The sequence below is a fragment of the Mastigoproctus giganteus genome, chromosome 10 (genome assembly GCF_048544385.1).
Source record: "Mastigoproctus giganteus isolate SK-2022 chromosome 10, ASM4854438v1, whole genome shotgun sequence".
Taxonomy (NCBI): Eukaryota; Metazoa; Arthropoda; class Arachnida; order Uropygi; family Thelyphonidae; genus Mastigoproctus; species Mastigoproctus giganteus.
In genome coordinates, this window is record NC_143584.1 from 12,459,560 (window position 1) to 12,570,029 (window position 110,470).

Here is a 110,470-nt window from a genome sequence, read left to right on the forward strand (position 1 = left end):
GCTCTTCGGTATGTGACTATATTTCCTGAATGCTATCCATCCAAAATTTATTCTTCTCTTGACTTCCAGCCATTTATCATTATTACAGCTAATAACTTGTCCCAGATAAGTATATGACTCCACCTTTTCAATTACTGCTCCTTCAATCATTATTTCCCTTTCCGTGGCATACTTGTTCATCATTACTTTTGTTTTAGCCATATTCATCTTTAGTCCAAAATCCTTACTAACTGTGCATAACTGATTAAGATTTTCCTCTAATTCTTTGGGATCGTGGCTTATGACCACAATGTCATCTGCAAATCGTAAATGGTTTAGGTACTCTCCGTTCACATTGACTCCTTTCTGCGACCAGTCTAATCTTCTGAAAGCTTCCTCAAGGGCAGCAGTAAACAGCTTCGGAGATATTGTGTCTCCTTGTCGAACTCCTTTCTCGATTTTAAATTTGCTACTGTCTTTGTCTAGTCTAATAAAGGATGTAGCATTCTCATATATTTTCTTCAAAATCATAATATATGGAGTATCTATGCCTTGTCTTTCCAGTGCCCGAAACATTGCCTTATGCTGTATGGAGTCAAATGCCTTTTCATAATCCACAAATGCCAGGCATAATGGTGTTTTGTATTCATTTGCTTTCTCCATTAGCTGTGATATTACGTGAAGGTGATCCATAGTTGAGAATCCTGTCCTAAAGCCAGCTTGCTCTTTCAGTTGATTCTCATCCAGTATTCTTTCTAATCTGTTAGTAATGACCCTTGTGAACAACTTGTAGATGTGGGATAACAAGCTAATTGGTCTATAATTTCCAATTTCTGATTTTTCTCCTTTCTTATGCAGCAAAACTATGATTGCATTATTCCACTGCTTAGGCAGCACACCTTTTCTAATGCACTTTGTGAAGAGCCTTGCCAGTTTTTGTGTTATGTCTCTTCCTCCCAATTTTAACAACTCTACAGTAACTTCATCTTCCCCCGGGGCTTTCCGATTCTTCATTTTCTTCAATGCATGTTCTACCTCATCAGGAAGAATATTGGGTATGTCGTATGTGTTGCTACTTTGCAATCCATCTTCCCCACTGCTGGTATTATTCCCTCGCTCCTTGTATAATTCTCTATAGTAGTCTTCTGCTATTTGAATTATGCCTTCTCTGCTGTTTATAAGTACACCATCGCTATTCTTCAATTTCAGTATCATTTGTCTTTCTGTATTACTGCTCATGGCTGCTGATTTAAATCCTTTGTTTTCCCTTAATGCTTGTTCTACTTTTCTTGTGTTAAATCTTCTTATGTCCTCTCTGAGTCTCTTTCTAATGGCTTTGCATAACTCGGTATACTCAATTTTCTCCCTGTCAGTGTTTTTCTTGCTCTTCATTTGTCGTCTTTGGTTCATCATGACAAGTGTTTCTTGACTATAATTTTTTCTTCTTTGGATTTCTGTTTCCCTATAGGTTTCTTGGGCTTTATCACTTTCAGAAAGTTGTAATATTCCTCGTTGATATCTTGGTCCTGAGCAGTCTGCAGAAGCTCAAACTTGTTCTTAAGTTCCAGTACATACTGCTTTTTCTCCTCCTCTGTTATTTCAAAGACCTTTGTATTATTTACTCGAGTCAGTTTTTTCCTTTCCTTTCCTACATCTATATCAAGTGTACATCTTACCATTCTGTTATCACTTCCAACATTTACCTTATTCAGGACGGTAACATCATTCACAATATATCTTCTGTTAGTGAGGATGAAGTCGATTTCATTAGTTGTTAATCCATTTGGACTCTTCCATGTCCACTTTCTGTTCACCCTTTTCTTGAAAAAAGTGTTCATTACTGACAGTCCTTGAGATTCTGCAAATTACACACGTCTTTCACCTCTTTTATTTCTTTCACCAATTCCAAAATTTCCTATAGTTCCTCTTTCTGCGCTGTTTTGCCTTTTTCCAACCTTAGCATTGAAGTACCCCATAATACTAGTGTAGTGGGTTTTCTGCTCATCTAGAAGACTCTGAATTTCAGTGTACATTTCTTCAACCTCTTCATCATCATGGCTCGATGTTGGTGCATAAATCATTATAATCTTTAGCTTGTACCTCTTAGAAATCTTGAATATTAGTCTTGACACCCTTGGTGATGTACTTTTGAATTCCAAAATGTTGTTTTTAAAATCTTTATGGACCAGAAACCCAACTCCACCTTCACTCCTTTCACTGTTTCCATTGGTGTACAGCAGATTCCACTTGATAAACTTATAAGTGATTCATTTCTTCTTCTTGTTTCAGCCAAACCGATGATATTCCAATTCACATTTTCTAATTCCTTTTCCAGCTCTAATATCCTGTCTTCACCGATGAGTGATCGTATGTTATAACAGGCCAAGTTCAATTTCCGTGCATGGCAGCCTGGTCGTACCCAGAGATTCTTAGCACCCTCTGCTTCCACTCTGATCCTCTCGCTGCCGTAAGAGGGAGAGTGAAAGCTGCTGGGGACTGAGGGCCATTTGTATTGTTGTGCTCTCATTGCTGGAGGGTTTGGTCTTTTCCTCTTCATGCTGACCAGGTGTCTTGAAGAGAACCACTCTACACGTTCGTTGCCACCTAAGTGACGTAACAGGGCTTACCATCGAGAAGGTGTGCATGAGTGGATTTTAGGGAGGCAGGCCAACCGGACTTCTCCTAAATCTTCTGTAATAGAGAGATATTGGATCCATCAGTGTTTTAGGCTGAGTGTCTGATAACACACAGGATACCTGTTCCCCTCTAAGCCCCCCAGATCAGCTAGTGTATAATCTTGTTACCTCTACTCTGCCAGATAGTGACTGGAGGGAGTCCGAGTAGTGTGTATGGGGGGGGGGCATTGTCGAGGCCACGTTATGTCAAGGATCTGGGTATATTCTTACCGTGTGTATGCCATATCCAAAAATTTCATTACTTCATACAGCATGTCCCACCCACTTTTTCTTACCATTGAATATACTATGAATTGTCACGCTAATATAGTAAGCTTATATGCAAAAAGATCTAAACCTCCCAAACACTTCCTAGTTCATTTCAAAAATATACGTGGTGTCAATTCTAATCTTAGCAATGTCCATTTCCACTTGCAGTCTGCCAAACCCATGTACGTTTTCTGACAGAATCTCAGTTATCAGTTGATTCAACTACTGCTCATCTCAGTTGCCCAAATTATTCGTTGTATGATTCCTTTCGCCTCAAAGCTGGTACTTGTGCATATGTCCGTTCCGATATTCCCTGTCAGAGACTTGGTAATATGGAATCTCCTCTCTTCGATCTTCTCTAGCTTAAAATCTCTCTACCTCATTGTGTCAAATTCGTCTGTTGTCTCTAGTGTTCTCACAACTCCACCACTAATCACTTGGAGCTCTTTGACTTCCTCTCTTTGCAACTTGACTTTCTCCAGTCGAACAGCCGACCGGGCTAGCCGGGTGGGTAAAGTACCTGCCTAGCAACCTAAAGGTCGCGGGTGCGAATCCCGCCTCGGGCTTGGATCAGAGTACTGCAAAAACCTTGGGAGGTGCATTTTGGCCACAGAAGCCGATGCGCCAACAACTACCAGTCGAACTTTCACAACAGTGAGGTAATTTTCCTTGGTGATTTTAATGTTCACATCTCCAGCTGGCTTCCATTTTCTAGTCACGTAAAAAAAAAGAAAGAAATTGTTTTAAATTTTGGTATCCTAGCCAGATGTGTGTTAAGCATTTAAAAAAACTGTCTGTTTGAGGAAATAGGACCCAGTCGGAAGCGTGTGAAATTATGCCTGTATGTAGATGAAGTAGTTTATAAGTGGATAAAGTTGATCCGAGACCAAAATGTGCCAATATTAGGGTCATTATTAATAAAAGAAGAGGCTGTGGAGTACGCACCTTTTCTGGGGCATAAAACATTCCAAGCCAGTTCTGGTTGACTGGAAAAACTGTTCTTTCTAATACCCATTGGAAAGAAACAATTTTGAAAAAAAAAAATTTGAACAGGAGATTTTAAATTTCGATAGAAAGATGATGAAAGAAAACAGAAAAATGACAACTGCCCTGCCCACCTTCACTCGGTATCGAAACCTACAAGCGTGAAGCTTGTTTTCTTTCCTCCAAATATCTCGTCTAAACTGCAGCCAATGGGCCAAGAATTTGAAAATGCACTACCGAAGGTGCATCTGAACAAAATTATACTGAGAATAGAAACCAACCAACGTATAGATTCTGTTATAGATTAGCGGATGTGCATATTAGAGGTGACAAAAGTGTGGAGTCAAGATGTGATGGAAACAACGATTAAGAATTGCTTTGAAAAAGCAGGGTTTGCTAAAATGCCAATTAACACCATTGAGAGGGGATGATGAACTACTACAAGGCATTGAGCAATCTTGGGAAGAGTTCCAAGCGAGGTTTTATCATTGTTCTTGAATTTTTAGGAGTTGATAATGATGTCATAGTAGCTGAATATCCAAGTGACTCCAATATTGAGCATATTTAAAGAACTAGTGACAATATCGACAATGAGTTGGATGAAAATTATGGCAATATTAAACCTTCCAAACAAGAAATGTTGGCAGCATTTGAAACTTTGCATCAAGGCCTTCACTGGGAAGAAATTTAACATAAAATATATTTGATTGTTCAAACAAATGCGAACATTTTTATGAACAGTGTACAGTAGAATCCAGTGTGCAACAAAAAATAACCAAATATTTTACGACATAATTCTTAAAAGTGTACTAAGACATTGTATGCGTCATGTAGTAATTTCTTAATATTGTATGTATTAAAAAATTAATTATTTTAAAATGTTAGAAAATTTATTCATTCCCACTTGATTCTGATTTATTTCCCATCTTTTATTATATTTCTGAATTTACAGTATTTTTCACTGTTGAAAAGTTCATATTTCTTTATAACGAAATTTCTATTTAACGAATTTTTTCAAGGGAATGATCGATTTCGTTATATAGAGGTCCGACTGTATATATATTTTTACTTTGGCTGTTCTATGCATATTATGTAAACAACAGCCAAAATGAAGCATATCAATGGATCATTCATTTACAGCGATGAATTAAAAACAGCAGGTTAATTGCACGACAGTTACAAATATATTGTTAGTGGAGAAATCAAAAATAAGCGTTTTTTACTTGTTTGCCTTGATTTTTAACTTTTTTGTAGGCAATTTGATTTGTTGAGGTCTGCTTACCAACAGATGATTATTGGATAATGCAAGGATTAGATGGGTTTAAACTATTGAAATGTTTGCCAACTCTTGATCTTTCCATGAGTAGTAATTCATTTCAGGAATTTTTAAAGGACAAGATATAACAAGAAAATACCGTAACAATGAGTTTAAGGATGCCATAAGGATTAAATAATAAATTTCAACTTGTAACTTCCTTGAATATTCAAAAACATCACAGATTCTGCTATATTATATTTTCTTCGCAGCAAATCATTTTTTGGAAAGAGAATGATGTTAGAGTAATGTTGATGTATGTTAGTGTATATTCAGTATAAATTCTAATAAAGATATTTATTCGAGTTTATATAGTACATTGCTCTATCATTTCTCTTTTTTCAACAGAATTTGATAGCCTATATTATTCAAACAGACTATTTTGAGGTGTATTCTACAACTGGAGCCTATACTCAATGATCACTGAATTGTGACCACCCCATCTGTAATGGACTATGCCGCATAGCACACAGTACAAAAAAGCAAAACAGATTCTTATGCTAGAGCCAGGGTCGGCTCAAAGGTATATGGCACTCTTAGGCCACGTCGACTGATGACCCTCCCTTCCCACCGATGCGAAGATTTAAATTTTTAGAATGATTAATTTTACCAATTTGCGGCAAGGTTTAGAGGGTGTTTGTGGCCCTTAAAACTTGGCGACCCTAGGCCAGTGCCTACTTGGTCTTACCTTAAATCCGGCTGTGGCTAGATATAGAATAAGACGTGTCGTTTCCATGGCCTCCACATCAGAAACATCACATCTTATTGGTTGCTCATGGCCCACTGTGGTTAAGGTATACAGAGAATGTGTTTTTCATAAATAGTTCAGTCTCCTGCAAATAACTTTTTATTTATTTATTTATTTTTATATGAGAACCCCAAGCACAAGAGGTATTAAAACCTATAGTACTTAGTACTGTGCATGGGTTGAAAGTTGAGAAGATGAAAGAAGATACTTGTTGACATTAGGCTTGAATTTCTGTAGATTCTAATTTTCAGGAAATACATACGAAGGGAGGGTGTTCCAGAAAATGGAAGTTAATGAATAAATGGGGAAGGAAAAAAATTGGCTCTGTGAGTTTGAAGTTGGACAATAAAAGGATGTTGACTGGTTGTGGCATGTGTTCAGATTGGTTTGGAAGAGTGGCATGCACTAGAAACAGAATGTCTATGAGACAGAGGACCATGCAAGGTAAATGTTCGTGGTGAGTGAAGGGTGCAGTGACTTGTACAGGCTCAACAGCAGGGCACTGTGTATCAGTTTACATTGCAGTACAATATGGGGAATGCAAGAACAATATTCCAAATAATGATGTGCCACACACTCAGACATATGGGGTTCCACATCAGATGACCCAAGAGACACCCTTTTCTGATCATTGGCAATGGAAAATGCTGCAGTGTCAACAACATGCCGGTTGGACATTGAAGAACTGGAAATGAGTGTGCTGGTCGGATGAGTCCAAATACCTGGGGCAACATGCTGACAGATGTCTTCATATGTGTCACAAGGAACCACGAGTGCAGGGACCATTATGTGTGGTGCCACTATCCATGCAGGGAGGGTTGCTTAATATGGGGCATGTTTTGCTGGCGAGAACTAGAACCCCTGGTGCATTTGGACCAATGTTTCACTGGCGAGGTGTACTGGCAGCTCTTAGGAGACAATGTGCACCCTGCCATGTTGCATTTTTTCGTGGACAGAAACAGGATTTTTGAAGACCTCTAAATTCACCTGACTTCAGTACAATTGAATGCCTGTGGGATATTTTGGAATGGGAAGTGAGGTGTATTGACAAGCAACTGTCATCAATTACAGCACTAAAGATTTGCAGGCAGCACACCTGCAGTTCCCTATTGACACCTTCAGTCATCTAGTGGAGTCAGTGCCTAGGCAAATGGTGGGTTATCCATGCAAACAGTGGCCCAATGTGGTACCCATTATCCATAATTCAGTGATTACTCACTGTATATCTGCACCTATATGGCTGTTATTTTTATTATATTGTCATGCAACTGTGAATATGTCAACCTTAAACCAGGCCTGAAGCAGAACAACTACTTCAGGCCTGGATTTCGTGTAGGGGGTAGCTGTATCTGATAGGGCAAAATGCATGGAATGTGACTACAGGGATGAGATGAAGGAAATGCTGTTGGGAGCTTCAAGTAAGGAAATCTTTGCTCTTTTTTTGGCTTAATATCCACAAATACCAGCTTTCCTACTTCTAGGAGATCTCATCAAGTTCAGTTTCATAAATAGCCCAAAGACACTGTGGAATCAGTAGTGTTTTCATAAGGTATAATAGGAGTTGTCATTAACTGGGAAACTATTAATTGCCATGCAGTCTAGAGAATGATGTGAAAGAAGTTCTAGAAGCAAAATGAATTATGTGATTAACAAGTAGAGAGAGCAGATTACATCTTGGATGTTGGACATTATAGATGTAACACATTTCTACATCTGAAAATTAGCAGTAGTTAAGTAATGATCTGTATTACAAACTTAGCATCTGCAGCAAGAATTTAGCTTAGTAATAGCAATAAGAGTGCAAGAGCAGTGGTAGCATATACAAGTACCCACTTTATTAGGTTCATCTGCCTAATAGTAAGTGGGTCTTCATTGTGATATGGACTCAAGAAGATGTTGAAAGCTTGCCACAGGGATACTAGTCTATGTTGACTCAGTTGCTTACCTGTTGTCGCAAATTGGATGGTTGATGGTTTCTGAAGAGCTCATTCTACCTCATCCCACAGATACTCAATTGAATCAAGACCTCGTGTTTGGCGAAGTCACTGCCATTAGGCTACATACATCCACTCATGTTTGTGGAGTCAGTTCTGTATAATTATGGCCTTGTGACATGGTACATTATCCTGTTGGAAGTTCCCATTCACAGATAGATACACTACAGCTATGAATGGATGTGCTTGGTCGGAAACAATTTCTGTGTAGCCTGTGCCATCCAAGTGTTGCTCCGGTGGATCAAGGGGCCCCAATTTGCACCATGAAAATATTCCCCACACCATTATGCTGCCAGCAGCCTGCATTGTTGACACTTGGCAAGATAGGTCTACAGACTCATGCCGTTTTTGCTATATTCTGCTTGTCCCATCAGCATGAAACCATGATTTTGTCAGCCCAGTTAGCGTTATTTGAATCTTCCAGTGTTGGTGTGCCCCTGTAACTTTTTATTTTTGCTGATAGGAGTGGAACCTGGTTCAGTCATTGGCTCTGATACCCCAACATGACAAGGTATGAGTCGTGCATTCTGAAATGTCTCTGATTAACACTGTGTTGGGTTGTTTTGTTTACTCTAACCTTTCTGTTACCTTGCAGAAGTCTTACCAGCCTCTTGAATCAAAAAACATTGACTGGATGTTATTGGTCCAATCTTGATACATCTAAGACACATTCCAATGTGAAAATCCCAGTTGGGTTGTAGTTTCTGAGATATTCATACCATGCATCTGGCAACAATTACCATGTTACATTTAAAGTCATTTAAATCTTTTGTCTTACCTTTTCTTGCACAGAACTTCATATATATAGTATCCATACATATTTTCCTACCTGCTTTCTACTGCCTGGTCTAAGCATGTGATTTTATTAGTGCACAATAAATTGTAAAGAATGTGGTAAACATAAGTGGTACTACCTATGTAGATTATGAAACCAAAATTTATGGTCAAAGGTGATGCAACATTATTCTTACTGATGCTATATTGGGTATGTATGTGTGTGGGGGGGGGGACTTTGAATATGTGACTGAGTCATTGCTTGTTGTCTGTTCACAACTGGCATTGCAAATTTCTTTCATTGTAAACAGTGCCTCAATTCAGAAACACTTGTTATAAGAAATTGACAATCTCAAAAGTTTAATTTTTGAGAATTCAAAATGTGAACTTGAAAATATAGCTCTCTGTGTATTCCGTGAATTATTTTGGTCTGAAGAAGGTGAATAAATTCTTGAGTTTTAAAAGGTGAATAAAAATGTATATGGTTCAGTCAGTAATGATTTTTTTGCCATAAGAGCATAAAGACAACAGATACCGAGTTGAAATTTATATAATTTATTAAACGAATGCTGGGAAGCACATATATATTATTGTATGAATTCACCTTATTTATTAGTGTATTTTTTGCCAGCTTTCTTTCCAGCTCACATATGCACTGTGGTAAAAGGATGGACCCTGCTATTGAAGACAGTCTGTTATCAAAGGTGATGCAACATTATTCTTACTGATGCTATATTGGGTATGTATGTGTGTGGGGGGGGGGACTTTGAATATGTGACTGAGTCATTGCTTGTTGTCTGTTCACAACTGGCATTGCAAATTTCTTTCATTGTAAACAGTGCCTCAATTCAGAAACACTTGTTATAAGAAATTGACAATCTCAAAAGTTTAATTTTTGAGAATTCAAAATGTGAACTTGAAAATATAGCTCTCTGTGTATTCCGTGAATTATTTTGGTCTGAAGAAGGTGAATAAATTCTTGAGTTTTAAAAGGTGAATAAAAATGTATATGGTTCAGTCAGTAATGATTTTTTTGCCATAAGAGCATAAAGACAACAGATACCGAGTTGAAATTTATATAATTTATTAAACGAATGCTGGGAAGCACATATATATTATTGTATGAATTCACCTTATTTATTAGTGTATTTTTTGCCAGCTTTCTTTCCAGCTCACATATGCACTGTGGTAAAAGGATGGACCCTGCTATTGAAGACAGTCTGTTACTGTTTTTTTTTTTTTTCCAACTTCTCATTACTCAAAAAGTGTTTTTCACAAAGATGTACCTATATATCTTTGTGGAACCAAGTCCAGGCTATATGCAGGATGAGGCAAAACTCCATCCTACATCTGCAATTTCCATCTGAAGCATATGGGTAGTGGCCTGGCATTGTCATGATATATGATTTAGTGTCCTGTAGAGCCTCCTTTTTTTTTTTTGTTTTGTTTTATTGCCCTATTCAGCTTTTCAGGTGTTTGGCGATATTTCCTTATTTATAGTGTGACCTTTCTGTAAAAAGTCGAGCAAAATTGGGCCTTCTCTGTCCCAAAACACTTGCCATAATTTTTTGTGGTGATTTGGCAGTTCAAGGTTTTTTAATTCACTAGAGAAGATGGATGTGTTCATTCTGTAGAATAAGGTTCATAATGGAAGATCCAAGTGTCATTGCCTGCTATCTTGAACTCCTTGCAACAGGTCTTGGCAGATCTACCTAGAGAATTTCATTTCTCTTGTTAAATACAGTAGAATTTCGATTGTGGTAAATAGTGCCCGTCACTATTTACCATCAGTCTTTGTTAACCGTCACTTAACCCCACTACGTCGTAATGCATTGTGATATTGGCACCACATGTCACTCAGTCTTTGTATACAACTCACTGTATACGGTTGTACTTTAATCTCTTTTTTCATATTTTAATAATTTTTATTTAGTAAACCCATTGAAATGACAGAAACATAAATGAGTAGTGTTGGGATTATCATGAAAAATTGAAATAATCGTCTAAGAAAAGGTGAAAGTGCTACAAGTATAGCATCGGTTTATGGAATAGGAAGAACAACAGTAAATGATATAAAGCGTGATGCAGAAAACACTGAAAACCACGTGTCAAAAATGCAAACCACTGATGGTAATGTTAAAAGTCATAAAACAATGAAGCTTGCTAAAAATGAACAACTGGTTACTGCAATGTTTCAGTGGTTTGTTCAGAAATGTAGCCAAGGAATTCCATTGTTGGGACTTATAATAATCGAAAAAGCCATTGAAATCAATAAAAAACTAGGCGGAGATCTTTCATTCAATGTTAGCATTGGATGGTTGGACAAATTTAAGTTTTGCCATGGTATTCACCAGTTGTCGATCCAGGGTGAGAAGCTAAGTGCACATAATGCAGCAATTTCCGTTTACCGTGAAAAACTACAGAAGGAAATAGCTGATCAAAGTTTGGTTAAAGACCAAATATACAACTGTGATGAGACAGGCCTTAATTGGAAGGCACTACCTCAAAAGACACTGGCCTCAATGACTGAACATATGTCACCTGAATAAAAGATTGCATCACTATAATAGTATGTTCTAATGCCAGCAGTAGTCATAAATTGCCTTTGGTTGTTATAGGAAAACCAAAAAGGCGTAGATAATTTTAAAATATTAATTTTAATGCTTTGCCAGTTAAATATTTCTCACAAAACAACACATGGATGAGCCAAGGTATATTTCATGATTGGTTTCATAAAATATTTGTACCATGTGTAAGATCACATTTGGCATCAAAAGGTTTACCACAATATGCAATGCTACTGATGGACAATGCACCTACTCATCCCATACACGTATGTGATTTAAAAAGCAGTGATGGAAAAATATGCCACTTTCTGCCAGCAAACATGACATCTGTCATTCAACCGACGGACCAGGGCACGATTGAGAGTAGAAACATTGATCGTAAAATGTTCATTCAAAAACTTGTTTTGGCAGAAAATAAATTAGATGCGATAGAGTTTTGGAAAAGCTACACTATAAAAGACACAATTTTCAATGTCACCGATGCCTGGAATGACGTTCCAGTTTAAACAATATAAAGAAGCAGGAATAAGTTGTGGCCAGAAATATATTCAACTGACACAGAAACCATTCCAAAAGAAACTGAAATTTTGCAGTTATGTTTGAATGTTCCTGGTTTTAAAAATATTTCGATGGAGGAAGTAAATGATTGGCTGGATATGGACGTCTGAAGTGAAATTTTAGACAATGAAATTGTACAAAGAGTGATGACAATTTTGGGTGATTCTGAAACTGAAGAAGAAAAAGCTGCTGCAGATGGAACAACAAACATAATTAGCTACTGTGAAGCTGAAACTATGTTGTAAAAGTGCATTGAATGGTTTGAGATACAAGAAGAAGCAAATGCTACACAAGTGTTACTTTTGTGTAAAATTTGTAACATTGCCTCCCAAAAGGCCTGAGGGGTAATGAAACAAAAGAAATTGACTGACTTTTAGAAAAGAAATTTATTATGTAATATTATTTTCTTTTAAATTTCTTTAATGGCATTAGAACAACGTTGTATGTATGTAATGTTTTCTTTTATTGATGACCCAGTAAAAAATAAACAAGTTAGATGACCCAGTCTATTGTATGTATAATGTTTTTAACGTACATATTCTATTATCTGTCTATTCGATTATCCGTCATGGTCTCGGTCCCATACCCTGGCGGATAATCAAAGTTCTATTGTAATGTAATGAGTCTAAAATGGTTCATACATTACCCTAATGCTTGCATAATTGCATATGTGGTTATTGAATCAATTCATCCAAAATTTTAGTATTTTCTTCAAATGCACACAGACTTTGGTTTTCCTCCCCATGGCTGGTCACAAATGTCAGTGACTCCTTTAAAATGTGCATATCATCTACAAACATTGCTTATATCAATGGTGTCTTGTTTTTACACCTTCCTCAATTTTTCATGAATTGTACAGCTGAAATTTCTTCTGACTTGAACTATCACTGACCATTGGAAGAAACCAGTTTCACTGTTCATAACATCAAGATCTGTTATAGACAGAAACTTTTATTTTAGCATGCTTTTGTATTAATATCTATACTATAAACTATTAATAAACTAAACTCTACAAAGCATAATGTTTCAGATTGGTAATACATTTTAAAAATAGCAGTGAAATCACCATAATTTTATTTATCCAAAATAAACTACAAAAGTAGTATGAATGGCATCAATTTAATTGTATCTCATTTCCTTCACAAGTTACCATGTATTGCACTACTTTGAATAAGTAATGCTTCACCAATGGAAAAGACTATTGTTACCTATTCTCAGGGGATACCACCACCCAGACGGCACCATTTCAAGGCTAGTTGGCCTATCATCGGTGGGCGGGTAAGTACCCCAGTGTTGCAATCATGCCAACCCAGTTGTGAAGTATAATTTCACAATATGAGAGATGCCAGTTGGTGTATATAGTAATAGTATTAATAAACTAAATGCTACAAGGCATATGTTTCGGATTGGTAACAAACAATAAAAATAGCAGTGAAATCACCATAATTTATCCGAAATAAACTACAAAAGTAGCATGAATGGCATCAATTTAATTGTATCTCATATCGTACTATACTATAAACATATGAAACTTTTATGGTGTTAATCAAATTAAAAAGATTTTGTCAAAGGGGTAGTATTTCATGGCCTGACCCTTGCATATGTGTGTAAAACTATATGTAACAAATTGTATATACATTCAGTTTGTTTGTTATTTGATTTTTAGGAGCATTAGCAACTAAGGCCATATTGCTCCGGGATATGCGGTGGTCATTTCGTGACCTTTCCGCATCCTTCGTATTTGGTGGTGACGGGCTCGAACCTCGGTCTAATCAAGAAGCGTGTGCTACGCACTGCTGCTCCTTCCCACCTGGCTACAGAGGCGCCTGATACATTCAGTAATTACTGAATTATGATCACCTGTCCAATAGTGTGTTGAGCCACCATTCACATGGATAACAGCTGCTATTCACCTAGGCATTGACTCTGCCAGATGTCTGAAGACACTGGTAGCAACCTGCAGCTATGCTATCTGTTCCAAAACTGTGGAAAGCCTGCAAGGCTTTCCATAGTGTTGGAATAGATGATGGTTGCATGTCCATATGCCTCACTTCCTGTTTCAAAGCATCCCACTGGTATTCAATTGGATTGAGGTCAGGCAAGTTTGGAGGCTGATCAAGATGGGTGATATCTTCACTGGGTTCCTCAAACCACTTGTATACAGTGTGGGCCTAATGACATGGCCCATTGTCTTGGAAAAAATGCAACAGGCAAGTTGCACATGGTCTCCTATAACAGCTATTGGTAGATTTCACCAGTGAAACATTGGTCTTCATATCTACTAGGGTCCTAGTTCTTTCCAGCAAAACATGCCACATTAAGCAACCACCACCACCTGCCTAGGTAGTGGGCACTATGCATGGTGGGTTGAGGAGAGGGTGTCTCTTGTGGGTCATCTGCTATTGAACCTCATGTGTGAGTATGCAGATGTCATTTGGGATACTGTATTGCAATATCAAGTGTCATAGTGACTGCTGTTCAGCTTGTACAGTAATGCACTGCATCCTTCACTCACCACCAACAACCACCTTGTGTAATCCTTTACAGTTCTGTCAGCAGTTGGATCAAAACCATTCTTTGTACACCTTAACCACGGTGGCTGTGAGCAACCGACAAGACATGCTGTTTCCAAACCAGAAGCACCTGATGCATGAGCTCCCACAAAACTCCGTGATATCTTACTACTTCCTATAACTGCTACTTTATCACTTTGACTTGCATGACCAGATGCAAGTTACCATTGCTGTAACGTTTGAAGCTTTTTTATGCTGCGAGCTATGCAGCATAGTCCATTATGGATGGAGTGGTCGCAATTCAGTGATCACAGAGCGAATATCACATTGGTTATTTGACACAACAAAAGAGAAAAAATAATAAAACATGAATTTTAGTATTCCTCCATTATGATATTTATTTTTAATCTAATTTTTTTAATTGGAAAAGTTTAGCAGTAAAAAAAAAAATTCTTTACAGCAACATATGTAAAAAAAGGGGCTTAGAGGGGAACAGGTATCCTGTGTGTTATCAGACACTCAGCCTAAAACACTGATGGATCCAATATCTCTCTATTACAGAAGATTTAGGAGAAGTCCGGTTGGCCTGCCTCCCTAAAATCCACTCATGCACACCTTCTCGATGGTAAGCCCTGTTACGTCACTTAGGTGGCAACGAACGTGTAGAGTGGTTCTCTTCAAGACGCCTGGTCAGCGTGAAGAGGAAAAGACCAAACCCTCCAGCAATGAGAGCACAACAATACAAATGGCCCTCAGTCCCCAGCAGCTTTCACTCTCCCTCTTACGGCAGCGAGAGGATCAGAGTGGAAGCAGAGGGTGCTAAGAATCTCTGGGTACGACCAGGCTGCCATGCACGGAAATTGAACCTGGCATGTTATAACGTACGATCACTCATCGGTGAAGACAGGATATTAGAGCTGGAAAAGGAATTAGAAAATGTGAATTGGAATATCATTGGTTTGGCTGAAACAAGAAGAAGAAATGAATCACTTATAAGTTTATCAAGTGGAAATCTCCTGTACACTAATGGAAACAGTGAAAGGAGTGAAGGTGGAGTTGGGTTTCTGGTCCATAAAGATTTTAAAAACAACATTTTGGAATTCAAAAGTACATCACCAAGGGTGTCAAGACTAATACTCAAGATTTCTAAGAGGTACAAGCTAAAGATTATAATGATTTATGCACCAACATCGAGCCATGATGATGAAGAGGTTGAAGAAATGTACACTGAAATTGAGAGTCTTCTAGATGAGCAGAAAACCCACTACACTATTATTATGGGGGACTTCAATGCTAAGGTTGGAAAAAGGCAAAACAGCGCAGAAAGAGGAACTATAGGAAATTTTGGAATTGGTGAAAGAAATAAAAGAGGTGAAAGACTTGTGGAATTTGCAGAATCTCAAGGAATGTCAGTAATGAACACTTTTTTTCAAGAAAAGGGTGAACAGAAAGTGGACATGGAAGAGTCCAAATGGATTAACAACTAATGAAATCGACTTCATCCTCACTAACAGAAGATATATTGTGAATGATGTTACCGTCCTGAATAAGGTAAATGTTGGAAGTGATCACAGAATGGTAAGATGTACACTTGACATAGATGTAGGAAAGGAAAGGAAAAAACTGACTCGAGTAAATAATACAAAGGTCTTTGAAATAACAGAGGAGGAGAAAAAGCAGTATGTACTGGAACTTAAGAACAAGTTTGAGCTTCTGCAGACTGCTCAGGACCAAGATATCGACGAGGAATATTACAACTTTCTGAAAGTGATAAAGCCCAAGAAACCTATAGGGAAACAGAAATCCAAAGAAGAAAAAATTAGTCAAGAAACACTTGTCATGATGAACCAAAGACGACAAATGAAGAGCAAGAAAAACACTGACAGGGAGAAAATTGAGTATGCTGAGTTATGCAAAGCCATTAGAAAGAGACTCAGAGAGGACATAAGAAGATTTAACACAAGAAAAGTAGAACAAGCATTAAGGGAAAACAAAGGATTTAAATCAGCAGCCATGAGCAGTAATACAGAAAGACAAATGATACTGAAACTGAAGAATAGCGATGGTGTACTTATAAATAGCAGAGAAGGCATAATTCAAATAGCAGAAGACTACTATAGAGAATTATACAAGGAGCGAGGGAATGATACAAGCAGTGGGGAAGATGGATTGCAAAGTACAAACACATGCGACATACCCGATATTCTTCCTGATGAGGTAGAACATGCATTGAAGAAAATGAAGAATCGGAAAGCCCCGGGGGAAGATGAAGTTACTGTAGAGTTGTTAAAATTGGGAGGAAGAGACATAACACAAAAACTGGCAAGGCTCTTCACAAAGTGCATTAGAAAAGGTGTGCTGCCTAAGCAGTGGAATAATGCAATCATAGTTTTGCTGCATAAGAAAGGAGATAAATCAGAAATTGGAAATTATAGACCAATTAGCTTGTTATCCCATATCTACAAGTTGTTCACAAGGGTCATTACTAACAGATTAGAAAGAATACTTGATGAGAATCAACCGAAAGAGCAAGCTGGCTTTAGGACAGGATTCTCAACTATGGATCACCTTCACGTAATATCACAGCTAATGGAGAAAGCAAATGAATATAAAACACCATTATGCCTGGCATTTGTGGATTATGAAAAGGCATTTGACTCTATACAGCATAAGGCAATGTTTCGGGCACTGGAAAGACAAGGCATAGATACTCCATATATTATGATTTTGAAGAAAATATATGAGAGTGCTACATCCTTTATTAGACTAGACAAAGACAGTAGCAAATTTAAAATCGAGAAAGGAGTTCGACAAGGAGACACAATATCTCCGAAGCTGTTTACTGCTGCCCTTGAGGAAGCTTTCAGAAGATTAGACTGGTCGCAGAAAGGAGTCAATGTGAACGGAGAGTACCTAAACCATTTACGATTTGCAGATGACATTGTGGTCATAAGCCACGATCCCAAAGAATTAGAGGAAAATCTTAATCAGTTATGCACAGTTAGTAAGGATTTTGGACTAAAGATGAATATGGCTAAAACAAAAGTAATGATGAACAAGTATGCCACGGAAAGGGAAATAATGATTGAAGGAGCAGTAACTGAAAAGGTGGAGTCATATACTTATCTGGGACAAGTTATTAGCTGGAATAATGATAAATGGCTGGACGTCAAGAGAAGAATAAATTTTGGATGGATAGCATTCAGGAAATATAGTCACATACTGAAGAGCAATATCCCAGTTTGTCTGAAACGTAAAATAATGAATCAATGTATACTCCCCACCATGACTTATGGAAGTGAAACTTGGGCACTCACCAAAAGAATGGAAGAGAAGCTAAGAACTACACAGCGAAGAATGGAACGAATTATATTGGGAATCAGACTGTTAGATAAGAAGAGAAACACATGGATTAGGCAGCAAACTCAAGTAAAGGACATTCTTATCAAAACTAAAGAACTAAAATGGTCTTGGGCAGGACACATAGCTCGAAGACATGATGACAGATGGACTAAGAAAATAACAGAATGGTACCCAAGAGGAGCTAGAAGAAAACCTGGAAGACAAAGGCGGAGATGGATAGATGAAATTCATTAGTTTTTGAGTAGTAAATGGATGACCAGTGCTCAAAACAGAAAGAACTGGAAAGTTGCTGGAGAGGCCTTCATCCTGCAGTGGATTGAAAATGGCTGATGATGATGATGTAAAAAAAAAATGGCATTGCAATGAAACTTTTAAGGTAGAGTGTTGGTTGCCTTTTTTGAGGTCCTGATTTTTGGCCATGGTTGAGGAATATTTTGTTATATAACAAGACTGCTATTTCAAATTTTCTTTTGATCTTATCTTATAAAATTAAGATAAGATCAAAAGAAAATTGGTGTCAGAATTAAGAATCAAAAGAAAAAAAAGTGTCAGAATTAAGAATCAAAAGAAAAAAAAGTGTCAGAATTAAGAATAAATTTAAGTTTCTCATTTTAAACTAATTCTCACTTTTTTCTCTTAAAAAAAAAAAAAAAGATGGTTGGTGAAATAAAGACACCACAAGCCTGTTATTGTTGCATGCCTTCTAGAGGATTAAGCATGGGCTATTAATTAAATTTAGGATTTTATAGGCAGAGCAAAGTTGATCTTAAAATTTTAGAAAATGTGTCTCAATGGTCAACTTATGCACCAGAATATACAGTATATAATATTCGGAAGTATTTTATTATTGTGTTTAAGCCTTTGTTTCCTTCCATCATTTTGCCACATTGATACTAATATGTGGTGCTGAATAGTGTGTTAAATGTGTTTATTTTTTAAATCCCACATGACAACATACAAGTTTGTGCAAAAGCAGCATATTAGTATGCAGCAATTCTAAAAAAGCTAATATTTCTGATATTGTGAATTATTCATGATATGAGATATAACTAAAACGATGCCGTTTTTAGCTTTTTTAGAATCGCTGCTTTTGCACAAACTTGTACATTGTCTAATTCTTTTGCAGCCTGAGGCTTAAGCTATTAAAAAGCTTTAGTCTAATCCCACATGATTAAGAAGATATTGTCTTTGCATATACAGTATATACAAGGTGTCTCAAAAATACACGGCATAACTTCAGGAATGAGTTCCTCACATGTAAACAATAAAAATATTTTATATCAACATAGTTCCAGAAATGCTTAGTTTCCGAGTTTTGAAGGTCTGTTTATGACCCTTAACTGTTCACATCACCTTATAGTAATTGTTCAAAATTACTAAGGTGATTTTCTGCCTGAATGCAGGCCTCACATTGACGTCTCATGGGCTCGCGAAGACGATGCCAAATTCCTGGCATGTTTCGTATTGTCTCACAACCTGCCACAATTCAATTGCAGAGAGTTTCCACATCAGCTACCGGAGTCAAATATACCAAAGACTTTAAATGGACCCACAAGAAGAAATCTAGTGGGCTTAAATCAGTGAGCATGGAGGCCAGGCAGTTGGTCCACCCCTCTACTTCAGGAGTTGTAGATCTTGGTCATCCTCTGTCAGCAGCATGAGGTGTAAAGGTCCCATGTTCACAAAGGCGGCGATGGATACCTTCAAACGTTTTCCTGTCTGGACATCTTCATTCTGGGAACCTTTCATGGTACAAATGACGAGCCTCCAGAGCATTGCCGTCCGCCAAATCGTACATAAAGTGCATCTCTGCTTGCTCTTGATTTGAGTACGTGGTTGGAATGGAAAACCACCAGATTCTGTCAGTACCTTGTGATGAAGGAAATCACCTGTGGGAGATAAGTCATTCTGGTTAATAACTTGGGAACCAAGCATTTCCCGAACTATGTTGATATAAAATATTTTGATTGTTTACATATGAGGAACTCATGCCGTGTATTTTTGAGACACCCTGTATATTTTTCTTACTATGGTCTTGTGAAGTAAGCATGTAATAGTCTTTCTCGAATCTTAACTAATCCTGTCTTAATCAGTCTCCTTTCTCCCACTAGACTGTTTCCTTCTTGGAAGTGGCATACACAAAGAAGTTTATCTCATCTTGATAGGAGTGTTCAGTGAATATGAGTTTCAAAGGCTGTTCCTTATGTGGATAGTTTGCTGTAGCCACTGTAAAAAAAAGGTCTGGTTTTGATTCCTATCACAGACTGAAGGAACAGCTCATGATGTTTTCACTACAGGACTCAGCTAGCCATGCTGTAAAAGGTGATATATGAAACTCATACCAAAACAATATTTTGGTATGGTTGGTTTGTATTTTTTAGAAATTTATCGTGAATTTAGAAAATGTGCAGACATTAGTGATGAATAGAACCTCTTGTGAAAAGTTTCTAACAAAAAATAACTGTGTAATAATTGCTTAATTTTAACCAAATTTCTGATATTGGAATTTGAGGAAAATGAAGTTCTGGCATTATATTTTAATGTGTAGGGAACAAAATCCCCCCCAAACTCCTTCAGCTTTTTCATGCCTAAAAACACTGTATCCACCCCACTTTAACTTGCAGTATTTTGTTTCTCAGTTAAAAATTTATTAAATAATAAAAAATAATTGTATATCTATGAGTTTTCATGCAAGTTATAAGTAGCATTAATGCCTCATTATGAGCACAATTACTATATTTAAGTTAAACATGAGCAGTCATCTAACATTAGATTTTAAGTGCATATTGTTAAATTCAGTAGGCCTATAATTTTGTTGGGGGAGAGCAATTATGTATTTGAAAAATAATGTGGACTTAACCGAAAACCAGAAGAAAACTACACTTAGCAGAAAACACCTGATTATTGGAAAATTTCTTGACTAAACTGGAAGAGTTGGCAGGTGATGTTTAAAAAGGACTCCAGCTACTTAGAATAAATTATACAGGGTGCCCATAAATTAATGACAACACTATAGATTATTAGATAACAGGAACTACAAGAGATATCAGCAAACAGTTTTTTCCAATGGAAAAGACAACTCAAAAAGTCAGCAAGTTTCTAAATGGGCACTATTTTTAGCAAGTAGGATGTCAAAATGGTTTACAATTCCATGCCACATGTTTTCTAGCATTTATGACATCACAGAAGTAATTGCATCATTTCATTTCATTCATTTATTAATTACACACAATATAGTCTCAACATTATGTACATAAAAGTATATACATGATTTATATACAAGATATATTTACATATAATTATATGCTCTGACAAACATTAAACTCTCGTGTGTGTGTGCAAGTGTGTTCTTATTCAGGGTAGCTCCCAGGCATAAGCCCAAATCTACCTTGAGAACTTGGGAATATATAGTCTTTACAAAGCAGTCCTTAAAAAGTATGTTAAATTACCTGAGTCTGATTTTACTGTAGCGCTATTCGCACTTGAAATCCCACACTCACTGGAGGTAGTGCAATACCAATGAGTGCCAGCAATCCCGCGCCCCGGGTTGCCCATACCAGGGAGCCAGCAGGAAAAAAAAAAAAATAATAATAATAAAAAATATATATAATAAAACAACAATAATATTCAATAGTCTGGATGGCACAACTATAAACTTCAAAAATTACAGTTCAACTGAATATTTCCTCAGCTGCTGTTTCACATGCACTGGAACCTCCAAAACCAATAACATATCCAGCAATCTCTAACTGTACGCCATGGATAATAGAACCTTTAGACCACCAGACCCGACGCAATGAATCTGATCCAGCAAGGCAGAATCCAGAATGGAGTATTCATGATCGCAGCACAAAAGACAACCAACCAGAGCACCAGACCCAACACCATGAATCAGGTCCAGCACCCCAGCCGCCAGCCAGATGTAGAAAAAAATAGTGAAACTCCATGAAGACAATTAAGACACTAGGTTTGCCTCTGAAGAAAGGCTCTGAGAACAGTTCTTCTTGCAAAAACAGCAGCTGAAAACTCCTGAAATAAATTAAAACAGTCACGATTTGCAATAAGCAAATGCACTGTATCAAACGATAAGTCAGGAATATGCGCCATCAAAATCTGCCTTTGGTCTTCATACTCCCGACATAAAAAAATTACATGCATCCAAGTCTCCTGCTCGCCACATGTACAGAAAGGATCTATCTCCAACCCTCTCTCATATAATTTGGCCCTAAGTGAGCCGTGTCCTGTTAACAAATAAGAAGTGTACATAGAAGGCGTAAACCAGGATGCCACGGTTTTTGCCAATGCATAGTTCACCTGGGGAATATATTTCCTCGTCACAGCTCCAACATCACCACTTTCCCATCTGGTCTGCCATAAATCCATTAATTTGTTCCATATTCGTTGTTTTTCTTCTTTAATATTATTCTCCAAATCGATTGTAATATCCAAAAACGTTACTGATGTATCCTTTTTCAATTTGTACAAAAACCCTCTGTAGACAATAAATAAATCCAATGGCATGGTACCAGCAATTACCTGTAGGGCATTTGTAGATGCTGTTCTAGGTACTTTCAATAAAGTTAATAACATAGAGCGCTGAAGCGATAAAAGTTTCGATCGAATCCTAGTTTTAGTTACCACAGAAAACCAAACAACAGCCGCATATGCCACTATCTGGAGAAAAATAGTCTTATAATACAATGACAACACCCTCTTATTCAATCCCCACTCCTTACGAGAAATCCTAGCAATGGAGCCTGTAAAGTGTCTTACTTTTACATTTAGGTGTGAAACATGTGGGAAAAAGGAAAGTTTGTCATCTATGATTAATCCCAAATACTTAGTTTTAGCAACATAAGGAATTTGAACTCCACCTAAAAGAACTCTTGGAGGTCTGCCGTAATCAAATTGTTTCTTAAAAACCATAAAACAGGTCTTACTTGCAGAGATCTTCAATTTGTTCAAATTGGCCCACTGCATTAAATCATCTAAAACTGACTGTATTTTTCTTTCCAATATAAGTCTGGAGTGCCCAGAAACTCTAATCACAAGGTCATCAGCATAAGCTATCTTAGCAAACTCTGTACTCTCCTTAACAAGCCACTGATCTAAAACTGCATTCCAAAAGAGAGTTGTTGTTGTTAATTGGTTTTTAGGAGCATTAGCAACTAAGGCCATATTGCTCCGGGATATGCGGTGGTCATTCCCTGACCTTTCCGCATCTGCCGTATTTGGTGGTGACGGGCTCGAACCCCGGTCTAATCAAGAAGCATATGATATGCACTGCTGCTCCTTCCCACCTGGCTACGGAGGCGCTTCCAAAAGAGAGGTCCCAAAACTGAACCTTGAGGACAGCCTCTCGAGACACTGGCACTATATGACAGATGACGTGCACAGTAATAAATCTGTCCTGAAAGTATGACCTTATAGTGTTAAATATGTAACTATTACACTCTGCAAGCACTAGAGATCGAAGGGCACTTTCCCACCATACCGAATCAGCTCCTTCGAAGTCTATAAAGACCATAAGAACATATTTCTCAGAAGAATCCTTAATGTACTTTAAAAGAGATGTTATGGCGTCCTCTGTAGAGTGCCCCTTCTTAAATCCATGCTGATCAGCAGAACACAGATGCTTATCCTCTAACATCGCAGAAATTCTGGGAGCAAGTAACCTTTCATAAACCTTACCCATGTTCGCCAAGAGAGAAATTGGTCTGTATGCTCTCGGATCAGTCCTGGGCTTACCAGGCTTATGCAATATCTTTAGCAGTGCCATCTTCCACCGTCTTGGAAAAGTACCTTCAGTGAAACATTTATTAAACAAATTTAACATAATTTGAGGAAAGTAATCATAAAACTTAAATCAGTTTGTTAGTGAATCAGTGATTCACTAACCAAGTTCATCCAAATTTGCAACAAGCATTAGATACACCTGATTCCCCACAGAAAAAAGTCCGTACAGTTATAGGCAGTGAGTGAGGGGGGGGATTGGTCCTCCCCATCCAATTCATTAGCCTGGAAAATGCTCTGTTGTACTATCACTATTTTAATGGTTATTGTGAAGTGCAACAACTCTTATCAACACTAGTGACATCTGCACAATGCTATATAAAACTGAGCAGCTCTTTCAAATTATGTAAATATTATTCATATATCAGCTCTAGTTTATCTTTAATAGTCATTTGTAATGTGGTTAATAATTTATGGACATCTTGTAGTTAAGTTTTATGCAAATGTAACCGAAATACCTAATTCGTTTTAAATATATTTGTAATGCAGTGTCCCCTCCCCCACATGCCTGGCCACTGAGATGCCAAAGATGTAAATGGTAAATTTATATCCTTTGGTGGTGTATAACGAGCTAACAAAAGCTCTCTGCTTGCCTATTAAGAATTCTATAGAACTTTCATCTCTCCTCCCTTTATTGAGAAGGTAACAAATAGAAATCTACTTATATAAAAAAGGCAAAGTCTTTTCAGGCAGCACAAATTGAATTCAAATTACAATGCTACCATGAGTTGTCTCACTGCTGTGTTACTAGAAAGCCGCATTTCACTATATAAAGATAATTGCACAATCTCCTAAATTACGGTATCAGTAGGAGGACAGGTACCACCATCAGTGCAGTACATGACAATTCAGTGATGACTGAATTTACCACAAGACGAAAGATGCCCAAAGGCATATTATGATGCCTTTGGGCATCTTCCAAAGAGATTCCAAAAGCATATATAATCTCATGAGTGAAATTATCACTGAGTTGTAAGATGCTATACTGATATGGCTCCTGAGCCCCTATTGAAGGAGTTCCACTAAGCACCAAAATGGAGATTATCTGGGGGGAATGATACTGCATTACAAATAAATAGCACTGCATTTATGAGAAGTGTTTGTGGTTATAACACTGAGCCAATTCACAGTGCTAGTCTCACAACACAAGAGCTCCGTACTATTTTTTGACTCGTTTTTAGTATGCAAATTTTTGTTTACTATCTGTGGCAGTAAGACATGAATATAGTTATCCTGTCAATTTGTTATTGTCCTTCCATAAAGTGACTGATATCATTTTTAACTGAATAACATCACCAAGAAGGCAAATCAGACAGAAAAACATAGGATGGTTTTATGTCCAATACAACTCTGCTTTTTTATTAAATTGCTACATTTTGGCAGGCAATGCAGTGCATGTGACTTATATTATGTACATGACAAAAGATATATTTTCAGTTGGAAGTTTTCTTATGCACACAGCTTGGCTGCTCATTTAGATTTGATATGTTTATTCACCACTGAAACAAGGTCACTAATTGAAGCTATACGAGTTCCAAAAGTGGTCATAACATTGCCTTTGAGTTTTAATGAATAATGGAGTTGCCTTCTTGGTAAAAAAAAAAAAAAAGTAAAAGTCAAGTGCAGCCATTATCAACCCACTGCAGGATGGAAGCCTCCTCAACAATTCATGCTAAGAGAAATGGACCATAATCTGCCACGCTGGTCCAGTGCTGGTTGGCAGATCGACCGTATTCAGCAGTCAGGGGCTTGAACCCCGGTCTACTCAAAGAGCATGTGTTACTGCACTCCCGCTCCTGCCCACTCGGTTACGGAGGCCGTTCTTCTTGGTAGTATTATTCAATTACAAACAAGAGTTACTTTAGGCTGACTAATGGATAAACAGTTGTTTCTAAAGAGCATAAGCCCAAGCTATATCACTCTCACTAGAGCGACAGTGTCCCCTGGCAATAAAAGAACAGACAAATATAATGCGGAGTAGTGTTATTTTCTCAAAATAACACAGGGAGGATTCACATGTGATATCCTCACCCATGCTCTAATCTGCTGACATCCACTGTGCTGTAAAAATGTCTATGAAACAAGCATGTAGTGTGATCCATCAAGACAAATCATCTAAATTTTGTACAATATCAATGGTTCAACAATCAATATTTTTAATGCCAAGTGAATTAGGAAGGAAAGTAGCAATTTCAGAAATTAAGAAATGAAAATAGATCAGCACTTTTCGTCTAACCAACTTGATTATTCAGAGTAATCAATCACTGATTATCTTGGATAATCTATGTTCCATCATTACTAAGTCCCGATGAAGATGCGAAGCTGTGTTTGATTGTAATATTTGTATTATTCACAGGCTAAATTCCTCACCTTGCGCAGAAACTATAATTGTTAATACTTTCACTGCTGGTTTGTGCATATGTGCATGAAGGGGCTTTTAATCCATGTGATTTTAAGAACCAATTTCTTCTAATTTGCTGGAAGAAAAATGAGATATTTCTGTAACGCAACCTTTACCAGCATCTGAATAATTCAGCCATAGTGGGAAGAAAGGCCAAAAATGTCTCTGCACTTCCACTCCTTAATCCACATTGATTCAAATCTGTAATTTTTGAAGTTCATTGAGGTTGTAGGTCAAGCTGGTAGTGAACGTGTTAATTCATATGAAATAATGTATAGAGTAGCATTGTTAGCATCCTTTTAATTTTAAAAATATTTACACAATGAACACAATATTAATGAATAAAAGGATTTTTATTCTAATTTGTCAACAAACATTTATTTTATATATATTTTGATTAAGCAAAAAACATTTCTTTTGAGTGGAGAGCTGTTATTACAAATAATCATATGCAATACAAAATGCAAATCCAGATACATTATAGATTTTTGTAATAACAAATTTGTCTTTTTTCCTTTGTTGTATGCAGAAAACCTAATTATCTATAGTAAACATAAAAAAATTGGAAAATTTTCATAAAATGTTCAATCTAAAAAAATACTGTAAACTCTTTTACAAAAGGTAATAAAATCTTAATAAAAACAGATTACTAAAATTTCATATACATTACTTTCATAAGAAGTTTCCAATAATGAAGTCACCAGAGAATTGAAAAATTTTAAGAGAATGTTTATGATTTTTTTTGTTTGATTCAAATATGTAAAAAATAAATTCTTTAATTGCAAAACATAATATGCCTTACTTCCAATTTAAAAAGGGAATCGGCTTCGTCTCCCTGAAGTCACAAGTGGTTGTTAGGCAGGTATTCAAATGTGGACATTCACATCAGATAATCTGATGATATATAATATATATATGTTATCTATTTTTACTTTCTTTATTTTTTTTTTAACAGTAAAATAACGTGCTGCAGCTTATATCAGATGGTCAGCAAAAGATGAGGTGAAAGTGTGCATATACACATAGCGCTACGGTGCAGCACCAGTACACGTAACCGTTCATTCTACAGCAATACAGGCTGTTGTTGTAGTTGTCACGGCTAAAATCTAATGCAATTCTGTTTATTAGATGACCCTGACCACTTCTGCATTGTCAAACTTCATATAAGGACCTTTCTACCTTACTGATGAAGGTATTAGGACCAGTGAATGGAGAAAACCAGTGGAGGGAAAAACGGCCAAATACAGCCCTGATGCTCCGCCAAGGAGACCTTTTCTGCCACTTGATGGTTTCTTTCTTTAATTGCTCAATTCCCTGAAAATATATGATTACAATTATATTGAATAAACTTTTTGCACAGCTTATTAAGAAAAAAAAAATAATAATAAAATAAATAAATATATACAAGGTCACCCAAAAAGTGATATCTCAGTAATAAAGAAGCAACAGCTTATTTTTAAAATTTTTTTCTCACTATGTACCCATTGAGTTCAATACACCTTGATTTTTGAGTGCAGAGAGGTAATACTTGAGTGGAGAGGAGTCTGTTCTCTGAAAAAGCCATCTATAGCTTCCCTGAGATTGTCATCATTTGAAAATTGATGCCCACGCAAGTGTTTCTTCAGATTTCTGAAAAGGAAATAATCAATTGGGGGGGGGGGGGGGAGGTCTGGACTGCAGGATGAGTGACTTAACTCCAGGGCAGCAATTGCTTTATGGGGATTGCATACAGGAACACAAAGAAGCAGGACACCTAATGTCAATTTCCCTCTTAGCTGTTCCTTTAAGGCTACTGTTAAACTTTTGAGAACAGCAGCATAGGTGGCAATTAAACGAATTCTTTCCATATCCTCATCCCAAAAAGGTGGCCATGATTTAGCTTGTAGAAGGTAGAGTCCTGAATTTTTTGTGTGGTGGTGACCCACAGTGTTTTCATTGCACAGACTTTTGTTTTGTTTCTTTATCCCAGTGAAGAATCTGTGTTTCACTGAGGCATTAGTATTAACTATCCTCCATGTCTAGTATTCATGGAGAATAGTTAGTACTAATGCCTCAGAAATATTATATTTTCTGGCATTCAGCCACTTTTGGTTGGCTACTTTTTATCTCTTCTATACTTCATTGTACTGAGCTGGACCTGCACAAATATGAGACACTTATAGAGTATAGTAAGACTACAGTTTTTATATATCAAGCATATTTATGGTAGATAACTTACTGAATGACCTTGTGTGTGTGGGTATATATATATATATATATATATGTTTAATAAAATAAGAAAATGGAAACAAGGTGGCAAAAAAAATGGAAAAAAGAGGAAGTAGTCTAGTGAAATTAAAGGTAGCAAATGCTAAACCTATGCAAAGCATGGACAATAAAGTGAAAAAAAAAAAAAAAAAAGAGAAGGAGATAGAAGGTAATGAAAAAGATGTATAATAAGAGATAAATAATTACAAAATTGACAAAATAAGGATGTTGCCACATAACTTGATAACACAACTGACTGAGGTGTATAAAGCCTTGAATGGTTTGAGCATGCTCAATGCTAATGGGATTCTTCCTCTTGCTCAGAATAATCATCTGAGAGAGCATAAATTCAAATTGAGGAAGGACAGTTGTAGGATATGTGTGCGGAAGTTTGCCTTCAGCCAGCGGGCAGTTGATTGGCGGAACAGACTTCCATCTTTTGTTGTGGAAGTTGATAGCCTAAATAAATTTAAGGCTGAGCTGGACAGGTATTTGGAACGAACAGAGAGGTGAAATGGGAGCGAGTTTTTTTTTTGTTAGGCTGATGCTGATTTCTTGCATCGTATGCCTCTACTAATGCTAACTTACAAAACTGGCCTCTTATCAGGTGCCAACAGCCAGGATTGCAAGCAAAATAGCAACACGTGTCTTCATTTCTGGTGTAAACCACAAGCCAAAGGGTAAAAACCATAAACATAAATAAAAATGAGAATAAAATTTTGTTACCAAAATAAATGAAAATGAAAATATTTACAAGGATTAAGAGGGGTTTTATGAAAATGGTTTTTAAACTTTATAGTTGAAATGATGAAGGTTAGAAATTAAAAGCTGGATTCAACAACAAAAATTTCTAGAAACATAACTTATTATTCTAATCCAAGTAAAGGTAGAGAGATTTGAAAACATAGTGAGAAGCAAGTAGCCTTCGAAAAAAACTTATATTGTAGAAACGTGAGGAAAAGATGGCAACACAACTGTATGCAGGACGAAACAAAACTGAATATATATATACAACAGTGGCACCTAGTGATAAAAATTGTCAAAACTAGAAATTAGAAACTAAAAAAGAAAAAAAAAAGCAGCATACATATTGCATAAAGATGAGAAATGGATACACATGTTGCTATTTTGTTATGTGACAAGGTCCTTATTTTGTCAATTTTTTTTTGTTACCTTGTATCACTATTGTTCTCATTTTTTCCCCCCTCACTTCATATATATGAAGTGAGGGAAAAAAAAATTTCCTCCTCACTTCATATATATGAAGTGAGGAGGAAAAAAAAAACAGGAAGGTAGAGTGATACAAGGTAACAACAAGAAAAAAAAAAAAAAAGTATTTTAACCCTAAAATTAAATAGCTCTATAAATATAAAATTTTACTTCTGTAGCTTAGACCTGAGAAGGGAAACACCAGCATATTGGAAAAAGTAAGGACAATATTTTTGAAATTGCAGAAATTAAGACTTTTCTAAAAATGTATATTTTTAGAAGTCTTAGAAATAATTAAAAAAGGAATTAGCAAAGGTTCTGTAATGTGATGCTTAAAACAGTTACCAGTTTTATTATCATTGTGTTATTGTGTGGCTAATTCACTTTTTCTTAATGAAAATAATCCACAAAGACAAGAGCTCTTTTAAAAAAATGATTATGTAAACACAAGGCATTCTTGTTATCAGATTTCCAAAAGAAATTTTCTGAAATATTAAGTAGGCATTACTTAAAAGTTTAACACATCTTAGTTATGGCATCTGAACATCAGAACCAATGAGAACTAGCATAACATTTACACTTGTTAAAACTTGTGACAAAAAATATATTTAATTGTGCTTTTGTTGCTAAATGTTATCATTCTAGTTAATATTTTCCAATTTCAGCCCTGCATATACTATAATATGCCTCAGATGTGATAGCAATTGAACTGGTAATAATTTACTTAAAGAAAAAAGAAGCAGTAATCTTGGTTATGCTGTGTGTGCAAAGAACATGTTATCACAGACCTTGTAAGAATAAAGACTTGTTTTTATTCTTACTACTGGCAAGCCTGTACATGCATTCGATACACAAGTAGATCAAATTTGAAAATTTTAACATTATACTCTCATTCTGAATAATTCTGTGTAATTAATGATAATTAGATGTAAGGGATTGTGTACCTGGATAACCACATCATACAAAGACAGCAGCAAAGAAAAAAATCCAAAGAAACCAATATAAAAACTAATCAATTCAAAACTTAAAATCAACACTATTCAGCAAATACAGCTTCAGGAACCTTATCAAAATATCTATTAACCCTAAGATGAAATTTCTCAATTTCAGTAACTTGTTCTTTAAATAGAGAATTTTATTAATCCACGAATATTGACTTTTATGACATTATAGCAGTTATTTGGAAAGGTCCAGGATCAAATCCTGTTAATGACCAGAAAAATTTCTAAAAGGCCATTTTTCATTCAGGTCCATAGTTAGCTGCATGCATGTGAAAGTATAGGGTTATTTAGTGAGTTATTTTGGGTTTTTCATCCTGCAAAACATGCAAAGTAATCTGTTAACATGCTTCTGTAGGTAGAAGTTTTGTTACAGGGATGGTCTTGTCAAACCAATCTGACAGGTTCTATGATGCAGTGACCAAGGAACTGGATTCAAAAAATAATTTTGAAATCATATATTTTTTTTACTCGGATTTCAGGAAGGCTTTTGATACTATTGCACATAAAAGACTGTTGTATAAATTGGCCCGGTGTGGCATTAAGGGCAAGTTGCTGCTATGGAAAAAGGGGTGGTTAAGTGAAAGAAGACAAAAAAAGTGATTATCAATGGGCACTGCTCTTTGTGGAATAAAGTTATCAGTGGAGTTCCCCCAGGGTTTCAGTAATGGGTCCATTGTTGTTTTAATTATTTATTAATGATATTAGTTTGAACAAATTCAAGAAAGAACTAGACAAATTCTTGGAGGGTATGGATGGGTTTAATGTGTAGTATTTACTCTGGTTGTGTATTAAATAATACAAGTTTAACAGCCATCTCCTCTCAACACAAAATATGTCCATAACTCGATTAATCACATGGAATAAATTATGACAGTTGTGAAATAGATGAATTAAGCTAGGAAAAGAACTAGAAGTCAGAAGATATTGCTGGTAGAGGTAGCATAGGGTTCTTCAGTGAGTTATTCTGGTTTTTCATCCTGCAAAACACGCAAAGTAACCCGTGAACACAGTAACCAATAACAAAAATAACACTAAAGCAATTTGGGGTTACTGATGTAAGATTAGCCTGTGGTGGAAGGAAACAGGCATAGAGAAAATGCAATTGATGATTTGATGAATTAGCCTGAGAGGCCCAGATTACGGAACCATTTGTCAATCATGCTACTGCAAATATCTTGACATCCTTTCTAAGAGTACCTCTAATGTCCTTGGGATGATCAAAATCACCAGGGCAGATGACCACAGACACAATTTATTGTGTGTGTGGTGCCTCCGTAGCCAGGTGTGCAGGAGCAACAGTGCGTAGCACACGCTTCTTGATTAGACTAGGGTTCGAGCCTGTGACCACCAAATACGGAGGATGCGGAAAGGCCAGGGAATGACCACCACATATCCCCGGAGCAATATGGCCTCAGTTGCCAATGCTCCTAAAAACCAAATAACAAACAATTTATTGTTTCTGATCATGCATCAACAAACTAAGGCATTTGTGCCAAAGTGGCACAGGTAAGCTATTGTCATGATGTTATAGCAAATATAGGCAGGTGCCTGCATTTTAATTTCATTTTAATTTTTAAAGCAAAATTAGACCCTATCTTAGTGAATTTGCCATTCCACATTTGGGATGTCTCCACTGACATCTGAGTTGTTTCCATGATGAGTATAGCTTATTGGTACCAAATTTCAGAATTATAACAAAATAAGGGATGGATATAGAGAGTGTTCATAAAATTTAACTAAAATAACTACTTAACTATCAGAAATGAAAAAAGTCTGTGCAAAAATCTTTTTCATTTCTGAATGAGGTAACAACAGGTTTGCACAGACCTTTTGGACAAAATTTAAACATAACAAATCTTTCTGGTTTAATAAAGAGGATGAAAAAAGAATATTTCAATATATCTCAAGAAAAAAAGCAGGGCAAACAATAGAACACAGCATGTTACCAAAAAAAAAAAAAAAATAAATAAATAAACAAAAAGGATGAACAAATTATAGTTCAAGATTATTGACATTTAAGATCACTGAAAATCTTCAATACAGTGTTTGAGATACAGTGTTGGCAATGCTCCAGCTCACACTGCATTATCAGTAAAATAGTTTCTGAGTGGCTAATGGATCCTACAGATTGGTTGGTTGGTTGGTTGGTTTAGAGTTTAATGGCGCATTGGGGATCCTTCAGATGGAACAGCCTACTCCACCCTAGCTTCACCAGACACTTCAATTCCCAAGTATCAAAACTTCAATTGGGTACTTGGAGAAGTCCAGCAGCACATGAGAACATTAAAATTGATATCAGTAAAAAGTTTGAGAAATGTTCTAATTATGGCAGAAGAGAATAGTTTTGTGTAAACTTGCTCAAGAGAACTAAAAACCACCCTTAATTTTATTTTGTAATAGAATGTCTAGAATTTTTTTAGAGTATTTTTGGTTGTGCACATGGAAAGGGTGATTTTAAGCAATCTCAAATCGTTGTTTTTAGGATGTCTTGTTTTGAATAAATATCAATAAAATTTTGCTTTTTACTGATGAAATCAGCCTCAGAGACTGTTAGAAATAATTTTAAATGTAAAAAAATGACAACTTCTTTGTTTCTAAGTTTTCAACTGCAGATCAGAAAAATAAAGTTTAACCCTGAAAAGAACTGATTGAAATTTTTGAATACAATACAGGATTTAAAAAAAAAAAAAATTAGTGAAAGGATATGAAAGTGTTATCTTTGCAAAAAATATCAGTCCTCTGAATGGAAGTTCCCCAGGAATTAAAAAAAATTGAGACTGGCAGTTTTAAAAGTAAAATTATGCTAGAATTATTTTTCAACTAAGAAGACAATTCAGTCTAAATTTTTACTAGGAATTATCATGAATTTATACTTAGTAATCATTAAATTCTTAACAGATGCAATTAGAAAGAGAAATCTGATCCGTGGGCAAGGAAAAATTAGAAATTATTCCGTGACAATGCCCCTGCCCTTATGCGACAATAATTTGATACTTTTTCAAAACAATCTCCATATTCACCTAACCTTTCAGGTTAGGTGAATTTTGAAAAATTCAGTCCTAATCTGTATTACATATTAATGTTTATTAATAGTCTACTTACAGTCTCATCATTCCATATTGCCTGAACTTGTGTACCAAACATGACAAGTGTGAAAATGGCAAAAAGCAGGGCTTCAAAAATGAGTAGCAAGAGTAAAATTATGGTAGCTGGAGGTGAATGACTTGAACATTCTGAAAGTAAAGATAACATAACAGCTTATTTTGAGTAACAACAATCTCATGCTACTTTTTATATATAATAGAACCTCAAAATCCTGAAATATTAAGACTTAATCCTTGCTAGATTTTTAAAACCTAATACTGTGCTATAAAAAAATGATAGTGTATTGCTCACTCCAAGTGAAGAGTGAGTGATGCACTTGAAAAAGTAAATAAATAAAATAAAATTAAAAAAATAATAATAAAAATAGATAACGGTTATAGTTGATTTACTCTTCCAAAGTAAATAAATATATACATTTTCTATTTATATTCTCTGGAATGGCTACAGAGTCAGAAGAGTTTACAAGGACAGCACAATATTTAGCAGTTATGTGGGCTAGGACCATGTTCAGTTCAAATGTATGTACCACCGTATCTTTACATTTGAGCTATAAATGTTGTAGCCAAGCCATTCTGGCTACAATAGCTTACTTACAAAAATGTTCTGTTTATCCTCTGACATGACTACATAAGTCAGGCAAATTTACAATAATAAAGAATACAATGAAAAGTGTATTTAGCAGTCAAACTAGACCTAACATAGGCCAATAAAACTATCACTGTGAGACCACTGAACAGTTCATTAATCAAATGTGCTGTATAAAAGGTATAACGTGGGTTGTTAACACTAATTCAAAATTAAATAACAGAAACACTTGTACACCATATTTGTTATTGTAATTAGTTTATTATGAACTGTATGGGTGACCTCTCCTGCTCACAACTAGTGAGCAGCAGGAGAGGTCAGCTATTTCCCTCCACCTTTCAGCATTTTAGGTCTAATTTCATCTACACCTGTTGCCTTTCAATACTTGATATTTTCCATAACTTTTTCTACTTTGATAACAGAGATAGTATTCAAAATTTCCCACCTTTCAATCTCTTCTGTCTTCAGCTCCTTTGTTTAATGATTCAAAGTATTTATTCCATACTTCTAAGATATCTTGCTCTTCTGTTTTAACTTTTGTCCTTATCATTTTCAATCAAATTAGTTAAGGTTTTCTCTCTGTTCAGATATTTTTAACTGAATAGCAAAACATTTTTCCTACTTTCCTGATACTTATTTTCCAAAACCATCCCAAGAATTATCTTAGCTTCTTTCACACATCTCAGTCTCCTCTCTTTATATTTTGGTTTTATTAATGTTATTTGCCAACAGTTTCTTATAATATTCTTTCTTTTCTCTATTCCTTGAACTTCTTGGATCCACCATGGTATTTGAAATATCCTGTATTTAGAAAAACTTTCCCACACCTCTTATGTCTTGCTCTAAAGTTTTCTTAAATATTTGCATTCTTCATCTAAAGTTAATGTTAGCATCAGGAATGACAAGAAAGTTTCTATAATTAATGGTTGTTGACAAATTTGAGAGTTTTTTTGAATCTTTTTATTACTTTTTTACACAAATTTAATTTGCTTGATACTAGATGGATAGTCATTTCTAATCTCAAATCCTCTACATACACTTGTATCTTCAACTAGTTTTTTAATTACCCTTTCTATAATGATATAGTCATATGATGCATTTTTGGTTTCTTTCTATCACGGTCCCTCTGTACATGATCATTCACAATACCATGAATTCACTGTAGGCATCAAACATATGGATGAGGACTACGATGTGATATTCACCGATGACGCTACTTTTCATGTTTGACAGAGAGTTAAGTCACAACCTTAAAATCTGGGGCATTGAAAATCTTCACGTTATTTGAGAAACGTGATTTGCTAAATCATGCAGAACTGTATGATGGGATCATTTTTCTTTAACAAGCCTAACATCAAGTACAGAAGGAAAACAGTAACAAGAAGCCGGGATACTGTAAAATAAATGATATAATACTTTTAAGTGAAGAAGTGGACACACCTTGCACACATCCTGCTATAGTAAAAACAGCTATACAGCCTTTTTGTAGTGATTATCATTACATTACAGAATATCCCCTTAGACTGGAAAAACACTAATGTTCCCCAATCCACAAAGGAAAGATGTGAGATACAAAATCATCTTGATAGGAATAGTATCCTTAATCGATCACAGCATGGGTTCATGAAAGGGAAGTGTTTTGCTTGACTATCTTGCTTTGTTAACTAATATGTAGATATAAAACAGCTGGAAGCAAGAAACCAATTTGACATTATTTAGCTTGATCACAGTAAAGCTTTGAAATAGAATGCTGCATGAAAGGCTATAGAGCAAATGGGGATTATTGGTAAGATGCTTTCTTGTACCAGGCTAAAAGTTAGAAAACCGAATGTATTCATAAAGGAATATTCTTCTTCAGGGTGGATCTAATCTTCTAATGTTCTAATCTTTTTAATGTTCTAATGTTTTTAATGACATTGAGGAGGGAGTATAGGAAAAACTCAATGTTTGCTGATCACCCAAAAGTAGAAAGGATGGTTAATGACCAGAACCAGGCCATGTTGTTTCAAAAAACTTGGATGGTTAAAGATACGGTGTGAAAAATGGCAACTGAAGAATAATGCTTCTAAATATAAGGTTTTGCACCTGTGAAACAGAAATCCGGGATATACAGGGTGTCTACAAAAGTTTAGGGGATGGTAGGTAACATCTAAAGGAATGTGAATCGCATAGGAACCCATAACCGGAAACGTCACCGAAGTCGGTAGACGGCGCTGTTCATCGGTTCGCGCGAGAAAAAATTTCTGGTTTACTCATTCAAGCAGTAGTCGCTGCACGAAGAGCATCCATCGATATACGAACTGTGAGCTGGCAGACATGCACCTAGTGTATGGATTAGCAGAGGACAATGAACGAGCCGCTCAAAGAATTTATGGAGAACACTTCCCAGACAGACATGTACTGGACCACTGTTTGTTTGCCCGTGTGCATCAAAATTTGTGCGATTATGGGTCATTTAGAGGTAACAGGAGTAGTGCAGGCAGACCACGTTCGACGCGAACTCCCGCCATGGAAGAAAGTGTGTTGAATGGCGTCCAGAATAATCCTACTACCAGCACACGTGCCGTTGCCTCTGCCTTAGGAGTGTCTCGTGTGCAGCATGTCTGGCACAACGATTCCTTACACCCCTTTCATCTCCAAAGGATTCAGTTACTGCTCCCCTAAGATCATGCACATGTGGCTTTTGCACAGTGGTTTCTCCAAGAAAGTGTTCAAGACTTGAATTTTACAGCCTATGTTTTGTTAATGGATGAGGCTTATTTCACTCGGGAAGGCTTATTCAATCAGCACAATGCTCATGTGTGGGCACACGACAATCCACACGGTGGGTGCCCCCACGCGGCACAACATCGCTTCGCAATAAATGTGTGGTCAGTTATGGTCGGTGACTGCTTAGTCAGCCCATACCTGTTACCATCCCGCATGAACTTCTGCTAAATATCGGATCTTTCTTGAACAAGTTCTACCAGGGTTACTTGATGTTTCAGCAAACGTGAGGCGCAACATTTGGTTTCAACATGATGGGGCACCTGCCCATTATGGAAGTGGTATTTGTGACCATTTGAACAGGCATTTTGGGCGTCGATGGATTGGCTGTGGTGGAACCATTGCCTGGCCCCCACACTCACCTGATTTATCGAGCCTTGATTTCTTTCTGTGGGGGCCCTCAAATTTATCGTGTATGAATCGCCTGTGGAGATGGAAATGGATCTTGTGGCGAGACTCGTCTACGCTGCTGCTACTGTCAAAGAAACTCCAGGTGTGTTCGACCGTGTCTGCCAATCCATGCTGCGCCAGTATCACGCATGCATTGCGTCTCATGGTGGAACCTTCGAGCATCTGTTGTAACATCATGAAATGCATCCATCTCATATGACATTGTTAATATTATGTTAAATAAATGTTTGCTACTAATTACTGTCTTGTGTCATTTCTGCTTCTTGTGCCCCTGCTACTACTTTCCCGTGACGTTTCCAGTTATGGGTTCCTATGCGATTCGCATTCCTTTAGATGTTACCTACCTCCCCTAAATGTTTGTACCAATATTTTTGAGACACCCTGTACTTTAGAATATAAGTCACCTTTTATTTTTTACTTTGAAAATTCATTGTTAATCATATATTTACCATAAAAGTTGGCCCTCTTTTTTCTTTTGCATTTTAGGTGTAGTGCTGTTATTTCAGTAAACTCAGTATTAAGAACCACTGTCTAATTCTTAATTTAATTATTTCTGTCCATTCTTCTAAAAGTTTACATTGTGATATTTTATTACATTGCACAGTAAACTATAAAGAAAGCAGTAAGTGTAAACAGTACTTCCTTATGTATTTCTTTCATGAAACTAAAACCTACAGTCATAGGTGATGATGACAATATTGCTCTTACCAGTGCTATGTATATACGGGAGACTTTAATTATGTAACTGGGCCATTTTTTGTTACTTTTTTAGTAGTGTACTGCAACTTTATTTCTCTATAAATTATTTCAATATGGAAAGACATCTGCTTTAAGAAATTGAAAATCTTGAAAGTTTACTTTTTTGAAAACTCAAAAAGTAAACCCAAAAATACAACTCCTGATAAATTCCATGAAAACCTGAAAACCTTTTGTTTGAGGAAGGAGTCAGAGTCTTTGGCTTTAAAAAGCAAACAAAAATGTACATTTGTGATAAACTTATTATGGTCTGATCGCTATATTTCTGTATTCATCTTTAATATAAACATTTCAAATTAATTGCCAAAATATGATACTCACTGTTCCAGTCACTGTTGATGCATGTAATAAAATGGCTCACAGCAAGGAGAAAAGCATGAGATGATATCACAGCAATATAGAACTGGAGAGAGAGAGAGAGAGAGAGAAAAAATATATACACATATATAAAACAATTTAAACCAATTCAATAAATACATATATTAATCACACATTAAGCAGTATTAGTAAGGTATTAATAAAATTAAACTTTAAAAATATAAGCTAATTAATGATATTATGGGAAAGCAGCAATGTTACAGATTCAGATGAAAGTTTATTCATTTTTTATTTAACAGTATTTATATAATTTTCAGTCAACAGGAGAAGATATACAGGAAGAAAGGAGTGGGTGAAAGAACAAAACCACAGGGAAAACATCATGCATCACACATGGTGGACCAAACCAATTTCAAAGCAGTATCATAAATAGGTAAAGAGTGCTTGGTCTCACATGATGCATGACAAGAGGAAGGGAGAGATGGAGCATTGCTCTGGAGATCAAATGTTGAAGTCTTCAATATTTTAAATGGCAGTATTTCTCTGTGTAATGAGAGCGTAGTGTCCAAAATATTTTGCTATTCCTTTCCTTTTATTGCTAACATAAGCAAAAAATTCCTCGCCACTGTTCTTAACACTCTTAGCCAAGGTCTTATCATAATATGCTTTAGCATGCTTAACACTGTGTAACTTTATTAGAGACTAATTTATATTTAATGCACAATTCAAGGTCCTCCGATAATTTATAATAATCCCATTTAACATTCTTCTCTGAAAGTTTTGAGCAATACTTTTTTTGTTGGCATAAAATGCTTAGCAGCATTCAGATTAACTTCCTGAAACATTTCCCATTTGTATCTGTTAAAGTTACCATCTGGTTTCACTGAAAAGAACTTAGATACCTAGGACCACTGTAACTCCTTTGTAAAAACAAAATCTCTTCCCTTTCACTGTTTTTTTTTTGTGACAGTAGTTATTTCTTTAAACAGATTCAATGTTCAAAATATAATAAAACAATAATAATAATTAAAAAACTTAAATCACTTCCATCAAAGACAAACATCGTCAGGTCTTCAAGCCCAGAGTAGAAAAAAAGAACAACTATACAATGAAACAAATACAGCAGACCCTCAATTTACCGGGACACTTCAAGATTCCAAAAAAAAAAAAAAAAAAAAAACACACACAACCAGAAATTATAAAATTATCATCATTAGGATATTAGTGTACCTATTATCTGTACCGTAGCCGAGTGGTCAGGAGCGGGAGTGCAGTGGCACACGCTCTTTGAGTAGACCGGGGTTCAAGCCCCTGACTGCTAAATACGGTCGATCTGCCAACCCGCACTGGACCAGCGTGGCAGATTATGGTCCATTTCCCTCATCGTGAATTGTTGAGGAGGCTTCCATCCTGCAGTGGGTTGTTAATGGCTGCAATTTATTTATTTATTTATTTTTTTATCTTGCAACCCCGCTGTCTTCACACCGCCGCCCAAAAAAAAAAAGAAAAAAAAAAAAAAAAAAAAGAAGAGAAATGTTTAGTTTGTTTTAGTGCGTTGTGATGATTGTTGTGTTCGGATGCACTGCAAAAAGACAACTTTTGTTTTGTTATTTATGTCAGGGATGTCGAAATTTTTTTTATAGTAAAAGAAAAATTTTTTTTTGTTTAGAAATCGCGAAAATGATGGGTAAACGCAAAAGAGTTGCACTTTCAGTTAAACAAAAATTTGAAATTATTCAAAAGTTTTAGAACGGTGCATCGATTAAATCTCTAATGAACCATTATAATGTTGGTGACCAAACCATATGCAACATCGTAAAAAATAAAGGGAAGCATTATATTGGCCACGCAAATAGTGCGTGGTAAGTTTTTTATCTATCGCCGTATTTTTTTACGTAGGTTGCTGAACATTTTTCGATACAGTAAGTCCCCAACTTACGCAACTATGGATTTACGTAAATTTTTTTTCACTGAATTTTTTTTTTTTTTTTTTTTTAGGATTGTAAAATTTAAAACAAACAAAAAAAAAAAAAAAAAATAAATAAGCAATCAATAATGACGATCACTGTATACACAAATTGCACAAGTGAGACACGGAGTAACAAGCAAAAATTAGGAAAGAAGAGAAGATTCTAACAATTTATTTTTGGTTTTTTTTTTATATGACTGAAGATTTCAGTGAAGGGGCAACGCATTTCACCATAATAACGTAAAAAACACACAGAATTCCAGCTATCGGTATTATTGCAAGTACAATAAGATCGAGTTTACTATCCGTTTATAATTACATGCACGAACAGAAAAGTCCAATAACACGGAAAGTGCAAATTGTTTTTATTGTGTTATGGTAGTGACCTCCAGAAATGTACTTTAGCAAAATGTGAGCTCTCATGTGATGATAATAGTGAGTTTTCGCCTAAACCTTGTGAAGAAAATTTAATTTCGAGTGTTATCATAGTGCCAACTAAGAGAATAAGTGACAGTGCTACTAGTAAATCTACCAACAAAAGGAAAGCGATTGATTTGGATCAGAAAATTAAATTAATAAGGATGTATGAAAACGGTCAAACATTAACAAGTATAGTGCGGAATTCAGATTTGTTGTTGTTTGGTTTTTAGGAGCATTAGCAACTAAGGCCATATTGCTCCAGGATATGCGGTGGTCATTCCTTAACCTTTCCGCATCCTCCGTATTTGGTGGTGACGGGCTCGAACCCCGGTCTAATCAAGAAGCGTGTGCTACGCACTGCTGCTCCTTCCCACCTGGCTACGGAGGCGCCTATTCAGATTTGTCAATAATAATATAGTAGCAATATGTTACTAGTCATTCCCGAGTTACGTAAAACTCAACGAAGTAAGAAGTCCTGGAACGTATCTCTTACGTACGTCGGGGACTTCTGTATTTTTGGATTAACCGGGAAATCGATTATCCGGGATTTGTTTTTTACCATCTATCCCGGAAAATCAAGAGTCTACTGTATAGCAAATTAAAGCAACAATTGCAGTTAATCTTGGCAGTTGTAATTCTGCTACTTGTGTATCAATACAACCAATAATCAAATTAGAATAAAATAAAATAAATTTATTTCATTCTAATTTGATTGTTAGGGTATCACACTTTCTAATTAACTAAAAAAGCAAAGCAAATATCAAAAAATGATATAGCTGTTCTTTTTTCTAGAGTAGCCATGGAAACTACATACATACATACATACATACATACATACATACATACATACATACATACATACATACATACATACATACATACATACATACATACATACATACATACATACATACATACATACATACATACATACATACATACATACATACATACATACATACATACATACATACATACATACATACATACATACATACATACATACATACATACATACATACATACATACATACATACATACATACATACATACATACATACATACATACATACATACATACATACATACATACATACATACATACATACATACATACATACATACATACATACATACATACATACATACATACATACATACATACATACATACATACATACATACATACATACATACATACATACATACATACATACATACATACATACATACATACATACATACATACATACATACATACATACATACATACATACATACATACATACATACATACATACATACATACATACATACATACATACATACATACATACATACATACATACATACATACATACATACATACATACATACATACATACATACATACATACATACATACATACATACATACATACATACATACATACATACATACATACATACATACATACATACATACATACATACATACATACATACATACATACATACATACATACATACATACATACATACATACATACATACATACATACATACATACATACATACATACATACATACATACATACATACATACATACATACATACATACATACATACATACATACATACATACATACATACATACATACATACATACATACATACATACATACATACATACATACATACATACATACATACATACATACATACATACATACATACATACATACATACATACATACATACATACATACATACATACATACATACATACATACATACATACATACATACATACATACATACATACATACATACATACATACATACATACATACATACATACATACATACATACATACATACATACATACATACATACATACATACATACATACATACATACATACATACATACATACATACATACATACATACATACATACATACATACATACATACATACATACATACATACATACATACATACATACATACATACATACATACATACATACATACATACATACATACATACATACATACATACATACATACATACATACATACATACATACATACATACATACATACATACATACATACATACATACATACATACATACATACATACATACATACATACATACATACATACATACATACATACATACATACATACATACATACATACATACATACATACATACATACATACATACATACATACATACATACATACATACATACATACATACATACATACATACATACATACATACATACATACATACATACATACATACATACATACATACATACATACATACATACATACATACATACATACATACATACATACATACATACATACATACATACATACATACATACATACATACATACATACATACATACATACATACATACATACATACATACATACATACATACATACATACATACATACATACATACATACATGTGGGTAAAATTATTAAAACAAGTAGTGCATTCAAAGAACTAGCAATTTCATATTGGAAACTGGAAAAAAGTGAATACTGTATATACTCATATCTACTGTAAATCCTACTATCATATTTCCAAGAGGGAGAAATTAGATAAATATTGGCTGCATATTCGTACATCTGAAGAGGAACCATTCATACCTCTGAAGAGGAACCATTCATCAATTGCATTACATTAGTAACAAAGTAAAATTTTGTAAACAACAGCATACAACATCCTTTCTTTGACTAGAAGTTATACTTAAGATAGCAAAAACTGCTAAGGGCTAAACTAGGAAAAATATACGCGAAATTACAAGTGATTTATGGAGAAATCACGTGACTTCACTCGACACTGATAGGCTCGTCAGTTTGGTTTTCATTTAGTTTTTTTCAAAACATGGTAATTTTGTAGGGCAACAGAAATAAAAACATGGAAAAATTAGTAAATCAGTAGGACTGAAGTAATGGCCACCAAAAGAAAAAAATATATAGTTGATGAAAATTTAATGATTATTGAAAATTGAAAGAGTTAAGAGTAGTGAAGCAAAATGCAATATAATTCGCAAGTGTGGAATTCCAGAGGAATGATCTGTGGTTGGATGAAAGAGGCAGAAAATTGTGTTCATTCATAAACTCTATAGAAGATGAAGTAAGCCTCCAAAGAAAGAAAACTAGACTTTATGAAAACAGTTAAGTGGACCACGTTTATACAAGTGGTTTCTACAGAAGTATATGTTGTTGTTGTTGTTGTTTGGTTTTTAGGAGCATTAGCAACTAAAGCCATATTGTTCTGGGGATATGTGGTGGTCATTCCCTGACCTTTCCGCATCCTCCGTATTTGGTGGTCACGGGCTCGAACCCCAGTACTCACTGCTGCTCCTGCCCACCTGGCTACGGAGGCGCCTACAGAAGTATAGTGAAGGAGTACTAATTAATGGGGTAATTTTTGCAGGGATAAGGAGGTGATTATCCCCTTGTATAAGGCAATGGTCAGGTCACACCTTGAGTACTGCATACAGGTCTGAAAGCTTCATTTAGGAAGGATGTAGATTGCTAGAATGAGTACAGAGAAGGACAACAAGACTGGTGAGGAGAACAAAAGGGTGCTCTTACAAAGAATGGCTTAAGTCCTGCAAATTGCAGCGTCTGGAGACTAGGCACTTGTGAGGTGATCTGATTGAGGTGTATAAGGCCTTGAATGGATGCAGGCTCAATGCTGATGGGATTCTTCCTCTTGCTTAGATTACAAACCTGAGAGGGCATAAACTGATATCGAGGAGAGACAGTTGTCAAAGAGATGTTGCAGAAATTTGCCTTTAGCCAGCAGGCAGTTGATTGCTGAAACAAACTTCCATCTGTTGTTGTGGAAGTTGATAGCTTAAATAAATTCAAAAAATAAGTGGATAAACTTTTGGAGCAAATGGATGGGTGAAATGGAAAGTTTTTTTTTTTTTTTTTTTTTGCCCCTGGCTGATGCTATATAAGCTTGCTTTCTTGCATCATATGCTTCTACTAATGCTAAATTTTGAAAGTACAGGTACTTAAATTTAATAAGCTACATAGTGGAGATTATGACACATGTGACATTACAGCAGCAGAAGCATTTCCTTGAATTTCTACATAACGTGATTCAAGATGGTGAATTCACAGTTGAACAGTTATACAACTGTGATGAAACAGCGTTGTACTATAAACTTCTCCCCGACAAGTCACTGGATATTAAAAAGGCACCCAACAAAGTGGGCATAAAAACTAACAGAGAGAGAGAGAGAGAGAGAGAGAGAGAGAGAGAGAGAGAGAGAGAGAGAGAGAGAGAGAGAGAGAGAGAGAAAGAAAATTATTGTACTGTGCTACTGTTGTAAAAAAGACTGGAAATCACAAGCTAAAGATTTTGTGCACTGTGTCAATGAATACAACTGCACTAATTCAGCCCATGGATCAGGGCATTATTCAAGCATACTGTCATGGTGAGCTACTTGTTAAGTGTTGTGAACTCAGAAATTCAAGTTCTACAATTTCTGAAAATATTAACACTGAAAGACGTATATAATATTGGATTAGCTTGGGAGAAAGTAAGTTCAGCAGCAACTGAACACTGCTGGAAAAAAATGTATTGGGAAAAGATGAGATCACTAATAATAACCTTGAATTAGCAGAATTTTCAGAACAAAAGCAAAGACTGCTTGGATTGAGGTGGATGTGGAAGCACCAGCTGCACATTACCTGAGCAAGGAAGAAATCACAGCCTCTGTGAACAGTGAGAAAACAATTGACAAATAAAAGGCCAGTGACATAGGGAGTGGCTCAAAAGAGAATGGGGATGACTCATATAAGGAAAAAGCACCTGAAATTAACAAAGTGCTTGAAAACATTAATGAGGTGATGACACGGTTAGAACATAAGAGTGATAGCAAACAAAGATGTTTGCTATCACTCAGTGAGCTGGATGATTTTGTAATAACTGAGAGGAAAGTGGAGGAGAAATTGTTGAAGATAAACATAAAAAAAGGCACCCGGGGTGGACGAGATCTATGCAATTATATTAGAGGAGGCAGCAAAGGAAGTAAGCAAACCCTTAGCCATAATTATGAGAGCTTCTTCGGACTCAGGGGAGGTACCCATGGACTGAAGGTGTGCAAATGTGACCCCAATTCACAAAGGAGGATCAAAGGGCAACACAAGTAATTATAGACCTGTTAGTTTAACTTCTGTTCCAGGAAAATTAATGGAGGCACTGGTTAAAGAAGCACTGCAGGATCATCTATAGCTCGGACATAAACCATGCTGTGTCCAAGCAGTTATAGCTCGGACACAGCATGGTTTTGTTAAGGGAAAGTCTTGCCTGACCAATTTGATTGGATACTATGATGTGGTCACAAAGGAACTGGATGCAGAGAATAACTTTGATATCATATATTTGGATCTTAGAAAGACTTTTGATACTGTTGCACATGGAAGACTGCTGCACAAATTGGAGCACTGTGGCATTGGAGGCAAATTTCTGCTATGGATAAAGGGATGGTTGAGTGGGAGAAGACAGAGAGTGGTAATCAATGGACACTGCTCATTGTGGACTAATGTTATTAGTAGAGTCCCTCAGGGTTCAGTATTGGGTCCATTGTTGTTTTCTGTATTTATAAATGATATTGATGATGGTATATCAAGCATAATGTCCAAGTTTGCAGATGATACGAAGAGGTTGGCAGGGTTGTTAAGGACACTAATGACACTACGCTGCTGCAACAGGATCTAGAAAAGTTGAGCAGATGGGCTGAGAGGTGGCAAATGAAGTTTAACATTGACAAATGTAAAGTATTACATATGGGAAGTAGCAATCCCAGAGTGACGTATCAACTCTGTGGTACTACACTGACAGTGGTAGAGAACGAAAAGGACCTGGGGGTAATTGTGCAGGCAGATATGAAGTTTTCTGAGCAGTGCAGACGGTCTGTAAGAGTAACTCATAGTGTCTTGTCAATGACATACAGGAATTTTTCTAGCAGGGATAAGGAGGTGATTATCCCCTTATATAAGGCAATGGTCAGGCCCCACCTTGAGTACTGTATACAGGTCTGGAGGCCTCATTTTAAGAAGGATGTAGAGCTGTTGGAATGAGTACAGAGAAGGGCAACAAAACAAGATTAGCGAATGGAACAAAGGGTTGCTCTTACGAAGAAAGGCTTAAATTTTGCAAATTACAGTGTCTGGAGACTAGGCACCTTCAAGGTGATCTGATCGAGGTGTATAAAGCCTTGAATTGTTTGATCATACTCAATGCTGATGGAATTCTTCCTCTTACTCAGAATAATCATTTGAGAGGGCATAAATTCAAATTGAGGAAAGACAGATGTAAGATAGATGTGCGGAAGTTTGCCTTTAGCCAGGGGGTGGTTGGTTGGTTGGTGGAAGTTGATAGCCTAAATAAATTTAAGGCTGAGCTGGACAGGTACTTGGAACGAATGGAGAGGTGAAATGGGAGCGTGTTTTTTTTTTTTTTTTTTTTTTTTTGGCTGATGCTGCATAAGCTTGCTTTCTTGCATCATATGCCTCTACTAATGCTAATGCTAATCTTCATTTTTTACATTTTCCCACTATTGAAATGCTGTCATCAGTTCTGGCAAACTAAATTACATGATTATTTCACAATGGATGCTTCAAATGTAAATCCATAAGAGCATCATGTATTAGTAAATTTAAAAGGAATGATATAACCTTTAATACTTTGTCTTTTAGTCTCTATACTCATAAAACATTAGTAAATAAATAATTTATTTACTAAGTGTATTTATGTTAAAAAAAAAAATAAATAATGGTAAAATTTTTTTCAGCTATAATGGGCTTTGGTTATAATATGAGTATTAAAGTTGTCACCTGACGCCTGTGTTATATCATACACTGTATATAACACAGTTTTTTTTTTTTTTCATGTTAGGCCTTTTTTTTTTTTCAAAAAGAAAAGAATATAAAATGTGCTGTTTTTTTCCATAATTGTCTTTCACAATTTACTAGTAATGCGAGGGCGCCTCCGTAGCCAGGTGGGAAGGAGCAGCAGTGTGTAGCACACGCTTCTTGATTAGACCGGGGTTCGAGCCCGCCACCACCAAATACGGAGCATGCGGAAAGGTCAGGGAATGACCACCGCACCGGAGCAATATGGCCTTAGTTGCTAATGCTCCTAAAAACCAAATAACAACAACAACAACTAGTAATGCTATTAAATCAAGTAATTAAGAGTTAAGAATGAACTAATTTTAAAAATCATGCCTACTGTAAACAGGACAAAATATTTCTGGTTATTTTCACCAACACAATTGTTCACCCAAGGACAGTGATGATCCATTTTGCGAATACAACGTTGACAAACACTGCAATGATGTGCTCTCTCTGGTTTGATGCTGCAACATTTTGGACATTTATATACAACTTGGCCTTCACGTAGACCAAGTTGCTGAATAATTTCTTTGGTAGCTGTTCCCCGGGGTACTGCTCCCTGTAAAAAGAGAATTGATAAGTTATGTTTTCTGAAATAATCAGAAAATGGCATACTTGCATATAATCATCTTGAAGAACATACTCTGCTATTTAAAACATGGTATACATTTAATACAGAAATTTGGAATACAGTCAAGAAATTAATATCAAATATCGTGACCCTTCTTCAAGAGCCCTCACATTCAGTGGATAAATTATATTTACATGATTATATAAAACATTAACTTTAGGTTAGCATTATACCAATGAGAAATATTATATCTACTGATGAGAAATAGCAGAATATATACTGCCATTTCTCAGCAGAACTTACAGGTGATGTCATCCACTCCTCTTCATCAATAGGAAATGGAAAATTTCATTTTCCACTGATGAGGGAGAAATAAAGACAAAAATTATTTACATGGTCTCTACACATAACTAATGTTATCGCAAATGACATTTTCAATAGGCTAGTATTGCTAGGAATGATCTGTTGGCACAGAAATGTCTTTTGGGTGTTCGTTAACGAGAGCCAAAACATTTCCTTCCCTCCCCCACTCAGTTATTGACAGGGGAGGGAAAGAGATGTTTGCAGGATGTTATTTCTAGATTTAAAATTCTACAGGTACTTAAAAAATAACTTAATCACATAGAGAAATGGCATTAAAACTGGTGGCTGAGCTGCTGTCAACGTTTTTGCTGAATTCAATATTTACTTTGATAATTCATAATTGGTTAGACTTATTGTCCATAAACCATCAATCGACAGGTCCTGTAGGTTTTCAAACATTGTACCTGTACTAATATTAAATAACTGAGCTAAAAATACCTTAGTCCCTTAAGGCCACAACCAGTCCATCTTGAAATTTCTTGAAACTCTACAATCCTTGTAGTTTCAAGAAATTCTTTTGAAACTGTACAGTCATGTTGTGATCTATTAACTGTGTTGAGAGGTAGCAGTAATCATTTTTATATTTATGATAATTTTGAAAATTTGTGTACAAGGAACTACCTTTTTCACAAGGTATTAGAGTATGGGGCCTACACAGGCCAAATTTGAAGAAATTTTCCACAATTTGGATCCAGCAGCAGCTGAAACTCAGTTAAATAATACATATATAAACAGAGGATATTACGATAAATAAAAAATGAGTAATAATGAGTTTTTATTTTTTATGATTAAATTAATATTTAAAACCATTTACGTTCATAGTTTTAAAATTTTTACAAACTTCTAAATTCCTCAAAAAAACTTCTCTGAGTTGCATGCATGCAGTCCAAAAATGTATATATTTCGAGGGAACAGGCATTCTGTGTGTTATCAGACACTCAGTCTAAAACACTGATGGATCCAATATCTTTCTATTTCAGAAGATTTAGGAGAAGTCTGTTTGACCTGCCTCCCTAAAATCCACTCATGTACACCTTCTTGATGGGAAGTCCTGTTACATCACTTAGGTGGCAACAAACATGTAGTGTAGGGTGGTTCAAGACGCCTGGTCAGTGTGAAGAGGAAAAGACCAAACCCTCCAGCACATGACAACATGACGAAACAAATGGCCCTCAGTCCCCAGCAGCTTTCATTCCCCCTCTTATGGCGGCGAGAGGATCAGAGTGGAAGCAGAGGGTGCTAAGAATCTCTGGGTACGACCAGGCTGCTATGCACGGAAACCAAACTTGGCCTGTTACATAATAATAAATAAATCAGTGAAAATAGGATATTAGAGCTGGAAAAGGAATTAGAAAATGTGAATTGGAATATCACCAGTTTGGCTGAAACAATAAGAAGAAATGAATCACTTATAAGTTTATCAATGGAAATCTGCTGTACACCAATAGGAGCGAAGACGGAGTTGGTTTTCTGGTCCATAAAGATATAAAAAACAACATTTTGGAATTCAAAAGTACATCATCAAGAGTATCAAGACTACTACTTAGGATTTCTAAGAGGTACAAGCTAAAGGTTATAATGATTTATGCACCAACATTGAGCCATGATGGTGAAGAGGTTGAAGAAATGTACACCGAAATTGAGTCTTCTAGATGAGCAGAAAACCCACTACACTATCATTATGGGGGACTTCAATGCTAAGGTTGGAAAGAGACAAAACAGCACAGAAAGGGGAACTATAGGAAATTTTGGAATTGGTGAAAGACTTGTGGAATTTGCAGAATCTTGAGGAATGTAAGTAATGAACACTTTTTCCAAGAAAAGGGTGAACAGAAAGTGGACATGGAAGAGCCCAAATGGATTAACAACTAATGAAATTGACTTCATTCTCACCAACAGAAGATATATAGCAGGCCCTCATTATAATGCGGTTCCCTTTACACTGATTTGCTATAACGCTGTCACAAATCACTATAACGCTCTTTTACAGATTGCATTTTTGGCATATTTAATGAAATCGTTTCATTTGATGGAGTCGATAGCTTGAAAATGAATAGCAAAACAGCATTAAAACGTTTCCCACACTGACTTCAGAAATTTTCCCATGCTCAGTGAAATTTTCTCGCACACTAATTTAATTGCAGTACAGTGACTTGTTACATAGTTTCAAGATCAACATTTTAAAAAATGATCAAGTATATTGCTTGTAATATTTGTGTTATATGCATTTATCCGAAGTCTAGTCATCACTCAGTACAGTATTAGACATTGTGCGTAACAGACAGTTTACCAAACATTGTATCATAATTAATGCAACCAATGCAGTTACATTTTCGAAGAGTTAATAAAGGCAGATAAGAACGAAAAAGCAACAACTTCTGGACGCAGTCTATCAGACTACAAATGTAAGAAAAATACTGAATCTCAAAAATTAAATTAGATGTTTTTAAGCGAATGTGCGCCATAATCTAGGACTGGCAAGTTTAACTGTAAGAACAATTATAAAAAAAAAAAAAAAAAATTAATTTTAGCAGCAGGAAAGCTGTCCCACTGCAAGCAACTAGGGCTAGGCCAGCTATTAGGATTGAAATGGAGACTTTAACTAATTTTATTGAAGATAATATCCAATGCAGAATTCAGTTAAGTTAAATATTATAAAAAAAAAAAAAAAAAAGAGAGATTAGCCTATATAATGATCTGAAGAAAGCTCACCTTAAAAAAGGAAAAAAAAAAAAAAAAAAAACGTGGAACCATTTAAAACTAGTAAGGGCTGGTTGAATAGATTTAAAATCCAGGGAGAAGCTGTAAGTGCAGATCAAGGAGCCAAAACTTTAAAAAAAAACCTGTTAAAATTATTGAAGAGGGGTATTATGTGTTATAGTTCACCTAATATGTGAACAGGACTTTTTCATATTGAAAGAAGCAAAAAACATGCCCAAGTTTCAAAGTGGCTAAGGATCAGTTGACTTTATTGTTGGGTGGTAACGCTGCGGGGGATTTAAAATTAAAACCCCTTTTAGGAAGAGGGCCAAAGTATAATCCAAAATCAACACATTTTTCATGATTAAATTCATCAGTTTAATTAAACCAATTAAAATCAATTTAGATCAATTAAATTCATGATTTTAGTTGGAATTTTAAGTTTAATTTTGATACGTAAGTAGTTACCACATAATTATATATGTATGTAATGCAGAATTTTTATATGTACAAATATTTGAATATTAAATATTTTGACCGACATTTGTGCATCTTTTCACTACTGTTTATTATTGAATAGGAAATATTCTATGGCATCGACCGCAACTCACAAATACACGTTACCTTATGAGAATGCGGTGCTCGTTTGTGCGGATTCACTTAGCACAAAGACACTTGGCGCTCTGTTTTTCCGGAACGAATTATCAGCGTTAAGCAGGGGTGACCTGTATTGTGAACAATGTTACTGTCCTGAACAAGGTAAATGTTGGAAGTGATCACAGAATGGTAAGATGCACACTTGATACAGATGTAAGAAAAGAAAGGAAAAAACTGACTCGAGTAAATAATACGAAGGTCTTTGAGATAACAGAACTTAACAAGTTTGAGCTTCTGCAGACTGTTCAGGACCAAGATATTGACGAGGAATACTACAACTTTCTGAAAGTGATAAAGTCCGAGAAACAAATAGGTAAAAAATGAGAAACCTATAAGAAAAAATTAGTCATGATGAACCAAAGACAACAAATGAAGAGCAAGATAAACACTGACAAAGATAAAATTGAGTATACTGAGTTATTCAAAGCCATTAGAAAAAGACTCAGAGAGGACATAAGATTTAACTCAAGAAAAGTAGAACAAGCATTAAGGGAAAACAAAGGACTTAAATCAGCAGCCATGAGCAGTAATACAGAAAGACAAATGATACTGAAACTGAAGAATAGCAATGGTGTACTTATAAGTAGCAGAGAAGGCATAATTCAAATAGCAGAAAACTACTATAGAGAATTATACAAGGAGTGATGCCAGCAGTAGGGAAGATCGATCACAAATTAGTAACACATACGACATACCCGATATCCTTCCTGATGAGGTAGAACATGCGTTGAAGAAAATGAAGAATCAAGAAAGCCCTAGGGGAAGATGACGCTACTGTAGAGTTTTTAAAATTGGGAGGAAGAGACATGACACAGAAACTGGCAAGACTCTTCACAAAATGCATTAGAAAAGGTGTGACATATAAGGAGTGGAATAATGCAATCATAGTTTTGCTGAATAAGAAAGGAGATAAATCAGAAATTGGAAATTATAGACCAATTAGCTTTTTATCTCACATCTACAAGTTATTCACAAGGGTCATTACTAACTGATTAGAAAGAATATTTGATGGGAATCAACCGAAAGAGCAAGCTGGCTTTAGGACAGTATTCTCAACCATGGATCACCTTCACATAATATCACAGCTAATGGAGAAAGCAAATGAATATAAAACACCATTATGCCTGGAATTTGTGGATTATGAAAAGGCATTTGATTCCATACAGCATAAGGCAATGTTTCGGGCACAGGAAAGACAAGGCACAGATACCCCATATATTATGATTTTGAAGAAAATATATGAGAACGCTACCTTCTTTATTAGACTCGACAAATTTAAAATTAAGAAATGAGTTTGACAAGGAGACACAATATCTCCGAAGTTGTTTACTGCTGCCCTTGAGGAAGCTTTCAGAAGATTAGGCTGGTCGCAGAAAGGAGACAACCTGAATGGAGAGTATCTAAACCGTTTATGATTTGCAGATGACACTGTGATCATAAGCCATGATCCCAAAGAATTAGAGGAAAATCTTAATCAGTTATGAAGGGTTAGTAAGGATTTCGGAATAAAGTTGAATATGGTTAAAACAAAAGTAATGATGAACAAATATGCCACAGAAAGGGATATAATCATTGAAGGAGCAGTAATTTAAAAGATGGATTCATATACTTATCTGGGACAAATCATTAGCTGTAATAACGAAAATGGCTGGAAGTGAAGAGAAGAATAAATTTTGGATAGATAGCATTCAGGAAATATAGTCACATACTGAGGAGCAATATCCCAATTAGTGTGAAACGTAAAATAATGAACCAATGTGTACTCCCCACCATGACTTACGGAAGTGAAACTTGGGCACTCACCAAAAGGATGGAAGAGAAGTTGAAACTACACAGAGAAGAATGGAATGAATTGTATCAGGAAAAGAAACACATGGATTAGGCAGCAAACTCAAGTAAAGGACATTCTTATAAAACTAAAGAACTAAAATGGTCTTGGGCAGGACACATAGCTGAAAGACATGATGACAGATGGACTAAGAAAATAACAGAATGGTACACAAGAGGAGCTAGAAGGAAACCTGGAAGACAACGATGGCGATGGACAGATGAAATTCATGAGTTTGTGAGTAGTAAATGGATGGCCATTGCACAAAACAGAAGGAACTGGAAAGTTGCTGGAGAGGCCTTCATCCTGCAGTGGATTGAAAATGGCTGATGATGATATCAATCAACAAAAAATTTTTTTCAAAAACTTGGAATCAAATATTTATACAGTAAACTGTTTAAAATCCAGTGCCCTTGGGAATCGAGAAGTTTCAGATTTTAAAATTTACTGTTCAATTCACTGATAAATATAAACAGATTGTCCATAAAATTATCCTCTGCTTTTCTTATTTTATTCATTTATATATATCATATTTTAAACATCTTTCTGAAAGTGCTGTACACACCATTGCAGCACTAAAAAGATATACAAACAATTTTAGACTGTGCTCCTATGTCACTATTAATGATATTCTTAACTTTCTAGATATTCATAACAAATGATTTTGTAAATCAATATACTGGCTGCTCTAACATCAGACAGCAAATAAAATCTTTCAGTCAAAAGCTTATTTCAATAAATTACAACTTACAATGTCCGTGAGAAAGTTTACAATGAATAAGGTCAAGCAGCTGTAATAAACAAAGTCACTGTATGAAGACTAAAATCTTTATTTATGCTAAAATGTTGGATGTCTGCCAGAAATAGTAGCAAAGTTTCCAATTCTGTAACAGGCAACGGGCAGAACCAAAGAGAGAACTGTTTTATGTGATAGAAAACATATTGAGATGATCTGTACTCACAAGTATACAGTTGACAGAAAATGGTTCTAGGAAATGCTAAGACTAGTTTTATATTTGTGTATATATTTTTAGTTTCTGTATTACACAAACCTGGTACACTTTTTTTTTAAATCAGTCTCTAGGGAGGTAATTTTTTAATGAGAATTTAATCAAACTTATAAAGATTAGAAAACTAATATTTTGCACCTGCTTCAACACCTTTTCATTAAAAAAATACAACCAAACAATTTTAGGTTATGGATTTATGTCATTTTCAACAATATTATTAACATTTTAGATATACATATACCGATTTCCAATGATTACACAAATTTACATACTGGCAACCTAAAGTCTTCATATAAGCTTTTCATACAGTAGGCATTAATATCATTAATCATGATGTAAGTGTGGGAGGGGTTTAAAATAAACACAAAATACTTGTACAGTTAAATCCCATTACAATGAACTTATTGGGGATAAACAAAACGTTTCATTATATGGAAATTTTATTCAAATGAATATTGCTGAAAATTATTTTAACTTTTTTTTTTTTTTTTCAAATAAATTTATTCAAATAAATCCTGTTGCACTTTTTAACACAGTAGTAGTAATTTATGCTTTATTTTATATTTTAATAAATAACACAGGGATTACCTTGATCTCTTTATAGGAAGACTTCTTTATAGGAAGACTAGAGGAAACCAACTGATATGGGCATGTTACTACATTATTATAGCTATCCCCCATATACATATAAAAATTCGGTCACACTCAATCAGTTTTTAAATGCTTTTAAATATTCAATCACATGGAGTGCATTAAAATTAGAAATTAAAGAATTAACAAAGATTCCTTAATAGAAGTTATCCAATCACCTCTATTAATAAAGTTAAATTGATTGCCCAGGAAAAGATAACCAATAATAATCAGAAAACAAATATTGAAAAAAAGCATTTTACAGTAAAATCTAGTTAATACAAACTCGGTTTATACAAAGTACTTATTTATATGAAGCACATACCATTCCCCTGCGAAAGGATAGGCTTTTCTATGTAAATATATTTGTTTATTACAAAATTCAGTTAATATTCAAAATTCTTTTTCATCCTGTGAGAAATATTGTCATTTTGTATGTATGATACAAATATTGGCAGAGCGACCCGATTATTGCCCCCAGCCACCTGGCTCCCTACTTCCCGAAGGACAGCACTGACTTGTTAGAAATTAGTTTTGCGTAAACAAAAGCAGTTTATGGTAGCTACAACATCAAGTGCACTCTGAAAAACATCTTTCTGAAGGATGAGTTGTTAAATTAACAAAAAGAATAAAAAGTTTTTCTAAGTTGTTTACATGCACTCCCTTGCTCTCCACGGGAATAAGGTCAGTTGCAATTGTTACCCCAGTTCAAAGAGTCTTTTGCTATCGTATACAGCAATCTATTTTTTGTGCCATTTTACCTGAGCTGATGTCTTTTTCGGAACTTGTCTTTAAATTAATTTAAAATTTGTTTATATTAAATCTTATCTAGCAGTGTTATGGCGACAAAACGTAGATGGACAGAATTAAGCCTGGAAATTAAACTAAAAATTATACAAGAGGCTGATAGGATAGAAAGAAGCAAAACAGACATTGTAAAGGAATACAACATCCCTTTACCTACTTTATCTACAATACTGAAAAACTGAAGAAGAAGACTTGAAGTGTGTGACACTGGAGCAGCGATGAAAAACAGGATACGAATTCTTGGTGCAAAGACGAGGAGCTTGAAACAAAACTTTTCGAGTGGTACCAACAAATGCGTGTATCTAATTTGCCAATATCAGTTCTGATTTTGCAAGAAAAGGCAAATTATCTAGCTCAGCAACAGGAGATTAGCAACTTCAAATGCAGCAGTGACTGGGTCCAAAAACTTAAAGACAGGAATAACTTGGTTTTGCGAAATGTTTGCGGTGAGTCTGGATTAGTTGACAAAGAAAAGGCTACAGACTGATTGTGTTCTGTACGGTCCATCCTTGAAAAATATGAGGCAAAGGATATTTTTAATCTTGTCAAGACAGGTTAATTTTATAATTTGCTGCCAAACAAAATATTTGCTGTTCGAGGAAAGTCTTGTCATGGTGGAAAATTAAGTAAAAAAAGACTCACTGTTCTGTTATGCTGCAATTCAGATGGCAGTACAAAACTACGCCCACTTGTGATTAGTAAGTTTTCCAAGCCAAGATGTTTTTAAGCAGTTAACCAACTTCCCTGTGATTATGAGGCCAATAGAAGTGCTTGGCTTATGGTCAAAATTTTTCAGTCTTGGTTATCAAAATTGGACAGAAGAATGGCTTCGGAAAAAAGGAACATTTTGATGATTCTAGACCGAAAAGACCAGCACATTCTGCCAAGACACTTAATTTGACAAATATACGGCTATTGTTTTTACCCCAATACCACCAGTTTAATGCAACCACTGGATCAAGGCATTATTTATAACCTCAAGAGAGCATAAAGAGTCCACCTGGTAAGGTACTTGATCTGCAACATAGAAGGAGGGAACAATTATAGCCAAATTGGAATGTCCTGGATGCTATCCGTAATCTTGTTATTGCTTGGGAAAGTATTACATCGAGTGTAATAATCGGCTGCTTCAGAAAGAGTGGCTTTGGAGAGAACATCATCGAAAGACATGGTCCAGCAGATGAATCTGATAGCAACAGTGAGGAATGGAGGAATTTGAAGGAGCATATGGATTTTGTTGGCAAATTTGAAGAGTTTGTGAAGGTGGATGATGAAGTTGCCACTGCAATGCCAATACCAGAAGAGCTTCTGGGTACCAAACAAAACGATGATGTTTTTGTTACCAGCAACAGTGAAAGTGAAGAAGCTCACACACTGCCATCTAAAAAAGATTCCCAAAATGCATGGAACATAACAGAGAATGTGTTGGCCTGCAGTAACATTGATAAAGAAACAACTATGGCATTTGATAACGTCTGTGCTGTAGTTAAAAATGCATATAGGACAAAAACCGTGCAAACAACACGGGATTCTTTCTTTAAATTAGATTAATTTATTGAAACAACTATGGCATTTTATAACGTCTGTGCTGTAGTTAAAAATGCATATAAGACAAAAACCATGCAAACAACATTGGATTCTTTCTTTAAATTAGATTAATTTATTAAAAAGTTAATGGTTTGTATGTCTCCTTTTATATTAAGATTGTAATTCTTTTTACTGTGGTACTAAAAAAAATATATACTGTACAATATTTTCATTTCCGTTAATATTGCTTTTCTCTTAGTTTATCTTACAAAAAAAATAAAATCTTTAAAAAATATGTTATTCCTATTACCGTATTGTTAAACAAGGCTTTTGTTTTTATTATTTTATTTTATTAATTTATTTTTGATATTATTATTATTTATTATTATTCTTAGATATACAGCATGTACCAAAAAAAAAAAAAAACTTCCCTAAATTTTCACACTTTTGGGGGGCCTCGTTACTACAAGCCTCGTTATTACAAAACGTGAAAATTTAGGTCCCTTGAACTTTGTATTAACGAGATTCCACTGTATTACAATTCCATATGTTGAAAACTGGTATAATAAACTAAATTATTTATGTAAGGGTACGGATATGAAAGTGATAGGTAGACCCACTAATAAATTACATGCATTGTTAAGGAAACAGATGACAAATTCTTCCTTTCAACAAACACATGATCTAGCTTACAGCATTTCCTGTAAAGACTGACTCGGCTTACACTGGATCTACTTGGGGGATATTGGATTTTTGCGAGGCTTCGATACACGCGGCGAGAGCAAACGCTTCAGAGTTAGCATTTCATGCTGTAAATGAAGAACATTCTTTTCTTTTTAATGAAGCCAAAATAATCAATGTTCAGCATAATTATAGTAAATTACTTACTGCAGAAACCCTTGAAATGAAACTGTAAAAACTTGATTAACATTCGCAGACTTTTTTTGATATCAGATGATTGGTCCTATGAACGCATGCGTGATGAGAACATCTAAAGTTCTTTTAAATACAAACACACTGGTGTAATTTTAGTTTCATTCTGTTCTGTGAACACAAGGCATTGAAAAGTACTTGTCTAACTTAAAGAGGAAGAAATCTGTCTTCACATACAGGTAACCCTCGTATAACACGGTTGTTTGGTTCCTACAAAATCTCGTGTAACGTGAAACCATGTTATACAGGACTAAGAACCAGTGTTTGAGACCATAAAAAAAGTCAATTTTTTATGGTCTCAAACAAGCACAAGTTCAATAGTACAGAACCTAACCCAGGGATCTAGATGCTGCAGAAGAGATTGTGCCTAGTAGCAATGAAGAGGAAGAAAATTAAATGAACATACATTATCTGACATATAAGTATCACAGTTTGTAAGGTAAGATGTTTGTCTTACCTTACAAACACGGCGTGCACTAGTTGCAACAAACACAATATGCACAAGTGAGATATGGAGTAATGAGTTTCTGAAAATTTATGTTTTTTTTGATTGAATATTTCATGCAAGGGGAAACACATTTCACCATGATAAAGTGAAAACCCACAGAATTCCAGCTATTGGTACTACAGTAAATGCAAGAAGATCAAGTTTTCTACCTGTTTATAATTGATTGCACTAACAGAAAAGCTCAATAAACCGCAAACTGCAAATTGTTTTTACTGTTTTATGGTAGACCTCCAGAAATGTGCTTTATAAAAATATCACGAAGGCGATAATGACTAGAGAGTCAACAGCAGGGATTCACAAAGAGGAATGGAAACGTTGAAAATTACATCTAACATAATAGCAGGGTTTTCCCAGCACAAAGGCCCAAAAATACTGAGTTATTCAAGATTTCTGGCAATTCTTGAACAGTGTCAGAGCGAAACAGTATTATATAAGAACCGTGTTATATGAGGATTGCCGCAATTCTCAAACTGCATTAGAGTGAAACTGTGTTATACGGGGGTTGCCTGTATTTTATATTAGTTGTAATTTGGACATAATGTTTTCCTATGCTGATAGATGCATCACGGTTAATATTTTTGGAGTTGAGTTGGGGTCTCAACGATGATTCTGGATTACTGAATTGCGTACAGTCAGTATGGAACATATTAAAATTAATTTTATTAATTTTATTATTGTATTTTAATTGTTTTACATGATGGGACTAAGACAGTTGGAAAAGAAGCCTTTCTATAAAGAGATCAAGGTGGTAATCTCTGTGTTATTTATTAAAGTTTATAAAAATATAGGAGATATTGAGAATATAATAGCTCTTATTACATTAAATTACCATGTTTTATTTTATTTAAATAGTAACTTCTAAATGAATAATAAATAAAAGAAATACTACAGAAGTAGTATTTCATTTAAAATAATTCTGTATTTAAATATTTCTGTAGAGATTAATCAAAATACAGTATCAAAAATTTTTAATAATCAACATTCAGAATTCATTCTGTATGGGAGACATAACCAATCATTAACGTTCACATATTAATATGTCAATTTTTGTTTTTAATGCAATTAAAATTTAATGCTCTTTAATTGCAATTGAATTAAAAATGTGAGTTTGTATTGCACTAAGTTGAATTATGTTACCAATTCCAACTTTTTTTTTTGTTGAATGAATTATGGTTTATACAGGAAGGTTTTAGAACAGAAAAGGTAAGCCCTTTTATTATGGTCCAATATGTTTTTTTTTTTTTTTTTTTTTTTCATGTTTTAAAAAATGCTGAAAAAATCAGCATTTAAAATAATTTTCTCTAGAAAACATAAATTACCAGTATGCAAATTTGTCATCACCCACATTCCAATATATTTGTTTTCTTTATTTTTTGAAAAGAACTGTATGCCATACTACAGCAATTTTTTGGGAAGGGGGGGGGGGTGGTACAGCATAATTATTCAAAAGTGTGAAATATGTAGAGGGTACGATATACCGAATTCTTTAGCCATATCTTCAAAACTTCTATTTTTTTGTCCCCTCAGGCGATTAATCTGGGCAAGAGGCAGAATCCCATCACCACTGAGCTTGCTCAAACCATTCAAGGCATTATACACCTCAATCACATCACCTCGCAGGTGCCTAGTCACCAGGCACTGTAATTTGCAAATCTTAAGCCTTTCTTCATATGGGCAACCGTTTGTTACATTCACTAACCTTGTTGCCCTTCTCTGTACTCATTCCAGCAGCTCTACATCCTTCTTAAAACGAGGCCTCCAGACCTGTATACAGTACTCAAGGTGTGGCCCGACCATTGCCTTATACAAGGGGATAATCACCTCCTTATCCCTGCTAGAAAAATTCCTGTATATCCTTGACAAGATACCATGAACTACTCTTGAAGTCTGTCTCTACTGCTCAGAAAACTTCATATCTGACTGCACAATTACTCCCCCCCCCCCAGGTCCTTTTCATTCTCTAATATCCTGAGTGCAGTACCACACAGTTGATACGTTACTTTGGGGTTACTGCTACCCATATGCAGTACTTTTGTACTGCATATGGGTAGCAGCAGGGAGCAAATTAAGTTTAACATTGACATTTGTCAATGTTAAACTTAATTTGCCACCTCTCACAGCCTATCAGCTCAACTTTTTGAGAACTTGTTGCAGTAGTGTACTGTCATTAGTGTCATTAACAACCCTTTCAACCTTAGTATCGTCTGAAAACTTAGACATTAACCCAAATATACCTTCATCAATATCATTAATAAATACAGAAAACAACAATGAACCAAACACTAAATCCTTGGGGACTCCACTAATAACATTAATCCACGAAGAGCAGTGTCCATTAATTACCACTCTCTGTCTTTTCCCACTCAACTATTGCTTTATCCATAGCAGCAATTTGTCCCACAATGCCGCACTGCTCCAATTTGTGCAGCAGTCTTCCACGTGCAACATTATAAAAAGCCTTCCCAAGATCCAATTATATGAAATCAAAATTATTCTTTGCATCCAGTTCCTTTGTGACCACATCACAGTATTCAATCAAATTGGTTAGAGAAGACTTCTCCTTAACAAACCCATGCTGTGTCTGTACTATAACTGAAGGAACAGAACTCCTGGAACAGAAGTTAAACTAACAGGTCTGTAATTACTTGTGTCACCCTTTGATCCTCCTCCTTTGTGAATTGGGGTCACATTTGCACATCTACAGTCCATGGGTGTCTTCCCTAAGTCCAAGGAAGCTCTCATAATTATGGCTAAGGGTTTGCTTACTTCCTTTGCTGCCTCCTTTAATATAACTGGATAGATCCCATCCACCCCAGATGTCTTTCTTATGTTTATATTCAACAATTTCTGCTCCACTTTGCTCTATTACCAAATCATTTAGCTCACTGCCACAGGTTAATACCATCTCAGGCTTCCCTCACTGAATAACTCCTCATGTGTAAATGTAGATGCAAAATACTTCATTCAGTTTGTTAGCTACCTGAGCAGGATCATCAATAGTTGGACCATCAATACCAAGTGGAACAATATGATTCACCCCTTCCTTCTAGAATTTACATAAATAAAGAATTTTTTGCTGTTTTCCTTTACATCTTTTGCCAAAGATTTCTTGTAATTTGCCTGCCTAACCTCTGTTGTGACTTGATTACAGACCAGCTTATAACTATCATAGGCTTCCATGTTACCCATTAATTTATATGTATCCCATGCATTTTTCTTCTCTGCCACATGTCTAATTAGTTCACATGACATCCATTTAGGCCTAAACCTAGAACAGTATTTCTTAGTTGGAATAAAAAGACTAGTAGCTTCCAAGATTACTTCTTGAATGCTTCCCATTTAGAATTTGCTGTGGTAGCATCATCAGTTGATTTCACTGTATACAATTTAATCTCTGAGACCACTGTAGTCACCTTTACAAAAGCAAAAACTCTTCCCTTTACCCATGATGGTAGTTGCATCTTTAAGTAAATCCCATATCAGTACATTGTGATCACTGCCACCTAGTGGCTCCTTTATATGTAAATTCCTAATGCATGAATAATCATTGCTAATAATCATATCAAAAGCATTATTCCCTCTGGTTGCCTCCCAAACATGCTGCTGTAGAAAACAGTCATCCAATAAATCCACAAAAGCCTTGCTAGTGTGTGAGTGACCAACCCATAAGTTCCATTCAATATCTGGGAAATTAAAATCCCCCATTATAAGACAATCTGATTGACTGGCCCACTCTCCGATAAAATGAAGAAAAGTAAAAACAGCTGCTGCTTCAACCCAGTAACTGCAACTGAAAGTCAAATGTGCTGTTCTGCAATTTTTTTTTTTATTAATTCAAAAGTTTAATTTCTATTCATTATTAATGTTTATATGAAATCTGCTATGCATTTGATTATTTTATTTTATTTCCTTTTTATCGTATTATCTGCCCCTAGCCATGTGCTGTGATGGGCTTGCTGTAAAAAAAAAAGTAAAGTGCAGCCATTATCAACCCACTGCAGGATGGAAGCCTCCTCAACAATTCATGCTGAGGGAAATGGACCATAATCTGCCACGCTGGTCCAGTGCGGGTTGGCAGATTGACCGTATTCAGTAGTCAGGGGCTTGAACCCCGTCTACTCAAAGAGCATGTGCTACTGCACTCCCGCTCTTACTCACTCGGCTACGGAGGCCGTGGGCTTGCTGTATTTGCAATAAATGAATATTTATTTATTTCTCTGCACAGTTGTTCATTGTACTCATCAGAATCATTAGGCCTATAACACACTCCTACTCTCAAATTTGCTTACCTAGTGCTTATATCACAACAAAGAGACTCAACACTGCACTGTCCACCCACGTCAACTGGCTGCACTTCCTTAGATTTTGTGTTCCTTAACTAATAGCATAAACCCCCTCCTCCCTTACTATCCTTTCTGTACACATTGTACTCCCCAAATTCCAATTCTGCATTCTTTATATCTGTGTGACACCACGCCTCTGATATCCCAACAATATCTGCCTTTGATGTTTTGACCAACACCTCAAATTCATCAAATTTATTTACCAAACTCCTAGCATTGGTGTACATGCAAGTATACAAGCACCTGTTCTTATTCTTAGCTACCCTAACACAGCCCATGTATTTACTTGTTCTGCGATGTATCTTAAGAGTCTTTGAAATACCCTGTACCCCGCCCTCCAGGCTGCTGCTCATTCTAATAGAAGCAGTGCAAGAATCACTTTCACCTCTGCCAATGGCTACTGTTAATCTATTAGTCCATGTATCTCCCAAGCTAACAGTTTTCCAACCCACTTAACACTGCAAATATAATTTTTCTGCAAATAATATTTTTTTTCAAGTAATTGTTGTTAATGCTTCTTTATTCTTCCCAATAGCTGTTTTTTTTTATAATATCTTGCATGCATTGTGCCAAGGCAGTTAAGATCAAACGGCATTAGTATTTTATGTCTATAATCACATATATTCTTTGGTCAGTTTTCCTGTTTGCTGGATGAAAACCCTGAGTTTCCAAGAGAAAACACTGTGAACCCTTACCCCAAGACTGACTAACTTAGCCATGGTTTGAAAAAAGCCATTCTTCAACACAGTCTCCTCCTTGCAATACAAAGATTCCAAGAGATAAAACTGTGCAACCCTTACCAAAGACTGACCAACTCAGCCATGGTGTGAAAAAAGTTTGTTCTTCAACAGTCTCCTCCTTGCAATACATCTTTCATTATGAACCTAATGTCTGGTTAAGGTCAGAGAAAATAAGAATTTCTTTGGTTGCTTTTCTGAGCCACTCAAGTACTGCTTTTTGGTGGCCCAAAAAGAGTAACTTGGAGTCAAGTCATAGGAATAAAGAGGTTGTGGCACTTAAAAAGTGCATTGTGAGTACAGGCACTATATGCTGTAAACAAAATGCTGTTAATATTGAAACAACTGCTGTTGTAGGAAATAAAAATTAATCACGGGTGACTGACATACCAAAGGTTTTGGAGATTACTACAGAATTACAAATACCTACTGGTAACATTGAAAACATCACTCGAGCAACTATACAAATATAAAGTGGTTGTAAGATGGCTCCACAAAATTTTACTGTACACTATCAAAAATATCATGTTGATCCATCTGCCCAAGTTTTTGGCTCTTTTCAATACAACCTATAAATAGTGTCCTTAGTCTAAATGGAAGCAAACACTGTCACATTTCCAAATTATCACAATGGAAGTAAACACTGCCACATCTCCAAATAAAATTTATATTCAACTATCAACATGCAAGATTATGTTCAGCCTTCCTTTTGGGATTGTAAAAGAATGTTATTAGTTGATTATTTACCAAAAGATATAATGATGATCATTGCTATGGTCGATTTCTCAATTTTATAACCATACACACTTTTTACAAAGCCAGTTTGGTAGCAACTCTGTATACCTCTGCAACAATGGCTACTGGGTTCAATTTGCACAAACTTGTCCATACTCATTTGTTTGGAACAAAATCATTATGACATGCTCTTTTATCTTATTTCCTAAAATTTGTGACCCCAAGATTTAATGTTGCCAGGTTATTATTTGTGGAGATAGTTTAATGGCAAGTGTATAAAATTAATCCTCACACACTGAGGGAAATGAAGGCATATACAGAATGAAATTGTGAAATAGATATTCAAACATTACAAAGTGTGTTACTGAGCATGATGAAAAGAGTCCATGTATTCAAGAAGAAGGTGAATATTTTCAACGTTTATTATAATATTTTATAATTATTTATTGCTATAGTTACTGTAATTGATTATATAATCTGATAGTAAATAAATTATTAATAAATTTCAAACCATCCTATATTAAATAAAATTAGACATGCTTATGAATCTCTACAATCTTTTCCAAATCCACTACTCTACAATCCACTTAAGCCACGCACATGATTTTAAATGCACATAGCTTCCCGATGTTTGAGGTTTCTTATAATATTTTTGAACTCAAAATCACAAAATTAACAACTTGCAGGAGTCTTGGTTTTGTTTTACTTAACACTGTGTACAGCTCCTTCAAACAATATGATTTTCTTCCAACTACATTCCACAAACAGGAAGCCCAATGTGAACTTGTAATACCAATGATTTCTATGTTGTGATGTGATGCTTGGTTGATAACTAAAAACAATGTTATTTTGGTGATGACAATGCATAATTACATTAATATTATTATAAAAAATAGCAGGCTAAATGGAATGAAGGCCATTAATATTTATAACACTCTTAATTTCATTTATATTCAGAATAAATCATAGTTTACATAGGTTAGTGATTCTAGAAAAGAGTGCCAGGAATCTGAAATGGATGCCACTGGATTAAAAAAAGTCCATTCATATAAATGGAAACAATTTTTTAGGGATTCTGCAAATATACAATTTAAACTCCTAGGGTGCCTCAAGTGACAAAATTTTAAGAACCGCCGATACAAATAGTCAAAATTTAACTTGTAGGGTATTGAAAAAATAGTTTTATTATATACAAAAAGCAAAACAGTTAAAAATTAAATCTTATAAAAAAAAATCTTAAAAATTACATACCGGATCAGTAAACATAGTTCTTAGATGAGAAGTAATAGCCAAAACAGCTAATGTCTCAAAGAGCACAAGGTTAACAGCACTGTAGTATGGATGTGGCCCAGGAAGAAGAACAACAAAAATGACAACATATTCTGCATAAAGTACTAGCAGCCAGGTCAGAGCAGCACAGATGACTCCACATATGTCATGGACAAACCACCACCTACCACCACAACAGCGGTTGCTGGTATCCTTACCTAATCCCGGAGGATTCAGAACAGGAGATAATCGTTGAGGAGGACCTGCACCATGCTTCAACCTGCTGCTAAACAAAATCTTTCATTATTCATAAATACAGAGAAAATAAAGTTTATGAATTACTTAATTACTTAAATTATATGATAAACATAACCTCTTTCTAGAGTGGAAAGTTTACATTTAGTATACTCAGACTTCCCTAAGGATCTTCTACTCCTTACTGCTATATACCGAGAATGTTAGCATGCTAAGAAATTCTTTGATGCTTCAAATCCTTTATTGCCACCCAAACCCTAATACAACAACTTTAACAACTTCACATATACGTGCAACGAACTCTACTCTGCACATGGCTACAAATATCATTAAAACTCAGTTCTTGTACCTTGCAAATAAAAAAAAAAAAAAAAAAAAGAAAGTCTGCTGCTACCATGTTTGTCTTCAATAACACTCAGTTTCCTAAACAAGATTATATCTTTATTGGGGATAATTCTGACTTCAAATGTTTCTTGGCATAATAAGCACATCTCAAATACTTTTCTTTTGCTCCTGGTGTTAGAATTTTCTTCTAAACATTGCCATACCAATCAAATATGCATCCTACCATAGAATACTGTTCTCAGATCTGGAAACAATATTCCATGGTGGTATGAATGGTTTTGGGGGTAATATCCCCAAAATCTCTCTTAAACTCTAATTTGTGCAATAAGGAGTGGAATTCTTTCCACTCCTTATTGCACAAACATTACAGTCAGTTACTGATGCATGTCTTTTCTGCAGATATTTCCACATGCATATTCTTCTGAATTAGCATCTGTAATTCCACCTTTTTCTTCCAACTATTATGAACAAATGCATCAGCCAGTCAACATCCATTCATAGTTTAACTTCAAAGTCAGACTGATTTTTCCTCTTCCTCATCTAATTCTGTCCACTTCTGTTGTCTAGAACAACCTTCCTTCTTATTTGGTATTAGTAATGGCAAATGATGCCAGGAAGCAAGCTTATACAGCATCAGAAAAAAAAAAAAAAAAACCTATTCCACCTCACCTTTTCATTCATTCTAATACTCTTAATTTTTCTTTACCCCCGGGTTTATTACCACATGTCAATTCAACTCTGTCCACATGGCTAAACTCCTAATAGCTAGCATGTTGCAAATGTTTTCTTTGAATTCTCTGCAGAAAATTCTAGAAATGTCTATTAATTAACATGTAATTAAGAAAAATTCAAAATTAAGTAAAAACTAATTACATGCACTTGTTGACTGATATTATGTCATAGAACAATTATTGAGAAAAAATTTGCTTTACTTCTGTGTGCTTTCCTCCAATTTGTAACGCTCTCTGATTTCATGACATTAATGCACCATCTGGAATCAAACTGTTTATGTGCATGCTTCATGTTTCATGCAGCGAGTGCTCCTGACATGCTCTAGTTTGATCAAAGCATAGGTTGAAGGGTGTGATTTTTAAATTTGCATTTGCTTGCTGACAGATCTAAGGGGAGTTTTAATTTTCAAAAATTAGTTAAAAATATATGCTTTTAATATGGAATGTAGATTTTTCACAGTTTAGAAAAGATTGAAAATATATGTGGCATAAAAAGAGAACAATTTTGAATAATTTTTTGCCGATTTCTCAAGTTTCTGTGTGCAAAGGAATTTCAAATTTTGTGGCAACTGCTGGTGGGTTAAATTTATTCAAACTACCTACTTCCATGACACCAGTTCTAACAATCAATCACTTCTGGTTGAAAGCAAATTTTCCCACATCTGTTCTACAACAATCCTTTTTAAATTTAAATTTGTGCCCCTTTACGTTTGTTGTCTGAGAATGAGTGAGGATGCCATCAGCATTTATTTTAGTTAATCTATTTTGGCCTTAAATGCTCTGATCAGGTCTCCTCACAGGAGTATAGTTTCAAAATTCTGCAAATTGCAGCATTTGGAAACTATATTTTTTATAATTAGTTCCTTTTGTGTCATGTACTAATCTTGTTGCTCTTCTCTGCACCCATTCCAACAGATCCACATCCTTCTTAAAATAAGACTTCTAGACCTGTATATAGTATTCAAGTTGTGGCCTAACCATTGCTTTATACAAAGGGATAATCACCTCCTTTTCCCTGCTGGAAAAATTCCTGTATATTATTTGACAGAACCCCATGAGCTGTCCTAGCAGCCTGTCTGCACTGATCAGAGAACTTCATGCTGGGCTATACAATTATCCCTAAGTTTCTTTTGTCCACCACCACCGCCTTGGGTGTAGTACTACTCAACTGGTATGTTATTCTGGGATTATTGCCAGCCATATTTTCAATTTTTCTAGGTATTATTGAAGTAGCATGCTTTGACTCCTGTCATTAACCACTCTGCTGACCGTTGTATCATCTGCAAACTCAGAAAATAAGCTTTATATGCCTTCTTCAATATTGTTAATAAATACTGAAAACAGTAATGGGCCCAGAACTGAACCCTGCAGAACTCTACTAATAATAACATTACTCCAAGAGCAGTTTCCATGTATTTCTTGAAAATTACAATCTACAGATGGCTCCAATGTCTTTTTATCTTTTGTAGAAATGGTTACAAAAAATCTGCAGTACTCTTCTACACACATTAATGTACAACACAGGCTTTAATTGTCCTGGGCATCTCTTCTATTTTTTTTTTTTTGTTTCATCATGATCATGACAGAATAACTTTGCAACACATCCTGTGTGACATTCGCAGTATTTGTGGCATGAACTCAATTAAAAGTAAGTCTATCCATCTCAGCCTATATAATGATGTGGAGTTTGTTCCAATTCCTTGACAAAATGTTGGTTCTCTTTGGATTGGAACAAACATTGTAATGTACAGATCATTCAAGATGGCTTTTACTACCTTTTATTATTTTGTCAAATATTATAACACTACCCGAAAAAAAAATTTTTTTTTTGTCATACCTCTGGAACGAAAGTTGGTTATTTTGAACAAATTTAATGTCCTGATTATGAAAATATCAATCTTTTACTTCTGTCACGTCTACACCAAAAGATATATGCATTTTTTAAATTCCTTGTTTTTATACGATATCAGCATACATGGTTGTAATTATTACACACAATATATATTACTTAGACATGTTTCCCACTCAATGATTTCATTTTATACACCAGATTGCTTTCCCGTTTAAGGAACCAACAGCAATCTTCCATCATGGCAGAGTTCAGCAACCTTGGTATCATTTTTCCATTGCAGATATGTCCTGGTGGAAGTGCTCTCTCCTTGTTCATCACTGACATCTGCTGAGTTTTCAGGAAAGAAATCCAGATGGGAATGAAGGAAATGCATTTTTAATGACATTCAGCACCGCCATGTTTCAGCAAGTTTGTCACCAGTTGTTCGTAGTTCTCGTCTTTTCTCTTTCCAAGGAATCCATGAAAGATCTCCATGCAGCTGGTTCAACATCATTCAGGTTTCTTTGAAATTCTTCATCTTTTAGGAGCTTTCTTAGTTGAGGACCTATGAAAATTCCCTCTTTCAGCTTTGCATGAAATAAATTTGGAAACATTTTCAGTAAATATGTGAATCCTCTGCTTTCTTTATCCAGTGCCTTAGTGAAATTCTCAATCAGTCCAAGCTTGATGTGTAAAGGAGGAAGAAAAACCTTTTGTGGATCAACCAATGGAACATACTTTACATTTATTTTGCTGGGAATATATTCATCTCTCTTGTCCCAGTGTTGTACGACGTAGTGTTTGGCTGTTGTACGACTATCCCACAAACACAGGAAACAACAGTATTTAGTGAAACCACCTTGCAACCCAACAAGCAGTCCAATTACTTTGAGATCACCACAAATATTATAACTATAGTCATTGTAACATATAGCAGAAAGAATCTGGGACATACTATCGTAAGTTTCTTTCAGGCCAACGGCATGAACAAGAGGAATTAATGGTAAAGTTAGGAAGCAATACTGCTTTCAAACTTAGCTTTGATGTATCAATGAACAAATGCCATTCAGAGGTATTGTGATCAATGTTCGGTTCGTGCATAAGACCAACAATGTCTCTACAGACACACATGTTGTTTTCCATTGCAAAATACCTTGAAAACTTCATTTCACTTATGGTATATTGTAATGTTTGTACCTTTGGCAATTAAGCTCCACTGTTGTAGCCTGGATCTGAGTAATTTAGCCTTCTCTTTGGGTAAGGCCAAGTCTCTGATCAAGTTGCTTAATTCTTCTTGTTCAATGTAGTGTGGGGCCTTTTGTTTTTCTGGCTCGTAGTCATGTGAAGTACATGGTTCCGCGACATCTTGTAAAACGATTTCTTTTGTACCTTCATCACTACTTTCAATATCCCAAGATTTTGTTGGCACAGGTACTGGCAGTTCTTTACCATGTGGCACTGGCCTAATTGCTGATGGGATATTTAGATATTTGATGCAGTGTTTGCTCTTTTTGGAAATACCTTTTGTCATGCAGAAATAGCAGTTGTTGAAATGATTCTTGGGCTCGTGCCATACCATAGGGATGGCAAAAGGTAATGTTCTCAGCTTGCCATATAACCACAGCCTTAAGTTCATTGTACAAGTAATACAACAGATATGTGGAGCCAATTTTTTTCTTGGTCACCGATCTTGCAGCCGAAGTACAATGAATATGCAACTTTTGTGACATTGTATATTTTCTTCCTCTGAGTTTTTGGGGTTAAGTGTCCACAAACATAGCAGAAGTTGGCTGGATGATTGACGCAAGTTCCGTGCTTTGTCTTCTCCATCTTAACAATGCATTAACCTAAAAAATAGTAAAAGCAATTGGTAAATTTGAACAGGAGGTGAATTCTTGTAGCATAGTTTATCATACACTATATATTGAACAGTGAATGGTGTAATAAAATTAATAAAAATACTGACTTGTCTGTGGAAAAGTGCATCAAAATCAAAATATACTATATTTCAAGAACAGTAATGATGTTCTTGCTTAACTTTTATCCCAATAAACAAAACCAACCAAAAGTAAATAGTTTAAAAATTGTATTTCAAACAGTAATGATATCTTTGTACAGAATCCAGTTATCTATCTATATCTTAAAACTGAAACGTTATAGGAAATTTTTATGATTGATTTTAAATTCTATACATAAAATTTGACTAGAAACAACCATTGATTTGCTGGAGGTAAAAATCATGTTGGGTAGTGTAATCAAGCATCCCATCTGGGGTTCATATCATTGTCTGTTAACACATTTGCTGCCAATTGATGTATATATCAGGGCAGTTTTCCACCTATCTGAATAAAAAAACCACTTCATTTTAAGAATTTTTTTTTTTCATCTAGCAAGACCTGCTAGAGACTGACTAATTCGGTCATAATGAGAAGAAAGTCCACAAATGTCTCTATTTACCCCACCTAGATGACGCTTAAGTCCAGACTTTTCTAACTCTGTGTAAAGGACAGAGAGCATAGACAGCAGCAAACATTAACTCCTGAATGGACACTTCATAATATGGATGCAAATGTACATTAACTTCGTATGCTTCTGCATTGCTGAATGAGGTATTCCAAAATCATTTACTAGTTGACTTCTGTAGTGATCTGACAGCTGACCACTCAATGAATTCATCTTGCTGACTTTTTACTGATGGTCATCTAGTTCTTTTATGCTGCTTGTTGTAGACAGTTCATGTTCTCTTTGCAAAGGTATCTGTTTTGGGACTTCTTGACTGTAATATTGCTATAAATCAACCAGCACCTTTTCCAGTGTCTTCTCTGTTTGCAGATGTTTGTGGATTTAGACACTGAAGCCCACCTATTATTCAATGGTGTAACCGCTTGTATCACTCAATGTTACATTTGCATAACCTGCAAAAAGAAAATGAATTTAGCTGCTGCACATATATATCAAAGGATTAAAAAAAAAGAAAAGAAAAAGGATAACAAGGCATTGTCTACAACAAGGCTTGTATCATATGTTATAATGCATGTAAAAAAGAATACTGCAGTTATATAGTATAACCAATCGTATAAGAGATAACAAGATGCTGTGATCACCCTGTACAAAAATTAAAGTCCAGTGTGAATAAGTACCTTTTGTCTTCTCAACTCATACACAGGACTAGAGTACTACAGGCTTCAATACCACTCATGTTTGGAGTTCATGTGTAACATAAAATAATAATAAAATAAAACAGTTTTTAACGTTGTAGTGCGTCATTTTATTTTAATGGCCAAAAGAAACTACCCATACCCCCTATATGTATCCCTGTCAACCTCGAAATGAGACAACTCATACAATAACAATCCTCTTTCCTTTTGCAATGATCTGATCTTAGATGATGAGAGTCAACCTTTAACCAATCAAGCAAAAAATTGAAATTCCTTTGTGCATATGAAAATTTGAAAAATCAGCAAAAATAATTCAAAATCATTTACTTTTCTTGATGCTATCTTAATTTTCAATCCTTTCTGGAGAAAAAAAAAAAAAAAACCTGAAAAATCCATTTTTTATTTTTTAAAATGAAAACTGCAAACGTTAAAGTTATTATAACCTACAACTGATCATGTGGCTATTAAATAATGAGACTGTTACAATAAAATAAATATAATGAAATATTTTGTACCTTACAAGTTATCCCTTTTTAAATAATTGCCTTGGGCTTGCACACACTGTTCTATATGTTTCTTCCAAGCATAGACATATTTCTGGAAGTCACCTTCTGTAAGCCCTTTTAACACTTTGGTCATTTTTGTTTTCCTGAATGTCTTCAATGGTCTGAAAACGGGTTCCCTTAAGTACACTTTTCAGTTTAGGGAAGAGAAAAAAAGTCACAAGGGGTTAGGTGTGGTGAGTAGGATGCATGTTCACACACACACAGATTTGTATTTTGGCCAGAAACTAGCAAACAGAGAGTGCATTGTGTGCTGGAGCCTTGTTTTGATGGAGCATCCAACCATCCTTCTACAATTCGGATCTCTTCCTTCAAACTTTTTCACACAGCCTTGTCAGAACTTCAATGTAGTATGTTTGATTGACAGGTCTGATTTGGTGGGACATAGGCAGCCATAAAAATTCCTTTAATATCAGGTCAGAAAATTGACAGCCTGGGAAATGGCAACTGAAGTTCAACATTGACAAATGTAAAGTACTACATATGGGTAGCAGTAACTCCAAGTAACATACCAACTGTGTAGTACTACACTCAGGGTAGTGGACAATAAAAAAGACCTGTGGGTAATCGTGCAGTCGAATATGAAGTTCTCTGAGCAAGGCAGACAGGCTGCCAGGGTAGCTCATGGGGTTTTGTCAATGATATACAGCAATTTTGTTAGCACAGATAAGGAGGTGATTATTCCATTGTAAAGGGCAATGGGATAATCACATTGGAGGCCTTATTTTAAGAAGGCTGTAGAGTGCTGGAATGAGTACAGAGAAGGGCAACAAGATTGGTGAAGGGAATGAAGGGGTACTCTTACCAAGAAAGACTGAAGTTCTGCAAATTGCAGCATCTAGAGACTAGGCACCTGTGCAGTGATCTGGATGAGGTGTTTAAGGTTTTGAATGGATTGAGCAAGTTCAAAGCTGATGGGATTCTTCCTCTTGCTCGGACTACACACAAGGGGGCATAAATTCAAATTGAGGAAGGAAGGTTGCAGAATAGATCTATGGAAGTTTACCTTTAGCCAGCAGGTGGTTGCCAGAACAAACTTCCATCTGTCGTTGTGGAAGTTGATAGCTTAAATAAATTCAAGCAAGAAATAGATAAACTATTCAAGGGAATGGGATTTTTTTTTGTGTCGATGTATAAGCTTTCTTTCTTGCATCATTTGCCACTACTAATGCTAATGTATATTTAGAAAATGATATTGCTTTTTAAGTAAGTTAATGGTTAATGATTTGGTCCAGTAACAATGTCAAAAATCTTCAGCTACCAGCACCTGCCTTTCGGGTATAGAAGAATATATTATACAAAGGCATCAAAAGTTTGTCATCATAATATGCATTGAAAGCTTGTCATCATAATATGCATCAGCAGCTGCCTCACTATGGCTACACAGAAGCTAAGGCTGACTGGCAACAAAAAAGATTTTTTTGCACAAAGAATTTTCATTGGTGCATTAACAAGTTTGGTGTGTTTGGAATATAATACAGATTCTTTATAACATCCCAAACAATGAATATGATTTCCATCAGAACTGCTTTAAATAAGCAGTTCTGATGGAAATCATTTATTGGGATTCTATAAGCACAATAAAGATATCAACTTTAATAATAGTATTAATACTAGCAAAATGATGCAAAGAAACAAGCAGTTCTACTATCATAAGTTCTACTAAAATCAGTCTTAAAAGATTGCTTCAGCATCATCTCAACCAACAGATGACTGAATTATTTTCAGAGGAACCAAATGGTACTTTAACCAATACAAATACTAAACAGGAAATGTTCAAGAAAGTAATTATAGAAGCTGCTAAGGTTTTTATACCAATGAAGAGGTATTGTTCAAGGGGACTATAAATCAGAGAACTCTGAATCTTACAATAAGTATATATTAGTCCAGTGTTTCTTAAACTGTGGAGTGTGACAGCCCCCAGTGGTGACGAGCATCTAAGAGTGAGGTTGCAGCTGGATATAGATGGATGTGTAATGTATAAAAAATCATCTTCATTCGTAGTAAAAATGAGGGTGAAACCTCAGATATGTTATTAACACTAGCTTCGTTGACCAAATCACAAGCCCCTTACCCGCTCACGTATTATTTATGTTATTATATTTTGTTTCCATTGTTATCAGTGTTGATAAGTAGAACTTATCAACTGATAAAAATGGTAAAAAAAAAAAAAAAATCTAAAAAAATCATGGTTAAAAGAAAAATCTAAGGTTAATGAAATTTTATTTTATGTCTGTTCATTAGTTAACCGTATTTATATTTCTTACTACAGGATTGCAAATTTGACATTTGTTTATTTCCAATAAATATTAGCTATCAAAGTCATTGCAATATTTATTCACTGCTCAATTTTAGCCTCAATGTAACCATTACTTTTACTCATGGAGGAAGGGATTGGGGTTGCGCAAATTCGTTTAGCATTATAGGGGGTTGCAATATCACAATAATTTGAGAACCCCTATATTAGTCTGTAATAAAATTATGTAAAGTGGTCAAAAGTGCAAAGAACAATAACAAAGAGTTTTTTTCCTTATGTGACTGCTAGAAGTTAGTTAGTTAGTTAGTTGTTTGGTTTTTAGGAGCATTAGCAACTAAGGCCATATTGCTCTGGGATATGCGGTGGTCATTCCCTGACCTCTCCACATCCTCCGTATTTGGTGGTGACGGGCTCGAACCCAGGTCTAATCAAGAAGATGTGTTTGCTGCTCCTTCCCACCTGGCTACAGAGGCGCCCTGCTAGAAGTAAAGGAATGATATTGGTACTGATGACCTAGAACAAAGTTCTAAAAAGCTGATAAATAAATATCATATACTGTCTTCTTCTTCTTCTTCTTTGGTCCTTAGCTGGCAGCTGGGGGAGGCGGTTGGCCACGCAACCAGTATGCTGCTGTAGGTGCCGCAGGGTTTCGGACTTGCTCTGTGATGTTCTTCCATACCTTACGATCCATGGCGTCAGTCCTGGCCTGGTTAAGGTCGAGACGTCGGCTCTTCAAGTCATTTTCCACTTACTTGGCCCACGTTTTCCTAGGCGCGGTCCGTTGGATGCTCCATTGGGTGGGTCGTTGTCTCCAAAGGAGTGTGGATGGTATTCTGTTCGTGCCCATTCTACATACGTGGCCAAACCATCTAAGCCTTCGCTTCTGGATTTGGTCGGCAATGCTTGGTTGCTGTTGGCATCTGGCGCGGATGGTATCATTAGTGATGCGGTCGCGAAGAGAGATGCCCAAGATCTGCCGCAGGCATCGCATTTGGAATACCTCAAGTTTGTTCAAATCTAACTTGAGACAAATCCATGTTTCCGATCCATAAAGAAGAATGGGCAGGATCAAAGTCTGGAAGAGTCGGATTTTAGTCTTTGTGGAAATGTTGGTCCTCTTCCATAGACACCATTTGAGCGAGGCGAACGCAGTGGCCGCCTGTCCAATTCTGCTGTGGATTTCCATGGTGGATGCAACTTTCTTCTCCTGGACCAGCGACCCAAGGTATTTAAAGTCTTGCACTTGCTCGATCTGGACGCCTTCGAGATAGATGGTGGCTTGCGACCCATCTGTTGTCAGGGCCTTTGTCTTACCAGCATTGATCTTCAAACCGTATGGCCGGGCAATGTCGTAGAGGATGTCCGTGGCTTCAGCGTCGTTACCGGCAAGGATAGCACTATCATCAGCAAACATCAGGTCAGTCACATAGTGATCCTTGTCATATTGTATGCCGTCTGTTTCTGAATGCTTGCCTCATAATGGCGTCGACCACGATGTTGAAAAGCAACGGGGAGGCTACATCCCCTTGGCGGACTCCAGTTTGGATGGTAAATTCCTCAGATAAATCGTTCTGGATGTGCACCTGGCTGGTTAAACCGTTGTATGCAGTTTGGAGGAGTGTGATGACTTTTCGAGGTACATGTTCAACCTCTAGTAGTTTCCATAAGGCAGGCCGGTGGACACAGTCAAAAGCAGACTTAAAGTCAATGAAAACAATGACGGTTCGCTGTCCACATCGGATCCTCTCCTCCATCAGCTGATGAATGGCAAAGATTTGATCACAGCATCCTCGCCCGGGTCTAAATCCTGCCTGTTCTTCTCAACTGGTTTGCTCGCGATGTTTTTGCAGTCTTGACTGGATGATCTTCATAAAGACCTTTCCGATGATGGAAAGGAGGCTGATGCCACAGTAGTTCTTGCAGTCCCGGTTATCACCTTTCTTGTGGATCGGTACAATAATGGCTTTCCTCCATGTTAGCGGAATTTGTTCAGTGCACCAGATGGTTTTGAGGAGTGAGTGTAGTCGGCGAAGCAGTACATCTCCCCCGGCTTTGATCGCTTCTGTGGTGACTTGGTCCACTCCTGGTGCCCTGCCATTCTTCAGGGATTGTATGGCTGCTTTCACTTCTTCTACTGTAGGCTCAACATCGACCATGGAGACCTCAGGGGGGGGTCGATCAAGAGTGCTGTTGCTGGCAGTCCCTGAGGTGGGTCGTGATTATACAAAGCTTTGAAGAATTCACTCCACCGTTGCAGGCGTTCGGATGGTGATCGCACGAAGGTCCCATCAGCATTCTTGATGTTGTCACTAGTCAATTTGGTCTTTCCACTCAGACATCTGAGGGTGCGGTAGAGAGTGCGGTACTCGTTCTTGGATGCCGCCACTTCAAGATCGTCTGCCACTTGGTTCCAGTATGCTTATCTTTCTGCTGTCATTCTTTGTCGGACTTCTCGGTTTAGCTGCCGGTACCGTTCAAAGTCGACCAACTTTGCCTGTTTCCGTTTGTCCACGAGGTCGAGGCACTCGTCTGATATCCATGGTTGCATTCGACGTCGGGCAGGTGGACACAGGGGCTTGGCACATTCCAGGATGGCATCAGAGATCTGCTTTTCTTCTTCATTTATATCCTCGGGCACGGCCAGCATCTCGAAGCGGTTGGATAGGGCGATCTGATATGCCTGTTTGTTGGCAGCATTCATTAGCTGCCTCCAGTCCAGCTTGGCTGACCGAGATGATCTTTTTGCATGCCGTAATTTGAGCTGCACCTTAGCCTGGATGAGGTAGTGATCAGATCCGCAATCAGGTCCCCTCATGGCACGAACGTCCATGAGTGATGAGCGAAATTTGGCATTGATCAAAATGTAGTCCAGGATTGCTGAGTCCTTGATACTGTTGCACATGGAAGACTACTGTACAAATTGGAGCAGTATGGCATTAAGGGAAAGTTGCTGCTATGGATAAAGGGATAGTTGAGAGGGAGACGACAGAGAGTGGTAATCAATGGACACTGCTCTTTGTGGACTAATGTTATTAGCAGAGTCCTCCAGGGTTTGGTTTTGGGCCCATTGTTGTTTTCTGTATTTATCAATGATATTGATGACGGTATACCAGAGTTAATATCCAAGTTTGCAGATGACATGAAGGTTGACAGGGTTGTTAATGAAAGTACACTATTGCAACACAATCTAGAAAAGTTGAGCAGATGGGCTAAGAGGTGGCAACTGAAGTTAACATTGACAAATGTAAAGTGCTGCATATGGGTTGCAGTAACCCCAGAGAAACGTACCAACTGTTTGGTACTATACTCAGGGAGGCAGAGAATGAAAAAGACCTGGGGGTAATGGTGCAGTGAGATATGAAGCTTTCTGAGCAGTGTAGACAGGCTGCAAGAGTAACTCATGGTGTCTTATCAATGATATACAGGAATTTTGCTAGCAGGTTTAAGGAGATGATTATCCTCCTGTATAAGGCAATGGTCAAGCCATACCTTGAGTACTGCATATAGGTCTGGAGGACTCCTTTTAGGAAGGATGTAGAGCTGCTGGAATGAGTTCAGAGAAGGGCAACAGATTGGTGAATGGAACAAAGGGTTGCTGTTATCAAGGAAGTCGAATGTATCCTGCAAATTGCAGCATCTGGAGACTATGCACCTGCAAGGTGATCTGATTGAGGTGTATAAGGCCTTGAATGGTTTGAGCAAATGCTGATGGGATTCTTTCTCTTGCCCAAATTACTCACCTGAGGGGACATAGATTCAAACTGAGGAAAGACAATTGTATAATAGATATGCGGAAATTTGCCTTTAGCTAGCGGGTGGTTGATTGTTGGAACAAACTTCCATCTGTTGCAGTGGAGGTCAACAAGTTAAATAAATTGTCAAGCCAGAATTAGACAAGCATTTGGAATGAATGGATGATGGGTGAAATGGTAAGGTGTTTTTTTTGGCTGATGCTATATAAAATATTAGCAATAGCATATGATCCAAGAAAGCAACCTTACATCAGCCAAAAAAAAAAAAAAAAAAAACCCTTCCCATTTCACCCATTCGGTCACTCCAAATGTTTGTTTAGTTCAGCCTTAAATTTATTTAGGCTATCGACTTCCACAGCAACAGATGGAAGTTGATAGCTTAAATAAATTTAAGGCCGAACTAGAGAAACATTTGAAGTGACCAGATGGGTGAGAAATGGGAAGGTTTTTTTTTTTTTTTTTTTTTGGCTGATGCTGTATAAGCTTGCCTCCTTGTATCATATGCCTCTACTAATGCTAAAATTTTTTACATCAATATTCAAGTGTTCTGGGTCATCAATACTGAAGATACTAGTGGGTTATTAATATTGAATGGTTATATGATAAGCTAAAAGAACTGGAGGAGAAATTACTGTGGTTAAAAGTGACAGGATAATAGGAGCCATTGGAACCTATTCAGTTATATTATAGGAATCAGTAAAAAAGTCAATTCAACTTTTAGCTGTAATAATGAATGTATCCTCAGATTCAGATGAAGTCCCTATAAATTGTAAATGTCTCTCCAATTCACAAACGTGGTTCAGAGGGTCAAAATGAGTTAACTATAGATGCATATATTTTGATATTTGTACCAGGAAAAATTCTCGAGCCCATACTCAGGGATGTAACATAGGATCATTTATATTACAATCACAGAATATCCTTACTGAATACTGCTGGGTCCATTGCAATTTCTGATATTTATTAATGTCTACAGTTGATGAAAAACAAAGACGGGCAGGGTAGTTAATGACGATAATTGAGATATGTTCTATAAACAAACACTAGACAAATTATTCAGGAAGTCTTAAAAATGGCAGTTGGAGATATTGGTTAAACATTGGTTTAATCCAAGATCTTACAATTGGGTGGCAGCAGCTCTTGCTTAATGTATCATGGGTATGCTACCTGAGGACTAGTGCTCCAAATTCAAGGTACTTGATAATAAAAAAGGCAGGAGTAATTATTATTAAGTAATAATTGATAGCAATTATTTCATTATATAAAATGATAGTGGGGTCATATCTTGAGTAAAGCTTGGAAACCACATTTTATAAAGGATGTGGACTTGCTGGACAAGCAAGGTATAGAGGAGAAAAAAAAAAAAAAAAAAGAGTTTACTCAGACAGACAGATGGGAGGATGGAAAGGGATGGAGAGAGAGAGCCTTAAGTCTCATAAGTTACAATGTTCGGAGACCAGACATCTACACCTCTTTCTCTGGTAACAACTGAATTGAGAAAGGATAATTGCAGAATAAGGGTAAGAAAAATTTAGCTACTGACTGTCGGATTCAACTACTATCTAGCTGAATGGAGAAGGGATGGGAATTTTTAAATTTTGTTTCAAGAGGGTAAGGACAAATACTTGAAAGAAATATGTATAAATAAAGTGAATGAAGGTGACACGAGCTGCATTTAGTTGGATAACTTATCAAGTGACCGAACATAGCCAACCAAAAGGAAACCATGGATGTCATGAAACTGGAGCATTGAGTCATCATAAAATTTTTGACAAAAGAAATGAATGGATCAACAGTTGAAATGAAAGCTGTATATGGTGATGCTGCCCCCTTCTGAATATCAGATAAATTTTAGAGTTTATGAAGTTTTTAAACTAAGGTCGAAGAATCTACAGATGTCACTTCCATTAGTCATCCCACTTGGAAGTGTGTGTGTGTGTGTGTGTGTGTGTGTGTGTGTGTGTGTGTGTGTGTGTGTGTGTGTGTGTTATAAACACACGCCTCCATTTCTTGTGGTGAGAACATCTAATTTGTTATGTGAATCCCTAACACAAAATTAACACCATTTAGATTTATGCAGAATACTTCAAATATTTTCTATAAAAAACACTGAATGATATCATAAGAAATGATAATTATCATGCCTGTAAATCATTTGTAAGTTCTACTGAATTTTTTTTTTGGTTGATAATATCATTAAAAAAATATCACAATTGCAATATCATTTTATTTTGTCCAACAAAGTTATAGCAGATTTTGATTATTAAGGGCTCTAGGTTATACAAGACCTCAGATACAATTTAAGAAAAGATTTAAGAAGAAATATAGCACTTACAGGAAATGATAGGAAAATTCAATATTTTTGTTTCTGATTTTGTGTGGCATGCCTACATGCATAATTTTTGTAATATGGAGTGTCTTTTTCATAGGTTAGTACTTTTTTTTTTTTTTTTTTTTTTAAAGATAATTTATTGTGACAAATGAAACTCAACAGTTGTACAGCTACCTACACATACACACAGGTGGCAAACAGTTGTCTAGCAACTGACTTGCTGTCTAGGTGACTAATATTTGCACTGATCTGACAGACCTGTGATGTGATTTAGAAGAACAAATTTATCATTTGCTTCTTATTTCTTTGTGCTAGTTGAGAGCTGAAAATAAAGGTGCTTCAGCAAAGAGAGTTTTATTTTCTTTTGATCAGGTACACTTTTTTATTTAGTCTTATAAAAATGTTTTCTTCTGACAATTGATTATGTATATCATAATAATAATATGAAGGACATTATGCTGCATGAAAAAATAATTTAATTCATATAATAAGTTTAAATTATTTAATTTATAAATAGTATAACAAATATTATCACTTGATGAGACAGTAAATATGGTGAAATATTTCAGACTACTCTAGATTTATTTTTTTATTTATGAACGGAACTCAGAAGAAGCACTGAGCATTTTAAATTTGCACAGAATGGTACTAATTTATCAAATGTATTTTAAATAGCAAACTCTGAACACTGATAGTTATCAACGTTTAATATCAATTAATCAGCACTAATCATAATCAATACTAATTGATTTTTATAGTTGAGCATTATTTAGAGGTAGTTTTACTGCTTTCATCTAATTCTCAGATAACTATCAAACAAATAGTAATCCATTGAAGTCTCCTCTTTTTACTCAAAGAGGAAAACTATCTTTCTGAGAATGCTGAGAAGATCATGACTGAAGGGATATTTAAGCTGTTTCTATATATTTCTTATTCTGCACCCTCCTCCTCTATAAACTGTGATAGCTTGAGTCTCCTATGCAGTAGAACCTCCTAAATCTGGCATCCTCGGGAACAGCACGTTCTGGATTTTTAAAAATTCCAGTTTTTTGAAGGTTATACATATAGCTTAATTATTCAGGAGTAATTCATTTATTACAGTATACAATACAGTAGCTCCAATCCCATAATCTCCAGAGAATGACAGTTGCCAGCATGAAGTCAACTGCTGGACTGGTCCACTGGGTAATGTACTTGCTTAAGAAATAAAAGTCAAGTTCAAATGCTGCTGCTGGTATAGGTGTTGCAATTGTTCAGTAGTTTTTAATGGATTATAAATAGTGTAATATGATTTCAGCAATTGCATTACCTTAAAAATTAAATACATAGTGCTGTACTATTAAGCTGTTATTTGGTTTTTAGGAGCATTAGCAACTAAGGCCATATTGCTCTGGGGATATGCGGCGGTCATTCCCTGACCTTTCCGCATCCTCCATATTTGGTGGTCAAGGGCTTGAACCCGGTCTAATCAAGAAGCATGTGCTACACACTGTCGCTCCTGCCCACCTGGCTACAGAGGCGCCTGTACTATTAAGTATCATACAGTGAACTAGTATTGAATATCTCACAAAGTGAATGATATTTTAAGTTGTAAATACATAGCAAAAATGATATAGTCTAGGAAATATGTAAAACAGAAAGAAACTGGTGCTTGGAAATTATTAATGGAATATAATGCATAAATTTGGTATCTATTTTCCTTCTATCCTTGTATTGTCAACTATTTTTGGGAAAATATTCAAAAATATCTTGATTTTTGAAAGCTTACTGTATTTTCAAAATGGTGTGTGTAGAACCTGATGCTCGCTTTCTCTCTTTCTCTTTCTCTCTCTCTCTCTTCAAGAGCTGTATGATTAATTATATACTTTTATTTCAATATCACATCTCTTTTCCTTCTGAGTTAGTAGTCAGATGAGTTATGCTTTGTTTCATTTCAGATTTTGTTTTGTAGTGGGTGGGTAGGGACTTCATTAGGACTAAATTGAATTGGGCTCTGGGTAAATGTATATGATCTATGCTTTTAAGGTCATTTATCAGCCCATTAATGTACAAATTGGCTTTGAATTTTTTTTAGTACATGCTACCATTTCTAACCAGTTTAGAGCTAACTGTAGACAGTTTATACTAGGCAATGGCATGAAAATAGCTTTTAACACTGGAGATTATGCGAGTTCATCTTGGTTGTCCGATTTAGACTTGGAAAAACTGAATTCAAGAATATCTGTAAAATTCAGGTACAGAATTTGATAAAATTGAATCAGGAAATACCTGAATAGATGCAGAAAGTGTTACTGCATAAAAGTAACAAGTTTTATTTATAAAATATTTTTATGAAATTAAGCAGCCAGTTAACCCCAGGGGCTCACACCTGGTGAGAATGGGCTTGGCACACTAAGGGTCCTAAGCTGGATATCATCATTCTTCTCCTTGATGATTCCCTTCTCTCTCAGGGTAACTCAGAAATTTTTTTGGCTGGTGCAGCATAAGCCTCAGGCTTCCTTGCACCATATGGCTAATAATAATCAAGTATATGAAAGCCCGTGTAGAACTATTTGAACTTTTGTGGTTCTCCTACTAAAAGAACTACAAAAGAAAAGTTAGGAAACCATAGTGACCACTTTATAAGGGAAGCACCAATAAATGTGTTTGGGAGTTCCCTTAATAAGGGAACTCCCAAACACATTTCTATCATAGCTTGCTAAATCAGTAAAACAACCATGGATGCCTTGATGAAAGTAATACAGACAGGTTCAAGAAAAAAAAACAAGTCTTAAATATGGTTAACCTAATAACTGGGAAGCAACTCAAACAAACTGAGAAAATGAAATATAAATTTTCTTGTCAATCAGAACCAATCAACAAGTCTAAAAAAATAAATAAATAAAAATAGGCAACATAAATCCTATCAAGATTAAAAAGAAAGGCAAAATTTAAAATATCACATTATAAAAATACTTAAATAATAAATAAATGTTCTGTTAAAAAGAAAAGAAAGGCAAAATTTAAAATATCACATTATAAAAATACTTAAATAATAAATAAATGTTCTGTTTATACTCTGGGATGACCATATGGTCAGAGGATTTAAACAACTAAACATAAAGAAAACTCAAAAGATAGAAAAATGACATTAATTTGCCAAACTAAATAACAACAGAGATAACCAAATTGAAGAAAAAAAAGTGTGTGAAAAGTGGGGGATGGGGAAGAACATAAGGAACACCAAAGGACCATTTAATATCTATATCAAAGTTAAAAATGCAATGGAATACAAGCAAAAAAAAACAAAAACCACCTTTATCTAAAGAAATAAAAATCCCAAAGTTGACTGGGAGAGCCTGCAACTTCAACCTCTGGAATTGCTATTTTAGTGCATCAATCTCACATTGTGAAGCATTTTCACTATGAGTTGCTTTAATATTGCATTACTCTAAATAAAAGGCACTATTCCATAGAGGAGTATATTGCATTTTTTTTTTTTAAGTACATGCCACTACCCAGACTTGATTTCAACTCTGATTGGAGTCTCATTAGTGGACAGGTAGGCATAGTGAAGACCTGAGCAACCTGGTGATGACTGTATCCACAATATGCGAGATAGTTCAGTATAAGTGAAGTAGTTTTTGAACATATTGAAGACAACGTAGCTTGAGGCTTTTGTCCCATGTTCTTTCACAGAGTTTAATTATCAGTGGACCAACAAATCATATCACAGTGCAAATCTGATTGGCACTGGCATAGATACACACACTTACTTTGGGAAGCTACAGCAGTTTTCCAACAGGACCAAAGTACTGTATATAACTCAAAAAAATCAACATTATCATGGCTGAGCTTAATGTTGGCTCTTCTATGCAGAACATTAAAGTGCAAAAAGAGCAACTAAATAAAGGTTATTTCATTGTTAATTTTGTCTCTATGCTATTTGTTATTTTATTACATAAAATAATTGCTATGTAAAATTTAAAATAAGTAGCACACCATCAAACCGAAACATGTCTTGAAATCACCATCAAACATGTCTTGAAACTCCATAGGGTCGTGCTGGCATCTATTAAGTGAGTTTATGAGTAATAGATCATTTTTATATTTAGACAACTAAACATCATCATTTTTGTACCCCACCAGTGCAAAAATCAGCACTGGTGGGGGTACGTTTTGACAAGGTTCAAGACAATGTGGGCTTAAATGAGCTTAAATTGAAAAAATTCTCTGGAATTCGGACCCAAAAGTTGATGAAACTGAATAAAATACATATATAATTGCAGTGGATATTACTGCACTGAAAAAAAAAAAAAAAACATTATGATAAGTTTTTCTTTCTTTATTATTTTACAAATTTCATTTTTATTTTTGACAATCTTACTCTGCTGCCCAACTGTAAAGTAAAAATAGGAAAAAAATATCAATATTTAAAAGCATTCATGTACATAGTTCTTCAATTTTAATGCTAACTTTTAAATTCCTCAAAAGAATTCACTCTAAGCTTACATACTGCCAAGAAACCTATCTGGGAACAGGTTAAAATAATTTTCTAAAATTTTTATCATCCACTCCTATGTCCACTTTTATTAACCAAGAATTTTCTAGAGATTCTTCCTCTTGAACATTACTTTATATTCTTCCTTTCATTAAGAATGCACTGGTATTTAAACTGGTATATCTCTTTCTTCCTCAGCCCTTAAATATCTGGAATGGTGCATTTTTTTGATTATTACTAGACAGTTTCTTTTCAATCCTAAGTAATCACATTCATTATAAGCTCGACCCACATTAAAAATCACTAATCATCCAAAAACTTATTTGATATCTTAAAGTTGAAGAACAGATTGACACTATTTATTCTAACATAAGCTTAACTTCTGATATAATATCTACTCACACTCTGCTGCATGATTACTCTCTCTTATCAGGCAACTTTTTAAACTTCCTTATTAATCTTTGAGCAAGGATTTTGATTTCTAACTTCCAAAACATCACTTGTCAAATCAAATATATTGCTGGTATTCCTCACAGAAGTACATCTTCGGCAACTCTCTTTTCAACACTTTTTTACAATCTTTCTTAATGTTCCATCTGAATGTCATATTTTATGTTCATGGCACAAAAATACCATAAACTCACTCTCTTGTATTATCACAATATCCTTTGGTTCATTAAGCCATTCCCTTAATCCAATCTCACAGATTTTGTAATTAATGATTGCAAATTTAATTTCCATGGGCATCTTAACTTTCTAGTCTCATAATTTACTCAAGTAAATTGGTCTTTCAAGTAACAACTACAGCATGTACATACTTAAAATGTACAATATTGTATGTGCTTCTCCTCCTGATCTGGAATTCACCATTTGCAACAACAAAAAAACTCTCTTCTCTTTGGAATACTCATTTTTGAGGTGGACTTTCTTCAGGTTCCATCAAACACCTGTCACATCAAGATATTTCATGTTCAACTGTCTACACTATTTGGTTAGTCTTTAGAACAAGGTTTAGAACCTAGCATCATTAAATGTTAAAAACAAGGTTTTAACCAACAGATCTACAAGTGCTGGGCAGGTGGAGCTCCACCCACTGCATCACAGCAATTGGAAGATCTAGTCTTGGGAGGGAAACCTCTTCCTGATTTTAAACCAGCACCAAAGGGGGGATAATCGGGAAATGATTCCCCCCCCATTTTCCACTGGTTTTAAATTGAGAAATGAAATTATGCACAGGAATAGATAGCAAAACGGCATTCACTCTAATGCAAAATTGTGGTGATTAGCAGCCAATCACTGCAAGGCAGTGAGTGGAGCTAGACCTGCCCATCACTTGTAGTTGCAAAGATCCATGGGTAAGAACCTTGTACTAAAGACTAACCCAGTTTTTTTTGTGGATTTAATAGTAGTAGTAGTAGTAATAATAGAGGCATGTGATGCAAGAAAACAAGCATATGAGCTTATGTAGCATCAGCCAAAAAAAAAAAAAATTTTCACACACCATTCCCTCTAAAAATTTGTCCAGGTTCTCCTTGAATTTATTTAAGCTATCGACTTCCACAACGACAGATGGAAGTTTGATCCAGCAATTAACCACCTGCTGGCTAAAGGCAAAATTCCACACATCTATTCTACAACTGTCTTTCCTCAATCTGAATTTATGCTCCCTCATGTTCGTAATCTGAGCAAGCAGAAGAATCCCATCAGAATGCAATGTGCTCAACCCATTTATGGCCTTATACACCTCAATCAGATCACCTCCCAGGTGCCTAGTCTCCAGCCACTGCAATTTGCAGACATTAAGACTTTCTTGGTAAGAGGACCCTTTTGTTGCCTTTCTCTGTTCATGCTCAAGCAACTCTACATTCTTTCTAAAATGAGGCTTCCAGACCTGTACACAGTACTCAAGGCATGGCCTGACCATTGCCTTATACAAAGGGATAATTATTTCCTTTTCCCTGCTAACAAAATTCCTGTAAATCTTTTCTTCTTTGGTACCCAAATACACTTGTACTTTTTTTTTAAAAACCTAAATTTAAAAATATACTTTATTTAAATTGTTTCCCAAGTATCTTAATTATTCAGCATCATTAAATTAGAATTTATGCTTGTAATTACAATTCTTTTGTTATGTTATTATTATTAGCTATAAGGTGCAAGGAAGCCCGAGGCTTATGCTGCACCAGTATGTATTATTATAATTATTTCGCAGAAATACCTATATAATATTTATTTATTTCTGTGAAATAAAACAAATATATGTGAAAAAAAATAGTAAAATCAATGTCTCGCATTGGAATACTAAAGATCTGGTCACTTTAAGTATATGTGTATATTTTTATTATTATTATTTAATATTAACAACATATGTATATGTTGTAAATATTAAATGAAATCTGTATCATTATGAATGTTATAGTAAGAGAATATGAGAAAACAAAAGGAAATATTTATCATTTAACATGATAAAAAAAAAAAAACATGATAAACATGACAAGAGTCAGAAGGAAATATTTATCATTTAACATGATAAAAAAAAAAAAAAAAAACATGACAAGAGTCAGAAGTAGAAGGGAATCACCAAAAAAGAGAAGAATGATGATATCCAGCTCAGGACCCTGGGTGTGTGAAGCCCATACTCACCAGATATGAGCCCCTGGGGTTATTATTATTAGGAATACTCTATAACCGCTCTTATTAGCCCTCCATTGCTGTTCCATGGTTGACTCAGAGCTTGCCCATATCTGTGTATGGCTGTCTATTGCTTTCTGCAAGTCTACTTTGTGAGAGTCCTTGTACCAGACACTCAAAGATCGATATTGATGGTATCTATAATTATGTAATCTGCTTGCTTAAATATTAATGTAATGTGGAGATGGGGTTTGTATATCTGAATATATTAGTAAAGAACAATTCAGGGTTTTACCCAGAAGCCATACGTACTTCAGTAATTATAAGTGAACTTCGTTTTTTTTTTTTGTTTGTTTTTGTAACCAGGTGTGCAAAAATAATCGATATTAAAATTTAAAAAATTAAATTTGAATAAATAAAGTGTACAAAAATAATCGAAATTTAAATAAAAAAAAAAAAAAAACAGGGATCAAATAACAGTACGGTGAGGGGAAAGAACAAATAACACTTCCTGCTTCTTTTTTTTTTGGTGAGTAGTTTCCCTACAGTGAAGTTTTATGCTAGTCGGTTACAAAGATATACTCAGCTCATTTGGGTGATCCTTCGTTCTACGTAGCAATTGATTCCTCTTAGTACTGGATTACGAATTATATATTTTTTAATCAGAAAAGAAGACATGTTTCTTCTTGTTATTCACTAAAAACTACATACCAATCTAGTCTCATAGCCATCTCATGGCGCTTCAGTTTTATTCCGTTCACGGAAGCTTAAAAATTCACAAATTAAAATCATTAATGAGGGACAAATTGTTTTCCTTTAACAAGAATTCTTTCCTTTAGATCAAAAATAAATAAGCAGAGCAAATAAGGAAAACACATGTTTCAAAGTCACTAATATGTTTTGTAACTTCCACTAAACCAGCATGAATACGAAGTTGTTACAGCGACACCTAGTGTTTTATGGTCGAGTTAACATTAGCATAAACAAATTTTAAAAAATCAAAACAAGGCCGACTTATAAAAAATTGTTCTTAAGTTGTCCTCGAATCAAAGGTATATCCAGGCCAAGTGACGCAAGGTTGTCAACTGTCCGTAAATTTACAAACAATCCTTAAAAAATGGTTCAAATTAGAATGTCCATAATAATAGCAACACATATATAGAAATTTTCGGGAAGGTGGAGATTACAAATGGATGTCAAAATGAGAACACATTTTCATTTTGACTTATGTTTGAAAAAGCTGGAACCTTTTATTTTTAATGCATGCAAATAAAAAACGAAGGTCATAAATACACGCTGTAAGAATTTAGTTAGTTCACGAGTGCTTCGACACTTGGGGACAAGTGTTGAATCCAGAGTGTTTGCACCGGGGGAGGGGAAAATGTAAATTTAGAGGTTCATGTAGTATATAATATTAAAGTGACCAGACGTCCCGGATTTAAGTTGCTTGAATTATTAAGAAAATTTCACTTCACGGAAAAATGTATTTAATTTCTGTTGATTTTTTTTTAAAGAAGTATGTATTATTATAATTATTTCGCAGAAATACCTATATAATATTTATTTATTTATTTCTGTGAAATAAAACAAATATATGTGAAAAAAAGAGTAAAATCAATGTTTCCCATCGGAACACTAAGGATCTGGTCACTTTAAGTATATGTGTATATTTTTATTATTATTATTTAATATTAACAACATATGTATATGTTGTAAATATTAAATGAAATCTGTATCATTATGAATGTTATAATAACAGAATATGAGAAAACAAAAGGAAATATTTATCATTTAACATCTAAACTAGTCAGTAATCGGTTGAAAATCACAGATTAAAATTCGCAAAAAATCGTACAAATTAAAATGAAACATGCAAGTATTATAATAATCTTATTCTTCTTTGCATATGTATCAACAACTTAATTTATTAGTTTTTCCGATAACTCATTCGTGCCTTCTAAGCTTCTTTTCATGCAATCGTTGTAATATTACAGTCAGTGTGGATCTAAGTATTTCCGATTCGATTGATTTCTTGGCGCCGTTTACTAGGATATATATATATATATATATATATATTTGCCTCATTGTTCTTCTGTTTTTGGCGCCCCTTAAAGAATGTCGCTCCAGGCAAGGGCCCTACTAGCCCGTGCTTTAATCCGGCACTGATTACAGTATAGATACATATATAATAAAAATATTATAAAATGTATTGTTTATAGGTTGCAACCAAACCGTGTTGTTTGCGGCATACAAAGGAAGAATTAGCCACAAGTAGATTCTTGCTGTGAAAAAAACAAAAGGGAATGTGAAAATCATAAAGCGAAACTGCTGACGATTGAAATAGTAGCTGCAGTAGACTCTTCTCTCTCTACCTAGACATCGTTTATCCCTTCCCCTGAAAGTTGCAGGAGACTCTCTAATTACAATAGCATCCGTCTGTAGTGAAGTAGTGAATAAACCAATTCACTACTTGCAATCCAAGTAGATGTTGATTAAGGTTACCTGCAAGTTTATAACATACAATAGTAGCGTATGTCGAAAACATAATCATTTGTGACAGACAGTAATTTCTAAAAATAACTTACGTGGAAGTCACGTGCTCTCGATTGCCATTTGCGTTATGCAGTCTCGTGTCCTTTGTCAGTTCGGCCACAGATTAGTATTAATCTGTGGGTTCGGCAGATTGAGTTCCTTTATTTTTTTTTAAATCTGGTGACCCTAGCATAAGACCGCTATAAATGCCAGTTTTATATAAGTTTGTATTTATTTATTACTTCTTGACACTAAACGTTATGAATGTATGTCCTTTTGAATCAACTTGAGCTTTACTACGCAAATTCAAGAAGTCAAATTTATAAAATATTAATTTTTCTAAAGAAACATTTTCAGAAGTTGGCAATTCTGATGTGACATCATCCATTCATCAAGTCAAGTTGAGGATTCCGCAATAATCCTCTGAGAATTATTGCGGAGTAAATCGTCCTGAATTTTAAGTGTTTTGAACTACTTTACTGGATGAATGCATCTAAATTCAACCAGGCCTCCTAAGGATCTCATTTTCGGCATATGAGTTCATAATGAGTGGTACCTGGCTGGATGTCATTGGCAATCACATTCGCTGTTAAGATGGGTTTCGAAATACCCATTTTCGGACAAACATGGGACAATTTCTATATTTTAGAAATTACATGCTTTATTCATAATTTAACGTACACTGATGAGTCAAAATATTATGACCACATACCTAATACGATGTTGGTCCTCCACGTGCAGACAAAACAGCTTGTGCCCTGTGAGACATGGATGCTACACGATTTTTAAATGTGTCTTGTGGTATCTGGTACTAACACGTAACCAGCAGATCCTTTAACTCCTGTAAGGTCCGTGGTTGAGACGCCGCAGATCGGTTGCTGTTCAAACACAAAACACAGATGCTCGATGGGATTGATGTCTGGGGAATTTGGAGGCCAAGGCAATACCTGGAAGTCTTCCTCATGTTCCGCGAACCAGTCGCGAACAATTCGAGCGGTGTGGCATGTGCATTATCCTGCTGAAAGACGGCACTGCCAGAGGGGAAGACAGTTGTCATGAAAGGGTGTACCTGGTCAGCAATGATGTTTAGGTAGAGTGTAGAGTGTGTTTAGTGTCATACGGCACCGGGGTTTTCCCCCCATCTCTGCTAGTATACGTTGTGGGTGTGAAACAGAACACTGTCAATGCCAGAGGTTTAAAAGTATGGATTATGTATATGTACAGTGTGGTGTACCCGTTGTTCCTCTGGTCATTTAGCCGCTGGGCCCCTAATGGGACCCAATGTTGTCCACACTCAGCCCTGTGGAGGCAGACCAGGTACCCAGTAGTTTGATATTATTTTTTCTGGCAGGTCCTGCCACCTAGTTTCCTGAGATTTCAGTGGCTAGGATCTTAAAAAAAATAATAAATAAAATAATAAAATAAAAAAGGGGGAAAACCCTAGAATTGGTAGCCAAAAGTCGCGGTTCAATTTTGGTGTTTAGGGCGTACTCTGGTGTATAGGTAGAGTGGGGGAGGGAGTTCTGAAGACTGGGATGGAAAAGCCAGAAGAATGGGGACGATAGAGAAGACGACCCCAGTGGCCAGTGGGGCATGCCCTGGCCCCACCAGAGGAATGGAGGAGTGGCAGGGAGGGGAAGAGACGGAGAACCGTCATCCCCCGTATAAAGTATAAAGTAAATCGAGAGAGGGAGCTGGATTTAAATTGTCAATATTGCGCTTTGCAGTAGAGCTGCACTCTCAAGTCCAGTGGTAGGAGGAGGGTATAAAGTAAATCGAGAGAGGGAGCTCGATTTAAATTGCCAATAAGGCGCTTTGCAGCAGAGCTGCACTCTGAAGTCCAGTAGTATCCGTCTTGCCTCCACAGAGGTCTGATCAGGTAGTTGTCATTCATAAGATTCAGGTCCCGTCCATTCTGTCTTGATTGTAGTCTTTGCAAGTGGTAGTCAAGTCCAGTGTTTGTCAAGTTTTCATTACTCTTGTCTGGGAAGTGGTGTTTACTGGCCGGATCTGTGGGTCATTCAGTAGTCGTGTTTCAGTTAGTCACATTTCATGATGATTTTCGGGGAAGTGGAGATCTCTCCAGGCTTCGTTGCGTTCTGTAGTCAGTCTCCTCAGAATTTAAATCACATCCTGGGGTGGGTGTCTTAATCTGGTTTACTCTGATTTTCGTGAGGGCGTCATCCTATCCTATTGTGGTCAAGTGCCTCTGTCCAGGCAACAAGTCATTGCTGCTTGGGTTGGTTGCACTGTAGTTTTCATGGTTTTCACGAGTTGCTGTCTAGTCAAGTGGGCTTGGTGGTAGTGGCAGGGTCGGCCTTCTTGTGAAGTGACTTTGGGCATATTTGGACAATGCTGTGTAGGTGATGTCACTCTCTAGGATGTGGTGCTCTCTGTCTTTAGGGATAAACTGTAGCTCGGTGATGAAACCCGGAGGTCCTCACAGAATCGGCAGTCATACATCAGGTGGTCCCAGGTCTCCTGTGATCCACATGCACAAAATGGATTGTTGGCTATTCCCAGTGTTGTTAGCTTGCTGCGTATAGCACCGTGTTCTGTTATTAAGTAAGTGCAATAGAGTCCCGGGAGAACCACGAAGGCGATTTTGGATACGTTGTTTGTACGTCTGCAATGAACTTGCGAGTTATCCTCCCTTTTGGACTCCATCCAACATTGTTGCCATACGGATTGGAGTTAGTTTTATAGTCGTTTCTTTTCTGCAGATCGATTCCCAGCGGGGTCCGTGATGTGGTCCCCGTATGTCGTGCTCTTTCCTTATCCAAGCTGGTACAGCATGCCTGTGCGTATCACCTCCAGGTCAAGAGGCAAGGCCCCTGTGATCACCTGCAGGGCGTGGGTGGAGACGGTGTTAGAGGCATGCGTCAGGGTAAGAAGAAGTGGTCGATGAATAATATTGAGTTTCCTGCTATTTGCCGCTTTTGTAGCCTTGTTAAACCACACACCTGATGCGTATGTAACTGCTGGAATGAAGACTGTTTTGTAGAGGAGGGCAAGGGTGCGCCTCTTTAGGTCCCAGTCCCGACGGACGATCCTTGCACACCATTGCTGCATATTTCTTCATCTTTGTTTGGCTGTAATTCAGTTGTGGTAGAGAGAGTTTACTGTCGAGAATGATTCCCAGGTGCTTTAGTTCCATGACCAGTTTTATCGTTTTGTTGTTAATTTTAATTTGTGCAGGCCTTGTGAGTGTTAGGTATCCTTTGAGGAGAACGGATCGAGTCTTGGTTGGAGATATTTGCAAGTGGTGCTTGCAATATCTCCAACGATCTTTAGGTAGGTGGTAGACGTCAACGTGCCCGACACATGGATGACTGGACCCAGTGTATCCCAGCAGAACATCCCCCAAAACATGACACCGCCGCCAGCGGCTTGTTTTCGTCCTACAGTGAATCCAGGCGTCATCACTCTCCGAGGTAAACGACGCACGCGTACCTGGCCGTCCACATGGTGCAACAGGAAACGTGATTCATCGGACCAGACGAGCTTTTTCCGATCACTCAAGGTCTAGTTTCGATGCTCGCGTGCCCATTGTAGGCGCTGTCGCCGGTGAACCGTGGTTAGCATGTACACTCGGAGCGGCCTGCGGCCACGCAGCCCCATTTTCAGCAGGGTTCGATGTACTGTGTGTTGTGTCATATTACTCCCATTACCAGCATTCCAATTACCGGCGAGTTGCGCTACAGTCGCCCTTCTGTTGCCACTTACCATCCGGGAGAGCCTTCGCTCACTTCGAGCATCGATAAGCCGTAGTCGTCCAACACCTTGCTCGCAGTTCGTGGGTTTCCCCTCTTCGGACCACTTTCAGTAGGTACTAACCACAGCTGACCGTAAGCATCCCACCAGCTGTGCCATTTCGCGTATGCTCTGAGCCAGTCGTCTGGCCATTACAATTTGGCCTTTGTCAAACTCGTTTAGTCTGCTGCCTTTCCCATCTGAAAAACAAGAGTAACACTGATTAATGAGCCCAGTATGAAGTTTTTTTATACCTTGTCCAGACCAGCGCATGCGCCGTAGTTCACCTGCAGTTGCTTCGATTTGCATAAGAACTCGCTGATCATAATGTTTTGGCTCATTGGTGTATGCTTCTGCATTATAACATGCTGTTTTTAAATTTCATTTTGTATGTAAGTCGTTTTTATTCTGTGCTTGGTCTGTTCGTTTGCTAGATGGAAAATCCAACTTTCTAGGATGGGACGGACTGGGAGTAGTTGACTGCGGTGGATCCCGATAATTTTGGCTCTTTTTGCAGCAGAAACATGTTACAAACGCTTTTGAATTTAGTGAAAATCTCCATATAGCCACTTTGACCAGTCCGACCCTGTACTAGGATCAAAAATCCATACAACTTTCTCACGAGATCGTCTGACTTGCTACTGTGTAAAAAAAAACATAAAAAATTAATAATTAATTCCTTCATTCTAGATGTGACTTGAGCTCAGGTCTTATTCACAGTGTAACAAGAAGTTGATCATTATCTCTGTGCCAGCTGAAAAAGCAATTAATAGTGTTCTATCAAAATATTATGGAGCATATCTAACTGCATGTAGGTCTGCATATAAGAAAATGAGTTAATCGATCCTATGTGTATACACTGTGCTGCCACTTTATTAGGTACACCTACCTAGTAGCGTGTTGAGCCTCCTTTAGCCTTCAAAGCAGCCTGAATTCGTCTAGGCATGGATTGAACAAGATGTTGAAAACGTTGTGCAGGAATGGAGCACCATACAGACATGAGTGTGTCACGCAGTTCCCTGAGATTCGAAGGCGGTGTAGGCCTGCAGCGAACAGCCCTTTTCAGCTCATCCCAAAGATGTTCAATAGGATTGAGATCCAGGGACCGATCGGGCCCTACAGCACAGAAAAGTCATTGTCGTGTTCCTGGAACCATTCCATAGTGATTCGGGCTTTGTGCACAGGCGCATTATCCTGCTGGAAGTAACCATCTGACTGAAGATAAACTGTCAACATGAACGGATACACTTAGTCAGCAACGATGTTTAGATATGATGTGGCATTCAGACGGGAATCTATGGGTATCAATGGACCCAACGTGTGCCAATAAGACATTTCCTACACCATAACACTGCCCCCATCACCTTGCACAGTAGTCGTCAGACATGACGGGTCCATGGATTCATGTTGTTTTCGCAAAATTCTGAGCCTTCCATCAACATGATGCACCAGGAACTTCGGCTCGTCAGACCAAGCAACTGTTTTCCAATCCTCGATAGTCCAGTGTTGGTGTTGCTGTGCCCACAGGAGGCATGGTCTCTTGTTCTTCATTGGTAACAAAGGTACGCGATGTGGCCGTCGGCTGTTGTAGCCCATTCGCGACAAAGTGCGAATAGTGATCCATTGCGATATTTTGTTCTGCGCACCAAGGTTGTATTCTGATGTGTACCTCAAGTAGCGTTTCTCATTTGTGGAAACCACACTGCTTTGTCAAGACGGTATCTAGGCCTAATTTAATATAATGTGCGCTTCAAATGGATATTTGGTGTGGTGGTAGTATGTATATCATATCTGCTAATTGAATTAATTATATTGACAGTTTGATTAAGGCAAAAAATTTTGTTTCCAAGAAAAACTGTCTTTTACAGATGTAATGAGTTTGCACTATCCACTGCATACCTGTGAGTAATATGTACATGTAAAGAGGATTAGCTATTGTTGAGAACCTTGCATAGAATACTCAGGCAGCATCACAATGTAGCTGAACAGATAGATTATCAATTTCAAACAGAATATGAAAAATTTCCAGATATGATTCTATTGCCAGATAAAGTTGAAAGAGCAGTAAGTTTATACTACCATTGCAAACTTTAATAATTATCTGACCTCCTTAAACCTGAAACTGAATTCAGCAAAAACTCAATACATCAACTTCTCACTAGTACTAACTCTCCCTTCTGCCAATTATTGTCTAAGGTCAGATGTCAAGTACAGTTTTAGAATTTAATTTTCCTGGAAATGTTTTAGATGGCCAGCTCACTTTCTGGCTAGTGAAGTTAGATCTAGTAAGGATTGAAGTTTATTTTAAAATAACTATATATTTATATATTTTCCAGGATCGTGTACATTTCTAGCCTCTGGTCAGCACCGGTAGCTTCTAAACTGAAACCTTTCCTATACGAAAATGGGGTCGATGGGCTGAGAAATGGCAGTTGAAGTTTAACATTGACAAATGCAAGGTATGCACACAATAGCAGCAACCCCAGAGTAATTTATCAATTGTGTAGTACTACACTCAGGGTTAGTGGAGAATGAAAGAGACCTGAGGGTAATTGTGCAGCCAGACATGAAATTCTCTGAGCAGTGCAAACATGCTTCCAGGACAGTTCATGGAGTTTTGTCAATGATATACAGAAACTTTGCTAGTAGGGATAAGGAGGTGATTATCCCTATGTACAAGGCATGGTTAGGCCGTATGTTCAGTATTGTATGCAGGTCTGGAGACCTCACTTTAGGAAGGATGTATATCTGCTAGAAAGACAACCAGATTGGTGAAGGGAACAAAAGGGTGCTCTTATGGAGAAAGGCTTCAGTCCTACAAATTGCAGCGTAACGACACTAGGCACTTGAGGGGAGATATCTGAATGAGGTGTTTAAAGCCCGAATGGATTGAGTAAGCTGAATGTTAATGATATTCTTCCATTTGCTGAGGCTGCACACATGAGGGGACATAAATTCAAGTTGAAGAAGGATGGTTGCAGGATAGAAGTGTGGTGTTTCCTTCAGCCAGCGAGTGGTTGATTGTTGGCACAGGCTTCCATCTGTTGTGGAAATGGATGAGTTAAATAAATTCAAGGGAGAACTAGACAATTTCTTGGAAAATACGGACGGATGAACAGTGTTTTTTTTTTTTTTTTTTTCCTTTGGCTGAGTTATATAAGCTTTCATTCTTGCTATTATTACTACTATCACAGTTCTTTGAAATGTATGGTTATTAAATGTGGACATGTGGACATGTGGACATGTGTTTTTGTAATGGGCGGCACCTAGAACGTCAGTTCATCTCCGCCTCGTATCTCTGTGAAGAACAGTACCACTGTAGAAGGGCCAGAAATAAGTAGTGTATGTTTGTGTGTATTATGTGTGTGTTCTGTTGTTGTGTCTGACCGCTTGGCTACCCAGAATCATCAGTCACCTGGACAGATGATTCTGGGTACTCGTCCACACCACGGGAAGGTGGGCCAGTCTCAATGGAGCTCGCACTGTCTCAATTCGAGACTCTGACCCACCTGATGTTGGCAAAAGATGGGCCAGATTCCTCTGGGGGCCCACTCCAGAGGAGAGAAAAAAAAAAAAAAAAAAAAAAAAAAAAAGGATTTCCCGTGGTGTTAAAAAAAAAAAAAAATAAATAAATAAATAAATAAAATAAAATAAAATAAATAATAAACAAATAAATAAAAAGTAAATGAATAAATAAATAAATAGAAAATAAATGAATAAACTAATAAAAAAAAAAAAAAAAAATAATAAATAAAAATAAATAAATAAAAAATAAATAAAAATAAATATAAAAAAAAAAAAAAAAAAAAATTTGGGAATGTTGCTCCCTATTGAGTAGCTTCACCAGACAAAGAAGTAGAATTATTCGTAGACGTATAACAAATTCTTCTTCTTGTGAAAACATCGGATGCAAACTGCTGAAGAGCAACATAAGAATTCTTGTCTCCCACCAGCAAAGTTTCATGCCCATGAGAGAGTGTAGAAACTGACGAACGAAGAACATCTCTAAAGTCATTATACAGCGGACATTCAAATAAAATGTGGCTCCAATTTTCATTTTCCCCGCATTGACAAGCTTCCGTCCTAGAAAGACCAAAACGACATAGTTTTTCGTTAAGAGATCCATGTCCCGTTAAGAGGAAGGATGTATATAAATCCAAAGAGAACCAGACAGGTTTCTGCTTTACACAAAAGGTCACCTCAGGGAAAAAAGTCCTAGTAACAGATCCGACAGATGACGTATCCCAGCGTGTCTGCCATAGATTTATCATTTCATTCCACAAACGATTACGTTCTTGCTTAATATCTGAATTAATGTTCAGAACCAAACCCATAAATTCAGTTGATAGTTGGTTTTTTAACCTATAACAAAGACCTCTGTAAGCAACGTGAAGGTCCAATGGCAATACACCTGCAAGAACCTGCAGTGCAGAAGTTGAAACAGTACGACAAGCTCTTAACATACATAATAATATTGTGCGTTGCATAGTAGCCAACTTCAATCGAAATTTAACAGTTCTAAGCCTGTGAAACCATACACCTGCCGCATAAGTAGCCATAGGAAGGAATACGGCATTATAATAAATTCTCATGGTACGTCTAGAAAGTCCCCAGTCTGAACGAGAAATTTTTACAATAGCACCAGTGAATCTTCTGATCTTTGTTGTTACATTATTTAAATGAGAGACAAAATTAAGCTTTGAGTCGATTGTAATCCCAAGTAATTTAGTTTCAGAGACAAGTGGAATCCTGTTATTATTAATCTTCACTAAAGGGGGTCGTTGAGGGTTTAAATGTGATCCAAAGATCATTATTTTAGTCTTAGACAAACTTATTGTCAATTTATTATCCACTGTCCATTGAAATAAATTTTGTAAGACATCATTGGCATTACTTTCGATAGCAGATCTAGATGAACCATGAATTAAGATAGTGAGATCGTCGGCATAAGCGATGATTTTAGTGCTACTGAAACAACGGGAAATCCAATCCTGTAATACCATATTCCATATAAGAGGCCCTAAGATAGATCCCTGGGGACATCCTCGTGAGACTTCTCTAGACACCTCCTGAAATTTAGATTTCACTAAAATGTGACGATTACTGAAATAGCTTGCGAACAGATGGTACAGTTGCTGAGAGCATCCAGCTGATCGTAACCGTTCGAGAGCACTCTGCCACCATAGAGAATCAAATGCGCCCTCGAAATCAACAAAGGTAGCTAACGTGTACTTTGATGTTGAATTCTCAATGCTGCGAGCAAATTCAACAAGTGCATCTTCACAAGACTTCCCTACACAGAACCCGTATTGATTAGAGGACACCATATTTTTCGACTGAAGAAGATCAGTAACACGCAGAGTCATTAGGCGCTCTAGCAACTTCCCAAGATTTGGCAAAAGTGCAATAGGCCTATAAGATCTAGGATTTAATGCTGGTTTATCTGGTTTTTTAATCAGTTTTAAAAGCGCAATTTTCCACATATCAGGAAAGAGACCTTCTTGAAGACATTTATTAAAAAGTAAAAGCAGTACTTGTGGACGCAATTTGAAAAATCGCAAAATAAATGTATTTTCAACCAGATCTATCCCTGGACATTTCTTAATATTAATCTTTTTAGCAACAGAGGTTAACTCATCAATGGTAAATTCTTCTGTCTGAATATTGGTGGTATAAAGCGAATTTGCAACTCGAATATTTGAATGTACAACAGAATCAGTAGTTAGATCATCCACCGGGAATAGTCTGTCAAGAATAACATTAACTGTATTTATCCAATCAGTAGTCTCCAGGAAATCTTCTTTCACAGTACCGTATACGTCTAAAGAGTGAATCTTATTACGAGCTATCTTATAAATAAGACCCCAAGGATTATCATTACCAGCACTGTGAACAAACTCCTTCCATGTTTCCCGTTTACGTGTGGCTATAGCCTTTACATAACGTTGTTTGAGTAAAATGTATTGAGAGTAAAAATAAGCTACTTCATCAGAATGCCAATCCCTACGTCGACGCTGATATTTTCGACGGGCTTGATGTACCTTTTTCCTTAAAGAAGACAATTCTGAGGTCCACCAGGAACAGGTCTTTAAACTAATCTTTTTCTTGCTGGCCGATTTGTAAGAGGCCTTAAGTAATGACTGGCGTAATAAGGCAGCAATTCCAGCAGCCGTAAAAGAGTGAAGAGACGAAAAGTCTTGTTCAGGGAAATCTGCAGAAATGGATGAGTCAAATAATTCCCAGTTTATATGATTTATAGAAAATCTGACTAAAGCTGGCTGTAGTAAAAATTGATCTCCAGGTTTAGAAAAATCAGTAACAACAAAAAATAGAACCCGATGATCACTTGTTGTCCAATCAGTAATCACCATCCAATCACGAACAATTGCTTTAAAATTAAAATTAGTTAATGTCACATCAATATTTGATTCTCCAACAGAGCTGGAAAAGGTTGTTACTTCTTGAGGTAGGTTTATTACATTTAAGCTGTTATTAATAATAAATTCCTCCAACATATGACCACGACGATCACTTCCATTACTGAACCAGAGTGGAGATTTAGCATTTACGTCAGAAGTTATTAAGACATTCTGTGGACCCAAGAAATTTAAAGTTGTTTCTAGATAATTCAGGGATAAATTAAAATCTTCTGAGGGAGGGCAATATAGAGAAATTAAATAAAAATTCAAATTCAAATATGTAACCAAAATACAAGTAGCCGTTCTATTGCATAAACCATTGATTATAGTGATATCAAGCTGACTATTTAACACCACAATACATGTTTTAAGTTCCTCAGAGACCGGTTGAATTATACGGGCAGTGAGTGGAAATCCCGTTACCTTTGGAGTATATGCAGGTTGCACTTTAACAGTATAAGGCTCTTGAATTGCAATAATATCAATAGCATTTTGCTCAGCAGACACTCGAATTTCGTCCGATACTGCTCTAGAACGCTGACCGTTAATTTGCATAATCCTAATACCAGCAAGCAAAGACACAGGAGAATCAGCAAGAACATTATTAGCTCCAATAACAGCTCCATCTCCGGGAATAAAACTTCTATTGGTATTATTATAACTATTATTCATTGGCGGTCCTTAATCGTGCCGTCTGTAATGCCCGTAAGTACTCGGGACACGTGCCGTCCCTAACCGAGTGCTGATATTCCTTCCTACGTCTCTTACAGTTGATACAACTAGGTGGCTCTTCCTTAAATGGACACTCATTAAATACGTGCCCACTTCGAGCACAATGTCCACAAGACGGGGACTCATGCGAACAATATTGGGTAGTATGTCCATACCCAAGGCACAGAAAACATTTAGTGACTATCGTATAAGGACGGTGCTTATGAGAACTCCAAGTCAAAAACAACCTGTCCAGGGAGGACACATATTTATAAATTTTAGGTGAGAAGCTAACAACCCAATGAACTAGCGATGACGACCTGGCCTGGTTATTAAATGTAACAGTTAAATTTATTAAACTCACTCCTTGGCAAAATTAACAGAAAATGATTTCCACGAATATGAATTTTATTGTGAACAGTGTCGCTGAAAGGGAACATTTGATATAATAAGCATCCTGGTATGCAAATTATTCATGCCTATAAAAATACGAGTTGCAACGATATTACTTCATTTACATTTCTTGGCTTGCTCAGTGGGATAGCTACATCTCCAATACTCAGCATGGTAGGTCATCATCGTTTAGATGGCATGCTGTTGCATGACTTGAAGCCGGTTAGTTGCAGGCAGAAATGGCATTTTGGCTTAATGTGTCATCTCAGTTCTATGAAAGCAGTTTCAGAAAGAGAAACCATTACAAGAATGACTTGTCAAGGTGATCAACCAGAACAGACTGCTCTTTGGCTCTAACATCAAGATGGAACCCCACAATGTCCTGTTATCAACTATCTTTTGAAGTTGCTGTGCCCACCGGTGAAAACATTTCCAACTGGACTGTGTTAAGAAGGCTCAATTCAAGTGGACTCTATGCAAGTAAGCCAGTGTTTTGTATCCCATTAATTATAAATCCTTATAGAGCTGATTGCAACTGGTGGTGTGAGCATGTGATGCATAGCCCTGACAAATGGGGTTTAATTCTGTATTCTGACAAGTGCATTTAACCTACAGATTCTAGACATACTTCATCTGGAGACAAGAATGTGGTACCACCCTTCGAACATCACAGAAAGGGACTTACAGTGGATGTGTTCTTGTGGGAAGCAGAATAATGATCAATAGCCACACCCCCCTTCATGTATTTCTTAGGGTTACCGTAACTGCACAGAGGTACCGAGAACAGATCATCAAACACACAGAGCTCAGGGGTTGGAGGAATATCTAATAACTGCCATTCCCACGATCACCAGATTGTGCTGGCCATTTCATCGAACATGTGTGAGCCACCCCTGGGCATTGCATTGCACATCGACTGCCATCTTCTGTCACTTTATGAGCAATGGTCTGTGCTGGTGGAAGAATGGGATGTTGCCACAGAATCTTATGGACACCCTTTTATTGAGCATTGTTCAGCGCTGTTAGGCCCACTTAGCTGTTGGAGAGGATCATATGCAATACTGATGTCATGTGAACATATTTTTGAGCATCTTGTACTGACCTTTTTTTAGTAATTCCTATGAGATCCCTATAAATGTCCTATTTACCTGTCTGAAGTTCCTCGCTGTCTCATTTTGTAACTCAACTACATGTATTTAATCGACAAATTATATTGCTGGTTTTAGGAGCATCAGTGACTTAGATCATATTGTTCTGCTGTTATATATACAAGTGCACTAATTTGCATGCTGTTTGGAGTAAAAAATTGAGAATAACACCCAGGGGGAACTTCATTCCCACCACCTAATTGGCTAACCACAGCCCTAATTGAAGAGACTTTTAGAAATTCCTCCAGTCATCCCATCAACAGGATTCGTAACCTCCTGAAATAAGCAAGTCACTGCCCTGTTATGGAGAAAAAATTATATACCCATGAGCCAAAACATTATGACCACCAAGTCGTTATGCAAATGGAAGCAACTGCAGGTGACTACAGCATATGCGTGGGTCGGACACGGTATAAAAAACACCTGATACTGAGCTCCATTAATCAGTGTTACTCTTGTTCTTCCGACGGGAAAGGCAGTGGACTTAAGCAAGTTTGATAAAGGGCAAATTGTAATGGCCAGATGACTGGGTCAGAGCATATCCGAAATGGCACGATTGGTGGGTGCTCATGGTCAGCCGTGGTTAGTACCTACTGAAAGTGGTCCGGATAGGGAAACTTACAAACCGCTGGCAAGATGTTGGACTACCATGGCTCATTGATGCTCAAGGTGAGTGAAGGCTCTCCCAGATGGTATGTGACAACAGAAGGGTGACTGTGGTGCAACTCGCCAGTAATTGGAATGCTGGTGACGGGAGTGATGTGTCACAACACACAGTACATCGAGCCCTGCTGAAAATGGGGTAGCCGCAGTTACCCCATTTTCACTACGCAGCTGCATAGCTGCAGGCTGCTCCAAGTGCCCATGCTAACCATGGTTCACCGGCAAAAGTGCCTACAATGGGCATGCAAGCATTGAAACTAGACCTTGAGTGATTGGAAGGTCCTCTGAATCACGTTTCCTGTTGCATCATGGGTATGGCTGGGTAAGTGTGCACTGTTTACCTGGTTAAGTAATGGTGCCTGGATGCACTGTGGGAAGAAAATGCCAGTGGCAGCAGCAGCAGCATCATGCTTTGGGTGATGTTCTGCTGGGTACAGTCAACCATGTTTGGGCACTCTGACATCTACCACCTACCTAAACATCATTGCTGACCTGGTACACCCTTTCATAGCAATGGTCTTCTCCTCTGACGTGTCTTTGAGCAGGATAATGCGACATGCCACACCACCCGGATTGTTCGAGACTGGTTTATAAAACATGAGGAAGACTTCCAGGTATTGCTCTGGCCTCCAAATACCTCAGACATCAATCTCATTGAGCATGTGGTTTGTGTTTGAACAACTCCGATCTGTGTCGTCTCAACCATGAACCTTATGGGAGTTAAAGGATCTGCCGGTTACGTGTTGGTACCAGATACTACAAGACATTTAGAATTTTGTAGCATCCATGCCTCGCCGGGTAGGAGCTGTTTTGGCTGCAATTGGAGGATCAACATCATATTAGGTAGGTGGTCATATTTTGGCTCATCAGTGTAAATGCTATCCCCTATATGCAAAATACATAAGTACTTTTCAGAAATATGAAGATTTCATTGGTTTGAACATAGTAAATGGAATTGGTTGTTCAAGATTGTCAAATAAGGACTACCTATAAAGATTGGCATACCACCTGAGAGCTGTGTTGTAATCATTTTCTGCAGCCTCTCACCATCACTTAAAAGTTTTTGGTCTACGATGCAATTCTGGCTGGAATAATTCTATCTTCTTTCATGGTTAGTGGTATCTTGTCTGAGAACGTCCTGACAGCTATCAGTACAGTATGATTACTAGCAGCAGTTTCTGTAATACTGCTTGACAAGATGTGTACTGAGCAAGTTTCAAAAATTTATTTTAATGCACCAAAAAATTACCTTGGGATATGACCACAAAATTACTTTTTTTGTAGATTTTCTTTTATTAAAAGCAGAAGTACTCAGAACCCTACTTTTGAAATAGAGGTATTGACCTGAAGTCTTATTATTTTAGTGAATGACCTGCTGATTGCTAACTCTCTTAAAATCACTGTCACTGTGTTTATGGAATAATAAATGAAAAAGTTAAGTATTAAGAGTTTTCTCTTGTGGTGGGATAGCCATATCGTATTACCTACACACAACTGGCATGGCAAACTATTTCTGTGACATCACATATATCTCAATGTCCGCATTTCTGTGAACATGTACAGTACCAAATGGCCACAACCAGAAAAACCTCTATTGGCAAATCTCGTGCAACACATGTGAACAATTGTACTTAATCCAAGTAGTTTCTGGAAAGAAAACTTCCACTTAAACAACTACTGTTATGCACGTATTCTTCAATAATTGTTGCACCAACTTTATTCGATATTATAATACATATGATTTATGGGATATTTAATGCAGAAATTAAATAAATACAAGATGTTAAGTGCATTACTGTATTAGTCCAATCATGTGAAACCTTCTGTTCCCACTAAGTATTAAGCTTGATCTTATGTTTACCTCAGACAAATACTGTATAAAAAGGTAATTTTTTTCTTTATGTTTTTATTCTCTAATGAACAATGAATTATTTAATATTCTAAAATAATTACAATATTTTGGAATGAAGAGATTGTCTGGCCAGTTTTTATATCTTTATTTCATTTTTTTTTTATGGACAACTGCATTATACAGGTTTCAAAATAATTATCTAAATTGCAATAACACTTTCTTTAGAAATTCAAATATTTATATACAATTTATCATTAAATCGTTTTATTCTATTGCTAAAATATAGCACTTTCTTCTTATAAGAATAATAAACATGGATTACACAGTACTTGAATGTAACAACACAAGGGTTTTCAACAGGGACCAGCAATATTTACTGGAATGTGTTAACGAAATCTCTTAAAAATAAAATTTTCCTTTGAAAACTATTAATGTGCCTTGAAGGAAATTGCATCACTTGTCCATAACAGCAGAGAAAAATAAAGTAGTTCTCTCATTATTTTAGTATTAAATATTATATTAGTGATTAATTTCCAAATATTATAAAATTTCAAAATGCACAGACTGCTTTTGAAGCTACAGAAGTCCATTATGGACTTCTGCAGTTTCACAAATGAAGGTAGATCAATCCCTCCCCTACTGGTGTGATGGAAGAGAGAAGAGAAATTCACCATTCCAAAGTAAAGAATGTGTGAATGTTCCTATTTACCTCTCAAGCCTGTTCAACGTGCTAAGAGAGGGAAATTGCCTGTACAAGCGGATTACTTTGTGCATGCTACTAGTTGACATCGTCACTACTGTAATATTTCTTCAAGCAAGAAAAAAGCCCAAGTCAAGTGCATTCTAAGTTATTCTCAATTGTATCAGTACATGGAATAAATGACTTTAGTATTATAAAATAGATTACAGAATAGTTTAGGGCTAAAGCCTAAGGTTACATAGGGAGTTAACTAACCTACAAGTTAGTGCAATTGCACAATTTCTGTACATAGCTAACTACTTTAGTTATAAATTGGCACCATTAAGAATATCTCATATTGTGAATATCTTCACAATATGAGATATACTTAAATATGATCTAAATTACTCCACACCATCAGGCATCTCTCATATTGTGGAGTTATACTTCCGCAACTGGGTTGTCAGCATTGCAACGCCAGGATACCTGCCCACCCACTGATGAGGAGTCAATAGGCTCCGAAACTGTGCTGTATGGGTGAGTGTCCGCTGAGAATACGTAACAATAGTCTTCTCCTATGGTGAAGCATTAGGTATTCGAGGTAGTGCAATATCGTGGCAACTCGTGAAGGTATTCACGATATGAGATATACTTAATGATGCCAATTTATAACTACTTTAGTTGGCTATGTACAGAAATGATGCAATTTCACTAACTTGTACATTAGTACAGTATTATAAAATATTAATAAGTGTGGAGGTTAATATAACAGTAGTTTAAAAAAATTAAATCTGAAGTTCAGAAGGGAGAGGATACTTTCAATCTATATGTTCTGAACTAATTTAATTTATAAAAACCACAAAGAAAATGCCTATCAACAAAAATTACTTTATCACATGCACTTTCTAACGATTAAGTAAACAGTATGCTGAAAATATTTATTGCTCCTACTTTTTTTTTTTTTTTTTGTTCTTTTTGGTTTCATAATGGGGAAGGTGGGGTCACAAGTCAAAAACAAGGATGGATGAAAACCCTTGTATCAAAACATTTACATATAAGGAACTTAGGATATATAAAGCTTACTGACTTTTCAACTATCACAGCTGTAATATTATTCAATCTAATCAGTGGAAGCTCTATTTACATACATTTCAACATTGTCAAAATGTTGATTAACAACTTCTATTAGGAATAACGTACTTTTCACATTTATGATTTAAAATTCAAGCAACATAGTTTTGGAAGCTCTGTTTGTAAGGTTCAATAAAACAGTATATAGAAAATAGAACATTTGCGTTTTCTTTGATATTTATATAGTTTCAATAATTTTTGCCTATATTTTATTATGGTGATGAATTCACAAATATCTCGAAGTGATATCCTGTATGTGTTAATGAAATTGTGTGGTAAATTATATTATTAAATTATGTAAAAATGAGATCATTTTTCAACTAACAAACCAGAAAAAGATGTATACTACTTCAAGAATTTGGAAAAGGGCTTGGATAATTATTACATTGCAGAAGGGAATTAGAGGTAGCATCTTCTGCCTTTAGTGCTTAATTTATTGGAAGACTGACTGCAAGCAGGAAGGAATCCAAAATCCAATAAAGGACAAAACTAAGGTGAGATGGGAGGAATACAGTAAAAACTTTCGATTTCAGCAACCTTGGATTAGAGCACAGTCAATGACAATTTTATTGATAGTTTGTTACCAAGTGATTTAGATCATTTACTCTATCATTGTGTAATATTGTACTGCACTTTATTCACATACGTGTGTCATACTATATATACACAATGAGCATATCAAATAAAAAGTGCAAACCATAAAAAAATGAATAAACTAACATGGAAAATTCAAATTTAGAACTATAAGCAGATATATACAATGAGCATAGAGCACCGATGACAAAGCTCTTTCCATTTCATAATGCACTATCTTGCTATTGCACTACTTCAAATAAACAGCACCATCCTATTGAAATAAGGAAGTATTATTTGACTAGAGCAATTTAGGGGGAAATTTGCACTGGAGGTGGAGTGTGGTATAGCTATTACCTTTTCTAATATAAACACTTGTTTCATAAGCCTAGAAAAATACAAATGTTCAGATATCATTTCACTATTGCAGATAAACCAACATTTCTTTGCTTTGACTAGAAAATGCTGTTTATCTGAAACAAAGCAATTTTTAGTGAAATTGGAAGTGATTTTTGATCTATGCCAAGAACCAATGATAATTATTTGTGAATGCCTGCACTAAAAGCTTGTAAGTTTTGGGGACTACTGGACTCTAGAACAACCATTAACCTAAAGATTTAACTGTTTGAAAATATAATGGATTTCAGAATTCCAAAGTTGAAAGTTTTACAGTATATGTGCATGTTGCGCACCATATATTGGAAGGAGTTTAATGTGTGGAATTCAATGAACTAAATCTCTTCAGATTACTGCAGTTTCTCAGAAAATAGGTAACTGAATGAACGGCAGAATCAGAAAATCAAGTTTCCGTTCAATGGCATCCCCTTCAAGTGTATCCTGCAGGGGCTAAATACTAGAGAAATGAAATAAATTGCATTTGTACCAAATGAATGCGGCAGCTTTTCTAATTGATATTGCACAACAGCATCCTCATATTTTCACATATCTATTTTGTATCATATATTGTGGCCTGAGATATTTCTAGTTTTGTGTTTGTTCCTTTCCTTGCAGAAACCAGAGCATACATAAAAATGCTAATAACTATGTGTAACAATCCTTGTAATATTTTTAGTTTAACACACATTCAATTATTATATGAGTAATATATATAATAACATGAATTTTTTTAACATAATGAGTGGCCTAAAAATACTGTGACGAAAACTGTTAAACAGTAAGAAATGAGTGACCAAAATGAAGTAGAATTAGCATGCGACGTATCAAGTCAATTTGAAAACACTATGCATCTCTGCATTCATTTTCCATCAGAGGGAGTTTTAGCCCCTCTCAGAGGCTGCAAGTAGACCTGTCATTGGTGAGACTGAAGCCTTTGCTGGTTAGCTACATTTTCTCTATAGAGGGTGTACTACTAGACAGAGAACCCATAAAATTAACAGCTCTATAATAAATGCTTGGATATATAAAGAAATGCACCATTCTATATTACAGGCATCCCAGACCATGTTAAACAGATCCAATTCATAAGAAATTGTGAATGTGAATTCACATTTCTTATGAATTGGAAATGTCAATATCCAGATACAGCTGGATACAATATTCTAATTTCTCCAAAACCCACTGTATGAACCATGTTGATTACTGCATAATCACACAAAACACCATTCCATTTGTGGTATGGTTTCCAGGTGTTTTACAAGCATTTATTTAATGGGTTCTCTACTTAGAGGTAGATCTTGTGATTTTATAATAATCATTTAGCAATTTTTATTTGAAGTAAGCTCATTGTTTTTATATCACAGAATGTTTGAACCACTATCAAGTGATTATATGAAACAAAAATTTTACACACCTTCAATAAGACCTGCAATGTATTATTTGCATTGAATTGCACTGCTTCTGCATAAACTAGCAGATTTAATTTAACATCTAATAATCTATATCCTTTAAAAGAACTCCACTCTTTACATGATGTAATGACACATCACATAAAATTACCTAAAACTGTTTCTTACTCCCATGAAATAAAATTTAACATTCAGATTAA

The 110,470-nt window shown here is 36.1% G+C and overlaps 1 protein-coding gene across 2 annotated transcripts; it reads right to left on the minus strand.

Moving 5' to 3' along the window:
- Window positions 1-26,636: 26,636 nt before the first annotated feature.
- On the minus strand, window positions 26,637-89,518 carry LOC150078720 (palmitoyltransferase ZDHHC3). 2 transcript variants are annotated; one of them, XM_090384126.1, is made up of 6 exons: window positions 89,323-89,518; window positions 66,259-66,559; window positions 48,035-48,217; window positions 38,336-38,417; window positions 33,494-33,624; window positions 26,637-27,248 (listed from the first exon to the last, which is right to left on the minus strand). In XM_090384126.1, exons 1-6 carry the CDS (start codon window positions 89,340-89,342, stop codon window positions 27,087-27,089), a joined length of 879 nt encoding a protein of 292 aa, XP_090240252.1. In that variant the 5' UTR covers window positions 89,343-89,518; the 3' UTR covers window positions 26,637-27,086. The 2 variants fall into 2 exon arrangements, with proteins under 2 accessions (XP_090240252.1, XP_090240250.1); XM_090384124.1 differs by having other exon boundaries at window positions 47,996-48,217.
- Window positions 89,519-110,470: the final 20,952 nt, after the last annotated feature.

Excerpts from the sequence above, each read along its gene's own strand:
- LOC150078720 (XM_090384124.1), bottom strand. The coding sequence starts at position 89,342 with ATGGCTATGAGACTAGATTG. Across the intron at positions 48,218-66,258 it reads GAACTATGTTTACTGATCCG|GGAGCAGTACCCCGGGGAAC; the intron begins GTATGTAATTTT and ends CTCTTTTTACAG. Across the intron at positions 33,625-38,335 it reads CATCAACAGTGACTGGAACA|AATGTTCAAGTCATTCACCT; the intron begins GTGAGTATCATA and ends CTTTACTTTCAG.